The sequence below is a fragment of the Salvia splendens genome, chromosome 21 (genome assembly GCF_004379255.2).
Source record: "Salvia splendens isolate huo1 chromosome 21, SspV2, whole genome shotgun sequence".
Taxonomy (NCBI): domain Eukaryota; kingdom Viridiplantae; phylum Streptophyta; class Magnoliopsida; order Lamiales; family Lamiaceae; genus Salvia; species Salvia splendens.
In genome coordinates, this window is record NC_056052.1 from 17,761,516 (window position 1) to 17,905,389 (window position 143,874).

The 143,874-nt window shown below is 39.9% G+C and overlaps 2 protein-coding genes, 1 long non-coding RNA gene and 1 pseudogene across 4 annotated transcripts; all 4 read right to left on the reverse strand.

Annotated features, from left to right (window-relative positions):
• Nucleotides 1-28,187: 28,187 nt before the first annotated feature.
• On the reverse strand, nt 28,188-30,673 carry LOC121783742. The gene is made up of 3 exons (XR_006046638.1): nt 30,159-30,673; nt 28,921-28,984; nt 28,188-28,449 (listed from the first exon to the last, which is right to left on the reverse strand). It is a non-coding gene; the product is annotated as an uncharacterized LOC121783742 (long non-coding RNA).
• A 13,155-nt stretch (nt 30,674-43,828) lies between these two features.
• Nucleotides 43,829-44,350, reverse strand: LOC121784311. The gene has a single exon (XM_042182474.1). The coding sequence runs from the start codon at nt 44,348-44,350 to the stop codon at nt 43,829-43,831; it is 522 nt and encodes a 173-aa protein (XP_042038408.1).
• A 7,906-nt stretch (nt 44,351-52,256) lies between these two features.
• Nucleotides 52,257-53,962, reverse strand: LOC121783944. Of its 2 annotated transcripts, none has more exons than XM_042182131.1 (3): nt 53,823-53,962; nt 53,274-53,324; nt 52,257-53,080 (listed from the first exon to the last, which is right to left on the reverse strand). In XM_042182131.1, exons 1-3 carry the CDS (start codon nt 53,936-53,938, stop codon nt 52,402-52,404), a joined length of 846 nt encoding a protein of 281 aa, XP_042038065.1. In that variant the 5' UTR covers nt 53,939-53,962; the 3' UTR covers nt 52,257-52,401. The 2 variants fall into 2 exon arrangements, with proteins under 2 accessions (XP_042038065.1, XP_042038064.1); XM_042182130.1 differs by having other exon boundaries at nt 52,257-53,131.
• A 16,358-nt stretch (nt 53,963-70,320) lies between these two features.
• LOC121785142 lies at nt 70,321-82,768 on the reverse strand (annotated as a pseudogene).
• Nucleotides 82,769-143,874: the final 61,106 nt, after the last annotated feature.

Genomic DNA, 143,874 nt, shown 5'->3' on the forward strand with positions numbered 1-143,874 from the left:
ATTGATCCAGCTGCCCTGCCCCTCTTGATTCATTCCTGACCAGTTACCTTGTCTTTCGGGATGAGGTGCAAACTGCTGACTTTGTTGTGGTGCTGGTTGATTCTGCTCATTGTCGGTCCATCTGATATTTGGATGGTTTCTCTAGGGCGCATCTCTCTGTCTCCCTGGATTCCAGCTCCCATCGGGATTCCAACTTCCCATTGCATTGACCTGGACCTGATAATCTCCTTCCTGGGTCCCATAATATTGCTGAATTTGATTATCTCCTGGACCAGGAGATTTCTCCTTCCCTTGTGAAACTGGTGGATTTGTTTTTTCAATTACGTTCAATAGAGCTTTCTCGAGCCTGTCAATCCTTGCTTCTACCTTATCATCTTCTTGCTCTCTCACAGCATGCACCGATCCTCTCCTCACTACATTTCTAGGGTTATCGTACGCCTTCTTAGCGTCGATCAACTTCCCCAGGATTTCTCTTGCCTCACTTCCCCTCTTCCTTGTGAAATTTCCCCCACTCGAGGAGTTCATTAAGTCCTTTGACTCAGGAGTTGCCCCTTTGTAAAACAGAGAGTAGGTCTCTGCCTCTATCATTCGGTGATTCGAGCATGCATCCAACAATCCCTTGAATCTTGACCAATACTGACTCAAGGATTCATCGTAATCCTGCTTACACTCTAGTATTTCTTTTTTTAGTGCATTCGTCTTGTTAGATGGGAAGAAATAATCTAAGAATTCCAACTTGAAGTCCCTCCATGTGCGGATAGAATCCGGGGGCAACCTCAATAACCACGTATTAGCTTCCCCCTTCAAGGTAAATGGAATTGCCCGTAGGCGATAATCCTCCTCTGTTGCTTCATTCGGCCTCTTCTGAATACCACACAACTTACTGAATTCATTTAAGAACTCATACGGACACTCATTTCTGCGCCCAGAGAACGTTGCAAGATGCCAAGTACGTTTGTCTTGATCTCAATAGTCCTCTGGCGCTGGTTCATTACTATGGCTTGGGCCGGCTCTCCATCTAAATGAGCTGTCAGCGACCCTATCTCTGGATCTGGATCTACCACTTGCGCCATGACTACTTCCTCTGCTTCCCCTGTTTCTGACTCTGTTTCTGATTCGGGTAATGACTCTGGATCTTCGCGTCCTGACGACGTCTAAGATTCGTTGCTAGTAAATTCACTCGGAAACGGATCTCCCGTGGTGAACCCTGATATGGTGGTCACAGTAGAGACTGTATCCTTAACCTGCCAATTAAACCGGCCGTGCTTCCACCCAGATGAGTTGCTCCAGTGGGCAGATCTTGAGTCTTTGCTCATAAACTACAAATAAAAAAAAGAAAATAAATCAAAACTATTTACACCACAGACTCTGAACACTAACACAAAGCACGCCATCCATCCCCGGTAACGGCGCCATTTGGAGGGTCTGACTACGATCTGGTAGTAGCGTGGTTTCACACGGAGTAAGCAAGTGTGCACAGAGAAAACTAATGCAAGTGCTTGGTCAAGACTCCACGCTCCTTAAATCCGCTGGATCACTAGGTCCAGGAACTCAAGAGAACACAGAGTGTTTTTGTCGTTGGATACACTCGACTCCCCTTCAAAAATAAATCCCTCAACCCGAATACTATAAATTAGCATAGGGAAGCGGGGTCGATCCCACGAAGATGGATTCGTGAAGTAGTGCTTAGAGACTCTGGAAACAAGCGGCTGCTGCCACGCAAAAGGGTTGAGAATTTTAACTACCTCTAGATCTAGGCACGAAATGTAAATGCTAGACCTAAGACACAGAAAATGTAATAAAATCAGATTTCAACACTGAGAGACACATTTTACTTCCTAGATTAAGTAAACGACTAACTAACTAAGACTAGACAGGGAAAATAAAACAGTGGGGACCATGGCTCCAAATATAGCAAGTACGACTAAAGCTGCAAATAACAAACTCATGCTCCAGCTAACAACGACATGCAATTTCCTAACCGATTCAAGCACGCAAATGGAGAAAACAGAGCATATATCTAGAATCGAACAGAATATAGAAATTGGGATGCCGGAAACTTGCTATGAAACGGAAATACATCAGATCTACGTAAACTAGGCGAAATGAAATGAAGACACGTAAACTAGGCATAAGATAAAATAAATCTTGTTCAGATTCACGTCGGGTGCTTAATCCACTCCGGATCCAAGCGATCCGAACCCAACAACAGACACAATCGACTCCATAACTCCGGTTTTCACAGATCTGCTCCGATCAACTCTGAATTCAAACAATGACAGACAACTCCACAACTCCAGCGAACTCAACCCTCCTATTCATCCACAAACAGACTCCGATCACCCAGATCCAACCACAAACCTGCATAAATTCAGAAAACAACTGCGAAACGCATCCAGTTCGAACAATCCAACTCCAAAATTCCGGAAATCAACATGACAGACGTAACAGAAAATCAAACTTGCATTAAAATAAGAGAATATTCGGCAAAAGCAAAAAGAAGTCCGAGCTTTGAACAACGAAGCTCGGCAAAATCAGCAAAGTATGAAAGCGGAAATTAAATTATTTCTTCGCCGCCACTGAAGGACGGTGTTACAACCCGATCGAAAATATATGAAAGCTCAAGTAAACTCCAGTGCATGACCCCCCTGAATCTCCCCACGAAAAATAACCCAAGTGTGTGAAAAGTGAACTAAGCTACAGGCTGTTAGCCAGGTCTCCAACCGAGAAGATCCCTCCAGCGTGCATGCTTCTGCCTTTTATAGACACAGACATAGCCTTCTATAGTCTTCGTAGAAATCTCTATTCTACCCTTCAACTTCGAGGCTTCCTCCGTCAAGCAATTTTCCGCATAATGTCCACTCATTCGCCTATTTCCTAGGTCCACGCAACTGTCTTCCTCCTTCCTGGACCTGGCGAAAATCTTCACACACCTGGCTTAAAACGTGTGTTAGACCCAGAAATTTTACGAATTAAAACCCTAGACCTATGCATGAAATTAGCCTTATCAACACCCTCTATTTATAAGCTCGATTCGTCCTCCAGCTGGATAACGATCTTGTCAGGGAATATTCACTCATTCTGAGAATGAGCGACTCATTGATTGCTACGTGCTGTTCTTCTAGAATGTCGACGCTTTTTGGTAACAAATTCGTGACTCAGCTTCGTCCTTGCGCCTCATATTCCAGCACGTGTCCCCTTCTAGAACGTCGTCCTTGATAACAGAATGGTGCGCTGTATCCAGCTCATTTCCTCACGTGCTCTTTTTCCAGAAGCCCGTGGTCCCCTCCTAACTGCTTGATCGCTCCCCTTGATCAACTCCCCCAATTCTGAGCCTTTTATCGCCTTTGTACTTGCTTGATCAGGTCGGCCTTGAAGCCTTGGTCAAGTGGTAATTCTGCACATTTAACACTTGTTTCGCACGATAAACCGATCAAGTAGCTTGTATTTCACCCATAAACCGATGCATGAAATAGGCCCTATCATCAGTCTGTGATTGTTTTCCTTGTGATCGATATCCGGTACTGACCTTTAGCTATGCTACTTATACTTTGTATACTTGCAGGTATTTATAGTGCTAATAAAAAGTGCATCAACATTACCCTTCAAGTACTTGGGGATATCTTGTGTAGTGTAGTCCAAAGTCAATAATATACTTCAAGTATCTCAAAACTCTGAACAAAGCTTTCCAATGTTCCTGCTTGGGTTGCTCGTGAATCGGCTCAACTTGTTCACTGTACAAGCAAGATCTGGTCGAGTACAGTTCGTGATAAACATCAAACTTCCTATAACCCTTGCATACTCTTCTTGAGCAACAAGCTCACCCATATTCTTGCTTAGATTGACATTAAGCTCCAAAGGAGTCTTTGCTGGCTTACAATAAAATGAGTTGAATTTCTTAAGCATTTTTTCTCAACATAATGAGATTGCGTTAAGGCAATTCCCTCATTAGTCCTTAATATTTTGATTCCGAGAATCACATCAGCTAGACCAATATCTTTCATATCGAAATTTCTTTTCAACATGTTTTTGTCTCGTTAATAATGGCACTATTGCTGCCCATTATCAACATATCGTCAACATAAAGACACACAATAACAAACCCGTTATCTGTATTCTTAATGTAAACACACTTATCACACTCGTTGATAGTGAATCCATTTGTCAACATCACATTGTCGAACTTCAAGTGCCATTGCAACGGCGCTTGCTTCAATCCATAAAGAGATTTTACCAATGGAAGCTATTCTCGTAACAGTTGAGTAAGTATCAAAGAAGTCATGACCTTCTTTCTGTTTAAAGTCTTTGACTACTAGGCGGGCTTTGTACTTATCTACAGTACCATCGGGTTTATATTTCCTTTTCAGAATCCATTTGCATCCTAAGGCCTTACAGCCTTCCGGCAAGTCTACTAACACCCACGTGTTATTTAGCATAATGGATTCCATTTCACTGTTGATAGCTTCTAGCCACCACACCGCGTCTGGGCCAGACAGTGCTTCTGATAGTGACTTTGGTTCACCATCCAACATAAAAGTTATGAAATCTGGACCAAAAGTCTTAGCAACTCTATCTTTTACCACATCTTGGTTCTACATCCCCAGGACATGGCCTGGTCACTTTTTGGAGACTTAGAACTAGTGGTTTCGTCTACCATTCTTTCACTAGAACGATCATCTTGCTTCTTGCAAGGAAACACATTCTCAAAGAATAAAACATTCCTAGACTCAATTATTGTTCGTTCAGCTACATTAGGTATAACTGAACTAGGAAGTGACATGCGCTGCTATTGAGTGCATATCCAATAAAAATACAATCGACTGTTTTAAGGCCAATTGCAACTTGTTTTGGAGGCGGCACTTGTGTTAGGGTTTTGTATACTAAAAATCACCTTTCGAGTGATTGAATACTGTAACACTCTATATATTCTTTTCCAATGAATGCAACAGATTATTCTTGTCATAATGTTGTTATGTTTTACATTTAATAGATGTTTATTGCATATTTAAATGTATAAGCGAACGTAACAAAGTTTAAGTCTTTGTTTTAGTAGACCGGTTATGGGCGCCGTTCACTTTAAGGTAACACGGTCAGTCCTGAACAAAGAAAAATAAGAATTTCACAACCTAGATAGGCCTAAACTACCTATCGTGAAAGGTTGCAATGTCAGTCCGATTATTTCTAAGCCTTATTGAAATAGGATGACGTTGGTGTGGTATAGCACTGAATTGGATCTAAACGGCAAGACGAGTCTTTATGCTATCTACTGAAAGACGAGGTCTTGATAATTAATTTCTTAATCAATGTACGTTAGCATTGAGCATACGATATTGATTATCTACTACTTTGACTTACCAATATGTGCGGGTTTTTCGTAACCCAATAATCCTGGTATCTTGGGTAGTGGCGATTAATATCTAGCGGTGCTAGGATTGCTATTATATTGAATCGTGCGCGAGGTGAGTCTCGTTTCATAACATCCACAAGAGGAGCTTGAAACAAGGTTTTATTATTTGGAACCTAGCTAGTTGGAGTTTGATTACTCTATGAACAATAAATAAGGGTTTCTTGCTAAGTCCACTCTTGGAGTTTATAATATGTTAATTAATTAAGTCCATAGCAGACATTGATTAATTAATGGATGTTTCTATCTTAAGCGCGAGAAATAAATGACAAACAAATGGAAACCCGGAATACTTGTAATTTTGGATTTGGATGGGCAGTGCAATATTACTTCTTTAGTGGCTGATTGTAATATTCCAATATAAGCTCATATTAAATTGTGGGTTCGATTTAATTCGTAAAAAGCTTATTGGGGGATGCCATATCCAAATTCTTCCTTAGATCCCTGACTGGGCCCAATATGTGACTTAATAAAAATAGGAGAATAAAGGAGACAGAAAAAACACTTGTTTTATTTTACAATTTTCGTCCCCCTCTATTCCAAGGAGAGAAACGATTTTTGCTCTCCTTCCGTAAGCAGGATTCTATCTTCTTTAAGTAAGTCCTAGTATTCTGGTGAGATTTGTCCACATAAATATCAGATTACAGTCCGGGATACCAGTCAGAAGATCCGAAGTTGAGTACTCAAGATCTTCACGTGGAGAAGACGCAAGCCATCTTCGATTCTTAAGTGAATCAACGAGGTAAATTGGCTAACTCCGTAGAAAGCATGTTTTAGGGATTATTTGTGCTAAAGCATGTTTAAATTCAAATTGTGAGCATGATACATGTGAGAATTACGCGAATATAGTTTATCTAAATAATCTGCTAAATAGATCAAGTTTTATGTGATCCGTTAGAACGCACGCTTCCGCAGCAAACCCCTATAATTGGTATCAGAGCCAGGTTTTGGCTCTGATTAAATGGATTTAAATTTTGCGAAATTCATGTACGCAAGTGTTATTTGATTACGGAGCTTGTTCTTGTTGTTTCTTTTTGTTCATATTTTATGCATGTTGAATCAACGAGAACTATCGAATAAAACAACTTGAATTATTCGATCGCATGAGACTTGCAATCCGTCGGCGCTTGCGCCGAGATGGATCGCACCACGCACGATCGGGAAAGGGTCATCGATTGAGTGGGAGCCCGAGGCTCACGTTCACGGGGCGACGCGCAGACAAGCGTTGGCTTGTGCACGCCGCCGGCCGAGACCGCGCGCCCCAAGACCGAGACGCTGAGAGCTCCAACCCTAGGCAGAAGGTCCGAGACGTAGCTCCAAGCTACTGGCCGAGACGTGCTCGCCTTGCAGCGCGACGTGTGCAGGAGCCGTGGGAGCGGCGAGTGTCGGATGGTCGAGACGGGCGATCGCCGCTGGTCGAGAGGAGTCGCGCCACTGCGCGATCTCCTGGCCGAGATGCTGGTGCCAACCGACGAGCCAGGTGGTTGAGAGCAGGCGCGCCACCGCGTGTCCTGCTGGCTGAGTACTCGCGACGCCCGACGAGCCAGGCGGCCGAGACGCTAGCGCGCGACAAGCGCGCTGCTGGCAGAGACGCCGTGCGTGTCGTGATCCGACGACGAACTCCTCGGGTCCTCGTCATTCATCGTTCGTGCGATAAGATAACGATGAAAGATTATTTTAATAATTTTTTAATTTTTAATTAAATGATATCATTAAAATATTATTATTTAATGGAAATAAAATATTTTGGGAAGATTTCCATAGATTTTAGGAATATTTATATTATTATCCATATCTATGGAAATAAATAATATTATTTTGATTCCTAGATGATATGAACAAGAATAATTTAATAATTTCCTAATATCTATATATATCTAGAATCCTAATAAGGATAGATATGTAAGAATACATTAAATAATAAAAATCTCTCTTCCTAATCCTAAACATGGAAATAATTTGAATTTAATTTTTCATGTCTTATTAAGAATTAAATAACTTGTTTATTTTAGATATATTTTATAGTAGATATGGATAAGAATTAAATTCTAGAACAAAGGTTTCCTAAAGGAAGATACCAAAGTAAATGAAAGATTTAATTATCCAGCAAGTTAAATACCAACAGAATTTAATTAAGCATTAATCTGCCTCAAGGCTAAGGATAATTAAAGGAAAAATCATAACTCAAATATATAAGCTATAATTACGACTTTAATGTTTGTATATGGTCTCCATCAATTGGTCTGCAATTTATGAAGCTTATTTCCAATATTATTGCCACCCATTATGTGGGGACAATAATCATACGAAATAGCAAGTTCATGAGGGCGGACTTCTCAAAGATAAATAGTATGAACTAGAATGTGGTTTCCAATATTATCGCCACCCATTATGTGGGGACAATAATCCTAAGAAACTACGAGATTCAGAAGTTCACACAGGATTTATGAGATAGCTTGATCTTGTTAGCAACACATGAGCATTGTTATGGGAGTGTGTTGTAGAAATGAGACTCTGTATTGCTAAATTTGGTGGTCTTGTTTAGGCAGCATTAGGCAGCCATGCCATTATGTGGTCTCTGGACTATTCGTCGGTGTTGTGACCAGTAAAATTATAGAGTTTTAATGCGTATTGACCTCTTATGGAGGGTACAAAATTTTAATTTTACAGTTGTATGATTTTGAAAAGTTTTATGGTTAATCTGATCAAACTTCTTACATAAGTTTATGACAATTAGTAAATACTCTGTTTTGTAGTGCAAATCAAATCGTCAAGATGTCATTCAATCCTCTTTCTGCAATCCTTAAAGAAAACAAACTCGAGGACCAAAATTACATAGAATGGAAACAAAACTTGGACATCGTTCTTACAGAAGAAGAGTACAGCTTTGTACTCACAACCCCGCGACCTCCAGTGCCGCCGGCTAATGCTGCGGCAGGAGTCAGAGATGCACACAGACGGTGGTATAAGGCGAATGAGATGGCTAAGTGCTACATGTTGGCTTCTATGTCTTCAGTACTCAAGCATCAGCATTCTGCCATGGAAACGGCCACCGAGATCATGCTGAATCTCAAGAATCTTTTTGGTACTTAGAATCGAATGGCTAAGTCTCAAGCCTTTCGGAGTATTATGTCGAAGACAATGAAGGAAGGCTCGTCAGTGAGGGACCATGTCCTCGAGATGATGGGCCACCTCAACCAAATTGATGTTTTGGGAGGGACGATCGATCCCGAGTCCCAAGTAACAATCATTCTTCAAAGTCTCCCCCCTAGCTTCCAGCAGTTCAAGTTCAATTTCGAGATGAACAAAAGGAATTACACCTTGACGGAACTGTTAACTGAACTTCAATCGGCAGAGGATCTTATGGTTCAAGCTAAGGCGGCCATTATGATTTGGGACCTCGTTCCTCTGGCTTTAAGCCTGGCGTAGGAAAGAAGTCGGCACCGAACTCAGGAGCGGCCAAGATGGCTAAGTGAAAGAAGAAGAAGAGGGCAAACAAGAAGCCCACGGGGAAGTGTTTCAAGTGTGGTGAGAAGGGGCATTGGAAGCCAGACTGTCCTAAAAGGGGAAAGGCCACAGGTATGCGTCAAGCTCTAGTAGTCGAGTCTTATTTGACTTCGACATCTACTTGCACTTGGGTTATTGACACAGGAGCTACTGATCATATTTGTTTTGATCCTGACTTAATGCAAGTGACAAGACGGCTACATGATCGTGAGATCGAAGTCCAGCTGGGCGACGCTACAAAAGTGGCGGCCGTTGCAGTGGGAGACATTTATTTTCGTTTTAGTAGTGATAGAATTTTGATTTTGAATAATGTTTTGTTGATACCTTCTTTAGAAGAAATTTAATTTCATTTTCTAAATTGGTTTTTGATGGATATTCGATTTCTTTTAATGACAATTGCGTTATTAAGAAAGATGATTCTTACATCTGTCGTGGTATCATGGAAAACAATCTGTACACAATCACGTCTACACAATTTAATAATCGCAAATCAGAACTCAATACTACATTGAAAATTTCAAAGAAACGAAAAGAACCTTCAAGTTTAATGAACGAAACGTACTTATGGCACCTTAGACTTGGTCATGCCGATGAAAGGAGGATCCATTCTCTTGTGGAACAAGATCTTATTAAAGGTCTAGAGGAGGAACCTTTTCATAAGTGTGAGTCATGCTTAGAAGGCAAGATGACCAGGAGACCTTTTAAGGCTAAGGGCAATAGGGCCAAGGAAGTACTTGAGCTCGTTCATACCGATGTGTGTGGACCAATGTCTACCGAGGCAAGAGGTGGTTTTTGATATTTCATCACATTTATTGATGACTTCTCGAGGATTGGATATGTCTATTTGATGCGCCACAAGTCAGAATCCTTTGACAAGTTCAAAGACTTTAAGGCTTATGTGGAGACGTATCATGGAAAGAGTATCAAACGCCTGCGATCTGATCGCGGGGGCGAGTACCTCAGTGCCGAGTTTTTGGACTACTTATCGGAGTCGAGAATTGAATCCCAACTGACCGCGCCGGGCACGCCCCAGCAGAACGGCGTGGCTGAAAGAAGGAACATGACCTTGTTATACATGGTCCGGTCGATGATGAGTTATGCACGGCTACCTGTTTTGTTTTGGGGACATGTCTTGCTTTCCGCATACCATATATTAGACAACTTACCGTTAAAATCCGTACCTACTACTCCTTATGAGTTGTGGACTGGGCGCAAGCCCAATCTAGCACATCTCAAGATTTGGGGTTGCCCGGCTCATGTATTGGAAAAGGATCCAACTAAGCTAGGATCAAGGACGGAGGTATATTTGGTTATAGGGTACCCTAGAGGATCGAAAGCTTATGAATTCTTTAGTCTCCGAGACAAGAAAGTCATTGTGAGTACTCACGCGACATTCTTAGAGGAAGACTATGTAATGAATCATAAACCCAGCAGTGAAGTGGCTCTAGATGAGCTAACTTCTGTCACAAGTTCCATTAACCAAGAACCCGTACCTAGTGTACAAACAATTCCCGAAACTTCAACTTCTACTCCAAGCATTGTAGTGCCGCGTCGCAGTGGGAGGGTCTCTCATGAGCCCGATAGATACATTGGTTTGGGGGAATCCATGGATCACTCCTCAGAAAGCAATGTATTAGATCCCTGGAACTTTGTAGAGGCGCTGGCAGATGTCGATCATTGTAAATGGGTGAAAGCAATGGATTCGGAACTACAATCTATGATAGACAAATGCGTCTACGATTTATCCGTCCCGAATGCTGTACTGCCATTGGGAGCAAGTGGATAAACAAACGTAAATGAGGACCTGATGGACGAGTTAAAGTCTTTAAGGCAAGACTAGTGGCCAAGAGGTTTACCCAAAAGGAAGGTGTCGATTATGACGAGAATTTCTCCCATGTGGCCATGCTCAAATCGATCCGGACACTGTTGTCTATAGCAGCTTATATGGATTGGGATGTATGGCAGATGGACGTTAAGACTGCGTTCCTCAACGACAGTCTTGAGGAGACCATCTACATGGAACAACCCGAGGGATATGCCATAAAGGGCAAGGAACACATGAGTTGGAAGCTTAAGAAGGCTATTTATGGCCTTAAGCAAGCATCTAGATCATGGAACCAGTGTTTCGATAAAACTGTTCGCAAGTTTGCATTCAAAAAATTCCCAAATGAAAGCTGCGTGTATAAGAAGATTGAAAAAGGGAATGTTGTGTTCTTGGTTTTATATGTAGATGACATTCTTCTAATTGGAAACAATAAAAAGATGTTGTCATCAGTAAGAACTTGGTTGTCAAACCAGTTCGAGATGAAGGATATGGGAGACGCGGGACACATCCTCGGTATCAAGGTTCTTCGGAATCGAGAAAAGAAGATGTTGTGCTTATCTCAAGAACCTTACATCAACACAATACTTAGTCGCTTTAGCATGCAGGAAGCCAAGAAAGGTTTCTTACCTTTTAGACATGGCATCCATCTATCTCAAGAGATGTGCCCGAAAACGCCATCTGAGATACAAGAAATGAGAAGGATTCCATATGCTTCGGCAGTTGGAAGTCTCATGTATGCTATACTTTGTACGAGACCTGATATTTGCTTTGTTGTTGGCATGGTGGCAAGATATCAGTCGAATCCTGGCCAAGGACATTGGACTGCCGTAAAGAACATACTCAAGTACCTTAAACGGACTAAGGACTATGCTCTAGTTTACAATGCAGCCGAGCTCTGTCCTTTGGGATATACTGACTCAGACTTTCATGCTGATCAGGACTCGAGAAAATCTACTTCAGGATATGTGTTCACCTTAGGAGGTGGAGCCATAATTTGGAAGAGTGTAAAGCAGAAATGCATCGCGGACTCGACCATAGAAGCCGAGTATGTGGCCGCTTCGGAGGCTGCAAAAGAGGCAGTATGGTTTAAGAATGTAACACCCCGACTTTTTCTACTCTTTTTATTGTGTTCTTGAAAGGACCGTCGTTTGTACACTTGAAAATTTTTTTCGACCTTGTTTCTTTTGTCGAGAGAATAATTTTACAATTTGGCTTTGGGCTATTAATTTTAAGAGTGTTGGGTCATCCAAATTTTCTTATTCTTTAACCAACTTAGCCAAACTCTACAATTTACATGTTGGGCCCAATTTCATCAAAGAACTTTAAGTTTCCAAGCCAATTCATTTTATTTGGAAACCACACTTTGAAGCCCAAGTTTTTTTCTTCTTCTTTCGTTCTTTCTTCTTCTTTCTTCCCATGACCGACGGTTTTCTTCATCCCCCATGATCGACGGTTTTCTTCCACTCCCCACTTCCTCATCATTACCTACACCCTCCCCAAGCCCTCTAGCACCACTCACTACTCTCTTTTGGCAAAAAAAAAAGAGAGAAGAGTGAGGCAGCGGCGATGAGGAAGAGAAATGGCGACGTTAGAAGCGTGAGGGCTCCGGTTCAATCGAACGCAGCAACGTCAGTTCAGCGGTAACGATCCAGCAGTGGCGACGAACAGTGGCCCCCTTGCTGCGTTTTGAAAACTGAAACGAAAGAACATATTTTTGAAGGAGAACTTATCTTTCGGGGCGGTTCGGAGTTGGTTCGGGGCTGTTCGGAGATGTTTCAGGGGCTGCCGTGTCGTTTCGAGGTTGAATCGGTGAGGAACGATGGCTGTCCGAACAGCAAACAGACAATGCAGTGGCTAATGGCGAATGACGGCGACGCTGCGAGACCTTCGACTGCACAGCAGCGACGACGCAGCAGCGCCGAGCGTCTGTGGTGGACACGGGTGACGAATCGGAGTCAGCAGCGGCGACGTCGGCGGCGAACAGGCTGACCAACGGGCAGTAGCCGACGACGACCGATCTGGACCGTGAGTTGCAGAGTTTACAGTGATGGAACAAAACGAATTGATAGAGAGATGAGTGATGGTGGTCGAAAGAGGAAAGGGAGCGACGGCGGAGCAGCAACGTTCGTACAGCAGCGTCTCCCGGCTCTGTGCAGCAGCCAACAACAGCAACAACGTGCAGCAACGGGCCGAACAGCGATGGCACCGCTCGTCTGCTCGACGAATTCCGAACAGTAAGTTCCGACACGTTTTTGACCGACCAAATGAACTCCGATTTGACCAATTCTTTTTCCTGAGTAAACTTCATGATGTCTTCTATGTTGTGTGTAAATTTCAACCCTTTTGGATTAAAGATGAATTTTTGGTGAATTTTTGAAGTTAACTGCGCAACTCTGCCGAAAATGTTTTCTCGACCAGTAGGTTACGTGGTTGTTTTAACTGACCTAAAAGGGGTATTTGGACATGAAATTTTAACTGGAAGTCCTTTGATGAGTCTTCTGTATTGTGGTAAAGTTTTAGCCCCAACGGAAGTCGAATGATTTTTAAATGATTTTTATAAAATCGTTGCGCAGTGCTGCCAGATTTCAAATGAAATTATATATGTGATGAAGTGATAGGATATGCAAAGATGTATGTTATGATGTGATTTATGTGATTGGAAAATATGTTGATATATGTGCTATGTAAATTTTTTTAAAGGTGAAACATCGCAAGTGAATCGTGATCGCAAGGGAAAGAAATTGTTTTCGGTTTAAGCACTCGAGGTGGGCTTTTCTACCCTACTATTTTGTGGGTTATCTTTAATACGGACTCTGTTCCGGAAATGTTTATGGAGATGAACTGTTTGTCTTGCCAACTGTTTTGTTTTGAAACCTATCTGAAGTGGTTTACCACATATGTTTAATCGAATTCGGGTCTGTTGGGCTGCGAACCCTCAGGCTAGTGTACACGAGATCGGGAGCCATCTGAGAGCAAGTTGGCCGGTCTAGTTGACCTGGGGTGTGGCCACGCCCCTTGTCACCCGTTGGATCAGATAGTGTATGATGGTGGGAATAAGGGTGGCAATATCTGAAAATGACTGCGCAGTCGAATTTTATGAAATATGTTTTAGTGTACTTGGGTTATTTTCTTACACTTAAAACCCCAAGGTTACACTGATATGGCATGACAAACTATGTTTTTGGCGTGTGTCCACTGAGTGCAATAAGTACTCAGCCCTGCATATTGTTTTTCTTAATGTGCAGATTGAGCGGTGACGAGCGCGGTGGGTGTTGAGCATAAAAGTGAAGAATGTCTATCAAATGTTCAGAATATGTTGTGTCTTCATACATAGCATTATTCTACTCTCGAGACGCTTCCGCTATATATTGTTACTTTTGAGCTGTCGATTGTAGAGATACTCTGATTGTATTCGAGCTATTCCCATTTGTTTCGGGCTATGGTCGAGTTCTGTTATTTTCCCCTTTCTTCCCCGCTTCTTTAATCCTCCCCTAGTCGCGATCAACCGTGTTTTCTATCCTTAGAAAATGCGGGCATGACAGAGTGGTATCAGAGCAATTTTTCTTTCCGCTCTGGACCCGAGAGTCTTTTTCAGTCTTAGTCTAGACTTGTTTCGCTAGACTAAAATAATAATGATAATGATAATTATGCATTGAAGGCTCAACATCCCGACTCGTCACACTCAACCGAGAAAAAGGTAAGATGTTTTATGAGAAAGTTTTGAAGAAAGGAAGACGAGAAAATTTTTGAGAAAGAAAGATGAGAATGTGTTCGAGAAAGAAAGATGATGAAGTTGTGAAGAGGAACGATGGATTGTTTGTTTTACATGAAAGATGAAAGTGGATGTTCAAGTATGTTTTGAGTTTTGGGTCAAAACTTTTACTTAAAGTTGAAAGTGAAGAATGTCTATCAAATGTCTAGAATATGTTGTGTCTTCATACATAGCATTATTCTACTCTCGAAATGCTTCCGCTAAATAGTTGTTCTTCTTTTGAGTTCTTGTATCGTTGAGATAGTATTCATTTTTTGAGTTGTTGATTGTTGAGATACTCTGATTTTATTCGAGCTATTCCCAGTTGTTTCGAGCTATAGTCGAGTTGTGTTGTTTTCTCCTTTCTTCCCCGCTTCTTTAATCCTCCCCTAGTCGCGATCAACCGTGTTTTCTATCCTTAGAAAATGCGGGCGTGACAAAGCTCTGTCACGCCCGCATTTCCTAAGGATAGGAAGTACGGTGGACCGCGACTAGGGGAGGAATAAAGAAGCGGGGAAGAAAGGGGAGAACAGGAATATTTGACCCAAAAGCGTTTATTAAAAAGAAGTTCACTTCAAACATTGTACTAAGAAGACATTTCTAAAGTTAATGTAAACAGAGTTAAATAAAAACAATGTATCGGATTACAAAGCAGCGGAAAAGACCAAAAGACAGATGATGCCGGGTATGACGACACGACACCATCCAAAAGACCATGTAAAACACTCATTTGGCTTTCACTGCTCAACATCCGTCATCCCCATCGCCGCTCAACCTGCACATTAAGAAAACAACATGCAGGGCTGAGTACTTATTGCACTCAGTGGACACACGCCAAAATCATAGTTTGTCATGCCACCTCAGTGTAACCTTGGGGTTTTAAGTGTAAGAAAGTAACCCAAGTACACAAAATATATTTCATAAATTCGACTGCGCAGTCATTTTCAGATATTGCCACCCTTATTCCCACTATCATACACTATCTGAACCAACCGTGACAAGGGGCGTGGCCACACCCCAGGTCAACTAGACCGGCCAACTTGCTCTCAGATGGCTCCCGGTCTCGTGTACACTAGCCTGAGGGTTCGCAGCCCAACAGACCCGAATTCGATTAAACATATGTGGAAAACCACTTCAGATAGGTTTCAAAACAAAACAATTGGCAAGACAAACAGTTCGCCTCCATAAACATTTCCGGAACAAAGTCCGTATTTAAAGATAACCCACATAAAAGTAGGGTAGAAAAGCCCACCTCGATTGCTTAGCTTTTAAAACAGTTCCCTTCAACCACACTTTCCTCGTAAAAGATCACCCTTTTTGAAAGATAAATAAATCATGATTAGAGTCAGGGTAGACGATGTTTAAACGACAATGCATGATTCCTACGTGGACGACTTCAACATCTAGCACGTTACACGAACACACACTTAACAACATCTCATAAGCCAAACACACAAAGACACGCCCGAAAACACACCCCGCACGCACCCAACACGCAAACGACGTACTCAAAACGCGCACACGACACACACACAACACTCAAACTCCTGGCATACCCTTACTGTGCAACGGCTCACTTGGCTCGGAAAAGGTTCGGAAAAAGCTCGGAAAAAGGATCGGCGTCTCGGCCTGGCTCGGTGTCTCGGCCGCCTGGCTCGGCACCTCGGCCGACCGTCTCGGCCGCCTGGCTCGGCACCTCGGCCGACCGTCTCGGCTGCCTGGCTCGGCACCTCGGCCGCCTGGCTCGGCACCTCGGCCGACCGTCTCGGCCGCCTGGCTCGGCACCTCGGCCGCCTGTCTCGGCACAGCTCGGCACCTGTCTCGGCACAGCTCGGCACCTGTCTCGGCACAGCTCGGCACTTGTCTCGGCACAGCTTGGCACCTGTCTCGGCACAGCTCGGCACCTGTCTCGGCACAGCTCGGCACCTGTCTCGGCACAGCTCGGCACATGTCTCGGCACAGCTCGGCACCTGTCTCGGCACAGCTCGGCACCTGTCTCGGCACAGCTCGGCACCTCGGCCGACCATCTCGGCCGTCCGGTTCGGCACCTCGGCCGACCGTCTCGGCCGCCTGTTCGGCACCTCGGCCGACCATCTCGGCCGTCCGGCTCGGCACCTCGACCGACCGTCTCGGCCGCCTGCTCGGCACCTCGGCCGACCACCTCGGCCGTCTGCTCGGCACCTAGTTTACACCCCTTTTCCTCTGACCCCCGATTCTCAAACCCTATACGACAAACACACCACGCATTCTACATCCCAAAACACACCCAAACACCTGGGATCATCCCTTCCAGACTCTCCACAAATCTGCCCTAGGCTGAACCCAACAACTCTCGGCCAACACACACGAAAACTCTCGAACCAAACACTGATTCCTCTGAGCCATCTCTTGGCCAAACACACCCACATACATCACAAAAGCACAACACTCAGAAACCCAACCATTGCACATGAAAACATCACCCAGAACACACCACACGCAGAACTGCGCAGTTTACTTGCAAAAATCATAGTAAAATCATACGACATCCAATGAAGCTGAAATTTACACACCACACCGAAGACACATCCAAGTTTAAACGGTTAAAATTTCGTACCAAAAGGAGATCGTTTGCTCAGTCAAAACGGGGTCGGAACCCACTGTCAGTTACTAACAAAACATGCTCGACAACAACACATAATCACAAAACCTATTCAGCATCTAAACCTTCCCAAAACGTCCTACATGCATGTTTTTCGAATTAAACGAGAGTTGAGGCCTTGTATTACCTTTCCCGGATAGTTCAACGTAGTGTAAAAGCTTTACTTCCTCTTACGACTCCGATTCGCGACGAAGGAGGGTATCACCTTGAGGAATCCAAGAAGATGATGAGAGGGAGTGAATGGAAGAAGGTAAAAACCGAGAGGGAGAAGGGAGGAAGCTTACCGGTGTTGAGATTGTGAGGGAGAAGAGAGAACCGATGATTGATTGTGATTGGGAAGGGAAAGATATCGGTTTTGTGGGAGTGGGGGGGGGTTGAGAAGATCGTGGGGTGAGGGAGAGAACCGAGAGAGAGAGGGAGAGAGAGAGAGAGATATTTAATTAAAGGGTGTTTGCTTTTTGTGAATATCTTGTTTAAGATATGGTGTGGTATGTTTTATTTGTTTTACTTTATTTATGGGTGTGAATTTTTAGTTTATGGTTTTTGAAAAGCAAATTAATATCCTAATTAATAAATTAAATATCTCTCTCTCTCTCTCCCTCTCTCTCTCGGTTCTCTCCCTCACCCCACGATCTTCTCAACCCCCCCCCACTCCCACAAAACCGATATCTTTCCCTTCCCAATCACAATCAATCATCGGTTCTCTCTTCTCCCTCACAATCTCAACACCGGTAAGCTTCCTCCCTTCTCCCTCTCGGTTTTTACCTTCTTCCATTCACTCCCTCTCATCATCTTCTTGGATTCCTCAAGGTGATACCCTCCTTCGTCGTGAATCGGAGTCGTAAGAGGAAGTAAAGCTTTTACACTACGTTGAACTATCCGGGAAAGGTAATACAAGGCCTCAACTCTCGTTTAATTCGAAAAACATGCATGTAGGACGTTTTGGGAAGGTTTAGATGCTGAATAGGTTTTGTGATTATGTGTTGTTGTCGAGCATGTTTTGTTAGTAACTGACAGTGGGTTCCGACCCCGTTTTGACTGAGCAAACGATCTCCTTTTGGTACGAAATTTTAACCGTATAAACTTGGATGTGTCTTCGGTGTGGTGTGTAAATTTTCAGCTTCATTGGATGTCGTATGATTTTACTATGATTTTTGCAAGTAAACTGCGCAGTTCTGCGTGTGGTGTGTTCTGGGTGATGTTTTCATGTGCAATGGTTGGGTTTCTGAGTGTTGTGCTTTTGTGATGTATGTGGGTGTGTTTGGCCAAGAGATGGCTCGGAGGAATCAGTGTTTGGTTCGAGAGTTTTCGTGTGTGTTGGCCGAGAGTTGTTGGGTTCAGCCTAGGGCAGATTTGTGGAGAGTCTGGAAGGGATGATCCCAGGTGTTTGGGTGTGTTTTGGGATGTAGAATGCGTGGTGTGTTTGTCGTATAGGGTTTGAGAATCGGGGGTCAGAGGAAAAGGGGTGTAAACTAGGTGCCGAGCAGACGGCCGAGGTGGTCGGCCGAGGTGCCGAGCAGGCGGCCGAGACGGTCGGTCGAGGTGCCGAGCCGGACGGCCGAGATGGTCGGCCGAGGTGCCGAACAGGCGGCCGAGACGGACGGCCGAGATGGTCGGCCGAGGTGCCGAACAGGCGGCCGAGACGGTCGGCCGAGGTGCCGAACCGGACGGCCGAGATGGTCGGCCGAGGTGCCGAGCTGTGCCGAGACAGGTGCCGAGCTGTGCCGAGACAGGTGCCGAGCTGTGCCGAGACATGTGCCGAGCTGTGCCGAGACAGGTGCCGAGCTGTGCCGAGACAGGTGCCGAGCTGTGCCGAGACAGGTGCCGAGCTGTGCCGAGACAAGTGCCGAGCTGTGCCGAGACAGGTGCCGAGCTGTGCCGAGACAGGTGCCGAGCTGTGCCGAGACAGGCGGCCGAGGTGCCGAGCCAGGCGGCCGAGACGGTCGGCCGAGGTGCCGAGCCAGGCGGCCGAGGTGCCGAGCCAGGCGGCCGAGACGGTCGGCCGAGGTGCCGAGCCAGGCGGCCGAGACGGTCGGCCGAGGTGCCGAGCCAGGCGGCCGAGACACCGAGCCAGGCCGAGACGCCGATCCTTTTTCCGAGCTTTTTCCGAACCTTTTCCGAGCCAAGTGAGCCGTTGCACAGTAAGGGTATGCCAGGAGTTTGAGTGTTGTGTGTGTGTCGTGTGCGCGTTTTGAGTACGTCGTATGCGTGTCGGGTGCGTGCGGGGTGTGTTTTCGGGCGTGTCTTTGTGTGTTTGGCTTATGAGATGTTGTTAAGTGTGTGTTCGTGTAACGTGCTAGATGTTGAAGTCGTCCACGTAGGAATCATGCATTGTCGTTTAAACATCGTCTACCCTGACTCTAATCATGATTTATTTATCTTTCAAAAAGGGTGATCTTTTACGAGGAAAGTGTGGTTGAAGGGAACTGTTTTAAAAGCTAAGCAATCGAGGTGGACTTTTCTACCCTACTTTTATGTGGGTTATCTTTAAATACGGACTTTGTTCCGGAAATGTTTATGGAGGTGAACTGTTTGTCTTGCCAATTGTTTTGTTTTGAAACCTATCTGAAGTGGTTTACCACATATGTTTAATCGAATTCGGGTCTGTTGGGCTGCGAACCCTCAGGCTAGTGTACACGAGACCGGGAGCCATCTGAGAGCAAGTTGGCCGGTCTAGTTGACCTGGGGTGTGGCCACGCCACTCCCCTTGTCATGGTTGGATCAGATAGTGTATGATAGTGGGAATAAGGGTGGCAATATCTGAAAATGACTGCGCAGTCGAATTTATGAAATATATTTTGGTGTACTTGGGTTATTTTCATTACACTCAAAACCCCAATGTTATACTGTTATGGCATGACAAACTATGATTTTGGCGTGTGTCCACTGAGTGCGATAAGTACTCAGCCCTGCATGTTGTTTTCTTAATGTGCAGGTTGAGCGGCGATGGGGATGACGGATGTTGAGCAGTGAAAGCCAAATGAGTGTTTTTACTTGGTCTTTTGGATGGTGTCGTGTCGTCATACCCGGCATCATCTGTCTTTTGGTCTTTTCCGCTGCTTTGTAATCCGATACATTGTTTTTATTTAACTCTGTTTACATTAACTTTAGAAATGTCTTCTTAGTACAATGTTTGAAGTGAACTTCTTTTTAATAAATGCTTTTGGATCAAATATTCCTGTTCTCCCCTTTCTTCCCCGCTTCTTTATTCCTCCCCTAGTCGCGGTCCACCGTACTTCCTATCCTTAGGAAATGCGGGTTATGAGATAATGAAATGTGTTGCGACCTTAGAGTGCCTAAGGCGTAGGCCTAGTTGACCGCGCAAATAATAGTTGAAAACTTTACCATTGCTTTCCCGAGCAATGAAACGAACGAGAATCTGAAAGTTTGGGGTGAACCCCTAAATTGATCGAGGCACGACGAGACAAGGAGATCGAGAGTGCGAATGGAGGCCGGTGGACCATGAAACTTTTTCTTGGAATTGCGTGAAACTTTGGAGCAAGCCATTCGAAGGACGTAAGCAAATTTCGGGACGAAATTTTTGTTAAGGTGGGTAGATTGTAACACCCCGACTTTTTCTACTCTTTTTATTGTGTTCTTGAAAGGACCGTCGTTTGTACACTTGAAAATTTTTTTCGACCTTGTTTCTTTTGTCGAGAGAATAATTTTACAATTTGGCTTTGGGCTATTAATTTTAAGAGTGTTGGGTCATCCAAATTTTCTTATTCTTTAACCAACTTAGCCAAACTCTACAATTTACATGTTGGGCCCAATTTCATCAAAGAACTTTAAGTTTCCAAGCCAATTCATTTTATTTGGAAACCACACTTTGAAGCCCAAGTTTTTTTCTTCTTCTTTCGTTCTTTCTTCTTCTTTCTTCCCATGACCGACGGTTTTCTTCATCCCCCATGATCGACGGTTTTCTTCCACTCCCCACTTCCTCATCATTACCTACACCCTCCCCAAGCCCTCTAGCACCACTCACTACTCTCTTTTGGCAAAAAAAAAAGAGAGAAGAGTGAGGCAGCGGCGATGAGGAAGAGAAATGGCGACGTTAGAAGCGTGAGGGCTCCGGTTCAATCGAACGCAGCAACGTCAGTTCAGCGGCAACGATCCAGCAGTGGCGACGAACAGTGGCCCCCTTGCTGCGTTTTGAAAACTGAAACGAAAGAACATATTTTTGAAGGAGAACTTATCTTTCGGGGCGGTTCGGAGTTGGTTCGGGGCTGTTCGGAGATGTTTCAGGGGCTGCCGTGTCGTTTCGAGGTTGAATCGGTGAGGAACGATGGCTGTCCGAACAGCAAACAGACAATGCAGTGGCTAATGGCGAATGACGGCGACGCTGCGAGACCTTCGACTGCACAGCAGCGACGACGCAGCAGCGCCGAGCGTCTGTGGTGGACACGGGTGACGAATCGGAGTCAGCAGCGGCGACGTCGGCGGCGAACAGGCTGACCAACGGGCAGTAGCCGACGACGACCGATCTGGACCGTGAGTTGCAGAGTTTACAGTGATGGAACAAAACGAATTGATAGAGAGATGAGTGATGGTGGTCGAAAGAGGAAAGGGAGCGACGGCGGAGCAGCAACGTTCGTACAGCAGCGTCTCCCGGCTCTGTGCAGCAGCCAACAACAGCAACAACGTGCAGCAACGGGCCGAACAGCGATGGCACCGCTCGTCTGCTCGACGAATTCCGAACAGTAAGTTCCGACACGTTTTTGACCGACCAAATGAACTCCGATTTGACCAATTCTTTTTCCTGAGTAAACTTCATGATGTCTTCTATTTTGTGTGTAAATTTCAACCCTTTTGGATTAAAGATGAATTTTTGGTGAATTTTTGAAGTTAACTGCGCAACTCTGCCGAAAATGTTTTCTCGACCAGTAGGTTACGTGGTTGTTTTAACTGACCTAAAAGGGGTATTTGGACATGAAATTTTAACTGGAAGTCCTTTGATGAGTCTTCTGTATTGTGGTAAAGTTTTAGCCCCAACAGAAGTCGGATGATTTTTAAATGATTTTTATAAAATCGTTGCGCAGTGCTGCCAGTTTTCAAATGAAATTATATATGTGATGAAGTGATAGGATATGCAAAGATGTATGTTATGATGTGATTTATGTGATTGGAAAATATGTTGATATATGTGCTATGTAAATTTTTTAAAGGTGAAACATCGCAAGTGAATCGTGATCGCAAGGGAAAGAAATTGTTTTCGGTTTAAGCACTCGAGGTGGGCTTTTCTACCCTACTATTTTGTGGGTTATCTTTAATACGGACTCTGTTCCGGAAATGTTTATGGAGATGAACTGTTTGTCTTGCCAACTGTTTTGTTTTGAAACCTATCTGAAGTGGTTTACCACATATGTTTAATCGAATTCGGGTCTGTTGGGCTGCGAACCCTCAGGCTAGTGTACACGAGATCGGGAGCCATCTGAGAGCAAGTTGGCCGGTCTAGTTGACCTGGGGTGTGGCCACGCCCCTTGTCACCCGTTGGATCAGATAGTGTATGATGGTGGGAATAAGGGTGGCAATATCTGAAAATGACTGCGCAGTCGAATTTTATGAAATATGTTTTAGTGTACTTGGGTTATTTTCTTACACTTAAAACCCCAAGGTTACACTGATATGGCATGACAAACTATGTTTTTGGCGTGTGTCCACTGAGTGCAATAAGTACTCAGCCCTGCATATTGTTTTTCTTAATGTGCAGATTGAGCGGTGACGAGCGCGGTGGGTGTTGAGCATAAAAGTGAAGAATGTCTATCAAATGTTCAGAATATGTTGTGTCTTCATACATAGCATTATTCTACTCTCGAGACGCTTCCGCTATATATTGTTACTTTTGAGCTGTCGATTGTAGAGATACTCTGATTGTATTCGAGCTATTCCCATTTGTTTCGGGCTATGGTCGAGTTCTGTTATTTTCCCCTTTCTTCCCCGCTTCTTTAATCCTCCCCTAGTCGCGATCAACCGTGTTTTCTATCCTTAGAAAATGCGGGCGTGACAAAGAACTTCCTTATGGATTTAGGTGTGGTTTCGAATCTGCCCAAGAGCATCACTATTTATTGTGACAATTGTGGTGCTGTGGCAAACTCGAAAGAACCAAGAGCTCACAAAGCGAGCAAACACATAAAGCGGAAGTATCATATATTTAGAGATATAGTGCAGAGAGGAGACATACAAGTGGTCAAGATTGCGTCGGAGAAGAACCTGGCAGATCCTTTTACAAAAGCATTGGCGGTGAAACCGTTCGAACGCCACGTTGAAGGGATGGAAGTTCGACTCATACAAGACCTCAACTCGCTTTCAGTATAAGTGGGAGAAATTTTAAGACGTGTGCACTACCATGTTGTATACTCAAAATCACCTTTCGAGTATACTCATTTTGAGTATAAGTGGGAGACTGTTAGGGTTTTGTATACTAGAAATCACCTTTCGAGTGATTGAATACTGTAAAACTCTATATATTCTTTTCCAATGAATGCAACAGATTATTCTTGTCATAATGTTTTTATGTTTTACATTTAATGGATGTTTATTGCATATTTAAATGTATAACCGAACATAACAAAGTCTAAGTCTTTGTTTTAGTTGACCGGTTGTGGGCGTCGTCCACTTTAAGGTAACACAGTTAGTTCTGAACAAAGAAAATAAGAATTTCACAACCTAGATAGACCTAGACTACCTATCGTGAAAGGTTGCAATGACAGTCTGATTATTTCTAAGCCTTATTGAAATAAGATGACGTTGGTGTGATATAGCACTGAATTGGATCTAAACGGCAAGACGAGTCTTTATGCTATCTACTGAAAGACGAGGTCTTGATATATAATTTCTTAGTCAATGTATGTTAGCATTGAGCATACGATATTGATTATCTACTACTTTGACTTACCAATATGTGCGGGTTTTTCGTAGCCCAACGATCCTGGTATCTTGGGTAGTGGCAATTAATATCTAGCAGTGCTACGATTGCTATTATATTGAATCGTGCGCAAGGTAAGTCTCGTTTGATAACATCTACAAGTGGAGCTCGAAACATGGTTTTATTATTTAGAACCTATCTAGTTGGAGTTTGATTACTCTATGCATACTATATAAGCGTTTCTTGCTAAGTCCACTCTCGGAGTTTATAATATGTTAATTAATTAAGTCCATAGCAGATATTGATTAATTAATGAATGTTTCTATCTTAAGCACATGAAATAAATGACAAACAAATGGAAACCCAGAATACTTGTAATTTCGGATTTGGATGGGCAGTGCAATATTACTTCTTTAGTGGCTAATTGTAATATTCCAACATAAGCTCATATTAAATTGTGGGTTCAATTTAATTCGTAAAAAGCTAATTGGGGGATGTCATATCCAAATTCTTCCTTAGATCCCTGACTGTGCCCAATATGTGACTTAATATAAATAGGAGAATAAAGGAGATAGAAAAACACTTGTTTTATTTTACAATTTTCGTCCCCCCTATTCCAAGGAGAGGAACGATTTTTGCTCTCCTTCCGTAAGCAGGATTCTGTCTTCTTTATTTAAGTCCTAGTATTCTGGTGAAATTTGCCCACACAAATATCAGATTACTGTCCGGGATACCAGTCAGAAGATCCGAGATCAAGTACTCAAGATCTTCACGTGGAGAAGACGCAAGCCATCTTCGATTCTTAACAGAATCAACGAGGTAAATTGGCTAACTCCGTAGCAAGCATGTTTTAGGGATTATTTGTGCCAAAGCATGTTTAAATTCAAGTTGTGAGCATGATACATGTGAGAATTACGTGAATAGAGTTTATCTAAATAATCTGCTAAATAGATCAAGTTTTATGTGATCCGTTAGAACGCACGCTTCCACAGCAAACCCCTACAACTTGAACCTTTGTTAAACACTTGTACACGTTGAGGTGTGTATATGAAGGTTTCTTACCCTTCCACAGTTCATAAGGAGTCACATCCCTAATTTTTAGTGGAATCTTGTTCGAGATGTAATTTGGGAATAGCAGAGCTTCCCCCCACATGTTCTGGGGTAAACCTTAATTAATCAACAGAGCATTCATCATCTCTTCCAGTGTTGGATTTTTGCGTTTAGCAAAACCATTCGACTGAGGAGAATATGGAGCTGTAGTTTGGTGAACTATACCACTTGCATGACATAATTCTGCAAGCGGTGCTACATACTCACCGCCTCTATCACTTCGAACACTCTTAATTCGACAATTAAGTTGATTTTCGGCTTCATTTTTGAAGTCTTTGAATGCTTCAATTGCCTCATCTTTACTTCTTAATAAGTAAATATAACAATACCTTGTGCAATCATCAACGAATGTGATGAAATACTTTTTACCACTTCTACCGAGCGGAAGGGCAGCTTGGTCATTTTTGCTTCAACACAAACTTCACATTTCTTTTGTGAGTTAAACTCATTAACTTTTAGTAAATCAAGATTTACTAATCTTTTTATAGCATTTAGATTCACGTGTCCTAATCTACAATGTCATAAATTGGAGCACTCAAGCAAGTAAGACGAAGAAGCATTCTTATTATCTTTCACTTGATTCGGTACACAGCCAGTGGCCATTACATTCAGTTTGAACAAGCCATTGGAAAGATAACCTTTTCCAAGGAAAGTATCAAATTTAGATAAAATAAACTTGTTTAGAATCAAACACTAGCTTAAAGTCATGACTAACAAGCAGACTACCAGAAACAAGATTTTTACGGATGTCTGGGACATGCAGCACATCCTTCAGCTTCAGCTCATGACCAGATGTCATTAAGAGCTTCACTTCTCCCATGCCAACGACCTCAGATGAGTCTTGGTTTTCCATGTGGAGCTTCTTCCCTTTGACTTGCTTGTAGATCGAAAATTGGCTACGATAAGAACACATATGCACAGTAGGTCCGGTGTCAACAAACCAAGCCTTCAGATTTTCAACGTGGTTCACTTCAGAAACCACATCAGTCAGATCATCATCGTTGAAGTCTCTCTCGACCATGTGAGCAATCTTTCTTGAATGTCATCTTCTTAGGCTTTCGGCAGTCTTTCGCCATGTGGCCCGGCTTATCACAGTTGAAGCAGTTGCCTTCAAACTTTCGGACAACAGCAACCTTCCCTTTGCCCTTGTCATTTTCCCTCTGGCGGGGACGCTTGGAAGATCCTCCATTCTCCATCAAATTTTCCTTGGCATCTTCTGGCCCTCCTGACTTCTGATGGTACCGCCTATTATCCTCTTCAACACGAAGACGGACAATCAGGTCTTCTAGCTTCATCTCCTTTCTTTTATGCTTTAGGTAGTTCTTGAAATCCGTACAGCATGGAGGAAGCTTCTCGATCATTGATCCAACAACAAACTGGTCTGGCAAGGCCATACCAACGAGCGAGAGTCCACCATCATGTAGTCCAGAAACATTGCGACTACAAATTTCTTTGTATCAGTGTCCTCGACGCGATACTTCTTGTCAAGAGCCTCCCACAAAGCTTTGGAGGTTTTAGCCCGACAAAGATAGAATAGAGGTTATCTCCTAAGTCGTTCAAGATATAGTTCTTGCACAAGAAATCTCCTTAATGCCAAACATCATAGGCAGCCCAGACCTTAAAGTTCGTCTCCTCCTCAGATACAGTTGGAGCATTCTCCTTGAGGAAGTTAGCAACACCCAACGTGGTTAAGTAAAACAACATCTTTAGTTGCCAACGTTTGAAATCCAAGCCCTTAAATTTTCCGGGCTTCTTAGCTTGAGCCAGCTTGAGCCAGGACCTTTGAGTTCGAAACAGGTGCCATAGTTGAGGAGCTAGAGGCAGCAGAAGATGATCCAACGAAGTTGTTTCCGTTTCCTCCAGTTTCGGTTGACATGATTTCGACAAGAGTACACTATCTCGTCTTGCGATTGTTATTCCAAATGCAATATTATTTCTCGAGAATTGAGCAAAAGGATCAGCATGCATGCATACATGTCTGGTGTTGGTTTGAGCTTGCAGCACTCTAACCAATGTGGGGGATTGTTGGAAACGTGTAAAACATGGAGGATTTTGGAGGGTTTTCACATGGCCAAGACTTATGGCCTTTCAACTTGTGTAACCTCTAATTTCTTTATGTTGTATCTTGAATGCCAAGCTTTTCAAGTACCATCCTCTATTTTATAAATAGGTGGATTTGAGGGATAAGAAACCGATACCAACAAAAAACATTCTCTCTTCTCTCAAGTTCTCTACATCATAGCTTGCATTCTAGGAGCATTGTCTAGCTCGATTCTCGGAACTCCATCAAGTTCACCGGTGCACGCTAGGAGGAAGTCGTTTTATCTTTGGGGGCAATACGCCATTCCGTGAGCACTAGCCGGTGCGTAATTTGTCTTGCGGAAAGAGGGCTTCCCTCGACTCGACTTATTGTTTGTTTTATTTTATTTCCGTTGTAATTTTCATTCCACTTATTGTTGTCTTTTTCCTTTCGATTGTAATAGCTAGAGTACCGCCTGTACACGGCTTGAAAATTTTTATCCCATTATTTCCCATACTTCCTTATTGCCTCAATCGATTACTCTTGTACCTTTATCATCGAGTATCATATTATGCATTATGATGCACTTTTGGGATAGAAAAGACAACTCAATAACATTTCCCCTAAAACAATCAGAATCACCTTCGAAATTGAATAAGCAGCCCACGAGGATTTTTAATTCATTATAGTCTAAACTACAAACGAGCAATAAAAGAGTATTTATATTTGAAATGAAAGTGGCCCAAAATTGGCCTAAAAATGGCAAATCCATAATCTGCAAAACCCACTCGGCGAGGTGGATGTGTGTGCTTCTTATATTGGGCCAAGAATGAGATGGTATTGGTTGTTGAATTGGGCTGTAGCATCTCATGTTGGAAAGGCTATAATATGGCCATGAATGTAATGTAAGAAAAATATATTTATTAATTTTTATTTTTATTTTAATATAAATATAAAGAAAAAATTAGAGACAATACTTGTCACGACCGCCCATTAGGGTTAATAAATACGGGCGATCGTGATTAAAAGAATTAAATAAACAGAAGATAAAGATTAGGGTTTCAACACAAGCTGGACCAACTACTAATTTCCAATTAAATAACCAAGAGTTTAATATTATCCAACAAGAAATTCGGAATATCCATTATCCTAACAATTAAAGTTGTCGGCCCAAATAAAACATGAATAAACGAAAAGTCACAGCGGAAACGACCAAGAGAGAGAGTGACGTCATGTGTGAAAACACAACGACACTCAAGGTTCAACGACACATTAAAATCTTAAATTCATTTGCTCAACACCACCACATCCTCGTCGCCGATCAACCTGCACATAGGAAAAAAAAACATGCAGGGCTGAGTATTTTAAGAATACCCAGTGGCTCATGCCGAAAATATTTTCAATAAAGAGTAATTTATCATGCCATTCACAAGTAACCATCGGGGTTTAGCTTTAGAAATGCCCGAGGCACTCAAAATCATTTCCATTTCAAACATCGACTGATCAGTCATTTTCCCATAGACGTTTACCATATCTGCCAATACATGACTTGGAATGTGGCCACAAACCAAGCCACTAGACCGGCCAGCCCGTACGCTAGCACACGATCTACCATAGGTGTACACTAGTCCAAGTAGGGTTTGCGGCCCTACGAGGACCCGAATTCGATTTATATAACAATGGCGCATAGCCATATCAGATAGGCACGTTAAAACACAAATCACGGCATGATAAATACAGTTTCATTTCCATCGATAAAATATTTAGGACGTTGTCCTTATTTAAAAGAAAGCCCACCTCAATTGATTAATTCTCTACACTTCCTTCCCTTTGGTATCTCGATTCCCTTGCGAAGTCTCACCTTTAGAATTTAAATAATACATATATCAACATACTTTCCAATCAAATCAATAAAATGCATGCATCCTAAGCGAAGTCTTTTATCTCGATTTTCGATTATTCGGTGGCCGCTTACACCCTTAATTCCTCCGTTAGCTCCTCGTATTTTTCTCCACGATATCGAAATAAAATTTCCCAAAATTAATAAAAAGTAATTAAATTATCGCAAGCATTTTCCCCTCGATCTATATTTATTTCGGACTTAGGATATAATTATTCATTCGTTGAAATATTCTAGAATTAATTAAATAATTCGCCACTATTAATTATCGGCCCAAAGATTTAATTAAAAGTCTCAAGTTTAATTATTTCCCCACCTTATATCTCCAATCCAATTAAGAAGCCCCAACAAAATTTAATTGGAGCTCAACTAACCAAATCCTACCATCTAAATTAAAAAAGCCCAAAACTAAATCTTATTTTCCTCAATCAAATAACAAGGCCCAAAATCCATAAAAAAAACAAAAGGCCCATACTATAATATATGTCAAAGCCCAATTTAATAAAAGAAACCCAAGTACCAAATTACTCCCCGTCTTCCTCGTCACTCTCTCTCTTTCCCCCCTCACATTCACACTCTCGGTTCTCTCTCTTCTCTCTCCCTCTTCTTCTTTCTCTCTCCCGTCGAAAAAATGGATAGATCCGTCGGCTTCTCCGACTCCTCAACCACCGCCGCCGGCCGCTGCTGTCACGACGGTCCTCCAGCTTCGCCAGCCGCTGCCGTCGCTGCTGTCCGTTGTCGCCGCTGCTGCGCAGTCGTTCGATCCAGCCGCAGGGAGGGGTGCCGCCGCCGGTGGTCGTGCAGCCGTCGCTGGGAGGAGCTGCTGCTGCCGACCGCGTACACCACCAACGTCGCTCGACCCGTCGCAGGTTCGAGCTGCACCACCCGTCGACGCACACGCCGCTCCTGCAGCCCCGATTTAACCAGCCCCGTTTTCAACCGAAGAGATCGGTTCTTATTCAAAGTATGTTTCTTTTCGTTCTTAGTTTGATTCGCAGCAAGGGAAGTAAAGTTCGATTGGTTTTGGATTGCTTAATTGCTATTGATTAGTTCTTTGTTTGGGAGATTGATGCGGCGTATATGATATATGGATGCAGAATGCGAATTCATGTTTCAAATCTGGGTAGGAAGTTACCTCTATGAATTGAGTTTGGATTGTGAAGTTCACAAGGCTAAAAAGGCAGGGTCTTGATGCCGAAAGGATTCCAATTTCTGTTGATAGTGGTCTAGTGTTAGATTCCAAAGTAGGAGCAATTTAGATACAAATTGATAAGAATTAGTTTACCTTGAGTAGAAGTTGAAGAATGATTTTCGCTTTCTTGTTTGCAGCTACGTTGGGTGAGAAGAAGAAGTAATGGTTGAAGATTTAATATAGGGGAAAGGGGGTTAAGGATATGGGAGAGATTTGTGGGATGGGTGGAAACAGTTTTAACGTGGGATTAGGGGCCTAATTTTCGAATTCTTCCTTTTTTTTTGTTAAACGTGATTTAGTTAGAAGTAGATTTATTTTTAGTATTTTATTTGCTGATTACGGAAGAGGAATATCTTTTCACGGAGGAGGGCAAAATCTTTAATTAAGATTAAAGATATTTTATTTTAATTAGTTTAGTTTATTTCACAGCCCATTGTATTTTATTTTAAATGGTGCAGTACACAATTTATTTATCACGGACTGGACTTTTATATTACTATTTATTTAATTTATCGGATCCAACACGGAATTGAGTCCAATAAATATTCCTCACGGAAAGGAAATTATTTAAATTCGCCTTGTAATTTATTTCATAATTTCTAGCTCTCATAACAATTAATCGATTATCCAAAAACCTTTAATTTCACTCCACATTCAATTATTCAAGTAGCCACGTTACATATTCAACAAAGTTGACTCAGTCAAAATTCCAACAATTTTACTCGATAATTAATTCGCGGACCTCGCAATATCAAAAGCATTAAATACATGTACTTTAGGGTTCGAAAATTAGGGTTCAAAAAGTGGGGCGTTACAATACTATTATTATTATTATGGTGATACAAACATGAGTATATATTTTATATATTGAGATAGAGATGCAATCATATGATAACTCATATCTTTCATGATATTAAAATAATTCAATATGAACCATATAATTTTATACTATAGTTGCTAGAATTAATCCTTTTTTTCTTAATATTTAAATATGAAAAAATAATTTTGACCTTTGAATTCAAGAGACTCACGGTCATACTATTTCAAATCTTATATGGAATTCACTTTCTCTCTTGAAATAATTCAAAATTTTAAATTTGATAAACTTTGCAAAATATAAATTATTTTTTTACAAAAAATATACTCCCTCCGTCCCACTTTAAGAGTCCTAGTTGAGTTCGGCACGGGATTTAAGAATTGTAAAGGAAAGTTAATGAAAAAAAATAGTGGAATGTGAGTCTTACTTTTTATATTAGTTTTATAATAAAATGTGAGTGGAAAAAAGGTTAGTGGAATGTGGAGCCTAATATCATTTATGGAATATTTCAACCGCGACTCTTAAAGTGGGACACCCAAAAATGGGAAACCGGAACTCCTAAAGTGGGACAAAGGGAGTATCAAATTAAAGATAATTTTATTATGATTCCAACGAAATTCTATTTGCATAGTATTGTATCAAAGACTGAAAAAAATGATATTAAAACGTTTATAAAGTTATATGATGTTGTTGATGTTCATTGTTACTATCTTATTGAAAAAATGTTACTTTTGGTGCATAAAATGATATATAACGTTTATAAAATGATAAGGTGTTATTGATGTTTGTTGTTACCGTGTTCTTGGAAAAATGATATTTTTGGTGCATATAATGATATATGACGTTTATAAAATAGTACGGTGTTGTTGATATTTGTTGTTACTATCTTCTTGGAAAAATGATATTTTTATGCATAAAATGATATACAATGTTTATAAATGATGCGGTGTTGATGTTTGTTGTTACTGTCTTCTTGGAGAAATTATACATTTGGTGCATAAAATAATACTTTTGGTGCATAAAATGCATATAACGTTTATAAAATAATATGGTGTTGTTGATGTTTGTCATTACTGTCTTATTGAAGACATGATACTTTTTGTGCATAAAATGATATACACGTTTATATAAAATATGGTGTAGTTGATGTTTGTGGTTTCTGATTTATTGGCGAAATGATAGTTTGAGAGGTTAAAATGATGCTTTGTGTGAAAAAAATTATATATAACGTGTATAAAATAATACGGTAGTTGATGTGTTTGGTTATTATTTTATTGTGAAATGATAATTTGAGGGATTAACAATAATATTTTTACAACATAAAATTGATACATTCCCTTTATATGAATAGTTTTACTATCACGCAAAAACAGTACCATTGTTCGTACATTGTATTTTTTAGCCTTTGATATAATAGCATGCAATTAGGATTTCATTAGAATCCTCATTAAATTATCTTTGATTTGATATATTATTTTATAAAAGTAAAAAATAGTTTTAATTGAGAGAGTTATTGAATTTTAAAGTTTTAAGATAATTTTTAGGAGAGAAAGTGATTATGCAATGCAAAACACGTGAATTACCAACCCCATTGACTAAAATACCTTTATAAAACCCAAAAAATGATATTTTTTATCTATAAATAATAGTTTTCTAAAATTGTATCTGGACCTCATATTTTTGGATTGTGTAACTAAAATACCTTTATAAAACCCAAAAAATGATATTTTTTATCTATAAATAATAGTTTTCTAAAATTGTATCTGGACCTCATATTTTTGGATTGTGTAATCCAGATTGAGTTATATGGTTACTAGTTCTAATTGTCATTCTAATACACCTTTATTGAGATGATGGCATATTGATGAATTAATTATTTGAGATTGAGATTTTATTTACTCTTTATTTGGCACATAAAACGTTACTAATAAGTAATATGAAGATTTTTTGTGTTACTATATAATAGGGCAATGCAACATACTTTAATTCCGAATTCTTTCTTAGAAAAAACCATTGATTCTGTTTATTTTTTGTTATTAAAATTGTTAAATATATTTCGAAAAAAATACTTTAATCTAAAAATTTTTGGTAATTTTAATTACAATCTAAAAAATTAATAGCATAATAATTAGTTTTATTTGCGACGGTTGTGCTCTCCAAGTGCGAGTCGACATAGTCTGATGTGGCGTTTGATGTGGAACATGATTCATGTTTTGATTGCTTGATATGTTGACGACATTAGAGCATCTCCAATGGCGGCGAGCGGACAGGCTAGCCGATTCCCGGCGCTAGCCGGTTCGCTCGCCGAACCATTGGAACCGGCGAGCGCCATTTCGGTGAAAAAATCGGCAACCCGACGCCGATTTTCGAGTGCTGGCCGATCCGCTCGCCGGTCGGCTGGCCGCTATTGCAGGCTCCCGATCGGCGAGCGATCGGCCAGCTCATTTTTTTTCGAAACACTATATATACGTGATTTGCACGTCATTTTCATTCGCACCACTTGTTTTAACGAGTTTTCTGTCCATCTTAATTTCTGTACAAGAGCAACAACGTGAAATGAGTAACGCGGGTGGTAGTAGTGGTTGTCACGACCGCCCTTACTAAGGATAGTAAAGAGGGGGAACTCGTGACTTTGGGGAAACGATAAAGAACAACATTTAATATGAAAACTCAATTAACATCAAGAGAAAGTGTTTTAGTCTACAAAATGGTTAAGCAGCGGATAAAAGTCTCAAAGTACTTATTGGCATAAAACTGTATAGAGTAATGTGGAAGGCTGAAAAAAATAGTTTCAAATAAGGCAGCGGAAAACAAATATCAAAGGAGAGTCATAGGATGACGCCCATGTATGAAGACACGACTCATCCGGGAAACTAAAAGCTCGACTCAACATCCGCCGCAACATCACTGCTCAACCTGCACATATTTAAAAAGAAATGAATGGCTGAGTACTTGATATACTCAGTGGACTCATGCCGAAAATATTTTATAACAGTTATGTCATCCATACCATAGTGAACTCGAAGTTTACAGTTGGAAAAGAAATATCATCGAGTATCACAAAAACAATTTCATCGACTGGCCAGTCAAACAATCTCCCAACTTTCTCATCAATCAAACAATCACATCTCTTACCACAGTGCGACGAAAGTGTGGCCACACTATTCGCCCACGAGACCGGCCGACTAGCAAGGACGGCTCCCGATCCCACCAGTGTACACGGCCTGATAGGGTTTGCGGCCCTACTCAGACCCGAATTCGTTTCACACATAGCCATATAGCCTAACAGAGCAAGCTCAAATTAACTAGGCATTAGGAAACAATCTCTACATCAAAACAATCATGGCATGACATAACACTTTAAACCACCCTTATAACTCCAATATCATAATTTTGAAAAGTAAAAGAGTTTAGTAAAAGAAAGCACACCTCGCTTGCTTATACACAAATCACAACTTTAAGGCAATCCTATCTCTTTGTACCCACGTACGCACAACAACCCTTGTCAACACCATAACACCATCAGTCTTTCCATCAACACATTCATCATGTATGCCCTACCATTCCTTTTAACGTTTTTCTCATATTGCACATCCCAAATGTTCACCAACATAACGAAACGAACACTCTAGCATACAACGACATTCCACACATAACCACCTCATAGGATACGTTCATTATTCACACATGTATCATGTAATTCACTCACAACTTGACATCCAAGGTTATTTCAACAAAATCAGAATCTGGCAGAACAACGCAGTCTTTTTGTAAAAATCATTACAAATTCATCCGGCCTCCTATGAAGCTAAAATTTGGTCACCACACAGAAGACACATCAAGGTTCATCCAGTTAAATTTCACACCAAAATCATGTGTCACGACCGCCCATACTAGGGGTACTACAAACGCGGCGATCGTGACCAAGGGACGACAAAAACGACAACTTACAAGGATAACAGTTTACGAAAACTCAATTAGCTTAAAGGAAGAAAAATATTTTAGTTTAAAAAGTCTAAGGTTATAATTTACTATTAATTAGAAACGACTTATGATAAATATATTTTTTTCTTTTTTAGAAAGAAGCACCAGAGAAAATAAATATTAAAAACCCAATTAACTTCTAAAGAACCATTTAGTTTAAATCACGTAAACACCATTTTAAAGTAACATTGCAAATACTCGGTTAAAAACCTAACACAACCATACATGCTCAACACAGTACGAAAAAGATTAAAGTCTTGAGACATAGTTCAAAATATAGCAGCGGAAATAAGGTTTAAAGAGAGTCGAGGATAACGCCTATGTATGAAGACACAACGCATCCTAAGTTCTTAGGCCAACTCAACATCCTCCGCAACATCCCGCTCAACCTGCACATAAAGAAAAAGAATATGCAGGGCTGAGTACTTGTTGTACTCAATGGGCTCATGCCGAAAACATTTTAATATAGTTATGTCATCCATACCAGTGATCTCGAGTTTTATATGTAGTAAGAAATATCACGAGAACACAAAAATATTTCAAGTCTGGCCAGAAAATTTATCTCCCCACTTTTCACATCAATCCATCAATCACAATCATCATATCACAGTGCGACGAAAGTGTGGCCACACTATTCGCCCACGAGACCGGCCGACTAGCAAGGACGGCTCACGATCCCACCAGTGTACACAGCCTGATAGTTACGGCCTTACTCAGACCCGAATTCGTTTCACAACACAACCATATAGCCTAACGGAGCAAGTTCAGACGAACTAGGCATCAGACAACAATCTCACAAACAAAATAACATGGCATGACATAACAAGTTAAACCACCCTTATAACAACACATCGTATTTTCAGAAAATAAAAAGGTTTGAAAAGAAAGCCCACCTCGATCGTTTAAAGAACACAAAAACCAACTTATGGAAACTCTTGTTCCTCGAGCTCACGTATCCACAATCACCCTTGCCAAACCACAATACAAATCAGCCTTCCATCAATTCACATTATCATGCATGTCCTATCGTTTCTCTTATCATTCTCTTAAATTTACCCATCCCAATATTCATCAACATAAGAAAAACATGCCATAATATTTCTCAACGTGTCGCACATAATCACGTCATAGGATACCTTCCCAAATCATACATGCATCATATAAATCATTAAAACTTGGCAACAAGTAATATTTCCACATAACAACAAATCTGGCAGAACTGCACGGTTGGTTTGTAAAATCACCCAAAAATCCATACGACCTCATATGAGACTAAGATTTGGTCACAACACATAAGACACATTCAAGTTCATCCAGTTAAAATTACACACCAAAATCACGTCATTTGGTCAGTCAAAAAAATTATGTAACTCTCTGGTCGGAACACAAAAATTCTGACAACACTGTGCAGTTCCATTGAAAAATTTACCAAATATTCATCCGATGTCCAATGAGGCTGAAATTTTCACAAAACTCAGAAGACACTTCAAATTTCATCTAGTTCAAAATTCACATCAAAAGGAGGCCATTTGGTTGGTCAAATAGAAAACGAAACTTTCTGGACGAGAATACCAGTTTCTGGCAGAATTGCGCAGTCAACTTCAATAATTTATTAAAACTTCATCTTTCATCAAAAAGAGACGAAATTCACACAAAACACAGAAAACACCTTAAATTTTACTCATGTAAAATTTCGTGTCAAAATTCAATCGTTTGGTTGGTCAAACACATGTCGGAATCTACTATCCGAACATCACAGATTTCAGGCTTAAGAATTTCGAAAATAGGGTTTCTTCCTCGATCATCCAAACACAATTTTTTTCCATGCTTATAACACACAATCATGCTTAAAAGTTTATCACAATCATGCTCTCACATAAACTCACATTATTCACCAAGGATTCAAAACAAACTCCACATAAACTCATTCAAAATCGCATATTCATCCAAGTTCTCACGCAAACACAAATTCCCACCGATAAAATTTTGCGATCTATGATTCCTACACTTGCTATATGCATGTAGGGTTCAAGAACAAGGATTAAATGAGAAGAAAGAGGGAGAATGAATCAAATATACCTTTCTTGATAAAAAACGAATCGGTAGAAACAAGAATTGATGGATTCGTCGGATACTTGAAAAATCAACTCCAACGGATGCAAGAACAAGGATGAATGGTGGATTTTTGGAGAGAATATCGAGAGGGAGAGGAGAGGCGTGTGAGAGAGAGAGGGAGGAGAGGAGAGTAGCGAAAATTTTGAGGGAATGGGGGCTAGGGTTTAGTTTAGGTGATTATATAGTCCTAGGTTTAATCCCACAAAATTAATTAATTGTGAAGGAATAAAATAGAGGCCAATAAATAAAATCCCACAATTAAGAAAAGAAGGCAAGAATTTCAAAAATTAGCTAGTGCATTAATAAGGAATTTATTTGGTATTTACTTGGAGAGAAATAGATTCAAAATTTAGGAAATAAAACAATGACTATTCGATAAACAAGGGAACAAAATAAATTAAATCTCCAAGTAGGAAAATAATGAGGTGGCCGAAAATTTGAAGAGGAATGCATAAGGAAATTATTTAAATCCTCAATTAAATAGAATATGATTTAAATTTGATAATTTCTTTATAGGAAAAGACTCCCATAAAATAGGTAACAATTTAATAAATTTCCACAAGGAAAAATAATGAGCATGTAGGCGTGTGAGGGATGGAAACACAATAGAAGGAAGATATTCACATCCCCAATTAATTAGACATAGGTATTAAATTGGGTATTTATTTGAATAAAGAGGGTTCCACAAAATAGAAAACAATTATATTCTCCTCTACAATAAGGAGAGGCGAAAATTTGGCTTAAATAGCCACAAGGAAATAATTCAACTCTTAGTTTAATTAGGGTGAGGAAATAAAATGTTGCAAGATTTAATTGGATTTAAAATAAATAAAGGGAATCAACAAGGTACCAATTAAATCAAAGAAATTAATTCATTCTCCTAATTAAAATAGAGAATATTCGAAACTCACAAAATAAAAGGCTAGAGTTCGAATTTCATGTAACACAATTTAGAGATATTTTGATTTGGATTTAATTTGGATGATTATCCTAAAGCAATTAATTAAATCCAAGAAAGAAAGTATTATTCCCAGTGGATAGGAGGGCCGAAAATTTCAAATAATATGGCTAGAAATATATGCATGATCTCACTTAACTTAATTCACACATTGGAAGCTTAATCACATTAACTCACATAACCCACAACAACTAATTTTACATAATTAACTCAAACACATAGAGACTCAATTTTCACAAAAGAAATTCTTATTCAACATCCACATTAATTAAAAAAAATCCATCAAATAAAAATAAAATAAAATAAAATAAAAAGTCACAATTTTCCGGGGTGCTACATCATTTCTTTTGGTCAGTCAAAAGAAAAACGAAACTCACTGGTCGGAACACAAAAATTCTGGCAGGACTGCGCAGTTTAATTGAAAAATTCGTTATAAATTCATCCGATATCAAATGAGGCTGAAATTTTGACACAACACAGAAGACATCTGAAACTTCATTCAGTTAAAAAGTCACGTCAAAATAAGATCGTTTGATTGGTCAAAGGCTCGTCGGAACCTACTGCCCGAACACAGCAGTTCTCACGTTCAACATTCACAAACTAGGGTTTGTCTATCATTCATCCACACATACCTATTCATACTTCCAACACATATTCATGCTTCAAAAATGACTCGCAACAATGATCTCATATTTACACATAGCATTCACCAATGAATCATCCACAAACTCTCACACACACATACATACACGCACATACACATACTTTCTCATGCAAACATCCTTCCCAACCGATTAATTTTTAGATCTAAGATTTCTACACTCACTATATGCATGAGGGGATCAAGAAACAAGGATTCAATGGTAAGAATGAGAAAGATGATTCAAGTATACCTTTCTCTTGCAAAAACAATCGGTAGGACTGACGAATGATGCGATTCTTCGATGAATCTTGAGTTTCCAACTCCAAAATGATGTAAGAACAAGGAATTGGTGAAGGACTTGTGGAGAGGGTGAAGAGAGGAAGAGAGAGACGTGTGGTATGGAGAGGGGGGGAGGCGAAAATATGAGGGCTAGGGTTAGGGTTCTTTTAATTTATAGTCTAGGATAAATCCCACAATTAAATAAAACATTTAAAATTGTGGAAGAATAAAATAGAGGTCAATGAATAAATCCCACAATTAAAAGGAAAATAGGCGTGTAGTATGTGGGGGAGTAATTTTCGAAAATTACTATTTAATTAGCATAGGTATTTATGTGGTATTTACTTGCAGAGAAAAATACTCACAAAATAGGTAAAAAGATATTGAGTATCTCATAATTAAGGTAACAAGATAAATCAAGAATTTCTCCAAATATGGAGGGGGGGGGGGGGGGCGTGTAATCATAGGGATTAGGCAAAGTAAATATTTAAATCCTCAAATTAAATGGGAATAGGATCTAAATTTGGTAATTCTTTGTGGAAAAGACTCTCAAAAAATAGGTAACAATTAAATTAATCCGACAAGGTAAATGAAAGCAATATGGGCGAAAATCTTGAGGTCTCCAAAAAGGAAAGAGTCAAATCCTAATTAAAATAGGATATGGAGAGATTTAATTGGAATTTAAAATCAAGGAATGAAATAAATAAGGTATCAATTAAATCTCCAAAATAATTTATTCTCCCAATTAATGGAAGATTTTGAAAATGCCATGAAATGGGCAAGGGTCGAAATTTCTATGTAAAATAACATAGGGATAATTTGGTGTAGATTAAATTTGGATAAATATCCCAAAACAATTAATTAAATCCAAGAAAGGTAATACTATTTCAAATAATTAGGAAGGGCCGAAAATTCTAATGAATTGGCTAGAAAAAAATATGCATGATCCTATTTAATTAAATTCCCACTATTTAATTAAATTCCCACATTGGAAAACATATCATATTATTCCCCATAATTCTCAACCATAAATTCCTCATCGTTATCTCAATCAGTCAAATTCCAAAATTGCATTTCCCCAAACAACATTCACATTAATAAGATGAATTAAGTCGAAATTTTTCGGGGTGCTACATTCTTCCCTCCTTAACAGAAATTTAGTCCCAAAATTTGGTCGTCTCACAAAAACAAATCGGGGTACTTCTCTTTCATCTTATTTTCTAACTCCCACGTGGCCTCTTCGGGACCATGGTGTTTCCACAACACCTTCACTGATGCTATTGACTTGTTCTGTAACTCTTGCACCTTTCGGTCTAGGATCTCTTCGGGCCTCTCCTCGTAGCTCATGTCGGGGGTCAGGACAAGTGCTTGGGGTCAAACACGTACTTGCGCAACTACGACACATGGAACACGTTGAGCACATTCCCAAAACTAGGCGGTAACGCCAGGCGATACGGTACAGAACCTACTTCATCAATTATCTCGTACGGCCCTACAAAACGTGGTTTCAATTTGCCCTTCACTCCAAACCTTACAACTCCGCTCGTCGGGGATACTTTCAAGAAGACTTTATCACCAACACCGAATTTGATTTCCGTTCGGCGCACGTCGGCATACGACTTCTGTCTATCTTGAGCTTCTTTGATCCTCGTACGGATTTGATGCACGATTTCAGTCATCTCCTTGTTAGCGTCGGGTCCTAACATTCTTCTTTACCAACCTCATCCCAGTAGAGTGGGGATCGACACTTCCTGCCGTACAAGGCTTCATACGGCGCCATATCGATCGTCGCTTGATAGCTATTGTTGTAGGAGAATTCAACCAATGGCAGAACAATTTTCCAACTTTCTTCGCGGTCTAGGACAATGGCTCGCAGCATAAATTCAAGTGTTTGAATCGTTCTCTCCGACTGCCCGTCCGATTGCAGGTGATAAGCAGTGCTAAAGCTCAATTTCGTGCCTAGCTCCCGTTGCAAACTCATCCAAAACTTCGACGTGAACTTCGTATCGCAATCATATACAATGGTCTTTGGCACACCATGCAAACGTACAATCTCACTCACGTAGAGCTTAGCTAACTTGTCCGATCCATAGGTGATTCTAATCGGCAAGAAGTGTGCGCTTTTAGTGAGTCGATCGATGATCACCCAAATCGCAGTGTTTCCTTTCTGTGACCTTGGTAAGCTCATCACGAAGTCCATGGCTATATGCTCCCACTTCCATTTGGGAATCTCGAGCGGTTGCAATTTCCCATATAGCCGTTGGTGTAATGCCTTCACTTGTTGACAAGCTAGACATCGCTCCACAAACGATGCTACGTCTCCTTTCATCCCGTTCCACCAAAAACGTTGCTTCAAGTCTCGATTCATCTTCGTGCTTCCAGGGTGAGTAGTGTAAGGTGTGTCGTGTGCTTCACTCAAAATCTCATCTTTCAGTGCCTCATCGTTCGGCACACACAATCGTCCATCGAACGTTGAAGCATTGTCCGCCTCTTCACGAAAATGGTCATGTTTCTCGGTTCTCACTTTCGCACGTGTCTCTTCCAACTTCTCATCCCGTTGTTGAGCTTCTATGATCTTGGTTCGCAAGTCTGGCTCAAATACTAGCGTCGCTATTCTTCCTCCTACTGTCTCGGGCGCTCTCACTATCTCCAATTGCATTCTGTCGAATTCACGATCAATGCTTCCTCTTGAGTTAGGAAAGAAGCCAATTGAGGTTGGTTCTTCCTACTCAAAGCATCGGCTACCACGTTTGCCTTGCCCGGGTGGTAGTGGATACCGCAGTCATAATCCTTTACGATCTCTAGCCAACGTCGTTGTCGCATGTTCAATTCCTTCTGTTCGAAGAAGTACTTGACACTCTTGTGATCTGTATAAATCTCACATCTCACTCCATAGAGATGGTGTCTCCAAATCTTTAGTGCGTGCACTACTGCTGCTAGCTCCAAGTCATGAGTCGGAAAGTTTAGTTCATTCGGCCACAATTGCCGGGAAGCATATGCGATTACCTTCCCATCTTGCATCAACGCACACCCAAGTCCTACTTTCGACGCATCAGTATAGACGGCGAAGTACTTGTCAGTTTCCTGCACCGCTAGGATAGGTGCTGTAGTCAACTTCTCTTTCAATAGTTGAAAACTCGCCTCACATTCCGGCGTCCAAACCACTTTGATTCCCTTCTTCAACAGTTGCATCATCGGTCTCACAATTTTAGAGAATACCTCGATGAAACGTCGGTAGTATCCTGCCAATCCCAAGAAACTGCAGATTTCACTCGGTGTTTTCGGCGATTTCCAGTTTTGCACAGCCTCGACCTTCGCTGGGTCCACTTGAATTCTATAGGCCGTCACTATATGACCGAGAAAGTTTACTCTGTTCAACCAAAACTCACACTTACTAAACTTGGCATATAACTTCTCCTTTCGCAAAGTTTCCAACACGGTTCGCAGATGCCATCTATGCTCGTCCTCGTTCTTTGAATACACCAACACGTCATCGATGAAGACTAGCACGAACTTGTCAAGATACTCGTGGAACACTCGGTTCATCAAGTCCATGAAAACTGCTGGGGTGATAGTCAGTCCAAATGGCATCACGAAAAACTCATAATGGCCATAACGAGTGCAAAAAACAGTCTTAGGCACATCCTCTCGTCGGACCTTTAGTTGATGATATCCCGACCTCAAGTCCATTTTCGAAAACACGCCAGCTCCTCGAAGTTGGTCAAATAAATCATCAATCCTTGGCAGAGGGTACTTATTCTTCAAGGTCAACTTGTTGAGCTCTCGATAGTCAATGCACATCCTCATCGTCTCATCCTTCTTCTTCACGAATAAAATAGGCGCTCCCCACGGTGACACACTAGGTCGAATGAAGCCCAAATCTAGTAGTTCTTGCAACTGAATCTTCAATTCGGCCAACTCCTTAGGGGCCATTCGGTAAGGTGCTCTCGATACTAGAAACTCCACTTGCATGTCGGGCGACGGTCCAGGCAAAGTTTCTGGAAACACGTCGGGAAAGTCTCGTACTACGGCCACGTCTTCCACCTTTAAGTCCTTCTCCTCCTCTCCATTTAAGTACACAAGATACGCAGACGTCTTTTTCTGATCATCGTGGTTGGTTGCAATGCAGAGATTATGGAGGTTCGTCGGTTCACGGAAATCTCATACAAGATAGTCGGCTCGTCGTCAGGGGCTTGGAAAGAAATCTATCTCTCTTTGCAGTGGATCGTCACGTGATTCTCGGCAAGTCAATCCATTCCCAAAATTATGTCAACGTTCTCCAAAGGCATAACGTGCAGAAGTTGAGCTACTACTCCTAACTCTCCTAACACATACTCTACGTTCGAGCAAGTTTGCGCAATATCAATCAGACCTCCAACAGGTGAAGACACACTCAAACCCAAATCAAGTTTAGCATTAGGAAGTTCTAAGGCATTCACACATGACATCGAAATAAAAGAGTGTGAAGCACCCGTATCAAACATCACGATAATAGGTAGTTGCTGGAGCTTGCCCATACCTGCCAAGTTATCTTTGCCCTTGTTGGCTTGCTGCTCCTGCCCTTGATTTCCTCTCAAAGCATATGCCCTTGGCTGTTGTGGGGCCACTTGTCGGATCGGTTTTGGTTGTTGCGGTTGCATCTGTCCTTGTCCATTCCTCATTCCTCCTTTATTGTTCGGACACTCTCGAGACATGTGTCTATTTCACCCACAAGCGAAGCATCGGATGCCTCCGACTCTACACTCCTCAACATGAAACTTGGAGCACAGGTTGCAGTAAGGTGCCTTCTGTTGGTTTCCTCTCTGTTGTGGCACACCCTATCGGCCATAGTTCTGTGGCTGGCGGAAAGTGGAATGGTGTCGCTTGCTGTCAAAAGGAGCTCGGTTGCCTTCCCACTTCCTTTTGTCCCGATAGTTCGATTGTGGTGCGGGTGGTGTAGGATTTGCCACCCTTTCATTCTTAGGCAGTGTCTCTTCCACATCTAAGGCCCAACTCAAAATCTCGGAATAAGAAATTCCTTGGCAGCTGGCCACAGGTACTCTTATCTCGGTTCTAAGGCCAAAGCGAAACTTCGCGGCCATCATCTCATCCGTGTCCACCAACTCGGGTGCATATCGGGTCATCTCACAAAGTGCACGGTCATACTCTGTCACCGTCATGTTTCCCTGTTTCAAGGTGTGGACGTACTTATTATATACCTCCTCCTTGAACTCGTCCCATGTCAACGCCTCTCGGCGGACGGGGTCTATTGTCCTTCGTCTAGTTTCCCACCAATGATCAGCAGGCCCAGTCAATTGATAAGTCACGCATGCCAGACGCTCCTTATCAGTGCACACCATAAAGTCAAAAATACGCTCGATGTCGCGTATCCAGGCCTCTGCCTTTTGTGGCTATCCCAACCCATCAAACTTTGGGGGTTTTTCCTTTCGGAAGGTCTTGATTTATTCCTTATCTTGTGGTTGCGGTAGGGGTGGTGGTGGAGGCAGGGGTTGATTCCCAACACTTCCCTCGGACCGTTCCTCTTCATTTCCCCCTACTCGTGGGCCACGTCTACGTCTCGGTGGTATCTTGATCTAAAACACAAGTTAGCATCGTTGTTAGTATTCGTTGTTATCAAAACAAGGCTTCCTTGCATTCATTCACATGTACGAAATGATAAACCACAAGTGCGCGAAGTCAAACAAAACGTGGAACTTTTATAGAAGCTTGGAAAGGGAAACAAAACATTCGTTCAAGATCAAAAGCAAAAGGGGTACTACTTCTACTCGTTTCTAACAACTTAAGACAGAAACAACCATCGAACTATCTATCGTTATTTTCTTCCTCTTCTAGGTCCTCTTCTTCTTCCGGGTCCTCTTCTCTGTGATACTCGTCAAGTAAACGGAGGTCTTCGTCATCCTCCATGGCATCCCATAGATAATCGTCCTCAAAGCCCGGAACCAATCCTACTCGTGCTCCAGCTTTACCTCCTGTCACGGGTCCAACCTCGACCATGTGTTTATCCTCCCATACTATCTCGTCTTCCTCATCTTCCGCCGTCGGTGGTAGCTCAAAACGGGAATCGACTAGAGCACACTTTACGGCTTTTAGGAAACCGTTCATGTCACCATCCATCTCGTTACTTCGCTGTTCGTGCTAAGCGAAACGACTAGCCATCGCTTCCATCCATTCCTTCCAACTCTCGGGCATTAACCCAACTAGCTTTAGTATGCCCCCATATTCCGTCTCATAGTGCCCCCGGATCTCTTTCCATAAGGTTTCGAAACGGGCGACAAACTCTCCCAGAGCTTTTCCTTCCTCTCTTTGGTAACGGCGGTACTCGTTCCATGCTTGTCGCGTTCTGACATTAAACTGAGCGCTCTTGCGTGCGGTTTGTTTCATTCGTACCATCTACGCGAAGACGAAGATTTTCCTTGGAAGACGAAGATTTTTCAAAATATAATTTATCTCGTTGTTTGTGATGGTTCTGAAGTTCGTCACATATCACCAAGCTTAAGATTATCTTAAGGCTTCCTATGTTCACATGCTTACGTCGTAGTACTTTTCACACATAACATGTATTTATGACATCACGAAGTTCATGCTCACGTTTCCGAATAATAATCATACCATTACATCATCGTATTCACACATCACTTCCATACAAATAATACTCTTACAATTACGTTCATACCATCTCATCATCGATTTCAAATTCTTTCAACAACTTTGAACATACCTCATTTTCTTTTGGTTGAGCATGATGACTCGGATGTCGAGCCTTCGTGACACTTTTAAACTAGGGGTACTAATCTAGACTTAATGTGAAAGAAGACTCTCGGACCAGAGCGAAAGAACGAAGCTCTGATACCACTCTGTCACGACCGCCCTTACTAAGGATAGTAAAGACGGGGAACTCGTGACTATGGGGAAACGATAAAGAACAACATTTAATATGAAAACTCAATTAACTTCAAGAGAAAGTGTTTTAGTCTACAAAATGGTTAAATAGTGGATAAAAGTCTCAAAGTACTTAGTGGCATAAAACTGTATAGAGTAATGCGGAAGGCTGAAAAAAAATAGTTTCAAATAAAGCAGCGGAAAACAAGTATCAAAGGAGAGTCATAGGATGACGCCCATGTATGAAGACACGACTCATCCGGGGAACTAAAAGTTCGACTCAACATTCGCCGCAACATCACTGCTCAACCTGCACATTTTTAAAAAGAAATGAACGACTGAGTATTTGATATACTCAGTGGACTCATGCCGAAAATATTTTATAACAGTTATGTCATCCATACCATAGTAAACTTGAAGTTTACAGTTGGAAAAGAAATATCATCGAGTATCACAAAAACAATTTCATCGACTGGCCAATCAAACAATCTTCCCATTTTCTCATCAATCAAACAACCACATCTCTTACCACAATGCGACGAAAGTGTGGCCACACTATTCGCCCACGAGACCGGCCGACTAGGAAGGACGGCTCCCGATCCCACCAGTGTACACAGCCTGATAGGGTTTGCAGCCCTACTCAGACCCGAATTCGTTTCACACATAACCATATAGCCTAACGGAGCAAGGTCAAACGAACTAGGCATCAGACAACAATCTCAACATCAAAACAATCATGGCATGGCATAACACTTGAAACGTAAAAGAGTTTGGTAAAGGAAAGTCCACCTCGCTTGCTTATACACAAATCACAACTTTAAGGCAATCCCTGCTCTTTGTACCCGCGTACGCACAACAACCCTTGTCAACACCTTAACACCATCAGTCTTTCCATCAACACATTTAGCATGCATGCCCTATCGTTCCTTTCATCGTTTTGCTCATATTGCCCATCCCAAACGTTCACCAACATAATGAAACGAACACTCTAGCATACAACGACATGCCACACATAACCACCTCATAGGATACGTTTCTTATTCACACATGTATCATGTAATTCACTCACAACTTGACATCCAAGGTTCTTTCAACAAAATCAGAATCTGGCAAAACAGTGCAGTCTTTTTGTAAAAATCATTACAAATTCATCCGGCCTCCTATGAAGCTAAAATTTGGTCACCACACAAAAGACACATCAAGGTTCATCCAGTTAAATTTTCACACCAAAATCATATCTTTTGGTCAGTCAAAATAAAAACGAAACTCACTGGTCGAAACACAAAAATTCTGGCAGGACTGCGCAGTTCAATTGAAGAATTCGTTATAAATTCATCTGATATCAAATGAGGCTGAAATTTTGACACAACACAGAAGACATCTGAAAATTCATCCAGTTAAAAAATCACATCAAAATAAGATCGTTTGATCTGTCAAAAGCTCGTCGGAACCTACTGCCCGAACACAGCAGTTCTCACGTTCAACATTCACAAACTAGGGTTTGTCTATCATTCATCCACACATACCTATTCATACTTCAAACACATATTCATGCTTCAAAAACGACCTCGCAACCATGATCTCATATTTACACATAGCATTCACCAATGAATCATCCACAAACTCACACACACACACACATACACATACTTTCTCATGCAAACATCTTTCCCAACCGATTAATTTTTAGATCTACGATTTCTATACTCACTATATGCATGAGGGGATCAAGAAACAAGGATTCAATGGTAAGAATGAGAAAGATGATTTAAGTATACCTTTCTCTTGCAAAAACAATCGGTAGGAATGACGAATTATGCGATTCTTCGATGAATCTTGAGTTTCTAACTCCAAAATGATGCAAGAACTAGGAATTGGTGAAGGATTTGTGGAGAGGGTGAAGAGAGGGAGAGAGAGACGTGTGGTATGGAGAGGGGAGGGAGGCGAAAATATGAGGGCTAGGGTTAGAGTTCTTTTAATTTATAGTCTAAGATAAATCCCACAATTAAATAAAACAATTAAAATTGTGGAAGAATAAAATAGAGGTCAATGAATAAATCCCACAATTAAATGGAAAATAGGCGTGTAGTATGTGGGGGAGTAATTTTCGAAAATTGCTATTTAATTAGCATAGGTTTTTATTTGGTATTTACTTGGAGAGAAAAATACTCACAAAATAGGTAAAAAGATATTGAGTATCCCATAATTAAGGTAACAAGATAAATCAAGAATTTCTCCAAGTAGGGGGGAGGGGCCGTGTAATCATAGGGATTAGGCAAAGGAAATATTTAAATCCTCAAATTAAATGGGAATAGGATCTAAATTTGGTAATTCCTTGTGGAAAAGACTCCCATAAAATAGGTAACAATTAAATTAATCCCTCAAGGTAAATGAAAACAATAGAGGCGAAAATCTTGAGGTCTCCAAGAAGGAAATAGTCAAATCCTAATTAAAATAGGATATGGAGAGATTTAATTGGAATTTAAAATCAAGGAAGGAAATAAATAAGGTATCAATTAAATCTTCAAAATAATTTATTCTCCCAATTAATGGAAAATTTCGAAAATGCCAAGAAATGGGCAAAGGTCGAAATTTCTATGTAAAATAACATAGGGATAATTTGGTGTGGATTTAATTTGGATAAATATCCCAAAATAATTAATTAAATCCAAGAAAGGTAATACTATTTCAAATAATTAGGAAGGGCCGAAAATTCCAATGAATTGGCTAGAAAAAAATATGCATGATCCTATTTAATTAAATTCCCACATTGGAAAACATATCATATTATTCCCCATAATTCTCAACCATAAATTCCACATCGTTAACTCAATCACATAGAAGTCAAATTCCAAAATTGCATTTCCCCAAACAACATTCACATTAATAAGACGAATTAAGTCAAAATTTTTCGGAGTGCTATAGTGGTTGTAGTGGTGGGGATGCTGAGGAGTACGAACGGCAAATGAAAGAAGAGTTGGAGGCCTATACGTCCCGCGAGATAAATCGGTTGATACAAAGGGCCTTGCAGTCGGCGGTACCTCGACCTCCACCCGGTTTCCACCGACGAGCAGTGATTGACCGGGATCACGTAGCTGCACATTAGCGGCTATATGAAGACTACTTTGCGGAGGAGCCGCGGTTTGGGGCGCCTCTTTTCAGGCTGGGTTTTAGGATGAGTAGGGCAGTGTTTATGCGTATCGTTGATGCTTTGGAGCGTCGATATTGTTTCCGGTTCAGGAACGATGCGGCTGGCAGACCCGGCCACACACCAATACAAAAGTGCACTGCGGCAATCAGGCAGTTGGCCTACAGAGGCACGACATACATGTGGACGAGTACCTCCACATCGGTGAGACGACTGCCCTGGATTGTCTGAAGTATTTCTGTCAGGGCGTCATTGAAATATTCCGTGATCAGTATCTTCGAAGCCCAACCCTTGAAGAGTGCCAGGATCTGATGCAGATGCACGGGGAGAAGCATGGGTTCCCCGGGATGTTGGGCAGCATAGATTGTATGCATTGGGAGTGGAAGAACTGCCCCGCCGCCTGGAAAGGGTTCTACACGACCGGTTACAAGGGAAAGAATCCCACGATGATCCTCGAGGCCGTAGTTGATTACCGGCTGTGGATTTAACATGCATATTTTGGGGTAGCCGGGTCGAACAACGACCTCAACGTCCTCAACACGTCGCCCCTTTTCAACGAGTAGTGCCAGGGCATCGGTCCGGCCATCAGTTTTATCGCCAACGGGAACCAGCATGATATGGGCTACTACTTGGCGGATGGGATATACCCTAGGTGGCCCGTCTTTGTGAAGACGATCAGATGCGCATCAGATAAGAGGAAGACCTACTTTGCGGAACGGCATGAGTCGGCGGGCAAGGACGTGGAGCGCGCATTTGGTGTGCTCCAGTCTCGATGGGCGGCAATTAGGGGTCCAACGCGTTTGTGGCATGTCGACTGCATTGCTAATATAATGTACGCCTGTATTATCCCGCACAATATGATTGTTAAAGATGAAGGTGTACAACTGACTAGTTGGGCCAATGGCGATGCTAATGAAGCCGGCCCAAGCCACGGTGTGGCCGCCCCCAACGTACGAAGGGGGGTACCTCACGATGAAGTCGGCCGCCTCAAGGCACATGCCGACATGCGCCAAGTGGATGCTCATATTCGACTCCAAAAGGATTTAATTGAAGAGTTTTGGGTGCGGAGGACTGCACGTCGTTAGATTTTTTTTAATTAATGCAATTTTTTTAATTAATGTACTTTTTTTAATTTAAATATTATTATTGAATTTTTCCGTATCTGTGTCGTAAATTTAATTCCGTATTTTGTGTGATTGTTAATTATTTATTTTTTATAATTTTATTTATTGTGGCTAGCCTATATTACTAGCCTATTGCTTGTCCAGTTGTTTATCCTGATGATGTGGCAGGAGAAGTTTTAGTCCTAATGATGTGGCAGGAGGAGTTTGTGGCTAGCATATAGCTGACCTATTACTATTGTGGATGCTCTTAATCAGCGCTATATGGCAATTCATTGCCGATTTGGTATTATTTTAGAGGATTTAATAGCCTTGTTTACTTATAAAACGGATTTTTGTATATTTTAAGAGCCTAGGGTCTTTTTAAATGTCAATGGTGTAAATTAAGTTCTTAAATTGCTTATACTATACTCAATCCGTCCGTCTTTAAAAGTCACACGTGAGTTCGACAAAGATTTTAAGAAATGCAAAGAAAAGTGAGTGAAAAAATAATGGAACGTGAGACCTATTTTTATTTATATACTCCCTCCGTCCCACTCTAATTGGAGCATTTCCTTTACGGCACGTGATTTTATGTAGTGTTGTTTTGTGAGTTAAGTGAAGAGAATAAAGTAAGAGAGTGAAAAAAAAGTAGAGTGATGTTACCATTTTTAGAAATGTGTCATTTAGAATGGGACATCCTAAAAAGAAAAATGTGTCATTTAGAGTAGGACAGATGGAGTATTAGTTTTATAATAAAATATGAGGAGAATGCATTAGTGGAAAGCGGAGTCAACCTCCTGCCATTTATGGTATAAAAGTGAACAGTGACCCTTAATGGCGGACAAACTAAAATAGTCGACCATGACTCCTAATGACGGGCGAAGGGAGTACATTTTATGCTGAAACTCAAGGAATGAAATAAAATATTGCTTGACTCCTAATGGAGGACGGAGGGAGTATATTTTAGGCTGAAATTCAAGGAATGAAATAAAATATTGCTTGTGAAGCCAAATCTTTTCTATTACTTGGAGGACTTGAAAATTATCATGTCAAAACTTTTTTTAAGCCTATATATACATCTCATAACCTAATTCATTCAGACACCACCACTCCTAGGTGAGCCTCCAAGACTCATCCCTCTCTACTCCAACTCTAATTTCTTCATTCCATATTTTACACATAAAATTCCCTCATTTTTCATTCCATCATCATCATCATCATCATTCTTAGAGATTTGAGCAATGCAAGAGAGGACTGAAGACCACATTCGATCATACCTTGGGTTTAGTACTTTAATTTATAGTTTTTGTTACTTGTCTATGAGTTGCTAATCTGTAAGAATTTCGGGGATTTGATAATAGTACTTATGTTTATTTATTTCAGTTTTTATTATTCTAATACTTCATTTATTACGTTCAATCTTGTGTATAATGCTTTTAAGTTGAGTGACACATAATCTTGTTGATTTATTGGTATGTGGGGAATTGAGAAAGGATCCATATGTTAAATTATGATTGATGACACTACGGTCAATGACAGTGATTTGGTGACTCGCCCTAGTAACCCTGTTGTCTGAGATTGGATGTTAAACTGTTAATAGGTAAACTAAATTGTAAAATCAATATCCTCGTAATTCAATTCTTCGCCTTATTTTTATTATTTATTATTTATTTTGTTTATTTACCTATTTCTGTGTAATTTCATAAATCTCTAACTAAAACTCTTGTGGCTCTAGATAGTATATAACTCTTAGTATATGATAGCTAGTTGTAATTTTATTCCTTTTTGTGTATTTAATCATTTCTATTTAGTTTTATAAAGACTTTAGTTATACTAAATCTAAACTGTATATTTGTAGATATTTTTAATGTTAATAAAATGTGGATCATTTGTTTGAGTTAAACTATTTATTGGGCTTTGCAAGGAGAATGACGACATCACCCAAACTAAAAATTAGCTTTTACTTAGTAATGTGATTAACTTTTTGAACAGTTCTCTAATCTAAATTCTTGGTTTTAACGTTTATCCTTATATTTAATAATTAGGTACATTACTAGCATTTTTAGATTATTTTCATGATATTAGGAATAATAATGTCAATGCAATCAAGAATGATTTTTCAGAACCTCTAATTTACTGAAGACGTAATTTACTAAATATAAAAGTTTGACGAAAAAATAGTTTCCCTACTATATATATGAAATAAATAACTGTCCCTACTATTTATATGAAATAAATAACTGAAAAGGGTATGGATGGATCACCACAACCCTTTCAACACTCTCATAATAGGAGCAAAGCAGGTGATCTTGACAGGTGCTTTCGATTTCTCAACCCGTTTTCGTGTATTCGATTCCTTAGCCCGTTTATGTGCATTCGACTTCTCAACCCGTTTCCGTGTTTTCGATTCTCTAGCCCATTTTTGTGTATTCGATTTCTCAACCCGTTTTCGTGCATTCGATTCCTTAGCCCGTTTCTGTGCATGCGATTCCTCAACCCGTTTTTGACTGACAAAATTGACCCGATCGCCATTTCTCAACACGTGTATGTCATTGATCTCAACTCTTTTTTCGTCCAAGACTCTAACGAAGATAGCACCATATATCTTCACACCAATCTGCTTCAACTCCATGAAGCTACAAGGGAGCACTAGGAGCTTCCCCGCAACATCTCCCTTCTCCAAGCAAGTGATCGTGATCCAAGCATTCGATTCCTTAGCCCATTTATCACTGATCCCATTTCCTTCTTCGTTCAAGACTTTCGTTTCCTCAGCAAAAACGATCAGATCGCCGTTTCTCACCACACGAATGTCATCAATCTCAGCTCCGCTATCGAGCAAAACTCTAGAGAAAGAAGCACCATATATCTGCATCCCAACATGCTTTAGCTCCTCGAAGCTACTTGGGAGTACCAAGCGCTTCCTTAAAGCATGAACATCTCTATTCCATGAATGCAAACAAGTGATTGTGATGATCGCTACCACATCGTTTCTTCAATTTAAAAATAAAAAAAATAAAATAAAACAGTTACACTATTTGAAAATTTTAAAATCATTATACATACCACAATAAATTAATTGAATTCATTTGACCAAAGTGAGACAAATTACCTAAGTAAACAAGAACTCCATACCTGTAAATATGACCCGATGCAAGTACTCCCTCCGTCTTCCAATATATGTCTCTATTGACTCGACAAGAATTTTAAGAAATATAAAGAAAAGTGAGTTAGAAAAAATTAGTGGATTGTGAGTCCCAGTTACTCTCCCCGTCCAATCGAAGACGACCCATTTTCCTTTTTAGTTTATCTCATTCAAGATGATCCATTACTAAAAATAGAAACCTCTTATGTCTACTTTTATTCTCTTACTTTATTCTCTTCACTAACACATAAAAAATAAACTGCATAGAATCTTGTGCCGCTCAAGGAAGAGATCATCTTCATTGGGACAGAGAGAATATATATTAATATTATAATCAAATAATGAGTAGGTAAAATATGTGGTCCAGTATTCAAAATTAAATAAGAAAGAATAGACCAAAATGAAAAAACTATGATACATAATGATAACAAAGAAAGTAAATTAATTTCATTAGGCAAACTCATTTAATTAATTAATAATCTTGTTAAGATTATAAACCAGAAATCAAATGAACTAGAAAAGCAAGAGACTGGACGAACCTATAGAAGCCATCATAAGATAATGAAGAAGGAGGAGGAATGGAAGAGAGCTGCTTTGTTTTGGCATTGCGACGAGGAGCGAGGGCTCCGGCTACGGCTGCAGCAGTCATCGCCATTGTTTATGTAGAAATGTGGTTGTATTTTTTTTAAAATGAGGAGTATATAATATTATGCAATGGAATCTGGCCAACCTTTGCGTATAAGAAACGGTGAGAAATGGTCAAGAAGTGATATGATGCTGAATTGTAGGACTTTAACTCCTAATTACTACTATTTTATTAGTTTATGGTTAGGATAGAATAGATTTCAATAGATTTCAAAGTATAGGTGATTAGGATTGAATAAAATTTTTTATGTCCTTAATTAGGATATGATAGAAAAACAACCTGTTTACAGATGTGGAAGTTGACATAGTGGATGGTGGAAAATTTAAAATTCTCTATAACCGACCCAGTAAGTGTTTTACTTTTGAATTTTATATCACCTTTCTTGTTTTTACTTCCATTGGAATGGACATGAAGCTATAATTTGGTTTGTACTAAGAAGGATGATCTGCAATATCTTGCATCTTGCTCTCCTGAGAACTCTCAAGTTAGAAGGATCTCTTGGCTAAGCCAACTAAGTAATTTAAGTAAAATATTAAATGATGAGATTGAAGTAAGACAGTCCGTGAACACATAGTTTTTATTTCATGATTATACTCCCCCGTCCCAACTAAGTCGAGTCATATTTCTTTTTGGGATGTCCCAACTAAGTTGAGTCATTTCCTTTTTTAACCAAAAAATAAAACATCCAATCACCCTTACTTTATTCCATCACTTATTTTACTCTCTTTTTATTTTTTCTACTTTATTCCTCTCTCCTACTTTTCAACAAATTTATTAATCTCTGTGCCCAAAAGTTTTTTATCAACTTAGGTGGGAAGGAGGGAGTATTTTTTATCGACTGGAAGTATAGACCAAATTTTTTACCCCTAAGTCCATTTTAGATGTGGCCGGTGGAAGTTGGGGTTCGGGCATGGTGGACACTCTAGAGGAGGCGGTTTTGGATTCAAAGGCTAAATGCTCTTCTTTGGAGCATATAGAGAGTGTATTAATGTGGTTTACTAAAAATCTAAGGACATTTGGATATGTCTCATTGATGAGGCTCGTTTCACGCATGTGTTCTATAGTAAAACTGCATCAAATTCTGTAACTAACATCCAACTTTGAGCCAGGTATGTGTAAAAATCTGCCATTTTTTGGAAATGAGTTGATCAACTGGGCGGATGAGTGGATCAAGGAAAGAAGTCAAAAACTGCGGCATTGAATTGATCAAGTCAAGAATCAAATGGAGCCAGCAGGAGTTCCGCATGGAAGATAGAGTTGAAGACCTCACCACAAAATGTGAAGGGCATGAATGATATTTCAGAGAGGATGGTACCCTAGGGATCAGAGCCCTACGCCTCTCTCTATAAAGGAAGCCCAACACAAGAAAAGTAGCTCTTGGTCTGGGGGTCTCACAGGCATACTTAGAATATCTTTAGGAATTCAGCTCTCTTCTAGGGCTGAAACCGAAGCTCTTTTACTTCATCTTCCTGATTTCTGTCACACACACTTGGTCCTGTTCTAGTTTAGTTTAGTTGGCGTTTGGTGTTGGTTTTTAGCTCTTAATCGTTATGTTCTTGCTATTCCGCTTCGAAAATAAGCGATGAAACAATTTCCTGCTTTCCTTGTTTGTTTTTAGTTTACTTTTGATGTTATCAACTTTTATTATTTTTGATTTAGTAATTTTGAAGTTATGTTTTCATTTCCAGCTGATGTGTTCTGTTTTCATGCATGATACTTCTGATCTATTTTGATTTCCGTTTTAAGATGCACATCTTAGCTCAAGTGTCTTGTTTCATGTCGATTTGGTCAGATCTGAGTTTTCAATTCACGTTTCTGTTTAGATCTGGATGTCTATGCTTCATTTCTGCATGAGTATGGGTTAGTTTCTAGTTTACGTAGTCGTAGCTTAGATCTTAGGAGTGGATTTAATTTTATGTGTTGCTATGATGTTTCATCTTCCATAGCTTTTCAGATCTGTTATTTGTTCTGTTTTCCATGTTGATTTGGTGAAGAAGATGAAGTTGTTAAAAGGTTCTTACTTTATCATACACTTTGCAGGGGGTGTACATTCCCCTGTTGCTGTTTGTCCATTTATGGAAAGTTCAGTTAAGTTGATCAAGTAGATTTAGTTAAGCTCAGCAAGTTGATCAGTTTAGAACCCTAGTTAAGTTTATTTTCTCAAGTCAAGTAGTTAACTTAACCCACCCCTAGAAAGCATGGCCGCCGCCATTCCCAAGCCGTGTCAAGCAAACAAATATCAAACACCTCATCTCTGTGGGATCGATCCTTACTCCCTATACTAGTTAATAGTATTGTGGGTTAAGGTTTTGAGAACACATTTTCTTAGCTCTTTAGTTGATCTCACTCAAGTCGAATCTAAGTCGAGTTGATCAGCCTGAGTTTCCACTGGATCCACTCACTTGCATTTTGCAGGTAGAAGGCACGCATAGGCCAGCTAGATCAGTTTGATGATTTAACTTGAGCAAGCCACAACGATAAACCAAAAATGATGAAAGTGAAGACTAGGAAGATGCGAGTTCTCACTCATCCTAAAGACATAGAGCAATCAAATTTAGCTCAATTCAATTAAAGTTGATTTAAAAAATATTAATTAGTATCTAGTCGACATTTTTCACAAATTTTACGTACGGAAGAACTATTGAGATCAATATTGATATACCTTTTAAATCCAAATTACCAAATATGAGCTCCTTCTGATACTACAATAATGTATCTTGAAACAAGACTATTATTGGAACTAGACATTATTAATGTTCTATTCTTGAAACTCTAATGTTCATCAACCAACACTCTTTGAAACTCCAACACTCTCTCTCAAGTTAAGTAACAAGATTTCTGATACTTAACTTGCGAAGAGCGTCTAAGAAATCTTTTGTTCCAACTGCCTTTAGTAGAATATCTGCAAGTTGATCTATAGATTGAATAAATGGGAACTCAATATTTCCTTCCTCGATTGATGGAGTGTTTGTCCACTTCAACATATTTTGTTCGATCATTTTGGACTAGATTTTCTGCAATGCTAATCGCGGCATAGTTATCACACAACAGTCGACATGTTTTTTGTGATAAAAAAAACTCAATTCCCCCATCAATCTTCTAAGCCACAATATCTCTGTCAAACCATTTCTGATCCCTCTAAATTCTGCATTTTCACTTGATATTGCTACGACCTTCTATTTCTTGCTCTTCTAAGTGACTAAATTTCCTTCAACAAATGTAAAGTACCTAGAAGTGGATTTTCTATCTCCTGGTTTCCAGCCCAGTTGGCATCTGTATAACCATTAATCTCCAAATGTTCACTCTTCTTGAACATAATTCAATAATCAAAGGTTCCTTTGAGGTGGTGGACAACTAACAATATTGCTTCAAGGTGGTCGTTTTGGGGTCATTGCATAAACTGATCACACACTTACTCTCAATATTTCCTTCCTCGATTGATGGAGTGTTTGTCCACTTCAACATGTTTTGTTCGATCATTTTTGACTACATTTTCTGCAATGCTAATCGCGGCATTGTTATCACACAACAGTCGACATGTTTTTTGTGATAAAATAACTCAATTCCCCCATCAATCTTCTAAGCCACAATATCTCTGTCAAACCATTTCTGATCCCTCTAAATTCTGCATTTGCACTTGATATTGCTACGACCTTCTATTTCTTGCTCTTCTAAGTGACTAAATTTCCTCCAACAAATGTAAAGTACCTAGAAGTGGATTTTCTATCTCCTGGTTTCCAGCCCAGTTGGCATCTGTATAACCATTAATCTCTAAATGTTCATTCTTCTTGAACATAATTCAATGATCAAAGGTTCCTTTGAGGTGGTGGACAACTAACAATATTGCTTCAAGGTGGTCGTTTTGGGGTCAGTGCATAAACTGATCACACACTTACTGCACATGCGGTATAGTGTGTGACAAGTAGAATAATTTTCTTACTAACCTTTGAAACCTCTCTCGGTCGACAAGTTCGGCTCCTTCTGTATTTGGAGACTATGGTTAACTACAATTAGCGTGTCTGCAGGCTTGCATTCCATCATGTCTGAATCTGCTAGAAGATCCAAAGTGTATTTTCTATTGATGAAAATCTCTTCTCTCGATCTCAGAACTTCAACACCCAGAAAATATTTGAGTGTCTCCAAATCCTTCATTTCGAATTCCGTCGCCAGATTCTTTTTGAGCTGTTCTATCTCTTTAGAATCATTTCCTATGATGATCATATTATCAACATAGATTATCAGGCATGTGATTATATCCCATTGCCTTTTCAGAAATATAATGTGATTAGCGTCATATTTCTTCATTGCCTCTGTGAATATCCCAAACTATGCTCTCAGAGATTGTTTTAACTCATACAGGGTTTTCTTCAGCTGACAGACTTCTCCTTCTTCAAAGTCATTCTCAAATCCTGAAGGAGCTTCCATGTAAACTTCCTTTGTTAGATCACCATGCAGGAATGCATTAGTCACATCCAACAGGTGTAGGGGCCAGTCTTTGTTTGCTGCGATGGAGAGCATCACTCGAACCGTACTCATTTTCCATTAGTAAGAATGTTTTGTAGCAGTCCACCCCATAGGTATAAGTATATCCTTTATCTACAAGACGAGCCTTGTATCTCTCGATAGTTCCGTCGGGCTTTCGTTTGATCATAAAGACCCATCTGCACCCAACAATATGTTTCGTTTTTTTTGCAGTCACATTGCTTCCAAGTATTATTTATCTCCAAGGATTTAATTTGACCATATTCGCTTCTCTCAAGTGTTTGCTTTTCAAGGCTTCTTTTACTGTTTGTAGGATTTTTCTTCTCCATATAGAGCTTCCTCAAATGCTCTGGTCAGTTTTGTCAAGTTTGCTTTTGCCACACTACCCACAGGATATATTGATTGTCTTCTGCCTGTTTTTTCGGAGAATATCTTTTGGGTGGAATTCCCCGAGTACTCCGAGGTGGAAAAATATATTGTCCAGTATCTTCATCAATGATCTCTTTCCCTTCATCTTCTGTAACTATATTGCCTGTAGCAATAGTAACATAGTTATCAATGAAGTTGTTTACCTCAGATATCGGATGGAGAGATGTCAGGACAACACTTTGTTCCACGGGTTGATTTTTGTTTTAAGACCTGCTAAATGACATAAGTAGTTGGCTCGGGTTTACCTTAATTGGGTTATGATCATGAGGCATAGGCATCCAACTTAGCAAGTCAACATTTGATACCTCATTTAATTCTCCCCCCCCCCCCGACTGGTAAGTTCAGTGTTGTAAAAGAATTTTGTTTCTAGGAAATTACAGTTCATCGTGGTAATAATACCTATCGGTTTTGTGGATCGTAGCATTTATATCCCTTTTGATTGATCCCATATCCATTGAAAACACATTTAATCGCACAAGAGGCTAATTTTGTTTGTTCATGTTTTGGGACATGAACAAACACGGAGCATCCGAAGTAAAGCTGGAGGGACACTGGTTGATAAAAATTGAAGTAGGTTTTGAGATTAAGGATTCTAGTAAGGAGATGATTTATGAGTTATAATGACGTAGCAATTGCTTCGGGCCAAAAATATTTTGGGACTTTGGAATATAAAAAGATGTGCCCTAGTCATTTCTAGAAAAATTTGATTTTTGCGTTCAACTACCCATTCTGTTTAGGCATGTGGGCACAAGAAGTTTGGTGAATCGAACATTTCTCAATGCAAAAATGTTTTCATTTTTGTGTTAACAAACTCCCGCCATTATCAAAGGATTTTAATTTTTGTTTGAAACTGGGTAGGGATAATGGCATAAAATTTTAAAAAAATAGAGAAGACATGAGATTTGTTTTTCAAAAAATATACTCATGCCATATGAGTGCAATCATTAATGAATGAGACAAAGTATTTCAAATCGTTCCTCCAGGAATTGGACAAGGACCCCACACATATGAATGTATCAAAGAAAAAACTAAGTCAACTCTAGTGTTGCTGAGTTTAAAAGATTGTCCGTGGCTCTTAGCCAAAACACAGGTTTCACACTCAAAAACAGATTATTTCATAAGATGCGGAAATAGAATTTTTAAATAACTAGAAGATGGATGCCCTACCCGCCTATACCATAACTATGTTTCTCATTCTAAAGATCCATGTGCCAACATCGCTCTGCCAGTTTGAGCTATCTCATCCACAAGTATAACCTGCGGCATTCAGTGTCAAGCCCAATAATCATCCCCTTCCAGAAGCGTGCATGTTCTAACGGATCACATAATTTGATCTATTTAGCAGATTATCTAGACAAAATCTATTCACGTAATTATCACATGTATCATGCTCATAACTTGAATTAAAACATGTTTTAACATATAAAATCCCTAAAACATACTTACTACGGAATTAGCCAATTTACCTCGTTGATTCAATCAAGAATTGATGATGGCTTGCTCCGTCCCGTCGTGAAGATCTTCAGTACTCGACCTCGGATCTTCTGACTGGTGTCCCAGACTGTATACTGATATTTGTGTGGGAAAATCTCACCAGAATACTAGGACTCAAATAATGAAGACAAAACTCAGCTCACGGAAGAAGTAATTTTTGAACTCTCTCTCTTTAGAGGGGGGACGAAAATTGGGAGCAATAATAATTGTTATTTCTGTCTCCTTTATTCTCTTATTTATATTAAGTCACATATTTGGCCCAGTCAGGGATCTAACGAAGAATTTGGACATGGCCTCACCCAATTAGCTTTTTACTAATTAAATTGAACCCACAATTTAATATAAGCTTATATTGGAATATTACAAGCAGCCACTACAGAAGTAATATTGCACTGCCTTTCCAAATCCGAAATTACAAGTATTCCGGGTTTCCTTTTATTTGATTAATTCATTTCTCGCGCTTAAGATAGGAACATCCATTAATTAATTAATGTCTGCTATGGACTTAATTAATTAACATATTTTATTTTCCAAGAGTGGACTTAGCAAGAAACTCTTACTAATTATTCATAGAGTAATTAAACTTCAACTAGCTAGGTTCCGAATAATAAAACCTTGTTTCGAGCTCCTCTTGTGGATGTTATCAAATGAGACTCTCCTCGCGCACGATTCAACATAATAGCAATCCTAGCACCGCTAGATAATGATCACCACTACCCAATATACCTGGATCGTTGGGTGACAAAAAACCCGCACCTTTGGTAAGTCAAAGTTGTAGATACTTAATATCGTATGCTCAATGCTAACGTACATTGATTAAGAAATTAATTATCAAGACCTCGTCTTTCAGTAGATAGCATAAAGACTCGTCTTGCTGTTAGATCCATTCAGTGCTATACCACACCAACGTCATCATATTTCAATAAGGCTTAGAAATAATCGGACTGACATTGGAACCTTTCACGATAGGTAGTCTAGGTCTATCTAGGTTGTGAAATTCTTATTTTTCTTTGTTCAGAATTGACCGCATACCTTAAATTGAGCGCAGCCCACAACCGGTCTACTGGAACAAATACTTAGACTTATGTTATGTTCGCTTATACATTTAAATATACAATAAACATCCATTAAATGTAAAACATAACAACATTATGACAAAAATAATATGTTGCATTCATTGGAAAATAATTATTAGAGTTTTACAGTATTTAATCACTCGAAAGGTGATTTCTAGTATACAAACCCTAACAATCTCCCACTTATACTCAAAACAGCTTTCGAGTATACAAAACAGTGTGCACACGTCAAATTACACCCACTTATACTGAAAGCGAGTTGAGGTCTTGAATGAGTCGAACTCACATCCCTTCAACGTGGCCCTCGAACGGTTTTAACGCCAATGCCTTTGTAAAAGAATCTGCCAGGTTGTTCTCTGACGCAATCTTGACCACTTGTATGTCTCATCTCTGCACTATATCACTTATGATATGATACTTCCGCTCTATGTGTTTGCTCGCTTTGTGAGCTCTCGGTTCCTTCAAATTTGCCACAGCACCAGAATTGTCACAATAAACCGTGATGCTCTTGGGCAGATTCGTAACCACACCTAAATCCATAAGGAAGTTCTTGAACCATACTGCCTCTTTTGCAGCCTCCGAAGCGGCCACATACTCGGCTTCCATGGTCGAGTCCGCGATGCATTTCTGCTTCACACTCTTCTAAATTGCGGCTCCACCTCCTAAGGTGAACACATATCCTGAAGTAGATTTTCTCGAGTCCTGATCAGCTTGAAAGTCTGAGTCAGTATATCCCAAAGGACAGAGCTCGACTGCATTGTAAACTAGAGCATAGTCCTTAGTCCGTTTAAGGTACTTGAGTATGTTCTTTACGGCAGTCCAATGTCCTTGGCCCGGATTTGACTGATATCTTGCCACCATGCCAACATCAAAGCAAATATCATGCCTCGTACAAAGCATAGCATACATGAGACTTCCAACTGCCGAAGCATATGGAATCATTCTCATTGCTTGTATCTCAGACGACGTTTTGGGGCACATCTCTTGAGATAGATGGATGCCATGTCTAAAAGGTAAGAAACCTTTCTTGGCGTCCTGTATGCTAAAGCGACTAAGTACTGTTTCGATGTAAGGTTCTTGAGATAAGCACAACATCTTCTTTTCTCGATTCCTAAGAACCTTGATCCCGAGGATGTGTCCCGCGTCTCCCATATCCTTCATCTTGAACTGGTTTGAAAACCATGTTCGTACTGATGACAACATCTTTTTATTGTTTCCAATTAGAAGAATGGCATCTACATATAAAACTAAGAACACTACATTCCCCTTTTCAACCTTCTTATACACACAGCTTTCACTTGGGCATTTTTCGAATCCAAACTTGCGAACAGTTTGATCAAAATACTGATTTCATGATCTAGATGCTTGCTTAAGGCCATAAATGGCCTTCTTAAGCTTCCAAACCATGTGTTCCTTGCCCTTTATGGCATAACCTTCGGGTTGTTCCATGTAGATGGTCTTCTCAAGACCGTCGTTTAGAAACGCAGTCTTAACGTCTATCTGCCATACATCCCAATCCATATAAGCTGCTATAGACAATAGTATCCGGATCGATTTGAGCATGGCCACTGGGGAGAAAGTCTCATCGTAATCGACACCTTCCTTTTGGGTATACCCCTTAGCCACTAGTCTTGCCTTGAAGACTTTAACTCGTCCATCGGGTCCATATTTACGTTTATATATCCACTTGCTCCCAATGGCAGTACAGCCTTCGGGTAGGACGGACAAATTGTAGATGTCTTTGTCTATCATAGATTGTAGCTCCGAATCCATTGCTTTCACCCATTCGCAATGATCGACATTTGCCTGCGCTTCCGCAAAGTTCCAGGGATCTAATACATTGTTGTTTGAGGAGTGATCCATAGATTCCCCAAAACCAATGTATCTTTCGGGCTCATGTGAGACCCTCCCACTGCGGCGCGGCACTACAATTCTTGGAATAGAAGTTGAAGTTTCTGGAATTGTTTGTACACTTGGTACTCGTTCTTGGTTAATGGAATTTGTGACAGAAGTTAGCTCATCAAGAGCCACTTCACTGTTGGGTTTATGATTCATTACATAGTCTTCCTCTAAGAATGTGGCATGAGTGCTCACAATAACTTTCTTATCTCGGAGACTAAAGAATTCATAAGCTTTCGTTCCTCTGGGGTACCCTATAAACAAACATACCTTCGTCCTTGATCCTAGCTTAGTTGGATCCTTTTCCAATACATGAGCCGGGCAACCCCAAATCTTGAGATGTGCTAGATTGGGCTTGCGCCTAGTCCACAACTCATAAGGAGTAGTAGGTACGGATTTTGACGGTAAATTGTCTAAAATATGGCTTGCAGAAAGCAAGGCATGTCCCCAAAACGAAGTAGGTAGCCGTGCATAACTCATCATCGATCGGACCATGTTTAATTAGGTCTTGTTCCTTCTTTCAGCCACGCCGTTCTGCTGGGGCGTGCCCGGCTCAGTCAATTGGGATTGGATACCCGACTCCGATAAGTTGTCCAAAAAAGCGGCACTGAGGTATTCGCCTCCACGATCAGATCACAGGAATTTGATAGTCTTACCATGATACTTCTCCACTTGAGCCTTAAAGTCCTTGAACTTATCGAAAGACTCTGATTTATGGGTCATCAAATAGACGTATCCAATTTTCGAGAAGTCATCAATGAATGTGATGAAGTATCGAAAACCACCTCTTGCTTCAGTAGACATTGGTCCACATACATCGGAATGAACGAGCTCAAGTACTTCCTTGGCCCTATTGCCCTTAGCCTGAAAAGGCATCTTGGTCATCTTGCCTTCTAAGCATGACTCACACTTATGAAAACATTCCTCCTCTAGACCTTTAATAAGGTCTTGTTTAACAAGAGAATGGATCCTCCTTTCATTGGCATGACCAAGTCTAAGGTGCCATAAGTACGTTTCATTCATTGAACTTGAAGGTTCATTTCGTTTCTTTGAAATTTTCGATGTTGTATTGAGTTCTGATTTGCGATTATTAAACTGTGTAGATGTGATTGTGTACATATTGTTTTCCATGATACCACGACAGATATAAAAACCATCTTTCTTAATAACGCAATTGTCATTAAAAGAAATTGAATATCCATCAAAAACTAATTTAGAAACTGAAATTAAATTTATTCAAAAAGAAGGTATCAACAAAACATTCTTCAAAATCAAAAATCTATCACTACTAAAACGCAAATAAATGTTTCCCACTGCTACGGCCACCACTTTTGTAGCGTCGCCCAGCTGGACCTCGATCTCACGATCACGTAGCCGTCTTGTCACCTGCATTAAGTCAGGATCAAAACAAATATGATCAGTGGCTCATGTGTCAATAACCCAAGTGCAAGTAGACTTCGAAGCCAAACATGACTCGACTACTAAAGCTTGGTGCATACCTGTAGCCTTGCCCTTTTTAGGACAATCTGGCTTCCAATGCCCCTTCTCTCCGCACTTGAAACACTTCCCCGTGGGCTTCTTGTTTGCCCTTTTCTTCTTCTTTCCCTTAGCTATCTTGGTCGGTCCTAAGTTCGGTGCCTGCCTTTTTCCTGCGCTAGGCTTGAAGCTAGAGGAACGAGGCGCCGAAGTCATCATGGTCGCCTTAGCCTGGATCATAAGATCCTCTGCCGACTGAAGTTCAGTCAACAGCTCTGCCAAGGTGTAGTTCCTCTAGTTCATCTCGAAGTTGAGCTTGAACTGTTGGAAGCTAGGGGGAAGACTTTGAAAACTAGCGGTCGCTAGCAAAGGTGCAGCGGACCGTTGGCTGGCTTGAAAACTCCAGATTTCCATCTTCGTATTTTTGCTATCTTTTTAGGCTCTATTATGCACATTCTTCACAAAACACGTCAAAAATACCAAAATAGATAAATAATGCAAATAATGGAAATGTAATGCAACTTTGAAACTCAAAACGGATCAAATAATGGCCTTAAAACAGTGCAAAATCCGAGCGTATCACTCTGCCATAACGCCTTGGCAGTTTGATGTTGAGTGAATTGTATAACGAGTTTTGGCTCCATGTTTGGGATGAGACAACACGAAGAAGTTGCTAGCTTGTCATTTCTTGAACTCTGGGTTGGTGGTTTTTGGAGGTTTCTGATCTCCCTCGAGGTGGGACCAAACAAGAATTTTTTTCCGTCTAACTTGAATTCCACTGATAATGAGAGGACTTATTTGGACATTTTGTATTTGGTTTGGTTGGTACTTGATGCACTTTTTATTAGCACTAAAAATACCTGCAAGTATACAAGGTATAAATAGTATAGCTAAAGGTCAGTACCGGATATTGAACACAGGGAAAACAATCACAAATTGTCTACCTTCTACTAAGCTTCTTTCACTATTTGGAAAACCGAAAGATTTTGGAATTTTTGAAAATAAAAACTTTAAAAAGCGGAATTAAACAACTATTGCAGATAAAACACAAGAAAATGGAATTCCAGGGATGTGCGTTCACAGTTATGGTTATACAATTCCAACTACAATACCCTAGCACAATTCTTACTTCAGTAGGACGAGTCACCTAAGTTATGCTCATACGATACAAACTGATAAGGCTCATTTCATGCATCTATTTACGGGTTAAATTCTACAATTTTTGGGAAGTAACGAATGAATTTGAGCCAGATGTGTAGAAAAATCCACTGGAATAGGAATTGCATGAAGAGAATAAGCGGACAGCGGATAAAGGAGAAAATGGAGCTGTTTTGCAAACTGATCAAGTGAACAAGAGTGGAGGCATCGAAAAGGGATGAAGCATATTTTAAAGATCCTTAGGCAAAAGGGTAGACCCGACAATTTGGAAGAAAAGTATCATAGGGAATTGAGCCTCAAGCCTCCCTATAAATAGGGAAGGAAAGGAGGATTGAGGCAATACTTCATCGGCTCTCTCCCGAGCTGACCCTCGCATTCACAGCTAAATCTTCATTTCTCTCCATCATTGTTCTACACACTTGGCGAAGCGGTTTCATGTTGGTTTGGTGGTGTTTTAGTTTTAAGTTTGGTTGTTAAGTTCCACCGTCCGAGAAGGGCGAAGATACAATCCTTTTAATTCCTGTTTGGTGCAATTTCCGTTTCGAAGCTTTTTTTAGTTTAGAACTTTGTACTTGTGAAGGAATTTCTGAACCTTTATTTTGCATCTGATGTTATGAAGTATTTAGTTGTTCTATTCATTGCGTACGTGCTTCCTAGTTTTGAGCTGAATCTGTAGATTTATCGATGTTAAAGTCGTGAACGTTTTGCGGATGATGGTTGGTTCAATTGTTGTGCATGTCAGTTTGATTTTCATTGGATGTTTTTCGCAATAGATTATGCAGGGAGTTAGATCTGAGTAGTTACGTTCAAATTTCCGATCTGCTTAAATTGTGTTGAATTCTTGGGATCGATGTTGAAATATATATATCTGGAGTTTTGTGTTCTGAGTTTGTATTGATTGAATTTATGTTGTTCATACTCTGTTTAAGTTGATCAGGTAGGTTAGAAACAGTAGATGGGGTTGAGTTTACTCGTAGATTCATGTTACGATTGTTTAATTGCTTTGAATGTTAAATTTTATGTTGTTGCTGATTGTTAAAGGATGTGGCGAAGAAGATGAAGTAGTTAGAGATTTAGATCTTGAATTGCATCTTTATTCCTTTACTTTTCGTATGCTTTTTCTGATGACTGTTAGTTAAGGGACCTGGTCCCCACCTTTATTGTTATTCTTGTTTAGTTATTTCGGGAAAGCTTATCATAATCTCTTAGTTTGATTCAATTGATTTCTAGGTTGATCCTTCCATAGTAGCAGTCGGTAGTTAGTTGAGCATTTAGTTTAGGTCGACTTGATCAGTTAGATAGTAGTAAGTCCTAGTCGTTCCGTTCAGTAATTCAATTCTTAACCCACTGTGAAACGAGGCAGCAGCCAACCCCCAAATGTCAACAACAAATGTGAAAACCCTCATCTCTGTGGGATCGATCCTTACTTCTCTTTACTAGTTCATAGTCTTGTGGGTTAAAGCTTTGAAAAGAGGAGTGAGTCTTAGTTCATCAATTTTACTCGCTCCGCGTAGAAATACAACCTTTTCACAAACATAGATTACCTCACTAGGGTTGTCAATCCTAGATTTGTAACTCCTAAAAGCTCCTAAGACCCTTGAAAAGTCCTCACTCTCAATTAACAGTGTCGTTTTAAGGGAAGCTAATTGTAGTGTCTACTAAGCCGATCTAAATCGCCAACCTCCTCTCATGATTATGTAACCAGGCTATTAAATCATCACTGAATGTGTCACTCAAACGTGAAGCAATTATCCAGAACTTTGAAAAGAAACAAAGAACAAAACGAATATTAAATTTAAAAAAAACGGAATTGTATAAGCAAAGTCATAGAATAATCTATGAATTTAGTTACACGTGATAGAATAATCTAAAGACATAGTTTTTAGGGAAATCAAAAAGAACATAAGAACTAAAGCAATTAAAACCCAAAGGTAGAATCCTTATAGTCTTGATCTTCTCTTGATTCCTTCTTCAAACCCTTGCACTTTGAATGACAAAGATGAACTCTCAAATAATATGCTCTGGAATTATTGTGCAAAAAGAAGATCCTTATTGAAGAGGTTTGAGGGAGTATTTATAACCATAAAATCGTCCATCCCTAATTAAGGTAAAAAGTAGCCAAGTATGGTAAATCTTGGGGAGAAAGTAGGTCAAATCTGTGCGCCGTGTTTTCCCAGCGGGCCGATGCACCTTGGCCAGCGGTCGCTGGGTGTTGATCTGTAGCTTCTGCCTCTTGAACAGCGGTCGTTGTACTTGTTTCAGTGGTCACTGGAAATCATCCCGTACTTTCTGGATCGCTTGGAGCGGTCGTTGGGCGTGTTCCTCTTTTCAGCACAACTTTCCCGGAGCGGACCGCTACTGGCTCAGCGGTCGGTGGTTGTGTTGCAGCGGACCGCTGGACTTCTCGAAAGCTCCAGATTTCCAACTTCAATTTTTAGCTATCTTTTTAGGCTCAAATATGCACATTTCTCACAAAACACGTCAAAATACCAAAATAGATAAAAATATGCAATTAATGGACGTGTAATGCAACTTTGACACTCAAAATGGACCAAAAAGTGGCCTTAAAACAGTGCAAAATCCGAGCGTATCAGTTCTCACTTGGTCTTGGTTGTTTTTCAGGCTTGGGAAAATATGGTGGTAGGGGCCGATTTTTTCCTTGGTTTAGTCGAGGGTTTGAGGGGGTGTGGAACTATGATGAGAACTTCTCTGAGTTCTCAAAAACAAATCAGGATTGAAATCTTGCTCGTGATAATGAGAGGACTACAATCGTGTTGGACTTGAGTGTCCTAACTTGATGGAATGGGCGTCGTGTTCCCACTACCCCAAATATCCAGTCAAAGAAATTTATAAGTTCCCTTTTTTGAAAAGCCTTCCTACAAACTATTGGTTAGTATAAGGCAAGTCGGGATGTCGAACCCACAGAGAACAGTAACTCAAACATAAGAGGATTGATCACATGAGGCGGTTGGTTTAAAACACGCTTTATCTTTTGGGCTAGTTGCTAACTACCTACTCTAGGTGGGAACTTAATTAAAGGTAAACAACTTAGGCAAGTAAATTAACTAGGCATGCAACATGTAAGAAAGCAATAACACTTATATTTAAAGTAAGCGGTAAACTGATCTAGGAAAGCATGTAAAAGTTGGGCAGGTACATGTGAGCGGACATGCTAAACAGTATATGACGGTGGCAGGAAATAGACATGTAGTCACATGCATTTGCAGACATTGGAAGAAATTAAAGAACAATTAAACTAATCTATCATAGAAAGAAGAGATGGAAAGCTTGCAGTGTACCATGAGGTACAAATGAGTAAAAGTCGGAAAAGAAAGCTAAAGGCGGAAAAGAAAGGTATGTCCGGACTTTAGGGAAACAACAGCTAATGATGTCCTTTGCATGCATAAGTTAAGAAAAACCAAATTAACAACTTGGAAAACACAAATTAAAGCAAATAAATATTCAAACATCTAGTTTAACTAAAAATGAAGAACAAAGCAGCAATATCTTCGTCCCTTAAGCTATGCAGCTTGAAGAAACGAAGATATAAACACGTAGTTAGACACCAAATGATGGCCAACTAACCAAGCGAAAGCACCTAATCTAAGCTACCTAGTGCAAAGAAAACATAAACTAATCTACTCATGCATTTCAAACACGATATAAATGCTGAAACAGAAACTAATTAACCAAACCTTTAGCATTTAAAACTAAAATTGGTCATTACACAAAAGCATTTAAGAACTCTAACTAGAAAGTATCATAAATCACATAGCACGAAACAAAACAAAGCTTGTAACATGAACGAAAGTTTGAATGAGTTTGCGAAAGCTTGTAACTTGAAATCTTGAGATCGAACTTGATAACATAGAGAAAGCTTGTAGATTAACTAAGAAAGCGAGTAACAAAACCTGTAAATCTAACTAGGAAAGCATATTGAAGGTTCAAAGCATGTAAAGAAAGCTAGTATATTTAACTAAGGAAACTAAATTAGAGGCTAAAAGTCTTCTTCCAAGAGCATAAGTCCCTCTTCTAAGAGCATAAATTAGAGGTAAGGCCTGGATCACGTGCAATGCACATGTGGTAGAGGTAAGGCCTTTGACGGTTACCGGTTACTGCTTCCGGTTGAAGTTCGTTACTCCACGTTACATGTCTCTCTCCCTTGCTCCTTTTCTTCATCTTCTCTTTGAGCTGTAACAAGAATATCGGTTGGTACAGAGCTGGCAGAGTTTTGAAGCTCATGCTTTGAGTGAGAGGCTTAATGGTTGCTAACTCCCTTTCAACGGAAATACACATTTGACAAGCAAAATTCATCTTCCATTCAACAATTTAGACATCAGAAGACTAAACGCAGCAAGTATAACAAGGTCCTATCAATCAAGAAACGCAATTTAATAAATATTGCAACTCGTGCAGATTTATTATGTCATTATCCTACTCTAGATTCTACTTTCTGTGGTTAGATACACTGGAAATTTAGAAGAATACAAAGGACTACATGTTTACAATTGGTGTGCCTGGTTACTCTGTTTTTGGCTTCTACACTAAATAATAGACTTCGCCTTTGTTGCCACGAGTGCCCTCTTTTTCTTTCTCTTTCTTTCTAACAAACTCTGCTTTCCCATACGTTTCTTGGCATGCTTTGATGACACAGCGGACATGGGCATCAGATTGCGGTATCTTGTTCAGTAGTCTCTCTGCCGACTTTGTATCACCTGAAGCCAAAAGAGCCTGATACATCCTGCACAAAGTTGAACAACGTGTTGCAATGAGAGGGTGCAGTTTTCATGCTCTTTACAACTGAATAGCCTAACCCGGACCTATCATCTCCCAAAACATACCCCAACCTTTCATGGTGCTAACACAGACGTTGCAGTTTGCAACATTGCAGATTGCCTTAACACTAACATCATGAGAGTTTTGTGTCTTCTCATACATTCTTTTTAACAACGGAGATATTAATACGACTCACTGACTAAATGACATGACAAGTACCAATACATAAACCCATATCTAAAGGGGGAGCCTAAAGAAGGCTCTGTAGAGTCAAATTCTCGCATGGAAAAATATTGATTGTTACTAATCTGAGAGTCACGACACTTGGACGAATCGCAATCTTTCGGCACCCACAACTTAGAAAACCTTCTCCAAATCATATAAGATAATACATACACAAGTTTTACATCTCCAATGAAATTTTAAAATGAATCATCAATCTGTTTGAGTGGAGCCAAAACTAAAAACTTTTTAAAAGTTCTCATTAAGGAAATAAACAAGATGCCTTGAAAAAGCATTTTAGATAAATGCAACAGCGAGAAAAAAAGAACGAGAAGAGAATATCCAGTTGTCAGGCAAATAAGATTTTAGAGTAACAGTTGAAATCAACTTAAACAAACCATAACCCGGAAAATTTTGAAAAGTCGAGAACATAAAGAAGCTACACAACGAAGCTGAGAACATTGTATGGCAGGCCAGCCCTCTCATATTCTTTCCAGATCAAGAAGGAACTCTTTGTATCTTTTGCACTAGTGCAAGCACTGAGGAGAAAATCCAGACTTTTCCGTGAAGGGCGAACACCAACTTCTTCCTTGACAGCTTCAAGCAAATTGAGACCAAAATGCATGTCTGTTGGTTCATGCTCCGCGCATAGACAAAAGACCTACTCCATAATAAAGCTAAATAGTATAAGGCTGCATGCAATTCAGAAAGCGGTTAAGCTTTCAGAAATGAGGAAACTTCTGGAATTGATTACCTTAGCCAGAAATTTTGCTTTTCAGGATTCTTCTTTTAGTTTATATTTTTTTCTTTTTGGTTACCTTTTATTTCCTAAAGGGCCATTTACTATGAGTGATATGATAGATACATAAAACATAGGTTTGAGTATTTAAGGATAAGATGGTCAAATAAATTAAAACTCATCTATCCATCAAAAAATAAATGGTAGATTAACTTGGATTATGTTTATCAGTGTTATTCGCCATGTAAGCCAATCTTCAAGTACAAAAGGTCTCCCAGTGGTTATGGGAACAACTTCTATCAAATATGAACTGATGCATGAATTACATTCTAATATATCCTTAGGCAACATCAATGTTCTATTTTTGTTCTTTTTGGTAATATTTATATCTATTGATTTCTCCTATACTAAAGTTCAGCAATAAGTATGAGTAGCACCAAGCAAGGTATGTAGTCGTATTAGTTCCGTGTCAGATAAAACAATACCTCATCAAACAGAACTTCCAGCGCAACTTCAGCATCAATGAACTTATCCTTTAGTTGTTTCAGCAAAATCAACAGTAGATCTAAAACAAGCAAAAGCAACTATGATCAAGAAAGTTCCCAGGAAAAAATAAGAGTTAATCGCATCTTACTGGCTTACAATGATTTTTAAATCTTCACAACAAAAACCAGACCTTTATTATTTTTCCAATTTATAAGACCGATTGATCATATTGAATCTAACATGGCTATTGGAGAATAATCCTGGACTAGCTGGCCGTCAAATTGGATCTAACATGGCCACTTGGAATGCAGTTTTATATTTGCATATAATATCATGAATTTACAAATGATTCTGACTTTTAACATGACTTCTCAATTAATTGAGTATAATCCCATTAAGCACATAAGATTTGATAATATCATGGACTTTTGGTTCTGATTTTAAACATGACTTTTCTATTAATTGTTTATAATCACATTGAGTACACAAAATTTGGTATTTATGAATTATCAACAGATCATAACATAACATCAAAAAACTAAACATCATAAAATCAAATATTCACTCAATTTTTAACTGGTGTCGCGGTTGGAAAAAATTGTAAAATTGAGGATATAATACAGAACCAATTTAAAAGTCATGTTGAAAACCAAAATAGTGTGCAAAATTCATGATATTTTATGCAATTTATGAGACAGTGTCAACTGAAGTGGCTGTGGGCTTGTCCACGTGTATTTTTCCAATTGCCATGCCAGCTTTAACTTCGACCAACTACAATGTTGTAAATTGCACAAATTATAAAGATCAATTTTGGCGCAAGAAATTAAAAGTCATGTTTTAAACTTGAAAAGTTGTGAAAGTCATGTGTGTAATTGCAATTGACCAAAAGCAATACATATATGAAAACAAGCAATTAGACAAGGAGGACCTCAAATTCTCGTGTCGAACACAATGTGAAATGACCCTGAAGCAGGCATCAACCCAATGGGGCGAATCATTCAATTCCTCAAGTAACTCCAACACTTTGTTCACCTGTCCTTCAGACTGATAATGTTCCTGTAAGAGATCAGAAGCATTTAATTCCAAGCATTCATCATTATATGGCCGTTTATCCAAACATGAAGAACTAACTTACAATGAGACATTTAATTGCTCTGGGATCTAAATCACAATTGTCTCCCTTCATTTTTTCATATAACTCAAGGGCATCAGATAACTTCCCATTTGAAGCAAGAGCTCCAACAAGCACACTGTTGATTTCTTTCAAGTATTTTGCTGGTATATTATTGCTCGATGCAACCTGTATGTATGTCAATGATATTACATTATAGCAACAAAGGTTCACTCTTGTACTGATTGCACAGAGCTGAGAGCCCGGACACTTCTCAATTATTGATTCATTTTGAAGGCAAAGAGCAACGTCTACAGGAAAGATCTCATCTTGAAAGCTCAAACAGAGATTTGAGGAGATAATGCGTACCTCTCTAGCATATTCGAAATTTCCATAGGATGCATATGCATTTATAAGGGCCATGAAAACCTGCTTTGTTGGTGTGATTCCTGATTTACTCATCTCATCATAATACTACAATGAGGTCAACACAGAAAAAATCAGGACAGGACTCTTCGAGATCTGTAAATCATGCTAATAAGAGCAGGGTATATGTCTATAATAGATGCATTTCCCAACAAAAAACCACATAAATCAGAGCATTCACAGTTGTAAATCATGCTAATAACAGCAAGAGTTACATTTCAATATATAGACAAATTTCCCAAAGAAAGGGCCACTCAAACCAGAGTTGGCTTTGTGTTGGTAGATATTTTCTTGGAACACACTAAATAAAAATAAAGTTTTCATTGACCAAGGAGGTGCTTGGTATGATGAAATGGATTGTGATTCTTGTGAAGAGAAGTGGAATAAAGGTGGGAGTGGAATGGCTAATCGCATGGATTGATAAAGGAACGACTATGCCTAATCCAGTGGGAATGATGATTCCTAATAAAGAGTCATACCAAGCAAAGGAATGGAACAAAGGTAGGAGTCACTGTTCTATTCCCTCTTCCATTCCATCATACCAAGCACCTCCTAAATTCATAAATTCATGCACGGTCGCTAAACATACTGGGACTTCTAGTACAGCTCACTTGATAGAATGTAAGAGATGCAACTCTAATGGATTACCCCTTAGTCAAAACTCAAAACTAGAAATTAAATGCATGACATGGGAAACACTTCCAATTTAAAAACATCCAACATGCTACAACTCTTGTCAAACAGAACCTAGGAGTAAAGCCATATAATTTCAACACGGAAGAAATGCAATAGTATTTGATCTAAAGAACTGCATTTCCAGAATTCCAGTATCCAACCCTTAGTTTACAAGGGGCCATGAGCAAGGAATTTCTATCCCAATAGAGTGTAGCTTATTGCTATACCAGTCAACAAGAACAAACAAAAGCTATAGACAACCTTAGCTATATCTTTTTCATGCTGGGTGTTGGCAATGAGATAGCTGTAAGTAATAGCATCAGGTTTCACGCCTGCATCTTCCATTTGTTTGAGAACATTATGGGCACTTTGAACATTTTTCTGCAAGACCCAGCAAACAGAGAATGTCAATAAAAACGTTTACAATAAGAAGCAGACACCATCACAAACAGCTAGCTATATATAAATAAAACGCCATATAGGCACTCCATATTTTTTTGTTGATTAGAATTTATGTAAGAAACTGAACTCACATGCAATTTCACAAGTCAGCTTGTGTAGGTTCATGAAAAACCTCAGTACCTAGCATTCTACAAATAGTAACCTAATATGAGGCAGAAAAATTACAACACATTTATAATCTAAGCAACTTCTTCTAAATCTTCATCTGGCCCTAACCACTGAACTAAGAATTGTAAAAACAAGCAAAAAATTTAGTATATAGTTCATAATCACGTTCTTGACCTTTGTAGCCAACCTAGGAGAACTTTAACGTAAATAACTCTTTAGTATGTGATGTCCCAACGTCTGTATACCATAATAGAATTGGGCCTTCACCCCCTTAAAAGGCCTCATAAGGGGGAGGGTTATCCACACCAATGTATATGAGACATGATCATCACCGAGTCGATGTGGGACAAGATTTAGAGGTTTAACATGCATGTTTTTGAGAAAACTTCGACACCACATTGCAAGAATAAGAACAAATTGTTAGTGCAATCAAGAACTTGAGCTACCTCACGGAAATATCCAGCTAGTATCACGTTGTACATGCCAGTTGTGGGTGTTGAGTCCTTTTTACAATCATCGATCAGTCCATATGCTCCTTCAAACTGCGGTAAAATGAAAAGTTAAAACATGTAGCTCATGCTACATATTAGGTTGATATCCTAAACCAAGGACTAACATCTTTCATCTTCACACATAGAAGTATCATTCTCCTGAATGTCTCATTATTTCGTTCCAGATTATGGTTAGATATCCTCGAATATATCTGATGGACCTGGGAATTGAAAGAAACCATATCAAATACTGAATATCATCACAAACCAAGAAGTCCAAGTTAACATGATACACATGTGCAACATATTACACAACTAACACAAGGAAAAGGGGGAGTTTCACGATTAACGAAATTAGTATAATTCCTGAATGAGTCTTTGATCAGGGAAATAGTCATCATACTCTTCCCCACATCATCAAACTTAAGACTTTTCATGAAAAATTGGCGATCAACTTTTACAGGACGCAATGTTATCAAATAGCGGATATGGCGGCACCATGGCGCTATGGCATGGCGTTCGGTGGTGGAAACGCCATAGCACCATGTCGCTGCCATAGCACCGCCATATCCGACATTTGACAACATTGCGTTTGTAATGCATTTAGGAATAGGGCATTATGCAAGAAACATGGTTGTTAGAGAGGTATATTATGCTTTATTAATTGTTTAAAGTGTTTTAGATGTTATATTTTTAATATGTTAAAAATTTTTGAATTATATATAAATATATAAGTACTATTTTATTTATTTAATTTTTGACCGTCATATCCGCCATACTAATACGCTACATCCCTGTGGCGGTTTTTAGGCAAACCGCCATAAGCCGTCGTACGAGATTGATAACATTGACAGGACGTCCTTTTATTATAATATTTTGATTACATGTAAGAACATTCGTAGATTGTACTTCATGAAATTGATAAATCAATGTAGTTAAAATAGACCCCACCAAAAATACTTTGATGTTGGGATTAAGAAGTTGAAAATGAGATAATTGACATTGATTTAGGGATCTAGCCCACAAGGCCAGTTATATGATGTTACACTATAAACCTCAGTCAGCTCATTTTCTTTCAAACGATTGATAGTGCAACATAACCACAGTTATCCAATAAGCTAAGATACCTCATTTACGCCATGCTATCATACATATACCTCATATGATATCGAACTGATACATATATGTAGTTTGTATGTTACATCTTCCAGAAACAATATAATCTCTTGATCACTTCCAGTTCAAGCCTTAAGGTTCATATGATCTCTCCCTTTACAAGCCAAATGCTACGTCTAATACTAATAACACCACATATGGCATAATGTCAATAATGTTAATACACTACAAGATAAAAACACTGACATATACATAAAATCTGACAATAATTACTTCTTATCATATCATAAGCTTCATTTTAAATTGAACATGATAGAAACAATGTCTTAGCAGTTAAACCAAAATCCAAATTAAATGGGCTCCAACTTTTCAAGGCTCTTGATCGAAATATAGAATCAACTGTGGTGGCACCGAATTCAGTGAAGGGTGAAAACAAGGATGTGCAGAATGGCATTTCATGTACTGACATGAGTGGATTTCTCTGTGTAAAACCTAGTTCAAATATTTTTAAAAATCTTTAACATACCAGCTCATCATGGTATGAACAGAATCTGATCAAAGAAATCTTAAGATAAATTGAAAATATATACAATAATGGGAACCAACTGAATTTGATATTAAAAACATCATTTGTAGAAAGTGGTAGCCAGATCAGTTTAAATTTGACTTACGATCTTATTTGAGTTAACAGTTGATGACTCAAACAATGGGGTGATTGGTAGTGTAATAGAATCTGGAAACTTCTCTTCATAATTTACAAAGTGAACTATAGGAGTTATTAGCTTCTAACAAGATACACTTTTGCAGTATGCTTATATGTCAGATACTCAGATTAAACTTCCACTTTGCAGTATTTGCATGTTTTACTCTCTCATTACCACCAAAAAAGAAAACAAATGCTAGGAAACGTTTGATGCTGAATCAACCAAAGTAGTAATTGGCTTTGCCGGACTAATTGCAATGCACTCATATACAGCAGATACTCCTTTCAACTTTATCCAAACATTTGAGGCTGAACTAACCAAAGTAGTAGTTAGCTTTGCCGGACTAATAAAAGACCCATACAGCATATACTCCTTTCAGCTTTATCCAATGTCTTCTTGTTGTTGCTGTTATTTATATTTTCCGTACATCAATATTTGCATGATCTTACTTCCTCAGTCCCCCATTATGTGTCCCAGTTTTCCATTTTGGTTCGTCCCATATTAATTGTCCCACTTCATTTTTACCATTTTTGAGTTAAAGTGGAGAGAGTAAAGTAAGAGAGATGAAGAGATAATGAAGTACTCCCTCTGCCCCTATTAAATATGAAACATTTGTTTTTCGAGGATTGTTTTGTGAGTTAATGAAGAGAGCGTAAAGTAATACTAGTATAAAAAGTAGAGATGATGTTATTTCTATTTTAGGAAACGTTTTATTTATAATGGGATAACCCAAAAATGAAAACGTTTCATTTTTAATGAGACAGAGAAATAAGAAAGAGAGATTAAGTAAGAGAGAGAGAATAAAGTAACAGAGGATTAAAGTTTTGTTTAAAGCTAAAAAAGGAAATCGATCACTTGTGGTGGTACAATTCAAAATGAAAAGTTGATCACTTGTGGTGGGACTGAGGGAGTATATAACTGTAGGACCCACATTCCACCAATTTTTTTCAACCCACTTTCTATACATTTCTTAAAGCTCGTGCCGTCAAAGTGGGACACATATTGGGGACTAGAGGGAGTATGTTGTATATAAAACTTATCATACTAACATAATAATAATAGTAGGCCAATTTGGTAGCTAACTTAGTCCCATATATAGCTTCTTTGAGAAGTATCTCTACCTCATAAATTCAATTATTCCAACTGAATAGCAAAGAATCTACTCCCTCTATTCCCGTTGTGTCATTTTTCCATTTCGGGAAGTTCCCTCATAGTTGAGTCATTTCCATATATAGCAACTTTTTTCTCTTTCTTACTTTACTCTCTCTTACTTTATTCTCTCTACTTTATTCACTTTCTACTTTATTCTCTTTTACTTTTTTATCAATTTATTTAACACACTCATCATCCATTTTTTAAACTCCGTGCCGAAAAGTTTCGCCTCAACTATGAGGGAACGGAGGGACTATATCATACACAATTAAACAAAATAGTGCATGAAATAGATCAATAGAGATGTAAATTGAAATAACTTTGAGTCATACACACCTTAAAAAACTTGCAACTATATGCAATAAGCTTTTCATATTGCACTGAAGTAGGCAACACCCCAATCTTAGTATGCAAAGCTCGGAACTTTCTGATGATACTTTCAACCTTTAACAACAAACAGAAGGCAAATTAGACAATAGAAAAAAATAAAATTTCAGTTATGATATCCCAGACCACACTCACAAGGTGTATCACAGCCAATTAAACTACAGTAAACCAAACCATATCCCCCATACCAACAAGAGGATAATGATCTGTACAATGGGGCACAAACTACCACATGAAGCACCAGAATAACTACACTAAATTGTGAAACGATCCATCCGTTATGTTGGCATGTGCTTTAAAGAAAAATTCTCTACAGCGAACCAAGCAAGTTCTCGATCAATTTTTTGTAGTTTGGCTCCTTATTCAAAATAAATGAGGTCGCATGGCAGACATGCAACCATCGGAGATGGTCTAGGTTCATGTGTGCACCTTCAAATGATAGAGAGAATATTTTAAAGTTTATATTTAGAATCAAGTGAAACAAAAATATGCAAGCTCTGGTAGTAAGACCATCAAACTTTGTGAAGATGGAAAGAGTTTGACGTTTGATACTTCACACAATAGTTCCTTAAGATGTCTCCAAATCATGTACACTTGAGGGCTTTACCAGTAGCATTCATGAAAAGTTCCTCACCGCTAAGTTAGGCATGCTGATTGCGTATTCAAGGATGAGATTTGATATGTTTTCAGCTCCGATGTCTGCACATGACCAAAAACTCCACAATTACAATCATCCAGGAGGCTAAAGCGCCAAGAGAACACCTCAAGTACAGGACAAACATAATATATTCAATGAATAATATAGTGATACAATACTACCTAAAGAGTAGGAACTAGGAAAAGACATATTTTACACAATAGATACGAGAGTACACCCTAATAGCTAGTTTCTTCAAACCACTAGGAAATTAGAGATTACATAATGCTTACTACTACTTCCGTCTTTGAAAAATAGAAACTTTTGAAATGGCACGGGTTTAATGCACAATTGGTAAAATAAGAAAGAAGAATTGGTAAAGTAAAAGAGATAGGGGGAGAAAAACGAGTAAGGTAAGAGAGATTAAGAGAAAAGTGGAAATAGAGTTAGTGGATTGTGGGGTCCACTTCCTAAAATAGAAAGTTTAGAAAGTTTCTATTTTTAAGGGCCGGCTCAAAATTGAAATAGTTTCTATTTTTAAGAGATGGGGGTAGTACATCCTACTCCTACCAAATATGATATTGATAAAAGTCATCTTAGTCAAAAATATCATGACTAATCTCATACTGCGCACATAACAAGCCCTTAATTGCAAAATTTTCAAGCTAAATGAAGACAGACTCCAGATAAAGATGGAATTCCAGAGTTACAGTTTGACAAATGTTATGCATTCTTAAACAAATTGGTCATAAATTTTTCCCAATTGAAACCTCAATCTGCAGTATACTAACCACTTCCTTTCAGCACCGACAGAAATCGTTCTGCAAAAGGTTCCAGCAAAAACTTCCCCAAACCCCTGAAGATGCACTCTGAAACTGCAACTGATGTAACTTTAGATATGTCAAGAGTTTCCAATAGCATGAGAAACTCTTCTTTCCGGTCGCTTTCATACAATGCCAGCAACAAACCCTCTGGAAGATATTTGCAGCACTGCAGTTAGATATACATTAATATGGACAAGACCTTCACCAAAATTCCAATCAACACATAGACAACGGACATCAGTTGATTCCATTTCAGAATACCAACTCTGAATATGCATATACCAGCACATATTAAGATAGTAAAAGAAAGCAAAGAAGCCATCAGAAGTGTCAAACCTCAAGAAGCAATAAATCTTAAAATTAAAAGTGTATGTCTGTCAGGAAATAATCATAAGAATTAATCAAAATACAAACATATAAACAAAAGATGACAAATTTTGAAAAGAAGGAAAGATAATCAATAAGGAATGGATGGTCATCAGGAGATGGGGAAAAGATCATAAGGCTTAAAGACAGAACAAAACACACAGATATTGTTTGTATGCTTTGAAGGAGAAGAAACAAAGAGCAATGAGACATATATGTGTGTAGGTATCTCAACCTCCCGAATATAGTAATGTTAAATGGACTGGTCAAATGCCAATAGAATATAGGTTTGGACAGACAATGCACACCCTCAACTTTCAATTTAGGGGCGAAACCATTTCACAGAGCAGGAGAAGATCATGTATTAACCATACATACTAGAGAAAAAAGACTGTCCCAAACTCAGAGATTGTGAAGAGCATGACCTTCACATTACATTCCCCAAAATAATTAAGAACAAAAAAGGCAGACGAAGGATAAAAGGATAAAGGGAGAAACTAAGCACTCTGTACTGTAAAGACTGAAGAAGCTTACCTCGGCGATAATAATTCTCATCACGTTCAGTTGCAATAGAAAGGCAAAGTTGTTGAAGTGTATCAACATCATCAACTCTCACCCGTAGTAGCATTTCATAATAAGTTAAGCGCGGAAGTGAATTGGGATTTGTCTTCTCTAATTAGTTCGTGGAAGAAAAAGAACTCATCTGACATCTCAAAATCGATTAGATACATCAGGAACTGGCCATACGTTTTTTCTTCTATCTGAAAACCTGACTCTCTAACCCTTAAGAATAATTGATAGGCCTTATAAATCTCACGTAATGAAACATCTTCATCTGTGGTTTCTCTTGCCTTCTCTATGCATATCTTGATTAGCATATTAAATTCATCCAGGCCATTTTCTCGTCCTAACTTTCCAAACAATGCAACAGTTTGATCTGACCCCAGTTTTGTGGCACACATTTTGACGAGGCGTTTGTAGCCAGGATCTTGTCCGTCCTTAAACACCCACTTCTGCTTCTTAACATGTGAGATTTCTTTCCTCCACTCTGAAGCGCAGTTGTTTGACAGATTATCCAACCATGGCATCACCGTAACACTTTTGACTTGCAGATACTCTTGGTCCTCGTCATCATCCCAATTCAAGTCCATTTCATCTGCAGCTAACAGAAATTTCAGCTTCCTGACTAACACCAGAGGGAAAGGAATTCTCTTAAGCTGATAAAATCGCCCGTACTAGTAAAAGATGGTCCTCAGGAGTAAATGAAGTTAATAGAAGGACAAAAACATCTTTCATACAAAATAGTGTGACTGAAAAAAAAACATCAAGTTGAAAAGGGCTAAACAGATGGCTCACATTTACATTTACATTTACATTTACATTTACATTTACATTTACATTTACATTTACATTTACATATCCATAGTCAGTATTAACAGAATCCACCTGAACTGCGTTGTATATAACTAAAACTGAAAACCAACATCCGTACCATACAATACGCTGGATGCATGTGAAGCCAGTTGGTCCGCAGATTCATCTATGGCAAAAAAATAAAATATAGAAATTAGGTAAAAATAAAAATTGATGAATTGGCATAAAATTGTGCATTTTACCGTCTTTATCTACGCAATCCGAGGTCAAGCTACCACAGACAATAGAGCCGAGAGAGGAATTGGGAACAGGTGAAGAAGACGAAGAAGGAGGATTAAGAAGTGGTGAAGAAAGCGGCGCTTTGAATTTGGAGAGAAGAAGGCGTTGGTTTGATTCACGTTTGGTGTTGTGATGGGCGGCGGGAGAGGAGGGTTTGACGGATGAGATGTAGCCTTTCAGGCGAACGTCATCGGAGGAGGAGGAGGAGTTGTTGGGAGAAGATAAGTGTGCACGTCTCTTCCTCCTGGCGGCGGAGGTTTTAGTGCGGCTAAATGTTATGGCGGCGGCGGCGGAGCGGAAGAGAGAGGCTAGGTTTTGAGTCCTTTGTAAAGTGCCATTCATTGCAGATTGAGCAGGCAGAGATGGACATGCCTGAGAGTGGATTTTGTTTCCCTCACTTTCTTTTGAATCAAATCTTTATCTATAACTGGAAATCCATGTGGGAACTCTTGTGATCAATTCAGTCACCTCTCATTTGTATATTATAACTGGAAATCCATGTGGAAATCCATAAAACCTCTTATTTAAAATTTTAGCAACATATCATAGTGTTTTACTAGATTGATAATTATTTTAAATTGATAACTGTTTCAACAATCTAAAGTTATAAATGTCAATACGAAAACATTTGTATTTTGACTAAATGCAGTTGACATACGTAGTCAAAATACAGTTATAACTTTAGATTGTTGAAACAGTTATCAATTTAAAATGTTAACTGCATTTAATCAATTGATCGTATGCCACATATCATATTGGTACAAAATATTTACATATATTACACAAGAAATATAATCAAATACAAACTTTAAATATTGTACAAATTTCAAACTATGATCTGGATCATTGGAAAATATCAACATATGACAAAATAATAACAACATAAAATGTCAACACAATATCAACGGTTGATGATGCATTGACATTGTGTTGACACTGCGTTGACATTTCTTATTGTTGTTATTTTGTCATTTGTTGACATTCTTTAACGGTACATATCATAGTTTGGAGTTTGTACAATATTTGCAATTTGCATTTTATCATTACCCTATTATACAAATAGTTTCATTCATGTTCCAATTTAATACATTATGTCGTATAGGTTGGATGTCATTAACTCTTTACCTGTACATATTATAAAATGATGATGAAATTTTTTATACCAAGGTAAAACATGATAGAACATTTTGTATCAACATGAAACAATGATAAAGGCTTTTTTGCTCCTAGGCAAAGAGTTAACGATATCTAAACAAAATAATGGAATGTATTAAAATAAAACATGAATTATTTTTTTTGTACGAATAATTTATGTAATCATCAAACTTTTTTGTACCAATATGAAATAAATGTGATGCATTTTATGTATGAGTTGTGTAATTATCGATATCGCGGAACACTATGGTGACACCATAGTTAGAGTGAGTGACAACCTACCACTATTAATAGCAATCTCATCTCTCAATTGTATGGATGAGATTGTTTTGTATGATTAGAGTACGGATCTCTTAATTGTATGTATGATTAGAGTACGGATTGCTTGCTTATGAAGAAAATAGTGCTTATAAGGGTAATTTTGTCACTTTACCTAAATTTGCTTGTATGGATTTCGTATGTCAGTTTGCTTGGTTGCATTTTTTTATTGCTTGCCTCTGAATCGAAAATTGCATAACACTGTCATATACTCCGTGTTTCATTAGTTGTTTTATTTTCGTAGCTTAAACGGATTTCGTATCTCAGATGCTTAGTCATATGTGTTCTATTGTTTGCTTCAATGTCATTGATTCCATGATTAGTCATATGTGTTTTATTGTTTGCTTCAATGTCATTGATTCCTTATTACTCATTAATGTTCTAAAAATAATGATAGCTCACATATTGCATGTGAGCTATGTCAATTTAGACAGAATGACAAAAATACCCTTATAAGACCATCCACAATGGCTTTCGCCCAGCAATAGCCAGCCATAGCTCAGCCACAAACTCCTCCTGCCACATCATCAACACTAAAAATCTCTCTGCCTCATCATTAGGACAAGCAAATAGCCCAACAATAGCCTAGCCACATCACTCCTAATTATATAAAACAAATAATTAACAATCACACAAAATACGGAATTACATTTACGACACAGATACGCGAAAATTCAATAATATTATTTAAATTAAAAAAAAGTACATTAAAAAAATACATTAATTTAAAAAAAAGTACATTAAAAATACATTAATTTAAAAAAATTACAAAAAATACATTAATTTAAAAAAAATTACATTATTTAAAAAAAACCCGACCTCCGCCTCACTCTTGGTCTCCGTCACCCCCGTCGCCGCCGGTACCCCCCGTGCCCCCCCGGTCTTCAAATCGTCACGCATGCTCACGAGCAATGCGTGAAGAAAGCTCTTCTCCTCAGGGTCCTCTGCCGCCTTCCAATCGGCTAAGATCTTGACCATCTGAGCACGCGTTTGTTGACGCGTGAAGAATTTGAGATCCTCTGTCGACTGGCCAAGGGGGGATGCCGACTGGACCTCCTGGGATCCCCCGGCGCCCCCCTCGCCTCCCGTTGCGCCCGCCTTTGACCAACCAGGCGAGTTCGGCGAGCGAACGATGGAGGGGACGGGAGCTCCTGAGCACCCTCGGGGAGGTCGTGGTAACCACCGCTGCTGCCGCTGTAATCACCGGTATAGTTTAGTCGTTGCTTCTTCGGCCAGCCAGCGTCGACACATGCCCGGAACTTCTCGGAGTCGTTCAGCACCTCATAGCAGTCCCAGTAGGTGAACTCCTTATACAACCCGGGCTGGGGGAAGGCTTTCTCCGCTATCCTCCTTCAGTCATCCTCCGTTTGGCCACTGCTCTGCATGCGGAGGGCATGGCCGGTAACCCCCCCGACATACTCCCCCCCGGCGATCTCCCCCCGGCTGCCATCCCCGGGCATCATCTGCTGCCACGGGTACATGTTGTAGTACCTGGGCATCGGACCCCATACACCTCCCACGGGTATCGGGGGAGTTTGAGACCCGCTCGTCATTGGAGTACCTTCGTTGTTGTTCTCCGTTTCACGTTGTTAATCTTGTACAGAAATTAAGATAGAGAGAGTACTCGTTAAAACAAGTGGTGCGAATGAAAATGACGTGCAAAGCGCGTATATATAGTGTTTCGAAAAAAAAAATCGTTTGCCGATCGCTCGCCGGTCCGGAGCCTGCAATGGCGGCGAGCGGACCGGCGAGCGCATCGCCCAGCGCTGGCGAATCGGCGTGCGCTCGCCGATTTTTTCGCCAAATTGGCGCTCGCCGGTTACAATGGTTCGGCGAGCTAACCGGCGAGCGCCAGAGATCGGCTAGCCGGTCCGCTCGCCGCCATTGTAGATGCTCTAAGCAATATTTTCTTCATAAGCAAGCAATATGTACTCTAATCCTACAAAACAATTCCATCCATCCATTTAATAGATCTGATGGCTATAAATGGTGGTAGGTTGTCACTCTAATTTGGATTGTCATTTTAATACATACCTAGAGTCATATAGGTATATAACTTTCAACTCAAAGTTAGACAAATATCCCACCTATGTCTGCCATTTAAACACACGTTTTAACTTGTAGTGAGATTTAGGAAATTGTTTGACTTTGCAAAGAAAAATGAGTGAAAAAGTTAGTGGAACATGAGTCTCGGTTTTATATACTCCATCCGTCCCATAAAAATATGTCCTATAAATATATGGGCATTTCCATTTATAGAAAATTGTTCCCAACTCATTACCCGTATACATCAATTTATTTACAACTTATATCACTATGACCCACTATTACTACTCATTAAACACTAATAATAATATGGGTCTCACTATCCACTAACACTATTTTAACTCATATTCTTCTCATCTCTCTTACTTTACCAATTGTGCATTAATTCTCGTACTATTTCAAATACACATATATTTATGGGATGGATGGAGTATTAATTTTATCATAGAATGTAATTGTAATGAGTTAGTGAAGTAGATGGGCCCACTAACTAAAATGGAAAAAAATAGTACTTGTGTTTTTAAAAAAGTGAGCAATCCAAAATAGCATAACATGTCAGATTTTGGTGGACGGGGAGCACTTTGCAACCGTTCCCTACCTCAATGGATGTAAATGTTAGGGTTTTGTATACTAGAAATCACCTTTCGAGTGATTGGATACTGTAAAACTCTAATTGTTATTTTCCAATAAATGCAACAGATTATTTTTTGTCATAATGTTGTTATGTTTTACATTTAATGGTTATTTATTGCTTATTTAAATGTATAAGCAAACGTAACAAAGTCTAAGTCTTTGTTTTAGTAGACCGGTTGTGGGCGTCGTCCAATTTAAGGTAACACGGTCAGTTCTAAACAAAGAAAAAATAAAAATTTCACAACCTAGATAGGCCTAGACTACCTATCGTGAAAGGTTGCAATGTCAGTCTGATTATTTCTAAGCCTTATTGAAATAAGATGACGTTGGTGTGGTATAGCACTGAATGGATCTAACAGCAAGACGAGTCTTTATGCTATCTACTGAAAGACGAGGTCTTGATAATTAATTTCTTAATCAATGTACGTTAGCATTGAGCATACGATATTGAGTATCTACTACTTTGACTTACCAAAGGTGCGGGTTTTTCGTCACCCAACGATCCAGGTATATTGGGTAGTAGCGATCATTATCTAGCGGTGCTAGGATTGCTATTAAGTTGAATCGTGCGCGAGGGGAGTCTCGTTTGATAACATCCACAAGGAGCTCGAAACAAGGTTTTATTATTCGGAACCTAGCTAATTGGAGTTTAATTACTCCATGAATAATAAATAAGAGTTTCTTGCTAAGTCCACTCTTGGAGATTAAAATATGTTAATTAATTAAGTCCATAGCAGACAATAATTAATTAATTGATGTTTCTATCTTAAGCGCGGGAAATAAATTAAATGCAATTAAAGGAAACATTGAATACTTGTAATTTTAGATTTGGAAGGCAGTGCAATATTACTTCTGTAGTGGCTGCTTGTAATATTCCAATATAAACTTATATTAAATTGTGGGTTCAATTTAATTGGTAAAAAGCTAATTGGGTGTGGCCTGTTCCAAATTCTTCCTTAGATCCCTGACTGGGCCCAATATGTGACTTAATATAAATAGGAGAATAAAGGAGACAGAAAATACACATTATTACTCTATCAAATTTTTGTCCCCCTCTAAGAAAGAGAGAGCTCGAAATTTTGCCTCCTCCGTGAGCTAAGTTCTGTCTTCGTTATTCAAGTCCTAGTACGTTGGTGAGATTTGCCCACACAAATATCAGCGTATAGTCCGGGACACCAGTCAGAAGATCCAAGGTCGAGTATTGAAGATCTTCACGTGGAGACGGATCAAGCTATCATCGATTATTGATTGAATCAACGAGGTAAATTGGCTAATTCCGTAGTAAGCATATTTTAGGGATTTTATATGCTAAAGCATGTTTAATTCAAGTTATGAGCATGATACATGTTATAATTACGCAAATAGAATTTGTCTAAATAATCTGCTAAATAGATCAAATTTATGTGATCATTAAATGTTGCACGCTTCCGCTGCCAACCCCTTCAATTGGTATCAGAGCCAGTTTTTGGCTCTGATTATTTGGATTTAAATTCATGTATGCATGTCCAATTTGATTGCGAATAATGTTCTTGTGTTTTGTTTAATTTTTATGCATGCTGAACTCAAGAACTATCGAATCAAAGAACTTGAATTGCTCGAACGTACCACGTGCGATCGGGGTAGGGACGTCGAGACAGTGGGAGCCGAGGACTCGCGATCACAGGGCGACGCGCAGGCGAGCTAGGGCTCGTGCGCGCCGCAGGCCGACACCGCATGACCCAGACGCACCCGAGTTAAGGTCGACACGGTGGAAGGCATGGCGCGGCAGTTCGAACGAGAACGTGCCGAGGCGCCGAGCCGCCAGACCGAGAACCCTAGGCGGCGCTGGCCGAGAGCAGCCGCGCTGTTGCGCGAGCTACTGGCCGGGAGCGCGCGCCACCCAGACAATCGGATAGGCCGAGACGGGGGTCCGAGCTGGCCGAGAGCAGGCCCGCCAACGTGCGTTCTGCTAGCCGAGAGCTCGAGTAGCCCGACGGAACGCTGGCCGAGAAGCGTCGGCACCCGACGAGCCGAGACACCGAGACGGGGACTCGCCGCTGGCCGAGAGGAGCCGCGCCTCAGCGCACGCTCCTGGCCGAGACGCTGGCGACACCCGATGAGCCACTGGCCGAGACACTGGCGCGCCACCTGCGCCAGTGGCCTAGACGCTGCGTGCGTCGTGATTCGACGACGAACTCGTCGAATCTTCGTCGTTCATCGTTCGTGCGAACCTCGTACGTGAGATAACGATGAAGGATTATTTTAATGATTATTTAATTATTTTATTAAAAGATATCATTAAAATATTATTATTTAATGGAAATAAAATCTTTTTGGAAGATTTGTCTAGATTTTTGGAATATTTTTATTATTTTCTATATCTATGGAAATAAATAATATTATTTTATTCCTAGGTGATATAGATGAGAATAATTTAATAGTTTCCTAATATTTATCTAGACCTTAGGAATATTTTTATTATTTTCTATATCTATGGAAATAAATAATATTATTTTGATTCCTAGATGATATAGATGAGAATAATTTATAGTTTCCTAATATTTATATATCTAAGATCCTAAAAAGGATAGATATGTATGAATACATTAAATAATAAAATATCTCTTCCTAATCTTGAACAATGGAATTAATTTGAATTTAATTTTTCATGTCTTATTAAGAATTAAATAATTTATTTTAGACATATCTTATAGTAGACATGAATAAGAATTATATTCTAGAACAATAATTTCCTAAAGGAAGATACCAATTAATAAAAGATTTAATTATCCAGCAAATTAAATACCAACAGAATTTAATCAAGCCTTTCTCTGCCCTAAGGCTAAGGATAATTAAAGAAAAACCATAACCCAAATATCTAAGCTATAATTACGAACTCAACGTTTGTATATGGTCTCCACCAATTGGTCTACAATTTATGAAGCCTTTTTCTAATATTATCGCCACCTGTGGGGACAATAATCCTAAGAAATAGCAAGTTCATATGGCGGACTTCTCAAATATAAATGGTATGAACTAGAATGTGGTTTCCAATATTACCGCCACCTGCTCTGTGGGGACAATGATCCTAAGAAACTACGAGATTCAAAAGTTCACACAGGATTTATGAGATAGCTTGATCTTGTTAGCAGCACATAAGCATTGTTATGGGAGTGTGTTGTAGAAATGAGATTCTATAATGCTAAATTCGGTGGTCTTGCTTAGGCAACATTAGACGGCCATGCCACTCTGTGGTCTCTGGACTATTCGTCGGTGTTGTGACCAGCGACTGATGGAAGACTACTTTAGAGAAAACCCCGTTATCCGCCAGAGATTTTCCGCCGCCGATTCAGAATGTCGCAACGACTCTTCATCCACATAGCGATGACATTGGCGCATCGGTACAGGTGCTTCACACTGCGACGTGATGCTAGCGGCCGAACCGGATTATCGACATATCAGAAGTGTACCGATGTAATTAGGCAGCTTGCCTATGCCGGTCTCGCTGACATGTTCGACGAATACCGATGTAATTAGGCAGTATCGATTGCATGCACTGGGAGTGGAGGAACTGCCCGGTGGCTTGGAAGGGGCAGTTCACTTCTGGATTCAAAGGGAGACACCCCACGATGATCCTGGAAGCCGTTGCTTACTACCGTTTGCGAATCTGGCATGCGTATTTTGGTGTCGCAGAGTCGAACAACGACATCAACGTTCTACAGTAGTCTCATCTCTTCAATGACGAGTGTCGAGGTGAGGGTCTGACGGTCAGATTTGTGGCCAACGGCACGCAGTACAACAGGGCATACTATTTGGCCGATGGGATATACCCTCGTTGGCCCGTGTTTGTCAAGATGATCCGTAAACCGGTTGGGCCTAAGCAATTTGTGTGATGTCGATAATTTTCGTTGTATAATTTTACCCCTTTCTATAATACAACAAAGATTTGGTTTTAATTTTTTTTATTATTAAATTATGCATTTTTTTAATAATTATTGTAGTTCGATAATTTTTATTGTAGTTAAATTAAAATACCTCAAAAAATGAAAAAAAATTAATAATTGGTGGCTTGGGCTTGTCCACTATAGTGTGAACAAGTATTTTTGGTGGCCCGGCCAAGTTTCGTGGCCTAGGCCAAGTTTTGTGGCCTAGGCCAAGTTTTGTGGCTTGGCTTAGGGCAACGGGCTCTACTATTGTGGATACCCTGAGACTGCTAATACAACCTCATTGTGGTAAAAATATAATGTACTCCCTCCGTCTCTAATAATTTGTCACCACTTGACTCGACACGGGTTTTAAGAAATGTAATAGAAAGTGAGTTGAAAAAATTAGTGGCATGTGAGTCCTACTTTTATATATTAGTTTTATAATAAAATGTGAATGTGAATGAGTTAGTGGAATGTAGGACCCACTACCAAAAATGGTAAAAATGAAAGGTGACAATTTTTAGGGATGGATGAAAATGGAAATAAGTGACAAATTTTCAGAGACGGAGAGAGTATTTAAAATATCAAATTCTGAACGGTTTTCATTCGATGTGTTTCACTTTGTAGCATCATACCTCTCCAACTTGCGAACTCTAGTGAATCCAGAGTGTCACTGAAATTATTTGAAGGTACATCTAAAACTGAAGATCTGGCTAACTTTTAATGCATGTCAAGTCTCTATGAAATCTGTTGGAACGCAACACACGAACCTTCAAGTTCTCTGTCAGCGCCATGCAAGGGAAACCATCATCAAAATTGTTGTTTCCAACATTCGTTACATCATTCTTCACAATTTTCCAACGACTTAGGAATCACCAAAGTTGTTATCACTAACATAAAAGGTTTTTAAGACACACTCCTCAATTTTTCATCAGGGAAACAACATTAACATTGACACTTGAAAGTAATGATTTGTTGGAGATATAGCTATAAAACACTAACCGGGCGTAATACAACTTGAGAGAAGATCGAAGAAAGAAAAAACAGAAACGAAAATTACAATTGAAATTCGAAACTGTAAAGATGAACTTAGCCGAGTCGAGGGAGGCCTCTTTCCGCAAGACGAGATACGCCCCGGTAGTGTTTTCGGTTTTAGCACGTCGTCCCCAAAGATAAAACGGCTACGTCTCGTTCGTTGCAACACCGCAGTTGGAACGAGCTCCGGCGAACTGGAAGAGGAAGAGCTTCGAAAAGACTATGCAGAGAGGAAGTATGCTTGTGATGGATATTCAGTGTGTGAAATGTAGTGGAATGGCTATCCTATTTATTGGCCAAGCCACAATGCAGGGTCAACCAAGCCATGAAGGCTCATCATGGTGCATTCGTAACCGTCGGCGGTTACAAACTTGTGGCAGGAGTGTGCCTTTCGCGTGTGGAGCGTGTGGATTTCTCACGTGGCAGCTTTGACTGTGCCACGCTTGACGATGTGTCAAGCCACTTGGATTGCTGACTCAGCGGTGGTCTAAAAAGATTACTACGGGTCCAGACCCGAGCCCAAAGACCACCTAAAGACCAATTGCCAAGATTCAAGTCCAAGATCAAGACCGAGACCGAGACCGAGGCCAACGGCCCACGAGCACGGGCTCGGGCGGGCGGGCGGGCGGCGGCGGCGGCGCGCGCGTGTGAGCTCTTTCACCCATCTTGGTCTACTATAATTATTAAGTAACATAAAGTCACTTAATTTAAGCACATTAAACGATGTGTCACTTCTCCTAGTTAATTATTCCCTATCCTCAAACTCCAAGCTTTAATTAAAAGCTAATTTGCCCAACTTTAATTCACTATTTCTCACTCACCGGAAACGGATTTGAGAATGTGAATATATTACATTTATCTACGTAAAATGTAGATCGACGCTATATCATTTAATTTCACAAAATTAGATGTCTCGTCACTTTTATTATTTGGTCAAAATCCATTGACCGGGCATATTTTATTCCATGATTTCTACAATCCCCCACATGAGTGGAAATAGCCAAATGCATATGTATGCAGACACAAGCTCAACCCTCGGGAGGTATATAAGCATAAGGATATGTAGTTGTTGGCTTTGAACCCTCCATAGTCGACACCATCGGATACACGGGCGGCTTAGTAGCACGATGCTTTGAACTAATCCCCCACGGCGTGCACCGAGACAATGGTGTTAACGCTTAAACACCTCAAACTCATCCGTTCTCATGTTTTATGTCCTTTGCGGCCTTGGACACCACTTTGGGTTCATAAGTGTTATTTGAAGCGGCCTCACTTCACACTTATATAGGTGATTCCTAATCGAGTATCTTGCCTTACTCGGTCTCCTTGAGAACTCAATCTCCTCGAGATCCTTTAGGAGTCATTAAAAGTCATAGACTTAGCCTCATCACTAGACAAGCTTTCCGACACTCTATTGCTCTCTAGGGAATAGATATAGTTGAGTGTTTCTCATGAACTCTCATAGCTTAGTTGTTCCTTTGAACCAAGTTCTTGGGATCTCCAGTCATCATGGTTGGGTTACCACTATGATAATTCTTTAGTTTGTGGATTTCAAACTCATTCCCTCTAGCAACTTATTCATTTGATCACGGTTTAACCCTTTGGTTAGCGGATCCGCTAGATTATCTATTGACTTCACATAGTCAATTGTAATCACCCCTGTTGTGATCAAATGTCTCACGGTGTTATGTCGTCGACGAATGTGTCGAGACTTCCCGTTGTACAAGCCATTATTCGCCCTTCCAATAGCGGCTTGGCTATCGCAGTGAATCATCACCGGAGGCACAGGTTTAGACCAACATGGAATGTGCTCGAGGAAATTCTTAAGCCACTCGGCTTCCTCACCAGCTTTGTCTAAAGCTATGAACTAGGATTCCATAGTTGATCGGGCTATACAAGTCTGTTTCGTGGATTTCCACGAGACAGCAGCACCCCCAATAGTAAAGACATATCCACTAGTGGAAAGTGAGTCTTTATTATCGGATAACCAGTTCGCATCACAGTACCCTTCAAGTACCAGGGGGTATCTTGGAAAATGCAGCCCATGATTTTGAGTATGTTTTAAGTATCTCAAAACCCTTTCAAGAGCTTTCCAATGTTCTTTGCTTGGAATACTCGTGTAGCGTGCTAACTTATTCACGGCGCAAGCAATATCGGGTCTCGTACAATTAGTCAAGTACATAATGCACCCGATAACCTTCGCATAATCTTCTTGTGCGACAGGTTCGCCTTTGTTCTTGCTAAGGTGAACATTTAGCTCTATAGGCGTCTTAGCCGGCGTGCTGTCATAAGCATTGAATCTTTTTAGCACTTTCTCCACATAGTGAGATTGTGTTAAGGTGATTCCCTCGGATGTTCTTAGAATCTCCATTCCAAGAATTACATCGGTTAGACCCATGTCCTTCATGTCAAAATTTCTTTTCAACATGGCTTTAGTTTCGTTAATTATTCGGGTACTACTGCCCATGATTAACATGTCATCAACATAGAGACATACTATAACATATCAGTTATTAGTATTCTTAATATAGACACACTTGTCACACTCGTTGATTTTAAATTCATTTGATAACATTACATTATCAAATTTTAAGTGCCATTGGAGCGGCGCTTATTTTAATCCATATAAGGACTTAATCAGTTTGCAGACCTTATTCTCTTGTCCAGGTACTACAAAACCTTCAGGTTGTTCCATATAGATCTCATCTTCGAGTTCACCATTTAGAAACGCAGTTTTTACGTCCATTTGGTGAATCTCAAGATTGTGCAATGCAGCAATCACGAGAAGCACTCTTATAGAAGTAATTCTCGTTACAGGTGAGTACGTATCAAAGAAGTCATGTCCTTCCTTTTGTTTAAAACCCTTGACTACTAATTGGGCTTTATATTTATCCACTGTTCCATCGGCATTAAATTTCCTTTTAAGGACCCATTTACATCGTAGAGGTTTAGCACCTTCGGGAAGATCAACCTACACCCAAGTGTGGTTTAGCAAAATTGAGTCAATTTCGCTTTGAACAGCTTCTCTCCAATGCAGCTCGTCTGGGCATGCATAGGCTACTTTCAAAGACGTTGGTTCTTCATCCAACATGAAGGCAATGTAGTCGGGACCAAAAGATTTTGGTGTTCTAATCCTATTGCTTCGTCTCGTTACTGCCTCATTTGGATCAGGCCTAGCACGCTTGCGAGATTCGGGCTCTTTATCTAATGACTTAGAGCTCGTTATTTCATCATCAATTCTTGCTTCAGAATTAGGTGCTACATTTTCTTGTTTTTTACAAGGAAATGTATTTTCAAGAAATACAGCATTTCTTGATTCAATTGTTGTTCCAACAGTCACAGTCGATATTTCAGACTTATGAACAACAAATCTATATACACTACTGTTAAGTGCATATCCAATGAAGATGCAATCAACCGTTTTAGATCCAATTGTAACTTCTTTGGGCGGAGGAACCATTACCTTTGCCAAACACCCCCACACTTTGAGGTATTTGTAGGATGGCTTCCTTCCTTTCCACAACTCATAAGGAGTAATATCTTTTCCTTTGAGAGGGATTTATTCAAGATATAGTTGGCTGTCAAAACAGCTTCCCCCCACATGTTATGTGGTAATCCTGAAGTCAGAAGCAGTGCATTCATCATCTCTTTTAGAGTTCGATTTTTGCGTTCTGCAACCCCATTAGATTGAGGTGAATAGGGAGCAGTTGTTTGATGAATTATGCCACTTGCGTTGCATAGTTCTTCAAACGGAGCTACATATTCGCCTCCTCTATCGCTTCGAATCGTTTTGATTTTACAACCAAGTTGATTCTCAACTTCGTTATTATAATTTTCGAACGCTTCTATTGCTTCATCTTTACTTCTTAAAAGATAAATGTAGCAATACCTTGTGCAATCATCTATGAAAGTGATAAAGTACTTTTTACCACCTCTAGTTTGCACCATCTTTAAATCACATACGTCTGTGTGATTTAATTCAAGGGGTTTTGTGCTTCGTTCAACCGAGTGAAACGACAACTTAGTCATTTTTGCTTCAAGACAGATTTCACATTTATCTTGGGTATCCACTCATTAGCCTTTAGTAAATCTAAATTCACTAATCTTTTAATGGCTTTTGAATTTACATGTCCCAATCTACAATGCCACAAATTTGAACACTCAGTCAAGTAAGAGGAAGTAGATGCTTTATTGTTATTAGCCAACGGCTTTGCAACACTTCGAGTTGCCACACTAAGCTTGAAAAGTCCATCGGTTACATAACCTTTTCCGAGTGACTTTCCAAACTTGTACAATGCAAACCTATCAGACTCAAATACAAGTTTAAACCCCTTATTAACTAGTATTGATCGTGACACTAGGTTCTTGCGGATGTCCGGGACATGCAGCACATCCTTCAAAATGATAGTGAAGCCAAACGTCATCATGAGAATCACGTTGCCAACGCCAAGGATTTCGGACGATGCTTGATTCCCCATGTTGATCTTCCTCCCTTCAACAGCAGTATAGGAGGCAAACTTGCTCCTATCTGAGCAGATATGAGCAGTAGCGCCGGTGTCGATGTACCAGCCACCCTTGTTATCAATAAGGTTAACTTCCTCAGTGACCACGGCAATGAGGTCATTTTCATCCCAGTCTTTGAACTTCTTCTCAACGACGTAGGCTGCCGGCTTCTTCTTCTTACTGCGACAGTCTTTGGCAAAGTGGCCCGGTTTGCCACATTTGTAGCAGTCGCCTTCAAACTTCTTTGTAGGTTGCTTTCCCTTTCCTTTGTCACTTGGACGACTTGAGCGAGGGCGTTTGTTGGAGGGACCTCCCAGCTCCAACAGGTTGGCTTTTGCATCAAAAGAGCCCTTCAAACAGGTTGGCTTTTGCATCAAAAGAGCCCTTAGCCTTTTGATCGATTTTTCGCACATCTGCCTCAATGTGCAGCTTCACGATCAAGTCTTCAAAAGTCATCTCCTTTCGCTTGTGCTTGAGGTAGCTTTTGAAGTCCCTCCAGCTAGGTGGAAGCTTCTCAATGGTCGTGCCCGTTGTAAAGTTGTCGGGCAATGCCATTCCTTCGGCAGCAAGTTCATGGATGATCATTTGGAACTCCTGAACTTGTTCCATGACTGGTCTTGTATCGACCATTTTGTAGTCTAGGAACTTAGCTATTACAAACTTCTTATTTCCCGCATTATCACGGCGTTACTTTCTCTCTAGGTTTTCCCACACTTGCCTAGAGGTGTTTACAACTGAGTATACATTGTACAAACTATCATCTAAAGCATTTAGAATAAAGTTTTTACAAAGGTAATCTCCTCTGCGCCATGTATCATAGTTGGCCATGACCTCGATGTTCGTCTCTTGGTCACTAGGCGCGGGCGGCTCGTCTTCTGTGAGAAAGTTCACGACGCCCAATGTTGTCAAGTAGAACATCTTTTGGTGCCACATCTTGAAGTCCGAACCTCCAAACTTTGGCGGCTTCTTGGTGGGTGGCATCATTCTTGGTGCCATTGGTGCCAGATTGACCCCATGGAAGGAGCCTATCTCGTTGCCCCCGTAGGAGCCAACAGTTGGGTTGAGCATAGAACCCCCCAGGTTCATGTTGGGCATAGTGCCCCCCACATTCGTGTTGATCCCAAAAGATCCAACACTAGTATTGAGCTCCAAGGCACCAACACTCGATCCATTAAAGGATCCGAAGAAACCACTAAAAGTGGAACCAACCGAACCACCAAAGGTGGAACCAGTGGACGCCCCAAAAGGGTTGTCCCAAACTCATTGGACAGTTGAAGAGGCGAATGGGAGGCCAGGGGTCGGCATCATCGAGATGGTGGATGCATTGGCAGATGCACCGGTTGATGGAGTGGAGAAAGGGACGGCGGCGTTGGTGGCCGGAACAGTGGTGGCAGCGGTGGTGTTGACGTTGGTCAACATTTCCAGCAAAGGATTAAGTTTAGAAAGTTTTATTTCGTTTTCTGAAAGTCTAAGGTCTTATGTAGTGTCTATCTCGCCTTGCGATTGTTGGAGATATAGCTATAAAACACTAACCGGGCGTAATACAACCCGAGAGAAGATCGAAGAAAGAAAAAAACAGAAACGAAAATTACAATTGAAATTCGAAACTGTAAAGATGAACTTAGCCGAGTCGAGGAAGGCCTCTTTCCGCCAGACGAGATACACCCCGGTAGTGTTCTCGGTTTTGGCGCGTCGTCCCCAAAGATAAAACGGCTACGTCTCGTTCGTTGCAACACCGCAGTTGGAACGAGCTCCGGCTAACTGGAAGAGGAAGATGGCAGAGCTTCGAAAAGACTATGCAGAGATGAAGTATGCTTGTGATGGATATTCAATGTGTGAAATGCAGTGGAATGGCTAGCCTATTTATAGGCCATGCCACCATGCAGGGTCAACCAAGCCATGAAGGCTCATCATGGCGCATTCGTAACCGTCGGCGGTTACAAGCTTGTGGCAGGAGACGTGAGAAATGCACACGCGTGCGGAGCGTGTGGATTTCTCACGTGGCAGCTTTGACTGTGCCACGCTTGACGATGTGTCAAGCCACTTGGATTGCTGACTCAGCGGTGGTCTAAAAAGATTACTACTGGTCCAGACCTGAGCCCAAAGACCAATTGCCAAGATCCAATTCCAAGTCCTCTCACGCGTGCGGAGCATGTGGATTTCTCACGTGGCAGCTTTGACTGTGCCACGCTTGACGATGTGTCAAGCCACTTGGATTGCTGACTCAGCGGTGGTCTAAAAAGATTACTACGGGTCCAGACCCGAGCCCAAAGACCACGCGTGTGGATTTCTCACGTGACAGCTTTGACTGTGCCACGTTTAACGATGTGTCAAGCCACTTGGATTGCTGACTCAGCGGTGGTCTAAAAAGATTACTACGGGTCCAGACCCGAGCCCAAAGACCAATTTCCAAGATCCAAGTCCAAGTCCTCTCACGCGTGCAGAGCGTGTGGATTTTTCACGTGGCAGCTTTGACTGTGCCACGCTTGACGATGTATCAAGCCACTTGGATTGCTGACTCAGCGGTGGTCTAAAAAGATTACTACGGGTCCAGACCCGAGCCCAAAGACCAATTGCCAAGTCCAAGATCAAGACCGAGGCCCGTGACCGCGAGCACGGGCTTTGGCTCAGGCTCGGGCGGGCGGCGGCGGCGGCGGCGGCGCGCGCGTGTGGGCTCTTTCACCCATATTGGTCCACTATAATTATTAAGTAACATAAAGTCACTTAATTTAAGCACATTAAAAGATGTGTCATTTCTCCTATGTGGGATAATTAACACTAGTTAATTATTTCCTAAGCTCAAACTCTAAGCTTTAATTAAAAGCTAATTATGCCCAACTTTAATTCACTATTTCTCACTCGCCGGAAATCGGATTTGAGAATGTGAATATACTACATTTATCTACATAAAATGTAGATCGACACTATATCATTTAATTTCACAAAATTAGATATCTTGTCATTTTTATTATTTGGTCAAAATCCATTGATGGGGCATATTTTATTCCATGATTTCTACATGATTTTCGTCCAATATGCAGCGAGGTATGCGGTACCGGTTACGTTATTAAAAGACGAGTTGAGAACCGCAAATAGGGATATACTGCAGATGGAGGTTGGAATTACTCCGGTTAGGCTATTGTCTCCGAGAAACAAGAAATCAGTGGAAAAAATCAGATTGGTTTGATTGTAAAAGCAAGGGAAACTCACGGGTCAATATATTAGAGTGCAGGTCAAGTGTTTTAAGTGAATGGTGTATAGAAAGGCTTTTTGCAAATTTGTTAGTTGATTTGATAGGTCCAAATCGAACAAAGATAGATTTGTAAGGTTTGGAAACCATGCAGGTTGCAGGATGACATGTGCAACATATATAAACATGGATATGCAAGCGAACTTGAACTCATGTTGATTGTGTCAATTGACAAGATGTTGTTAGAAAGAAAAAACTAGGAAAACAAACTTTGAATCTTATTCAATTTATATGTGCCATTGAACAAGTTGTTAGAAGGTTGACACTGTCCATGTTTCGAAGCTCGAAAAGAAGTTAGGAATATACATGACCTTGTATTCTATACTAAAATCTAGTGTAACAATGTTATGGTTCAGACATTGCTTTAAATAGGGGAGCTGGGAAGACTAAACCTTATTCCAAATTACCTTATTGGATTTTTGTCTATTTGAAATGTGGAAGCATAAATACTGTATTTCTTAGGCCATCAGTAACTCAATCTTATTTCAAACCTCAAATCATACTCCCTCCCTCTCCCGAAACAATAGTCTTCTTTCTTCATTTTGGTTTGTCGCATAAATGATAAAATTAGTACACTTTCATTTTTTTAAAGTTTCTCTCTCTTATGAGATGGACCACGTTCTTCACTTACAACACTTCAATAACTTTTTAATTATATTTTTTCATACTTTCCCGATTTCTCATAACCTCGTGCCGTCGTGAAAATCCCTAAAACTACATAATTTAAAAATTCTAAAACTACATTATGAACGATAAAATGAACTTCAATGTTGAAATGTATTGGTGTATGACCAAATATATTCAATAAGATTTTGGTGGAAGCTTGTTCGTCGCGTAGAGAAACATGTCGATTTAGAACTTCTCGAAATTGTTTGATGTTGTACTTATAGATGAAATTGAATAGAAAAAAAATATGAAAATCAAATTTTAAATGTAGTTCTGCTTCTGAGCCCGGCAATGCAGCCTCTGCCATGGCCGGACCAATCAGTCTCCCACATCCACCACGGTACGCTTGCATTCCCTGTCTTATCGCAATATTTTTTTTTGAATGAACAAGATATTGAGGAATTTTCCACACACAAAACTCTAATTTTTGATACGGGATTTTTCAACAAAAGGAGAATCTTTGTGTTACAGTAGAAGCAACATTGATATGGACTATCCAAGAATTTTGACTGGTTCTTCTATTATCTTTCGTGGTCCATATTGGTTCTTCTATAGTAGTAATACTATTTCTCTTGAATTTTTTATTTAATTCTAAATTTTAATGTTTTATAGTCCTATGAGTTTTTAATAACTAAAAGTGGATTATTAGCATTGATAGACTTAAAAGCAGGGTTAGGGTATAGCTTGGTTTTCACCTTCTGTCTACTTGGTCCATTTTCAAATAGGGAAAAGCACATTATAGACAACCATAAACTAGTTCAATAATAAAGAAAAAACCGGTTAATATATAATTTCTGGTATTCTAGCAATTAAGTTTACCTTTTTATCCTTTACTAAAGCTTACGAACTTATTCTTTCTTTCCCCAAAAATAGCGCCTAGTTTTCCCTCTCTCCCATTTCCTCCTACAAATGGCGCCTGTTTTTCCCTCTCTTCCATTTCCTTTTTCCTTGATTCCAAGATAATAATGGCAACTATCCATATTCATTGCAGCAAAAAAGGCGATTCCGTCACCTTGGCGGCCCCCACACTCCAGCTCGACATCATGTGAGGGGTTCAATCAGGGTACGCAGTAGCCCGTTAAGGAGGAGGCCCTAACCCACTGGCTACCAGAAGCCCATCTCCCAAGGCCTCACACTTGTGCCTAAGAGATGGAAGCAACTACACGACAGCAGTAGGATTCGAACCCAGGCTCATTGCAGCAAGATCTGCCCCTCCGTTGCCAACTGCGCTACGCCCCTGCGGGAAGCAACTATCCATATTCATTCCTATATTATAGGATTCATTTTGTAATCTTCAATTTTGAATAAGATAACACCATTTTGTTTAAAATCAGTTTTCATATTTGTATGATTAATTTGCCCCTCTACAATTGTAGGTGAAAAATCATTTTAAGAAGTAAAATATGCAATTGATTCATTTCTAAAAAATAACCACTATTATAACAAAAGATTCGTATCAAATTTTAGATGAAATACTGTTCATAGTATTTAAATGGGAATAAGGCTTTTATATTACTTAAACTATCATAATAAAATGACGATACATAAATTTTTTACTTTTTCATTAGGTAAAATATTGTATTACACCATATAGTAATGAAAAATGAGTTTGAAAAAGTTAGTGGAATGTGGATCCTACTTTTATAGTTTTATAATAAAATGTGAGTAAAAATGAGTTAGTGGAATATGAGGTGCACTACCAAAAATGGTAAAAAGTGAAATATGACAAATTAGGTGGGACGGACTGAAATGGAAAAATGAGACAAATTATCTGGGACGGAGGGAGTATTTACATAATATGTTTTTACTATTTTCAAACATTCTAGAATTATTAATATTTAACTATTAAATATCCAAAAATAGATATGTGAATATTTTTTAATTTTAATTTACTTTTAATGATGAGTATGCTTATAGTAAGGAAATATTAATTATTATATCTTCCTTAAGTATATATACAAGTAGTCAATTTTATGTTTATAAATTTCAAAATTACTTAATAATTAAATAGTTGGATACAAATAATTATTCACAATTTTTTCGTTTACTATCATACATTCAATTAATTATGATTTGTGAATTTTAAGTAAACATGTATATATAGCTAGTACACAATGAAATCATTTAATAAAAATCAAATAGTCGGGAAATGTTACTAATAACTTAACTATATATAAATGTGGTTGATTTTATAATTTATAATTTTTAAAATTATTTAATAATAATAAAATAATTAGATATAAATAACTATTTTCAGTTTATTATTTTTTAACTAATACTATATAACTAATTTAATTATATTATGTGATTTTGAGTAAATATGCTGATTACACAAAAAGTGTACTTAATAATAGTTATAATCAATTAGTTGAATAATAATATTAATAAATTAAATGTATATACATGTCATTGACTTTATAATTTATAACTTTAAAAATAATTTAATAATAAAATAGTTGAATGCAAATGGCTATTCACAATATATTTTTCAACTATCATATATCCAATCTAATTATCTTTTGTAATTTTAAGTCAAGATGTCAAATATAAAAGAAAATAGAGTGAATTATTGTCGGTTAGTGGATAATAATACTAATAAGTTAAGTATATATACAAATCTTGTTAATTTTATTATGTACATTTTAAAAAACTTTTTAACAAGAAAATAGTTGGATGCGAATGAGTAATGACTATTTGCAATTTAATTATTTTAAGACTATCATATGCAGTACTATCTAATTTAATATGTTTCGCATTTTTTTGGTTAATATGGCAAGTAAACAAGGATATTGAGTCAATCACCACCAATTAGTTGGATGATATACTAAAAGTTAATTATATATATGTGGTCGATTTTATATTTTATAATTTCAATAATTACTTAATAGTACCATAGTTGAGGGCAAATGATTATGCGCTCTTAATTTTTTACTCTAATTCTCATATATTTTCTTTAATTATGTTTTGCGTTTTTAAACTAATATACAAATATTTAAATGAAAACTTTTATATTTTTCTAAATTGTTACGGAATTATTAATTTATTTTAAGTTAATTGGATTAAATTGATTTTTATTGTGGTTAAGATAGGTCAATTGAATCAAAAATCAAAATATTCAATAATTTTACTATATTTCAGATTAAATGGATTCAAGATTAATACAAGTTAAATTGAATCTAAAGTCCAGCTTACTTGTTCAATTAAACTTAAGTCATGTTGAATTTAGAATTAAACACAATTGTTTAATTAAATCAAATATTCAATTATAGTAGTTCAATTCAAATTAAATAGGGGAGTATGAAATTTTGACATAGTCTTAATTGAGATATAACGTTACAATATATAGTTCAATTAGTGAATTATTCTCATCGGACTATTTGGTCAGTACGTGCGAAAAAAGTGGTGAATTTGAGTGTGCAGGAGCTAAAAAGTGTTCGAAGCGGCAGAGTGCAGGAACAACTTGATCAACTCGGAGAAGAAACGAAAAATGGCCAGAACCGAAGACAAGTTGATCGGTTGCTGACAAGCAATGGAGCCTGCCTAGCCATAAAGTTGATCAAGTGGAGTCACCACATGAGATAATGAGTCAGAGGAGAAAGAAAAGAATATGCTATCTCAAGGGCATTAATGTCAAGACAGGATGAGCTTACCCTAGGGATTTGGGCCCAATGTCATCCTATAAATAGCGGAGAGAATGCACACACAAAGGAGTTCAACATCATCATCTTCAGTCACCTCATTTTCACACTTTTGTTCGTAGCATGGAGCAAGGAAGTTAGCAGCCACCGGAGTCGTCGTTCTACCTCTACTTTCCTCTCTTCTTCCTCATCAAGGTAGGAGGGAACTGGATCAGCAAGAAGTTTTCCCCGTCCGTGTTTTCCTTTACACCCCAAGGGGTTAAAACAATTGCTACTCTGTTATTAGTTTATCTCTTCCGAAGCTCAGTTATTTTTTATGTTTTTCTCTTAGTTGCTACTCTAGTTACTTTCCGTTTGTTGATCGATCTTTAAATCTGTATTTGAAATTCTGTTTTAGTTGTGTTTATTGAAGATCGTGTATGAAATAGAGTTTTTAATGCAAGTTGTTTTGGATCTGATGTTCTCTGATTTCATAGTTTTCGTTTGGTTTTAGATTTGTTCTGAGTTGAAGTTAGATCTGCATAATTTAGTTGTTCAAGTTTAGATCCGAGTCTAAATGGAGTTTGCGATGCATGTTGGGTTGGATTTGTTGATTTCTGAGTTAGATTCTGTTCTGATAATTGCTCGTTGTTCCTATTTTAGATTTCTCATAGTTAGATTTGAGTTGTAGTTCGTCAACCTGCATGAGTTTAGAATAGATACTATAGATCTGTTTACTTTACGTCAAATTTGCATGGATCTGTGTTTTAATTTGTCTGTTTTCGTTTTCGTGTTAGTTGCTCTGTTTAGATCTGTTGTAGGTGCTTTTATTTAGTTGCTTAGCGAAGAAGAAGGTCATAGTTCGTTAGAGTAGCAGTCCTTGTCACCTTTTTGTTGTTTACAGCTTTTAATAGTGCATTAGTTTTGACAGTGATCCCGAACTACTTTACAGGAGTACCTTTCTCATCCTAATTTAGTTGATCCATCCAGCATGTTTCTTAGTTTTGAGTTAGCCTAGTTTAGTTGAACCGTCTAGCTTAGTAAGTTGATTAGTTTAGTATTTAGTCCAATTCTTAACCCACTGGAAAGCGTGGCCGCAACCAAACCTCCCAATGTCCCAAACACAACGCGACACGCCTATGTCCCTGAGGAATTCGACCCTTACTTCCCTTTATTAGTCTATAATATTGTGGGTTAAGGTCTTAAAAGCCCTAAGTCTCTCAATTGCATAACCAACGATCAGATAGTAGCCAACTTGATCCATTGACCGTTTAGCTTGATCAAGTGCGTGAACTCTATGTGCTTATTTAATCTGCATGCGAACTCTGAGTCTTAGAAGACAGCTTTTCAAATATGTTACTCTTCAAGAATTTAGCAACCTTCTTAGACTCACAAGTGCTCGTGGCCTTAGCTTCAATCCATTTGGATACGTAATTGACCGCTACCAAGATATAGGAATTTCAATAGGACGATGGAAATGGACCCATGAAGTCCATGCCCCAAACGTCAAACACTTCGCATACAATGACCGGGATTTATGGCATTTCATCTCTCGCAGAGATCCCACCGGTCAGTTGGCAATGGTTGCAACTCTTACAAAACTCATAGGCGTCTTTGTTCAGAGTTGGCCAGTAAAATCCACTGTCTAGCACTTTTCTTACCGTCTTCTTGGGCCCGAAGTGCCCTCCACATGCCAAAGAGTGGCAATGTGTCAAGACGTCTCTCTGCTCCCAGTCAGGAACACACCTTCTGATCACCTGCTCGGCTCCCATCTTCCATAAGTATGGATCGTCCCAAAAGTAATATTTTGCCTCACTTCTGATCTTCAACTTCTGAGCCTTCGTAATGCTTGGTACCTCTGGGAGATCCCCTGTAACTAGATAATTTGCCAGATCGGCGAACCACGGCTCCTGCCCAACTTTTTCTTTTCCTTTTGCTGTCACTTCATGGCCAGTAAGACCATCTCCAACCATTACACTAAACTCAAACCCATTTTAGTGTAAATATCACACTAAATATTGATTTTACTCCAATCATTTACATTAAACTCAAACAAAAAAGAATATTCTCCACTAACTTACGTTTTATACTTTTCAATCATATCTATATATTTTATCTAAATTACACACTAACCCCATAGCAATTTGTCAATAACTTTAATTAAATTAAATTATATAAAATAAAATAATAAGACTTATTAATTAATATGACTATATATAAAATTTATTATTTATTACATAAATATAATATGATTAAAAAACGTGTAATTTTAATTATTAATCTTTCTGGGTTTTTTTTCGTATTTAGCTTATTAATATAACTTTAAAGTTTATTGTATCTTCTTAATCTTATTTTATTTAGGTCACGTATCTTTCTATGCATATTTTTATTTTGATTAGGTTGTGTCGTTATATTTTTATATTCTTAATCATATTTTAGATTTTTAGTCTTTGCTTTTGACTTAATTTTATATAAAAAAGACGTGTATAAAGAAATGGGCCAGCCCACTAATCAATAATTAAATAACATTAATAGAATTATTTAGGTTTTTAGTTGTTATCTTCTTCTCCCACCTACCGTCTGCGTGTTTTACTGAAGTACGGTAAGTTTTTTCCATTCCTTTTCTTCTTACCTTTTTATTTCTCTTCCTTCTCTTATTCATTTGATAAATATAAAATGATTTGGACTTGAATACGATGAATCAATATCTAAAAAGGTTTTTGGTATAGTTTTAGTGTAAACCTAAAAATATGTATTTTTTATCAAAAACCTATAATAGGATTGGTTTTGCAATACTGTTGGAGGTATTTTCCTACTGCATTGTAAGTTTTGCAGCACTTTTGGAGATGCTCTAAGCTTCATAACATCTTCCCAATCAATTTGTCTGGCCGAGAAAACTACTTCACACAAGTGTTCCTCCGGGAACCTGTCCTATACATCCTCACTACTTCCTTCTTGCACGATTCTACTCAGATGATCCGCCACCTTATTTTCTACTCCTCGTTTGTCTTCAACATCCCAGTCAAATTCTCGCAGCAGGAGTACCCATCTGATCAGTGTGGGCTTCGACTCCTTTTTGGCAATTAGGTACTTGATCGCCGCATGGTCAGTATAGACGACAACCTTCGATCCCAGCAAGTATTGGCGGAATTTCTCAAATGAATACACCACACCTAACATTTCTTTTTCAGTGGTGTCATAGTTTCTCTGAGCTTGGTAGAGCGTCTTCGATGCATAAAAGATCACATATCTCTTCCCATCGATCTTTTGACCCAGGACAACTCCCACTGCATAATCACTGGCGTCGCACATCACCTCAAAGGGGTGATCCCAGTCAGGAGCGAGGATAATAGGAGCTGATACCAACTTCTCCTTGAGAAGTTTAAAGGCTGCTTCACAATTCTCGTCGAAGACAAACTCGACATCGTTCTGGAGGAGTATGGTGAGAGGCTGGGCAATTTTGGCAAAATCCTTGATGAATCGAGAGTATAAATTTGAGAGAGTTTTTCATTGTGCAAGAGGTTGAAGAAGAAATCAACAGAAGATTAAGGCTACAAGGATTCAACCTTTGGGTTTTATTGCTTTAGTTCTTATGTTCACTTTGTTTTCCCTTCATTCTATGTTTTTAGATTATTCAATTATGTGTAACTAATTTCATAGGATTCTAGGGATGTGTTAGTAACGACTTTGGTTATACAATTCCGTTTTCTATTTAATATTCATTTTGTTTTTACTTCGTTTCTTCCCTAAGTTGTTCTATAATACTTCACGTTTGAGTGACACATTCAGTGATAATTTAATATAACTTGCTACATAATCGTTAGAGGAGGTTGGCGAGTTAGATCCACTTAGTAGACACTACAGTTAGCTTCCCTTAAAACGGCACTGTTAATTGAGGGTGAGGACTTTTCAAGTGTCTTAGGCGCTTTTAGGAGTTACGAAACTAGGATTGACAACCGTAGTGTTAGTAATATATGCTTGCGCCGCATGGGAAAAACTTATGTGGCTCATTCTATCGAAGTATAAATTGTGCTAGGGTATTGTAGTTGGAATTTGTATAACCATAACTGTGAACGCACATCCCTGAAATTCTCTTATCTCTCATATTTTACCTCTTTAATTATTTGCAATTAGTTGTTTTATTGCTTTCAAATTGTTTTTAGTTTTCAAAATCTCCAAAACTTTCGGTTTTCTAAATAGTGAACGAAGCTTAGTAGAAGGTAGCCGATCTGTGATTGTTTTCCCCGAGATCGATATCCGGTACTGACCTTTAGCTATACTATTCCTACTCTGTATAGAGGTCCCCAAACCGAACCGAACTGGCCTGGAACCGTCACCGGTGGTTTCGAACTGGAACCGGAACCGTTGGCGGCGGTTCGAACCGTGACCGGAATCGCCGGTTCCACCGGGCCGGTTCAGGTTCCATTTTTTGTCAAACCGTAACCGGCGGAACCGGCGGTTCGACGGCTCCCTACACCTTTTCAGGCCTATTTCCGACCTACCCCTAGCCTTTTTAGAAACCGGTCAGAAACCGCCGGTTTTCATCAGAAAACCGTTGACGAAACCGGCGGTTTCCATCAAAAAACTGGCGGTTTCGGCGGATTTTCAAAAAAATTGAAAATTTGAATTTTTTTTATTTAATCACAATTTTCCCTTATAAATACCCCATCCTCTTCATTTCTATTCACCCCATTCTTGTGTTAATAAGAATTTCTCTTCTCAATCTCAATTTCTCTATTCTCTATCCTCATTCTCTCAAGTTGTTTACGTTATTTGCGCTCATAATTTACTCACGTTGTTCACGTTATCATATTCACACAATCACACTACTCTCTATTCTCCACTTTCAATTTCCATAAATACCATATCTTTAAGTTGAGCTCAAGTCCTTTACCTTTATTTTTTTTTCTCCCATTTGTTTCGAAAATGTAATTTGTAAATTGTAATCAAGACTTTAAGTCTTTTGTAATTTATAATTTTTAAGTTGTAATTTGTAAATTTTAAGTTGTAATTTGTAATTTTAAAGTTGTAATTTGTATCAATAAAATTGCATTTGTACATCGCATTATTCTAATTTTATTTATGCAAGTATATTTACATTTTTTACTTGAATTAAAATGTTAAAAAAAATCCATGAACCGCCGAACTGAAACTGGCCCGTAACCGGATAGGAACCGGCGGTTGAGATGAACCGTCGGTTCACGGTTCAAAAACCGGAACCGCCGAACCTTGGACGGGCCGGTTCAGGTTCAAGCTTTTCTTGAACCGGAACCGGCGGTTCCGAAACGTGAACCGCCGGTTCCCGAACCGTGGTGACGTCTGACTCTGTATACTTGCTGGTATTTATAGTGCCAATAAAAAGTGCATCAAGTTTTTGACGCCGTTGCCGGGGAAGTACATTCACATTGTGATTGATATCTTCAAACGAACAATTTTGCTATGGGTTTTACTACTTTCATTTTTATTTTTATTTTTATTTTCTTTTTGTTTTAATGGATCTCTTCACAGGAATGGAGAGTTCATACGGTTAGAAACACCGGCCTATTAGAGCAAGGATAGACAAGTCTTGCAGCACAAGTAGGAGAGTTGGAATTTAATATGGGGGTTCTGCCAACTGCCATAGGGAGCAAGCACACTCCAGGACCCTTCCTAGCTTGCCAGAGATCAATCCAAAGGGAAAGTGTCCTGTCATGCAGTTTCGTAGCAGAACCACATACCAGCCTCCACAAACAACAGATTTAGGCAGGGGAAGGAAGAAAGAGAACAGGAGCCGACTGACCTCACACCAGTGATGTGTAATTTTAGGTCTTTTTAAATCAGAATAGATATGCACTCAAGTTCACGAAATTATCCCTAATATTACCACTTCACTACAAGAGTACAGCTTCGTGTGTAGTAATTTAAGGTATCGATCCACAGGGAAGGTAAGTTCGTTTAACTCCAAATAAATAAAAATAACAGTAAAGATGAAGGTTTTTGTTTGAAGTTTGTTTTCTGAAAATAATGAAAAATAAAGTTGAATTCGAATTAACACAAGTGAGACAATTGTTACTCCAAACACTTGTAACAAGACACGAATTAATCCTATGCATTCAATTCTATCTCATACGTTCGAGATAATTTAAAACTATTCAACATGCAAGCACTAAACATGCTAAACATCAACTAGTTAAAGAATAGCTAAACAGTTACTCTTTAAACCAAATTCAATAATCCTAAGAACCATACGGAAGCGCGAGATTCAAAGTACAATTGCAATTAAGATCAAAATCCATTATCAAGCTAAAGAGGCATTAAATCAAGGCTATAGAATTATCACTAAAGATGCACCTAAAGTAATAAATTCATTCAATCAAATAAGTAGTAATAACGAACATGAGATAAAAATGAGCATAGAATAAATCACGAAATCAAAATGTCATACTACGTGTTTGGAGTAACACAAGATTCTTAGCCTAACATAATTAAACTAAGAACAATGATAAATGGAGATGAAACCCTAGAAGTCATGGAATGAACTTGGAGAGGATGATGATGAATTGCTCAATTTTGCTCCCTCCGTCTGCTATCTCTTTTCCCGTCGCTCAAGTCTACTCCGGGTCACCCGCCGCTTCAAATCCCACTACTGAAAAAATCCCCTTCCAAAGTCACGCCTCCTCTGTTTTATAACATTGCGGTAGATCATTCCTTTAAGATTTGGGCCATTCATAAATAAATATGCTGTTACTTGGGCCCACAAAAACTAACTTGCTGCCAAAGAATATAAAAACAATATTCCACACGTGCATGCATCAACTAAAATAAGATAGTAAAGTTTCAATAATTAATTGATAAGTACACAAGATTTAATTAAAAAAAATAAAAGATCTTAGAGTAAAATGATTATTAATTTGATTTACATCAAACAGCCGCTGATCAAACCCAGTAGCCCGCTGCACACTTCCACAGCGGTCCGCCAGAAGCTTCCCAGCCAGCCGAGCCCAATTCGGACACAAATGCAGAGCCGTCTCCAGCGGCCGCTGCACCTCTTCGCAGCGGTCCGCCACCAGAGCGTCAGTCCTCAGATCTTCAGTTGCCCAGCACTGCTACTATTCCGTATCCCCAGCGGTTGAAGAGCAAAAAGCTAGACGCCCATTTTGCCAAGTTCTTGGATGTCATGAGCTAGGTCCACATCAACATTCCACTAGTGGAGGCGCTGCAACAAAAGCCCAACTATGCCAAGTTCTTGAAAGATGTGGTCGCTATGAAAAGAAAGTGGGGGAAATACGAGACAGTGGGTTTAACAGAGAATTGCAGTCCCATAATTTAGAAGGGTTTGGCCACCAAACATAAAGATCCAGGGAGTTTTACATTATCTTGTGTTTTGAGAAATAATGTAGAAGGTAAAGCATTGTGTGATCTTGGATCAAGTATTAATTTAATGCCTTTGTCTTTCTACAGGAAGCTCAACATTGACAACATCCGCCCCGCTCCGATCACCTTGCAAATGGCAGACAACAGCACAATAACACCAAGGGGGATTGTAGAAGATGTTTTGGTAAGAGTGGGAGAATTCATTTTTCCCGCTGACTTTGTCGTCTTGGACATGCAGGAGGACAAGAAGGTGTCTTTGATACTTGGAAGACCATATTTAGTCACCGGGGAGCCATGATAAAAGTACAGAAGGGGGAGCTAACATAGCGATTGCATAATGAGAGTATCACCTTCAACATCTATAACGCTTTGAAATTCCATGGGAAGGAAGGAGCAGAAGGCTATCAAGAGTGTAGCGTCATCCAAGTAGTCACGGATTGTGTGGGGGAAGTGGAAGTCACATACCACCAAACTCAGAACTCTTTAGAATCTTGTCTCATAAATTCTTTTGCTCCTACTTCTGGTTCAACTACTTGTGATGCTAATGTGTGTGCTATGATTGCAAAACTCGAGGTTCTTCCCAAAAGAATCCCTTAAAAGGGGAACACATTCTTGCCATTGCGCACCCCAGAAGAAGAAGAAGAAGAGAGGAAGAAGGCATTGGGAAAACCACGAGGACCACCTAAGGTAGAATTGAAGCCACTCCCGGAACACCTCAGGTATGCATTTCTATGGCCAGATAACACTTACCCTGTTGTCGCATCCTCCGCCTTGAGTGAAAAAGAATGTGAAAAGTTGTTGTGTGTGCTAAACAAGTATAGGTCTGCTATAGGATGGTCTATTGGTGATTTAAAAGGGATTAGCTCAACCACATGCATGCATAGAATTTTACTTGAGGAAGGGCATAAGCCTCGTGTGCAAAACCAAAGTAGACTTAATCCTATCATGCAAGATGTAGTGAGGAAAGAAGTAATCAAGTTGCTAGATGCAAGGATTATCTATGCCATATCGGATAGTGAATGGGTGAGTCATACACAAGTGGTAGCTAAGAAAGGGGGGATGACCGTAGTGCCTGAAAAGGATGGTGAGATGATTGCCACGATAGTAGCCACGGGTTGGAGAGTTTGCATTGATTATACGATGTTAAATGCAACCACTAGGAAAGATCACTTCCCTCTACCTTTTATTGATCAAATGCTTGATAGATTAGGGGGATATGATTACTACTGTTTCTTATATGGTTATTCTGGTTATAATCAAATTGCAATTGCTCCCGAGGATCAACATAAGTCTGCCTTTACTTGCCCTTATGGGATATATGCTTATAGGAAAATGTCTTTTGGCTTATGTAATGTTCCTGCTACTTTCCAAAGATGCATGATGGCCATTTTTCATGATTTGATTGAGAATGTGATGGTGGTCTTTATGGATGATTTTTTATTTATTTTGGGAAATCTTATGATCATTGTCTTGACAATTTGGCTAAGGTTTTTTAGAGATGTGTAGAAACTAAACTTGTTCTTAATTGGTAGAAATGTCACTTCATGGTGAAGGAAGGTATTGTTTTAGGTCACAAAGTATCTTCTGCAGGGATGGAAGTTGATAGAGCCAAAATTGCAGCCATTGAGAGACTACCGCCCCATCCAACGGGAAGGCCGTGTGAAGCTTCTTGGGGCATGCAGAGTTCTACAGAAGATTCGTCGAGGATTTCTCGAAAATCTCTAAGTCTCTTTGTAAATTACTTGAAAAAGATGTGAAATTTAATTTTACTTCTGACTGTTTGCAGGCTTTTGAGGATTTGTAGAAGGCTTTAGTGAGTACTCCCATTCTCATCACCCCCGATTGGAGCCAACCATTTGAAATCATGTGTGATGTAAGGGACATTGTCGTTGGTTCCGCCTTGGGGAAGAAGAGAGATAAAATTTTTAGAGTCATTTATTATGCTAGTAGAACTTTAGATTCTGCAAAAGCTAATTATACGACTACAGAAATGGAGATGCTTGCTATAGTTTATTCCTTTGATAAATTTCGAGCCTATCTTGTTGGAACTAAGACCATTGTTTACACTGACCATGCAACTATTAGGCACTAGTTTGCAAAGAAAGAAGCAAAACCAAGACTCATTCGATGGATCCTGCTGCTTCAAGAATTAGATGTGGAGATAAGAGATAGGAAAGGATGTGAGAATGTAGTAGTTGATCATTTGTCTCGGCTAGAGAATCCGGTAGAGGGAGAAGATCTATCACAAGAAATCAATGAGAACTTCCCCGACGAGCATCTATTCTTCACTCAGGCCACTTTTTCATGGTATGCCGACATTGTTAATTATTTAGCAGCCAAGGTACACCCTCCTGATCTTACTCCTTATCAAAGGAAGAAATTTTATAGAGATGTTAGATCTTATTTTTGGGATAAGCCCTACTTGTTCAAGAGATGTGCAGAAACTATACCTATGAGGTGTGTACCGCAAGAAGATTGGGCAGCCATAGTGGAAAGATGCCACTCGTCGCCAACTGAGGACACTTTGGAGTGCAAAGGACCGCCATCAAAATCCTACAAATCAGGTTCTATTGGCCAACCATCTATCGTGATTCCGCCAGTTTTATGCTCCAATGCAATGAATGCCAGTGCACGGGGGGAATATCCAAGAAGAAGGAGATGCATATGAACACCATCATTGAGGTAGAATTATTTGATGTATGTGGGATAGATTTTATGGGACCGTTCCCAAAATCAGGGGAGTACCAATACATTTTGTTTGCAGTTGAATATGTGTCTAGATGGGTGGAAGCAATTCCAACAAAAACTAATGATTCTAAAGTTGTAACTGCATTTGTGAGGAAAAACATTTTTAGTAGGTTTGGTACACCTCGCGCTCTCATAAGCGATGGAGGATCTCACTTCAACAGTAGGTGGCTAGACAACGTATTGGACAAGTATGGAGTCAAGCATAGAGTCACCTCGCCTTATCACCCCCAAGTAAATGGACAGACCGAGCTTGCAAATAGGGAGATCAAGTCCGTTCTACAGAAAACAGTAAGCACTAATAGAAAGGATTGGGCACTCCGTTTGGATGATGAGTTGTGGGCATATCGTACCGCATACAAATCTTCTATAGGTATGTCTCCTTATCAATTAGTTTTTTGGAAATCATGTCATTTGCCTTTTGAGTTGGAGTATAGGTCTTTTTGGGTGGTAAAGAAGTTGAATCAAAATTTCCAAATGGCCGGTAAAGAAAGGCGCCTCTTTCTCAACGAGATGGACGAGTTTTGAATGGAAGCTTACGATAGCTCGTCTACTTACAAAGAAAGGATAAAGACCTACCATGATAGGATGATTAGTCCACGAGAGCTCACCTTGGGGGATGTAGTGTTGTTGCACAATTCAAGACTCTCTCTTTTTCCCAGAAAGTTGAAGTCCAAATGGATCGGTCCTTACATGATTAAGAAGATATATGATAGTGGGACGGTTGAGTTGCTAGCTCCAGATGGGACGTTGTTCCAAGCCAATGGCCACCGTATGAAGAAATACTATAGCTCGGACAAGGTGATGGAAGAGGAAGTGACACTAAAAGAACCACCCAATGAGTAAAAGGGGTAAAATCAAACTAATGACTATAAAAGAGTGCTTGTTGGGAGGCAATGGCGCCATTTTGGAAGGCCTCGAACGAGAGGTTGCGTGAATGGATCAAGTTATTTGGAAGATAACCGAACCGGTTGGATCAGTTAGCAAATGTCGTTGCCACTTGATCAATGCAATCTTGCTCTCACTCGATTCCTACCAAAGTAATTTATAACCCTCAATTTTGCACTACTTTAACAGTAAAGCGGCAAGTTCGGGGTCGATCCCACAGAGAAGCTAGTGTATCGAGTGTGTGAGTAGTGAACAGGGGGGTTGGCTGCTGCACGCTTTAACTTTGAGAGTTTTTAACTACTGATTTTAACGTAGACAGAAAAGTAACTATCTACTTGTTCAAGGGAAATTTAACTACTGGGCCAAGTGAATTTCAGAAAGGAATGAAAATTTAACTATGTAAGCAGCAAACACCATGATGAAAACGAAACAACTTCGATTAAAACTAAAACTCGGAACAGTACATCGCGAAATTTAAACTAAGCTAACACTTCGAAAAATTCGAAAGCAAGTAAAACCGAGGACCTCGGAGGGAAACTTAAGAAAACGCCAACGGATATCAAGTATTCTATAGCGCTCCTTAGATCGCCCTTTCTAACTAAGCACTACTTTATCTAAGCTAAGCTAAGCTATTCTAGAGAACTGAACTAAGCTAGAGAACTAAGCTAAACTAAGACGGAAAGTAAAGGATCGGATATCTTTCATGTGGTGGCAAATCCTCTATTTATAGTCTTGGCATGACCTCCAGCTGGATAACGATCTTGGCAGGGAATATTCGCTCATGCTGAGAGTGAGCGACTCATTGATTGCTACGTGCTCTTCTTCTAGAACGATGACGCTTTTCAGTAACAAATTCGTGACTCAGCTCCGTCCTTGCGTCTCATATATCAGTACGTGTCCCATTCTAGAACGTTGACCTTGATAACAGAATACTGAGCACCATCCAACTGATAGCCTTGCGTGTCCTTTTTCTGAAATCCAGTGGTCCCCTCCTTAAGTGCTTGGTTATTCCCCTTGATCAACTTCCCCCGATATCTAGCCTTTTTTGCCTATTGTACTAGCTTGATCAGTTTGGCCTTGTTGCCTTGGTCAAGCGGCATTCCTGCATATTTAACACTTGTTTTGCGGGATAAAACCGATCAAGTAGCGTACATTTTACCCCTAAACCGATGCATGAAATGAGCCTTATCAGGCAACCCAGCCATTTATCACAATTTTTGCTTAAGTTTTTAAGTTCTTTTTGATTTTTTGTTTAGTTTTCATATTGTTGAAAATTTTCGCAGGTTCTGGACCTTGGCCAGCGACCGCTGCGGAGTCCGCAGTGACCGCTAGAGGGCCCCCAGCGACCGCCGCCCAATTGCAGTTTCCAGCGCAATTTTTTCAAATTTTTTAAATTTTCGCCCCGTCCAACTTCTACGTGAAATTTTTCAAGGTATGTTTTCTTTTTAATAGTTTACTCACGTCCCCACCGACTCTACAAACTTATTTTACACTTTGTTGTAAATAAGTTTGGGGGATGAAGTGGTGGACCGTGAGTTTAGGTTTTTGTTTTTTTTTTGTTTTTAAGGTTTTAGTTTTAAGTTTTTTGTTTTAAAATCCTGAAAGTGAATCCATGTCATGAACTTAGCATAAAGAACTGTAATAGCGGCGATCTAAATTCTCGGAAATTATGAAATAAAGACTAGAATTTCAAAGTAGAAAGACGAAAGAGTATTAATTTATATTCTTGAGTAAACAAAACATGATATTTAGAATTACCAATTTAAATCGTGTATTACAAATGTTGACAAAGAAAACAAAGGAAATAGAATACACATTAAATATTACAGAGACTTGTCTACGTGTAGTATGAAAATAGAAAATTTAAGTTGAACTACACTATTACATTTCGAAATCCCTAGCAACTATGTTGGCCTTTATCACTGGCCCGTCTCGGCCCCAACATTTCAGAAAGCCCGAGAGGGCGAGACCATGAAGAAGAACAGCCCCGCAGCTAGCGGTGTGACGCTGCCGAATCCCAACAAAACAGGCTGCAATCAAACGAGAAAAGGGGGCAGCATTCCTTTACTTGTAAAGACCGAGACCCCCACCTAGCCGCAGCCGGGACTATGAAAGGCTGAAACAAGCCAGCCTGTACCACCTGTTTCGCATGCCATTGTCTAGAATATCCATAGCAAATCTCAGCCATTCTAGTGCACTTGCCACAAGAGACAAACGCCATGAATGAACCTAAGTAGTAGATATTCACAAAAGCCAAAAATCAGTTAAATTGCGGCATAAAGAACAGCCAGAAACTGGAGCTCTGTGGCAGCCACCATAAACTCACGAGTACACCCACATATGCCACCAAAATCAGTTAGGAAAGGGGCCAAGGGGCCAAGGGGCTCAGAGTACATGCTCTGCAGAGCTGCAGAGAGAACAGCCAGCTGCACTGCCTGTGGATCCCTTTTTTCCAGCCAACACTCAGCTTTTGCAGCTTTCAATTACAAGCTATGTGTATATATACACATGCTAAACCCCTCGGTTACACTATACCACACCACAACACCTTCCACTCAGATAGATAGCAAGTGAGAGGTGAAGAGGATCACACTGTAAGCAGAGAGCCCGGTTCTAAGTATAGCCAGAGACCGACAGCTTCAAACCCGCACATTCACAAGAGGTAATCCCCTTAACACAATTATAGCATCACATGTATAGCTCAAGAACATAGGAGCATGCCTTAGATCCGGAATCATAGCAAAACATAGGATAAGCTTCTAACAATAAAGATGCTCAATCAAGTATGTCATAGCATGAAGGGCTGCCTAGATTAATAACTCAACCTCCCACAAGACAGTGCAGTAAACATCAATTCAACACTAAACACCTACACTCCCAAATGTCGCGTAGCCACTACCGTTTAGAAATCAACGAAATAAGCTATGAACTAGAAGGAAAACTTAGCTTATTAGTCGAGGCTGCCGGACGAGAGAAAGTGTCGGCAGAACCCCGAAAGCCGCCAGGTAGTTGCAGGCGTGACAGCGGAGAGATTTCGGGCTAAGCAACATCGCAGGAGACAGCCCTGTTCATCGAGACGCCGGAGACAAGGCGGCAGCTCTGCAGACCCGCCGAGGAGTCGACAAGACGGCTGCTCGTCCTTGACGGCTGGCGGTGGCGGTGGTGTCGCGTCTGAACACCGACGTCGTCGCAAAGGACACAGCGAACCGTCAACGATGGAAGGAGCGCGAAGGTGGGGGAAAGACGCGTCGGAGGAAGCGAGACAACAGCGGTCTCGGCATCATCGCTGCTCCTCCTTCTCCGATCGAGCCACTTTCCAAATTGGAAATTGAGCTAGGGTTATTCCCCATTTTGGGGGAAGATGTGGGTTAGACAGGGAGAGAGTGGTTCGACGGGAGTGTAAGTTGGAATTTGGGCCTTTCCAATTTAGAACACTTGGGCCATGATTTACAAAAGTTGGGCCTCTTATACAAGGAGAAAGAGAATAGGAGCTGGGCCGAAAATGCAAAAAAAAAATATTCTGGGCCGAAATAATTAATTCCTAACTGGGCCTGGGAATTTATTTACTTGGACCATTGTTTTGGTTGAAGCCATTATCTTAGATTAATTCAAAGTTTAACGGAATTAATTCCCTCGATCACGGAAGAAGAGAAATTATTAAGCCGTGTTGAAATAGTACCCAGTAAATAAATAGATGAGAATTTCATTAATCACATAAAGTATTTAAAAATACTTAAGATAATCCGGGAATATATTATACCCGAGCAGTTCGACAAGACTACGAATAAATTAAATCATTGATTTAATTAAAGATTTAAGACTTCTAAATTTAGAAGGCAGGAAGTAAAATAATAAGCACACGCTTAGGCATGCATACATGCAAGATAAATAGTTACTTAAAGCCTAATTTAAGTATATTATTTGTTATAAAGGAACGTCGTCGCACGACGAGTAACAGCAAGTCAGGAAGCACTAGTTTAAGAGAGTTTGAACAAACGAGGTGGGCTTCTTTTCTTTCAAAATGTGATTTTATGTGAAAACGTGATTATTTTGAGATGAGTTGTCATGCCTAGTTTTATTTATGATTACATATCTGTTGGCTATGCCAAATCAGTTAAATCAAATTCGGGTCCCAGTAGGGCCGCAAACCCTACTCGGATTAGTGTACACCGTGTGCTAGCGCCAGCGTTGGCCGGTCCAGTGACCGTCGTGGAATGTGGCCACATTCCCGGTTCACACAGACCAGATATGGTTTTTCAAGAGAAGTTAAATGACTGCAGTCTATTTCAGAAAGAAATAACAGGTTTAGTGACCGAGACTTATTTTCAGAAAAATCCCGTGATCACTCAAGTTTGGCTGACAACTAAAAGAGAAATATTTTCGGCATGAGCCCACTGAGTATACCAAGTACTCAGCCCTGCATATTGTTTTCCTTAATATGCAGGTTGATTGGTCGAGGCAGATGAGGTGTTGGGAAAGAAAATAAAATAAGAAGTAAGGTAGCTAATGTAGTATGTCTTCACACATACTACATCGTCTTGGTACTCTTTCGCTGCAAAGATCTAGAATTTGCTTTAGAAAAGACTACGCACCCAGAAATTACTCTGATTCGATATGGTTGTACCCTTTATCACTTTCAAACAAATATTTTCGTTGAATTAAGTATTATCCATGATGAGTTTGAGACCATTTAGTAAGTTTAGTCACGAAATATCTACGCTTTCTTTGACTAGGGAGTTGTGGTCGTGACAAGAACATAGAAACACGCATGTTTAGGGACACATTATACCGAGTTGCCAATGATATGAAGTTCTTTTCATCTTTGATTAAGTATGGCTTGACGTCTTGATATGATGGTTTGGTGAAAAGGTGCATAATTAGTGAATTGCTTGTTCGCCTTGAATCATGCTTATAACTTGTGAGATTTGAGCCTTAATTTCTTTCTTGTGTGATTTATTTACATTCATGTATATGTTTCTAGAACTTGCTCCTAGTCTGCCTAAGTTTACATAGTGTTTAAGATGATTTAGGAGGATATTAGGCCATCTTTTCTTAGCTACTTTTATTCCCAAATTTTTCACCTTCTCAAATTATATCCCTTTGAAGCCAATTTTGAGCCTTTAAGCCTAATCTTTTGAAGCCAAATAAATGGGGAGAATTCCTTGGGTTAGTTTAGTTTTTTATTTTCTTTTTTAAAGGAATAATAAGGCTCATTTCATGCATCGGTTTAGGAGTAAAATGTACGCTACTTGATCGGTTTATCGCGCAAAGCAAGTGTTAAATGTGCAGTAATGCCGCTTGACCAAGGCAACAAAGCCAAACTGATCAAGCAAGTACAATAGGCGAAAAGAGGCCAGAAATCGGGGGAGTTGATCAAGGGGAGTAACCAAGCAGGCAAGGAGGGGACCACAGGCTTCCAGAAGAAGAACACATGAGGCTATGAGCTGGATGGTGTGCAACATTCTGTTACCAAGGACAATGTTCTAGAAGGGGACACGTGCTGATATATGAGACGCAAGGACGAAGCTGAGTCACGAATCTGTTACAGAAAAGCGTCGTCATTCTAGAAGGAAAGCACGTAGCAATCAATAAGTCGCTCACTCTCAGGATGAGCGAATATTCCCTGCCAAGATCGTTATCCAGCTGGAAGTCGTGCCGAGCCTATAAATAGAGGATGCGCCATCACACAAAGAGATCGGATCCTTTAGTTTCCGTCTTTAGTTTAGTTTAGTTTAGCTCTCTAGTCTAGTTCAGTTCTCTAGATAGCTTAGATAAAGTAACGCTTAGTTAGAAAGGGCGATCGAAGGAGCGCTGTAGAATACTTGATATCTGTCGGCGTATTCTTAAGTTTCCCGCCGAGGATCTCCCCGGTCTTACTTGCTTTCGTATCTCCGAAGTGTTTAGCTTAGTTTAAATTTAACGTTGTACTGTTCTGAGTTTTAGTTTTAATCAAAGCTGTTTTCGTTTTCATCATGGTGTTTACTGTTTCACGTAGTTAATTTTCGTTCTAATGTGAAATTCACTTGACCCAGTAGTTAAAATTTCCTTGATCAAGTTAGTGACTTAAATTCTGTCTAGAGTAAAAATTAGTAGTTAAAAACTCCCAAGTTAAACCGTGGCAGCAGCCAACCCCCTGTTCACTACTCACACACTTGATACACTAGCTTCTCTGTGGGATCGACCCCGAACTTGCCGCTTTACTGTTAAAGTAGTGCAAAATTGGGAGTTTATAAATTATATTGGTGGCGTGCGATAGCTAGATCAACTTGATCAAGTGGCAACGACAATTGCTAACTGATCCATCCGGTTCAGTTATCTCTTCCATATAACTTGAATCCAAGAGAAAAAAAAAGTTGCGATCGTTAGGCTCGCCAAAATGGTGCCGTTGCCGGGAAGCATGGTGTTATTTTATGTTTGTGTGTAGCGAATAGGTGTATATAATTTTTTTTCCTTCTTTTCTGATTTGTTTTTTTTTCTTCTGTTGATGAGAAGGTACCAACGCGGTGGACACTTGAATCATCCCTTTTTATACCGAGAAACTAACGCGCGTTGGAGAGTCCAGGAAGCCGGCGTAGTTACCACTCGTTACAGAGCCACGCTAGCAGCAGCAGCAGCCGCTGATCAACTGACCAGTGAAGAAGAAGGAGAGCAGAACGTGCAACCTAAACCACCTCCACTTGAACAAGCAGAAGCAGAGATGGCCCTCGTCGCCGACGACTCAGGAATTGGCTCTCTGCACGCTCATGAAGAGAAGGAGCCCACACACGCCATCGCCGTTACTCCCGGGATGCGGACTATCGCGATCAAGTCAGGAGTACTGGACGTTTTGTCTTATTTTTACGGCCTTTCAAAAGAATGTCCGTACGCCTTCTTGGAAGAGTTTTGCCGATACTGTGATATCCAGCCTGTACCGGCTGGATCTACGTCTGAGGACTATAGGCTGAAGGCCATCCCCTTCATCTTGAAGGGTGATGCTGGAGAATGGCTGTCGAGACTGCTAGAAGGGTCCATCAAAACATGGGCCGAGTTCCGAATGATATTCCTTGATCGCTTCTTTCTAACGTAAAAAACGAGTGCCCTCAAGCGGGAGATTACAGAAGCCAGACAGGAGTACGATGTGCCCCTCGGCCAGTATTGGGATAGATTCCAAGGGCTGCTTCAAGCATGCCCCAACCACAAGCTGGGAGAGCGGGAGATCTATTCGATCTTCTATGGTGGACTGACAGTCGATAGCAAGAATTATCTAAACCTCGCAGCCAAAGGGGATTTCTCAAAGACCCCATTCAGCCAAGCTAAAAACATCCTGGAAAGGCTTATCGAGGCCAAACGCTCGTAGGAGATGTCCCGTGGCCAGTACAGAAGGGGTGCGGTGCACGCAGCTGAGGCACGTAATGACGAAAAGCTGGATGCTCGATTTGAGCAGATGGAGAAGAAGCTGCTTGAGGCAGTGGAGAAAGCCAGACCGCCTCCACCAGCTGCACCGAAAGAGACGCAGTATGTGCCGCCACCGCCTCCGCCAGAAGAGCATCACTACTACTATTGCGAATTCCCCCCTGAGGTAGAGCCGCTGCCCCGAGTAAATGCCGTTGGCCACTGGAACGCAAATGACAACTGGATCCAGGGAAAGCACAGAGACGCCCCATGGAGAGATCACCCAAAGTTTCGATGGACTGACCAGAATCAAAGCCAGCCACCACAGCCCTCAACACAACAGATGCAACCTTCTGAAGGGCAGCCCAGCTGGCCTGCTCTGATTCAAGATAGACCAAACACTGGAGGGAACAAAATGCAGGGAAGTAAGGCAGGTTGGTCAAATGGACCCCAAGGAAACTGGTCCAGTGGAGGATAGCCCAACTGGTCAAGCCAACAACAGGACGGAAATTGGGGGTATCAACACCAAGGCCCTCAGTCAAGCAGCCAGGGAAGACAGCCAAATAATCAAGTGGTAAATTATGTCCCACCAAAGAGGAAACCAGTATTTCCAAGGGAACCAACATAATCATTTTTCCCAGAACCAGCCAGAACAGTATGGACCTTCCGGCTACTATCAACAAAGCCACGAAGGAGGTAATTTTAATCAGAGGTATAACAAACAACAAAATGAAGGTTCAGGAGATGTAATGATCCCACATCAACCCCACGATGCAATGCGAGAAATACAAGAGGCCCAGAGAGAACAGATGGCTGCACTAGATATGCTTACAAAGCAGCTATCTCAGGTCACCATGTCACTGGGCGAGCTGAGGGGAAATGAAGGAAAAATTCCGGCTACGGTACAACCACCACCTGGGCAAGAGAATGTCAATGCAGTATCTCTAAAATCAGAAGAAGTTTATCAAAACCCATCTGCGAGTTCTCCAGCACCCACAAACGGGCCCAATCATGAAGAAGGCCCTGAGTCCATCGCCTTTGATCAAGTCGCAAAAGAAGGAGAGTCTAGTGCCCTTGAACAATTCACTGAGAAAGGGAGGATGGTCGAAGCAGAAAGTGTAGCCGTGGTGATCCAACCAAGTGATCTTCCACCGAAGAAGACTGACCCCGAGGTGTTCATGTTAGGTTTAGTATACTGAAAAGCATATTTCGAGCAAATTCGCACGAATAGGAATCTTGCTTGTATACGGAAAAACTCTACAATCCATTTTTTGACCCGATTCAGTATTATTCGAGCATTTCGCACGAATAGAATCAGTATATTATTACATTGTGTTTGCTTGTGCGTTTATAAGATGTTTTATAAACATTCAAATGCATAAGAAGTAAACAAAGCCTAAGTCTTTTGCTTAGTAGACTGGTTGTGGACGTCGTCCACTTTGAGGTAACTACAGTCGGTTCTATGCAATGCTTTGCAAAAGAAAAAGAAGAATTTCACAACCTAGATAGGCTTTGGCTACCTATCGTGAAAGGTTGCAATGTCAGTCCGATTATTTCTAAACCTTATTGAAATAAGATGACGTTGGTGTGGTATAGCACTGAATGGATCTAACAACAAGACGAGTCTTTATGCTATCTACTGAAAGACGAGGTCTTGATAATTAATTTCTTAATCTACATACGTTAGCATTGAGCATACGACATTGAGTACCTACTACTTTGACTTACCAAAGGTGCGGGTTTTTCATCACCCAACGATCCAGGTATATTGGGTAGTGGTGATCATTATCTAGCGGTGCTAGGATTGCTATTATGTTGAATCGCGCACGAGGTGAGTCTCGTTTGATAATGTCCTCAAGAGGAGCTTGAACAAGGTTTTATTATTCGGAAACTGGCCAGTTGGAGTTTTATTACTCTATGAATAATAAATAAGTGTTTCTTGCTAAGTCTACTCTTGGAGTTAATAAGATGTTAATTAACCATAGCAGACTTTAATTAATTAATGGGCATTTATATCTTAAGCGCGGGAAATTAATAATAAATAAAATGAAAACCCGGAATACTTATAATTTCGGATTTGGATGGGGAGTTCAATATTACGCCTGTAGTGGCTGCTCGTAATATTCCAATATAAGCTTGTATTAAATTGTGGGTTCAATTTAATTAGTAAAAAGCTAATTGGGGGAGCCCATATCCAAAACCTTCCATAGATCCCTGACTGGGCCCAATATGTAACTATTATAAATAGGAGAATAAAGGAGACAGAAAATACAATTAACAGTGATGAAAATTTCGTCCATTCCATAATAATGAAAGGGACGATTTTTCCAAAGAGAATTTCTCCTCCGTGAGATTTTCAGCTCCTCCTCCGTGAGAAAGTTCTGTCTTCTTTATTCGAGTCCTAGTGTTTCGATAAGATCAGCCCACCCTGATGTCGAGATACAGTTCGGGACACCAGTCAGAAGATCTGTGGTCTAGTATTGAAGATCATCGTGGAGAAGGCGCAAGCAATTGACGATTCTTTGGAGAATCAAATCGGTAACTCTAAACCGTAGAATTCATGTTTAGGATTTATATTCTATGAGCATGAATTATTTGCGTTCTAGCATGCAATTCTGTGTTAACATGTGAATAGATTAATTCCATAATCGGTCAAATAGATCCTACGTCTGATTTATTTGTTTGTACAAGTCTCCGCTGTGCAAGGGGCTCCAAAACCCCAACAGTTCACACTCCCAATTTCCATCAGAAACGTTCAAATGGAGCACACAATGTGCGACCTAGGGGCTTCCATCAATATCATGTCGTATTCTATATATGAAAAGCTGGGAGAAGCTAAGCTCGTCAAAACCGGTATGATGATACAACTAGCAGACGGGTCTTGCATTCACCTAGAGGGAATTCTGGAAGATGAAATCGTCAAGGTCAACAAATTCAAGTACCCCGCCAACTTCTTCGTCATGAAGATGACAGAGCCAGGAGCGGAGGAGTCTACCAGAGTCCTTTTGGGAAGACCTTTCCTATCTACAGACAGCACAGTCATAGACGTCCTCCATGGGACGATGAATCTGGTTTTTAATGGAGAACAGTTTACATTCGACATTGATAGAGCTGTGAGAAAGCCACAGGACAGTGAGAGCATACAATCGGTGGATACTATTAGGCCTTGGAAGCAAGGGTATCTAGGAAAGGAGTTCTTCAAAAGACCGCCCACTGATTCCATTGAAGATGAACAACTTAAGAAAGAAGCAACTGAATGGCTCGATGCAACGATGACTGGGGAAATGGATGATCAAGCCATTGAAATGGCGACTATGGATTTTTGTAAGCCGCCACGACTAGCTGAGATCACTCAATCGGCAAGGGTCGAGAAACCACTTGACCAGGCTGACCCATTGAGAGGAATGCTGAAGGAAAATCTCTCGCCTACAAGGCAACTATTGTCTTTACCTACATCGCCAGTTACCCTCAAGAGCCTGTCCAACCAGACGTACCAAAAACCAGTCTAACCAAATCCGCAAGGACAGGGAGGACAATTGAAGGAAGAACTGAGACTGGGTCAAGAGGTGGCCAAGTGGAAAACAACAGATATTAACCCAGACCTGTGCATGAATCCCGCCAGGATAGAAGAAGAAGTAACACCCCACTGTTATCAGCAACGCAGAGTCGACCCCACTTTGAGAAAGGAAGAGCTCATAGTGGGGCAGAAAAAGCTACTCTTCCAGTGTCAACTCAAACTGATACCCAGGCGGCAGAATTCAAAGTGGGCGGACCTTCGTACCATGAAGGCAGTGCACACACAGGAGGCAAACATACTCCCAGGAGACCCCCCAATTCTTCTTCCTTCGTGGTAAATAGTCATCGGGTTGAGCCCTACAGAGACAAGATCGAAGCAGGCACAGTGGAAGAAATTCCACTGATCCTGCTTAGTCCAACCTAGTGAGCAGATAAAAGGAGTGATCGGGTACTCGTGGGTAGTGTGCTTGATCAATCAATAAATTCTTAATCCATTAACTGATCAGGTGACATCCTAGGGGAACTCGGTCAAATCCTTGGTAGTTAGTGTAAATAGTTTTTCTTGTGTAAGTTTTTAATTCTTAGAAATTAAAAGTCGGAAGTAAGGACGAAAGCTGATCAAGTGGAACTATTTGAGTTTCATCTGGAATTAATTGTCCACTTGATCAGTGCAATTCAAATTTAATTGATAGTACAATACTTTCTTTGATCAAGGCAGGTGATGAAAGGACGTGCGCAGCCACTGAAAGGCGTCAGGAAGCGCCAACTGCTGCATTGGACAGAACATCCTGGAGAGAGGAAGGAAGCGTATCAGAGAAGCTAAGCCAGCTAGAGCTCTGAAAGGACGCGTCTGTACGTGAAAAGTCGCAAAGATCTGAACAGTTGCAGGGATCCCAATCGTAGAGGATCCCAACAGCCGCAATATCGGTATAAAAGGCAGTTTTCAGATCCGGATATCACTTTTAATCAAATCGCCTACAGTACATTCTCTTTGCTCTCCCATACCGCTCAAGATTCAAACCCTTGCCCCAAATCATCATCTTCTTCACCAAAACCTACCACCATTACCAGAAATAATGTTGCATGAACAACTCCCAACTTCATCCTCCTCCTCCAGTTCCGGTGCCGGCAGTGAGGACCGGAGAACCTCGCCCCGAGCCCAAGTAGAAAGCCCTAGCCCATATTCTCAACCACCACCGCAAACCAGCGCTGCCGCTCCATCTCCCGAAGTAGATGAAGAAGCCCAACGGTGCCTGGCTAGAATCCTCCGGAGTATGCCCTCCGAGATGGATATCACGACAGTTTACGCCACCGTGAAAACCAGCCTTGGAATATCCATGTCAAAGGACCGAGCCGCAACTTCTACATCCCAAAATCCTCTCCGACCTCCTCCATCTGCCTCCCAAACACAACCCCCCCGATCTCTACTCATTTCAAGTTTCAAAACAATTTTATTTTTATTTTTTTTGGTATGTATAACTGATTTTCTGCTCCACCTCACACGTAGACCTGTGTTGGGTCTAAGTGTGAGAAGTTATGCATGCTCGTTTTGCTATATTTTGCCTATGTGTTTTGTTTGTTGTTTTCTGTTTTGATAGGCATGTTTGATTGTTGGCACTGCCTCACACTTAGCCCAGTGTCTGGTCTAAGTGTGAGAAGTTTTCCTTAGTTTCTGTTGTGCCTTTGCCTAACCCTTTTTCCACTGCATCCAGTCCCTCGAGAAAGAGTTCATATGCAGAGGGAGGGGGGGAGGGTTAGTTCCAGAAAATAAAAGTCATACATGTCAGAAATTTTGAAAACACAAAATATCAGTTAGTAATAAATAGGCAATATGCATGAAATCAGATAAGTGGTAGATTTGATTACTTTGGGAAGAGTTAGAGAAAGAAATCAGTATGTTTACATGTAGAAACTTGATTGCAAAAAATTGATCAGTTTGAACGACGCAAGTATGATGGAAATGCTCAATTTTTTTAAAAACTTACTGTGAAGCCTCTCTATATGTGAGTTATAAGCCAAAGTAGAACACTTTCTACTATTGTTACAAAGGAAATTTTTTACGAGAGGCTGAATTTTTGATATCTAGATGAAAATTGCACAAGTAGTAAGAACTAAAGGCATTAGGACTTAACCAATTTGAGCCTTTTCTTCTTTCGCTCCACGAACCCGCCTCGTCAAGCAAGGCACCCCTTAGTTAACCAAGTTGAGCCCATACACATCCATATACTTTTTATAAATACGTGAGGAAAAGGGGTCAGAGAGATGAGTCATTTCAAAGAAAGAGGTAGTACGACAGAAAGTAAAAATATAAGGGTAGCCGGGTTGAGCGAGTTAGTCAATCAGGTTGATCAAGTCAGATATCAAGTCAAAAAAAATTGTTGTTAAATGTTTGAGAAAAAGAGGGCAGGAAAAGTTGTAACCTGACCCGATAAGTCGGAAGTTAGAAAAAATAAGCCAAAAGTTCAAGGCTAGAAGTCGCCACTTGACCAAATATCATATCTAGTGGCGAAATAAATAGTTCAAATCTTTGGTCTCTTGACTCACATGTTTTTCTTTTTTTTACAGTTTACATTTTTAACCCCTAGGACCCTACCTTGATACACCACTACTCTTAAGCCCGATTACACCCGAAACAAAGACCTTAAGGAACTATCTTGTGCAATCCGATTCGAGGTATTAAATTTGTGGCAATACCGAGTGAATAGTCCTAACATCTCTGGTGAGAAATGAGTGACTGAGTGAATCCAACAGTGATTTTTAAATTGAGCAATCTTGACGAACTGACACCTTGATCAAGTAAAAGCAAAAAGGAAGAAACATAAGCTGCTGGCAAATGGATTGACTTCGACCTCGGGTATGATTGTTGGAAATTTATTCGATCTAATGCATCTATGTGAATATGAGTTTTTTTTTCGAGTCTTGTTTTCTTTTAATTTCTTGAAATGAGTAAACCATGCCTGAAATTTGCCTTATCTTTTTTCTTTTCTTTTTCTTTATACTTGGGGACAAGTATGTTTTAAGTGAGAGCAGTTTGATAAGGCTCATTTCAAGCATCGGTTTAGGAGTAAAAGGTTTATCGCGCAAAGCAAGTGTTAAATGTGCAGGAATGCCGCTTGACCAAGGCAACAAAGCCAAACTGATCAAGCATGTACAATAGGCGAAAAGAGGCCAGAAATTAGGGGAGTTGATCAAGAGGAGTAACCAAGCAGGCAAGGAGGGGACCACAAGCTTCCAGAAGAAGGACACATGAGGCTATGAGCTGGATGGTGTGCAACATTCTGTTATCAAGGACAACGTTCTAGAAGGGGACACGTGCTGATATATGAGACGCAAGGATGAAGATGAGTCACGAATCTGTTACAGAAAATTGTCGTCATTCTAGAAGGAAAGCACGTAGCAATCAATGAGTCGCTCACTTTCAGCATGAGCGGATATTCCCTGCCAAGATCGTTATCCAACTGGAAGTCGTACCGAGCCTATAAATAGAGGATGCGCCATCACACAAAGAGATCGGATCCTTTAGTTTCCGTCTTTAGTTTAGTTTAGTTTAGCTCTCTAGTCTAGTTCAGTTCTCTAGATAGCTTAGATAAAGTAACTCTTAGTTAGAAAGGGCGATCGAAGGAGCGCTGCAGAATACTTGATATCTGTCGGCGTATTCTTAAGTTTCCCGCCGAGGATCTCCCCGGTTTTACTTGCTTTCGTATCTCCGAAGTGTTTAGCTTCGTTTAAATTTCACGTTGTACTGTTCTGAGTTTTAGTTTTAATCAAAGTTATTTTCGTTTTCATCATGGTGTTTACTGTTTCACGTAGTTAATTTTCATTCTAGTCTGAAATTCACTTGACCCAGTAGTTAAAATTTCCTTGATCAAGTTAGTGACTTAAATTCTGTCTAGAGTAAAAATCAGTAGTTAAAAACTACCAAGTTAAAGCGTGGCAGCAGCCAACCCCCTGTTCACTACTCACACACTTGATACACTAGCTTCTCTGTGGGATCGACCCCGAACTTGCCGCTTTACTGTTAAAGTAACCTACATTACAATAAAAAACAAAGACATTTCGGACTTTTGATGCTTAATCACATCTAGTAGAAGAGGGATTAGACTTTGAGAAAGTCTATGGTAAACTTTGCATGATACATGATTTGAGTGCTTATACACATTGTCATATACACTTTGAGAGTGAGAGATAAATTACTTCCCATCTTGGAAAGTTTGCCACATGTGAGTGCATGAATTCAAGATGTTCCACGAGTTAGTAATAAAAGTGCACTAATAAGTCTTGCTTGATTTGATTGCGTTAATTCATGCTTAATCTATCTTTTCCATACTGTGAGGCAATTATGACGTCTAGTCTTTGTGCATTCTGTGCTTCTATTTTGTGTGTTTATTATTTTGTTTGAGGACAAACAAAAATGTAAGTTTGGGGGAATTGATACGCTCGGATTTTGCACTGTTTTAAGGCCTTTATTTGGTTTGTTTTTAATGTCAAAATCACAATTCATGTCCATATTTTGCATACTTTTTCTATTTTGGTATTTTGACGTGTTTTGTGAGAAATGTGCATATTTGAGCCTAAAAAGAGAGCAAAAAGCCGAAGTTGGAAATCTAGAATTTTTGAGACGCCCAGCGGTCCGCTGCAACTCATACAGCGACCGCTGGGGCCCAACGACCGCTAAGCTAGTAGCGGTCCGCTCTGGAGAAAGTTGTACTGAAACGAAGACCGCCGGGGAGTGCTCAGCGTCCGCTGCAACATAGTGTAGCGACCGCTTTCCAAGAGGCAGAGGCTACGGATCAACATGCAGCGACCGCTGGCCAAGGTGTAGCGGCCCACTGGGAAAATGCGGGGCACATAATTGACCTACTTTCTCCCCAAGATTTACCAAACTTAGCCATCTTTTACCTTATTTGTTGGAGCTTACCCTATAAATACCCTCTCAAACCTCTTCATTAAGGATCTTCTTTTTGCCATATAATTCTGCATAAATTTGAGAGAGTTCTTCATTGTGCAAGAGGTTGAAGAAAGAATCAATAGAAGATCAAGGCTACAAGGATTCAACCGTTGGGTTTTATTGCTTTAGTTCTTATGTTCACTTTGTTTTCTCTTTATTCTATGTTTTTAGATTATTCAATTATGCGTAACTAAATTCATAGGATTCTAGGGATGTGTTAGTAACAACTTTGGTTATACAATTCCGTTTTCTATTTAATATCTGTTTTGTTTTTACTTCGTTTCTTCCCTAAGTTATTCTATAATACTTCACGTTTGAGTGACACATTCGGTGATGATTTAATATAACTTGTTGCATAATCGTGAGAGGAGGTTGTCGAGTTAGATCCACATAGTAGACACTACAATTAGCTTCCCTTAAAACGACACTGTTAATTGAGAGTGAAGACTTTATAAGGGTCTTAGGAGCTTTACTTATTTTACCTCTTTAATTATTTGTAATTAGTTGTTTTATTACTTTAAAATAGTGAACGAAGCTTAGTAGAAGGTAGCCAATCTGTGATTGTTTTCCCCAAGATCAATATCCGGTACTGACCTTTAGCTATACTGTTCTTACTCTGTATACTTGCAGGTATTTATAGTGCTAATAAAAAGTGCATCAGTATTCAGGGTCTATGTAGATTTGAAAATATCCACTGTATCCGTCTAAAAAGTAGAAATATTGCTTCCCAGCCAATCGCTCCAACATTTGATCTATGAACGGCAAAGGGAAGTGGTCCTTGCTGGTGGCAGCATTCAGCTTGCGGTAATCTATACACATCCGCCACCCGGTGACCAATTGGGTGGGTACTAGCTCGCTTTTTTAATTCTTCACCACCTGGATCCCTGAATTCTTAGGAACCATGTGAACTGGGCTGACCCATTCACTATCCGGAACCGAGTAGATGATTCCCAAGGATAACAGATTTAATATCTCTTTTAAGACCTCTTCACGCATGTTGGGGTTTAACTTCCTCTACCGGTCCCGATGTGCCTTAGCTCCTTCCTTTAGCCTGATATGGTGCATGCATACATCTGGACTTATTCCTACTAGGTCCGTCAGACTCCATCTGATGACCTTTTTGTTCTTGCTCAACACAGCCAGTGGCCTTGCTTCTTGTTCCTCTGTCAGCTCGCTATTGATGATTACTGGGAGCGAATCTGCCTCTCCGAGGTAGGCATACTTCAAATTAGTTGGCAGTTTCTTCAACTTAACTTGTGGGGGAAGCGTCCCTGATGGCAATGGGTTTCTGCCCTTTCATCATCTTTCTCCAGCTATTTTTCTATGGTACCTCCGTACTAGCCGGTAGCTTAGTACTTGTGTTCCCAGCAAACTCGGGTTTCATGCCAAATTCCTTAATGGCTTTCTCAACTTCTTAATCAGTCAGCCCTTGGCTACTAATTAGTTCACACCATGTTGCGGCTTCTAAGTCAGCCTATTCTCATTCAAATAGTATGACATCCCGTCTCCCGGACCTGCCCCGGGGGTCGGCGGTATGACATCCCGCCTCCCGGACCCGCCCCGGGGGGCGGCGGTATGGCAACATGTCTCCCGGACCCGCCCCGGTGGCAGCGGTATGATAGCATGTCTCCCGGACCCGCCCCTGCACTTCATCTTCCCAATGTATATGGTTTCTACTAGTATTCCGTGCCCACCAGTAAGACATTAAAATTGTACGATAAACTTACTTTCGATAAACTTAGTTCCCATGTGTTAAATCCACAAAGTATGTTTTTGTAATGATAACCAAGACAATATTAGTTACTATTAGTTGTTATTAACCAAAATAAAGTGTTATTTATTAAAAAAATAAAATATATAATATTAAAAAAATAAAATATATAATAATAAAAAAATGCATGCTTAATTCATCTTCTTTTTAATTTATCCTAAGCATATTAGTTAATAAAAAAACATATTTGTTGTTACCAAAACAACAATAATGACAAAAGTAAGTGTTTGCATCTAAAGCCTGCATTTTCTCATGCAATAACTTAGCCTCAAGATACTCTTGGACTAGGGGGTCAATCACATCAACATAACATAGATTTTCAGAATTAATGGGTTTTTTCATGGGCTCATCAATGCTAAAAGTAAACTTTTCACCATAGAAATCTATGCATATTGTCCCATCGGCCATATCAACAATTGGTTTTGCCGTTCTCAAAAAGGGCCTGCCTAAGAGTATCCCACTAGACTCCCTAGCCTCTGGCTAACTCATTCTAATCACATAAAAATCAGCGGGATAAAAAAAATCATGCACTACACATTTTCTACAACCCCTTCAGGGCTATGCAGGACCTATCAGCCAGTTGAATTAGGACCCTGGTACTTGTTAACTTCACCCCGTTCAAACGGTTATAGATTGCATATGGCATAACATTTACGGATGCTCCTAGATCGCACATTGTTTGCTCAATTTTGACATCCTCAATAGTTATGGGCAAAGTAAACATACCTGGGTCGGCTCTCTTAGTGGGAGCTTCTCCTGGACTATGGCCGATGCTATCCCTTCCACCATGATTTTTCCATCCTCTTTCGCCCTTCCTGCTATGACCTCCTTAATGAACTTTCCCAGCGGTTGTAGCTTTACGGCTTGGAGGAAAGGTATGGTAACATCCAGCTTCCCGAATATGGACAGATAATCCACGGGGTCCTCCTTCTTTCTTTTTGTCACAAAGTGATGGGGGATTGGTTTCTCTCCCTTCACCGCTTCCCTTGGAATTTTGGTGACCTCCTCAGAGTCCTTTCTCTCTGCTACGGCAGGTGGCTCAGTAACTGACCCGGTTTTGTCGTGGCCGCTCCTCCTAGGCAATTGTGTTTTCTCCTCTTCAACCTCGCTCTTCTTCCCTCTAATTTGAGCTTGCTCCTTCACTCGAGGGTTTGGCTCCCCCTCTGACTACTTCATCTCAGGTTCTTTATATGATGTGCCAGACCGCAACGTGATTTTGCTTACATTTGCTTTCTCCGCTATATGGACTGTAGATGGGAGTCTCCCTGAGGTCCCCTTCATTTTACCCACCGAGGTTGCCAGTTGAGATAATTGCTTGTTCAACATATCCATATTAGCCTTGTGCTCATTCTGAGCGATTTGCATCCCTTGCACCACCTCGTTATTCGACTGCATCTCATTCCTCATATTTTGCTGAGAGGCGAGCATTTCTCCCATCATATCCTCCATTGACCTTCTCGGTCGGTTGGGGTTCTGGAATTGGTTGGGTCCTTGCTGGTGGTAAGGGTTATACTGGCTGTGAGGATTTTGTAGGGCCACGATTAGGTTGGGTTGATTTTGGTTAGGTGGGTAGTGGTTATACTGGTTAGATTGGTTATGGTTGTCTTGGTGGGAAGGATACTGGTTTGGAAAGTTTTGGCTTTGCCAGTGTTGAGGGTTCTGGTTCGGGTAGTTCTGGTAGTTTCTCTGGTGGGGTAGTATGTATGTAGAACTTGAGTTTGGATTTTACGGGTTTTGGTTTTGGGATTGGTTCTGCTGTTGCTGGTTCATTCCTGCCTAGTTGGATTGGTAATCTAGGTTTGTAGGGCCACGATTAAGGTTCTGACCTGGAGGGGGGGTTCTAGTCTTGATTCTGGTTTCCATCTCTCCATTTGAAATTCGGGTGGTCCCTCCATGGTGCATCTTTATTTTTCCAAGGATTCCAATTGTTATTCTGGTTCCAATTCCTAGCTGCGTTAACTTGGGCTATCGCCTCCATGTCCTCTGGCGGGTCGTAGGCAGAACTCTGCCCTCTTCGCTCAGCAATTTGTTTAAGTGTTGGAGAGGGTGGTCCGTTCTTCTCTATCGCTGTCAAGAGTGCCTTCTCCAACTTGTCCATTCTCATGTCCATTTTATCCTCCTGCTCTGCCGCCGAGGCACTTGCCACTCCCCGTCTCAGCTGGGGGTCTCAGGGGTTATCATAAGCTCTTTTTGCACTTAAAAGTTTCCCCAGGACTTCTTTAGCTCTATTGACCCTTAGGTGGGGAAATGCACCTCCGGCTGATGAGTTTGCCAAGTCCTTAGTTTCCTTGAACGGGGCGAAAATTTGAAAATTTTGAAAAATCACGCTGGAAAGTGCAATTCGGCGGCAGTTGCTGGAGGCCCTCCGGCGGTCGCCGCAATGAGGCAGAATGTTTCCAGAAGCTGGCCAGCGGGCCGCCGCGACGTCAGCAGTGGTCGCCGGCGAAGGTTAGAACCTGCGAAAATTTTTCAAAGATATGAAAACGAAATTAAACACAAAAATAACATTAAAAACTGGAAATAAATGGTTGGGTTACCTCCCAACAAGCGCTTATTTTTCGTCTTTAGCTTGACGTTCTTTGAAGTTCATGACTTATCCCCCATCGTGGGAATTTCGTAGGGATGCCTTTGTACTTACAAATTCGCAATGTGAGCATAGAATGAAGAAAATTACAGTAGGATACAACACATAATATTTGGCAATCCCCAAAGTCAAACCAAATCAATGCGTAAGAATAATCACATGCAAGACCAATTAATCTACCTTGTTTCAAAAATCGTCCCCCCATCATAATCTCTATCCCCCAATAATTTGCAATAATTTTCTACAATAGACCAAGAACATGCAAAACAATATAAGCTCAAAAATATACACAAGTCATGCAAGATAAAATAGCCTTACAGTGCTATGAACATGAACTATGCATATCAACAATCAAGTCAAAGGGGTATTCAAATTTCATCCACAACAAGAAGATAACTCAAGCACATCCAACAATAATTAATTCCAATAAATCCAACTCACAGATTCACCAACAAATTATCAAAAGTATATCATCTCCCATCAAACTCCAATCTAAACTACCAAAATGTATACCAACAACAAAGTCATCCAATGAAAGAATTCAAGATCAAAGCTCATAAATTACAAGAAGAACGTACCTTGCGTTGGTTGACAATTGAGCACAAGAGCAATTTTGTAGAATCCAAAGAATTTAATTGAGTGATGCGAATTTGGAGTGTGAGTGTGTGAATAATGTGGAGAAATAGAATTTGAAGAGAGATAAAGTGGATGCTAGGGTTAAAAAGAATGAAAGAAGGAAGGAAGGAACATACCTTATGTAAAAATCTCGTGTCTGACACACTTCAGCGGTCGCTGACTGCAGTTCAGCGGACCGCTGTGGATGGTCTGTCCTCACTGTTCTTCTTTCGGGGGCCACTAAAATTAACTCAGCGACCGATGACCCTGCTCTAGAAATTTAAAAATGAAAATATTAAAAATAAAAACAAAAATAAAAACAACGGATACTACAAAATAAAAATAAAAACAACTACTAGCTTCAGCTCTACGAAAGAAAAACAAAAACAAATTACACTAGAAAATTAGCAAAAATAAGAAAGCAATCAACATGGAACTTTATATCTCACCCACGCTCTACGGAGCTTATCAAGTGTTGCAGCAGAAGATTGTGCAAACACAGAATGTGATAATGGTTACATAAGATTGAACCAACACAAATTGTACCTCAGATATTTCAGACAACTTCTTAGCTTGAACTTGGATTTTTCGGTTTTGCTCCAACTTTTCCTCCATGCATGACTTAATAGTGAATCTTTACCAAAATCAGCTTTGTCAGTAATAAAAGGAATTAACATTATAAAGAGAGAGGGTTTGAAAGAATTAACCACAGTTTTGTTCGTCTCATCTTCTTTATCTTCATGGGGAGGCATGGTCATGGTGTCACTTGAGCTTGAACATGATGATTCGTTTGGTTCATCTTGATTGAACTCGGTAGAACTCCAAGGGACTTCTGCAACTTCTTCCTCCTTTTCTTCTTCAATGATTGATTTTTCTTCAAAATATGGAAGTATCACCTCACTCATCATCTTGCTAATATTTTCGAGTCCTTCATTGATCTCTTTGCATGATTTCTCCAAGGACTTCAACGTGTTTTCCATTCTAATTTCTCCCCCTTGTTGTAGACTCTCCTCTCTTTGTCTTTCAAGTTCATGTAGTATGATTTCAAGTCCATGGTACTTTTGCTCGGGTTCTTCACTGGTAGTGCATGCCCATGTCGGTTGTCTCCAATATTGAAACACTTCCATTGTTGTGCTCCTTGCTCTCCTCATGTACCTCAGAAAAATCAAAAGAAAGAAAACTAAAATTAAATAATATTACACTCTAAATTAGTATTATAAACCTTTCTACAATATCAGCTTAAAGCAAGAATATTCCCCCGCAACGGCGCCAAAAACTTGATGCACTTTTTATTTACACTAAAAATACCTGCAAGTATACATGGTAGATCTAGTATAGCTAAAGGTCAGTACCGAGATATCGAACACGGGGAATATAATTGCAACTGACTATCATATACTAAGTGTCAAATACTATCTAGAGAAACAGAGAAGTTTTGGGTTTAAAATATGAGAGGTAAGAGAATTCCAGGGATGTGCATTCACAGTTATGGTTATACAAATTCCAACTATAATACCCTAGCACAATTTATACTTCGATAGAACAAGTCACATAAGTTTTGCCCATGCGGCACAAGCGTAGATTACTAACACTAGGGGCGTCAATCTTAGATCCGTAACTCCTAAAAGCTCCTAAGACCCTTATAAAGTCCTCACTCTCAATTAACAATGTCGTTTTAAGGGAAAGCTAATTGTAGTGCCTACAGTCTACTAAGTGGATCTAACTCGCCAACCTCCTCTTATGATTATATAGCAAGTTATATTAAATCATCCATGATTGTGTCACTCAATCATGAAGCATCATTATTCACTTAGAGAAGAAACAAAGTAAAAACAAAATGGAAATTAAATAGAAAAGGAATTGTATAACCAAATTCGTTACTAACACATCCAAAGAATCCTATGAATTTAGGTACACATAATTGAATAAGCTAAAAACATAGATTGAGTGAAGACAAAATGAACATAAGTGCTAAAGTAAATAAAACCCAAAGGTTGAATCCTTGTAGCTCTTTGATGATCTTTTGCTTCTTTCTCCAACCCCTTGCACAATGAAGAACTCTCAAATTTATGCTATGGAATTAATTGGCAAAAAGATGATCTATATGAAGGATTAGGGTTGGAGGAGGAGCCATGAAGGCTCCGCTTTTGGGGGCTATGGAAGGGTGAATATTATGAATTAGGTTATGGGGTATAAATAGGCTTGAAAAGGATTTAAATTTGGTAAAAAGTTTCCTCCAAGCAATAGTAAAGATGGAATTTTCGTGCCCCATAGTAGAAGGAAAAAATTTGGCTTCACAAGGTAATGTCTTTTTTCCTTCTTTAAATTTTCGCCTAAACTGCATTTGACAGCTTTGCGCGACTTTCGTAAAATGTCCATAACCTTCTTCACAGAAGTCCGATTGAGATGATCTTATACCAACGCCAAGCTCTTTCTAAGACAAAGAGAATGACATATAGAACGCCCTAATCATACTTCAGAATCGTCGGCAAAATGAGTTTGAACACAGGCTGTCGTGCGCTGCATTTTTGTGGCGGACCGCTGCACCTTGACCAACGGTCGCCATGCATTGATCCGAAGTTTCTGTCTCTTGGGTGGCGGTGGCCACGCATCTCCCGGTGGTCGCCGGGCGTTCACAGATTTCCCCAAACGGACCGCTACAGAAGGGGCGGTCGCTGAGCCCCGGCGGTCGCTGGCAGTGTTGCGGCGGTTGCTGGACGCTACCTAAAACTCCAGATTTCCTACTTTGCGCTTTGACTCCCTTTTTAGGCTCAAATATGCACATTTCTCACAAAACATGTCAAAATACCAAAATGTATAAAAATATGCAAATAATGGACATGTAATGCAACTTTGACATTAAAAATGGACCAAATAATGACCTTAAAACCGTGCAAAATCCGAGCGTATCAGCGGAGTGAGCACTTAGCGATCCAATCTCGGGATCGTCATCTATCTGGTCAGCCATCTCTGCTGGTTCTTCTTCTTGCCTTATTGGTAACTCTGGAGTTGGTTTCCCTATGTTATCCTTCTCTTCTTCACTGCTCGTGCCTAGGTCAGACATTGTTGTCGATAGGCCAGAACAGGTGGTGACGAGTATCTAACCTCGTGGAAGTATTTTCGGTCTGAATGCGAATCGTAATTGTGGTGATAGTCTGGAAGGGTTTGGTTAGCTACCATGCTTTTGGTTGAGTTTTACCTAATGAGTGACCATAAGGGACCTATACTCTACTAACCAGTGAACGAATTAATCTTGGCATGGGACCGTGTACGTAAAATGTATGAGATAAAGTAGTTCTGGTACATATGAAAAGTAGAGGTTACTATAAATGGCTAAACAGAATAACAGAAAATATTTGGTGGGTTCAGGACTGCACTGTCAAGTCTGCAGGGTGTGCAAAAAAGTAAAGGACAAAAAGTAAAAATGAGCTAAAAGTAAAGGTGGTCCACAAAAGTAGAAAATGACATTATCTTCATCACCAAGCTACTCAGAAATGAAGCAAACTCACGAACTCCATTAACAACTTTAAAAGATTAAAACCATTAATCCTAATTTACACTAACTACGAACCATGCAAGGTGACAAAACTGACTCGACTAGTCATTATGCATTTTTTTCTAGATTTGATAGCTCAACACTTAAGAAATTACACAAACAAACTAGATCTAACTTAATCACAAGAAATCATGCTCGAACATACGAAATTTACTCTAAACTACTAGATCTAACAAATCCAAGCAAGAACGAAAAAATTGCGGCTAAGTGACAAACGAAAAGTAAAATCCAACTTCATAAAGATCAGATCCAAGCAAAACACTTCAGAATCCAAAAGACAGCTGGAAATAACAAGGGTTCAAAACGAAAAAACAGCTTAAAATTAACTAAGAAAGCGATTAAAGATTGTTTTGCCCCTCGGGCGATGAAACGATATTTCGGCTACAAAGATGATGAACTGGAACGACGGTGAACTCTTCTCTGGCAAGTCGCCGGAGTCTTCAAGTGATCATGACTTGTGGCGAGGAACGAGAAGTGTAGGAGCTAGTCTCCACTACTGCTGGAACTAGAATTATCCGAGAGAGAGTGAGTTGTTGAACAAGTGCTTATTCTCTCTCCAAGTGACCTTCTATTTACATGGTGGCATGCCCTAAAAATTAGGGTTGTCTCTCTTTGTACATTGTCGTTTTTGCCCCCATTAAGTGGTAGGTCGTTTCCTAGCAATCATTCCTTCTCCATCTCGAGCCTTTTGGCATGTATCCTGATCAGTATTGCACCCTTTTGGCGTCCTTTCTCACTTGAATCTCTCGGTCCTTTCCCTACTGGCTTGTACCCTTTTTCCTGCACACTTAAGCAACTTTCTTGCAGATAATGCACGTTAAGCTCAAATATTGACCAATAATCAAGGCCTAGAATACGAATTATCACGTAGGTCGTGGAATTAAATCTCATCCATCAGATTATTAAATCTAATGACTGATATTAATATTATGTTTAAGACTAAGAATATATTAGGACCTTAAGAGCATCCACAACGGTGGCGTCCGTCGCCACGGCGGTCCGCGCCGCTGGCACGGACGCCACCCGCCGCCGCTGCGCTCGCGCCGCTGGCAAGGCGCTGCTCGATGCATCGAGCAGCGCCGTGCCATCGAGCAGCTGACGTGGTGCGCCCTCATTCGTCATCGGCATAGCCGTTATGTTTAAAAATTTTTTTTAAAAAAATCAGTTTTTAATTAAAAAAACCGATAAAAAATTAAAAAAAAAAATTCACTTCCCAAAAAAATTACATCCGTTTATAACCGTTTTTTCCCACTTTTTATTTTTTTTTAATTTTTTTTACCCCAAAAATACACACTTTCATCTATAAATACCCCCAATTTCATTCCCAAAAATTAACATCAAACTACACAATTCTCATCATCATTCTCTCATCTCCATTCTCATCTTCAATCTATCATATCCATTTTCATCTTCATTCTCTCACACCCTACAACACCACTATGTCCGGTCACGACGATAACCCAAGCGGCTCCCACGGTTGGAACCCCGAATGGTTCGGTTCACAACCGTTTCCTAGTCCGGAAACGGACTATTCGGCCCCTCCTCTCACCCAAGATTCGGGCGTTCCGGGTGGCTACCGGCCATACCCGGTCGACGACCAAGGTGGCTCCGATGGGCGATACGGGTGGACACCGGAGCCTAGGCCTCCCGTCCCTTCCCAAACTCCGACTCCTCCATCTCGCGCCGGTGTCCGCACACCGTACTCACCGGCGGAGATGGATAGATTGTTCAAGGCGTACTTTGAAATATCCGAAGATGCGGTGGTTGGCACGAACCAATCCGGCGATCACTTTTGGTGGCGCGTCTCTCGGCGGTACAATGCAAACCGGCCACCGGGAACGATCTAGCGCAACGAGAGTATGGTGTGCAACTGCATCGGCCGAGCCAACGATGAAATTGGCAAGTTCAATGGCTATTTCCTCCAGGAGTCGCGGAATGCCGGGAGCGGCCGGAGCGAGGTCGACATCATCACTACGGCGCTGAGCACCTACCAATCCATGAACGGTAAGTCGTTCAAGTACCTAAATGTTTGGCAGGAAACGAGGACGCACCCGAAGTATATGGGAGGCATAACATCCTCCTCTAGCGGCTCCTCCAAACAGTCACGGTCGGCATCCCTATCCGACGCCGGCGAAGAAGTGGCTAGCCAACTCGCCGAAGCTAACTTGGGTAGCCCCGACGCCGGACCAAGTGGTTCCCGACGCGGACCGCAAGAAAGGAAGAAGGCGGCGGCCGAACGTCGTCGCGCCGCGACTCCATCTGCCCCCGCTCCCGAACCCGAACCCTACGTTCCACCTCCACCCCCGAACAACTCATTGTGGGCCCTTTTGGCCCAACTCAATATGGCCGATAGGTCATCTATGACCCCCACGCAACTTCAAACGCACGAGACCATGATATTGGGTCTCCAAAAACAATTGGGGTTGGTGCCGCCGGATGCGTAGTCTTCCTCGGGTAATATTAGCCAATAATTGTGTAATTTTTAGTTTTTAGGATTTTAATTATGTAATTTTTAGTATTTTAATTGTGTAATTTTTAATTTTTAGGATTTTAATTATGTAATTTTTAATTTTTAGGATTTTAATTATGTCTTTTTTATTTTATTTGTAATTTGTAATATTTATTGTGGTTTTTTAATGAATTTTAGTATTATGGAAATGTTTTTGTGTAATTGAATTTTAAATTAATTGTGCTCGTCCTTGCGGAAGAGCACAGCTGTGGGTGTTGTGCTCTTGCCAGAGAACAGGCAGAAAAAGTGGGGTGGGCCCACAACCGTGCCGCTGGCAAGAGCACGGTTGTGGATGCTCTAATGCTCCCGTATCCTATTTCAAATATAATCAAGTAGAAAAATCCTTACACAAAAGTTCATAATATACCTAGCTAAATGCGTGACTTTGAATAATTAATTGATTGTAAAATAAATAAGTAAACCGAAAAACCATAGCGAAATTGCAGTCAGCACAGAGCAAAGTTCAAACCGAATAAAATAAACAAATCGGAAAAAGTCTAAACAAAAAAATGGAAATTGCAGCTGACAAATATGAAGATAAGTTCCTACAACTATAGATGATGACGCAGTTTTTGGACATTCGAAAAATCATACAGCAAAGAAAGATTCCCTAAGAATTAGTAGGCTGCTAATTTATCATCTTTCATTTTGGTCTTTTCTTTTGAAATAAGAAATCCAAATTTCATTTTCAGTTCTTATCAGAGTATTTTAAATTTTGCGTTATTTATTTACAGATATTGGATTCGTTTCGTATCCAAAAAATGCTAATCCTGAATTTATAAATTGAAACGTATTAAGTGTTATGTTTAGGGGTTTTGCTCTTTTTTCAATTAAAAAAGGCAACTTGTAAGTAGCATTTTTTATGATTTTGTTAAAGCTAAGATTACACCAACTTAAAAAAAGGAGAGGGGATAGTTGTTGAGATTCTAGTGACTGAAATATTTTAATCGTGTATCAAATAAATAACTCCAAGTAAAGACATTTGAATTAGAATATTATATATGATGATGATACAAAGTTGTAGAGGCAGTGATATAAACAAGAAGAAACTAAGCAGTTACAATGCAATAATGCCGCATGCAGATTCTATTAGCAGTACCAAAACACTCACAAAAAGAAGCAACACATGACATTTTACACTGTATATACATATATATTAATAATATACAGATTTGAAGCAAGAAATGTGAGACAAACACATAACAGTTGGACAGGAAAGGGCCGGCAGATACACACAAACGCATTTGATTCATTCTTAAGGCCTGCACAAGTGTATAAAAACATAGACTGCTCAAGAAGTAAAATTAATTGAGATATGTAATAGGGAAAATGGCGAAAAGCAATGGCATTTTTCGATATGCTGATAGATCGGACAAGTTGGCGTTTTTATGAAACACGCCAGTCCCATTGGCGTTTTACACCTTGATGTTTAAGGGTGTTTCTACACAACGCAATACAACCATTCTGTATTGACTCACCAACGTGGTTGGCGTTTTTATGAAACACGCCTTTCACGTTGGCGTTTTTATGAAACACGCCTTTCACGTTGGCGTGTTATCGTAAAAACGCCTTTCACGTTGGCGTTTTACACTTCAATGTTTAAGGGTGTTTCTACACAACGCAATTCAACCATTCTGTATTGACTCGCCAACATGGTTAGCGTTTTTATGAAACACGCCAACTTGCTTGGCGTTTTATACGTAAAAATGCCAACGGCAATAGCGTGTGTTAGTAAAAACGCCAACGAGACTGGCGTTTCAATGCAAAAATAATTTGTGTTTAACATACCCTGCAGAGCCACCATCACAATACAATACATGCAATACATTATGTAACATATTGAATACTACATAAGTCCAGAAAAAATACCACAAGTCCAAATAGTAATCAATACATAAGTCCAAATAGTAATCAAATAGTAATCAATACATAAGTCTAAACAATCAAGAAGTCGATCAGTTGCGCCTGTCGTGACCAGGTTGACGGCATTGTTTACAACGGCATCACGCTCGTGGCTGGTCAGCTTCACGGACATCCATCTGATTAGGAATCCTAGTTGTACGGTATCGACCGCGACTTCGAGGAATTAACTGAGTTCGTGAACACTGCAAAGTCCATTCAGGCATGTCCCAATAATCTGGGTGTCTGAGTGGATTGAACACCCCAGAATATTGGTGTACCCAAACACTTGTGTGGTATACGGGATTAACAAGCAATATCATGTTGTCGTTTCTAAACCGTACAACTGCCGCGGCATGTGAACACGGAACTCTCCACATCTGCCACTTTTTACATTTGCAATTCGACTCCAAGTACTACACCTTTCACTTGTTACCACCCTTTCTACTAATTCGACGTCTTGTTTGAACCACATAAATCCCTTGAATTGTGTTTGTTGCTCTCACATTATGTAACTGACCTTTTGCATCATTTTTGCACACCTTATCACACTGTCTTGATGCAATTGACCGCTCATTGAACCATTCTATTGTCCTCCAAAATGTCATATCAATGCAAGCTTTGATTGAGAGTTCTCTTGCGCCTCTCAACACATTGTTGTAAGATTCCACCATATTAGTGGTCATCTCACCCCATCTTTTGTGTTGTCGTAC

Bases quoted from the DNA above. Each gene is read 5' to 3' on its own strand.
- LOC121784311 (XM_042182474.1), bottom strand. From the start codon at position 44,350: ATGGTGTGCACTGATAAGGAGCGTCTGGCATGCGTGACTTATCAATTG.
- LOC121783944 (XM_042182130.1), bottom strand. From the start codon at position 53,938: ATGGCGATGACTGCTGCAGCCGTAGCCGGAGCCCTCGCTCCTCGTCGC. The intron at 53,325-53,822 runs GTTCGTCCAGTC...TCGAGTCAATAG, and splicing joins TCTTATGATGGCTTCTATAG to AGACATATATTGGAAGACGG. The intron at 53,132-53,273 runs GTATGGAGTTCT...TTTAAATTGAAG, and splicing joins GCATCGGGTCATATTTACAG to AAACGATGTGGTAGCGATCA.